The following is a 144,179-nucleotide window of genomic DNA, read 5'->3' as shown; positions in this document are numbered from 1 at the left end:
GCTTCACATTTAACCATGCTGTACTCCAAATTCCAGACCCTTGCTCACTCTCTCTTATTCTCTGTGTCCTCTATGCTATTAGCTTTTCTGCTCAATTTAGTGTCACCAGCAAACTTAGATGCCCTAACATAGAAACATAGAAACATAGAAACATAGAAGATAGGAGCAGGAGTAGGTCATTTGATCCTTCGAGCCTGCTCCGCCATTCAGCGAGATCATGGCTGATCTTAAAGTTCAGTACCCCGTCCCCGCCTTCTCTCCGTAACCTTTAATACCCTTATACTGAAGAAATATATCTAATTCCCTCTTAAATATATTTAATGAACCTGCCTCTACTGCCCTCTGTGGCAATGAATTCCACAGATTCACCACCCTCTGGGTATAGAAATTCCTCCTCATCTCGGTCCTAAATGGTTTGCCTATTATCCTTGAATCATGGCCCCGGGTTCTGGATTTTCCCATCATTGGAAACATCCCATCTGCATCCATTCTGTCCAGTCCTGCCAGAATTTTATATGTCTCTATGAGATCCCCTCTCAATCTTCTAAATTCCAGCGAGTACAATCCCAATTTGCGCAATCTTTCCTCATAAGTCATTCCTGCCATTCCAGGTATCAGCCTGGTGAATCGCCTCTGCGCTCCCTCCATTGCAAGACATCCTTCCTTAGATAAGGTGACCAAAACTGCACACAATACTCCAGGTGGGGTCTCACCAAGGCTCTGTACAGCTGCAGTAAGGTATCCTTGTTCCTATACTCAAACCCTCCTCCAAGTCAGAGTCTGCTTCGCGAATTGTGATAACTAAAGGGCATAGTTTTAATGTAAGGAGCAAAAGGCTCAGTTGAACTCTGTGAAAGAACCTTTTCAGCAGAGGGAGGTCGGAACCTAGAATACCCTGTCCTAATATCTGTAGAGACGAGTACTCTCCCGATATTGAACCATTCAGAAAGCCCTGCTTCAGTGCTATATGATTTTAAGATTGAGCCGATTTTCATTGAATTCATGTCAAAATGACATCAGGTTAACAAACAAGCAAGTTCGTTGTATTGAGGCTTCCCAATATTGGGGTCACCTGGATAACAAGGGGATGGAATTGCAGGATGTTATTAGCTTGAGAATTGCACCTTTATCTTTTGTGGGGCCTCGTTCGTTCCATTGTGGAATTATCCCACATCTGTATTCCACATATTCTGTTGGTTCTATTCTCAGTTAGACCATCAGTGTAAGAACCTTGAGTCCCTTTCATTATGTTAATTTGGCTCTTTAATTTGGGGAACTACAAATGCCTGAGTTAAGATAAGAATAGAAATTCATGGGTGCGTCATCTGAACTTCAATTTGGACAAGGTAGAAAAATTTCATTGTGACATAAAGGTTGGGATAAACGGCCTTCATAAATACGCTTCTTGCAAATCCAAATTGAACAGTTGAAATCTTAAAGATAAACCAAACTGAAATGACAGAGGGAGAGAGTAAATTCTGTTTAGAAAACTGTGTAATTGAAACTATATCTATTCATAATCAGGACTTTAAAATTCTGGACCTTTTTTCCAAAACCTTTAATATTTGTTTAATAAATTGACAGTCACTTTTTTTCAGCAAAAATAAATGAGTTGGTTCTTGGACTTTGAGGGATAATCCATTCAGTGACAAGATGGTTTTCTGTTCAGGAAAAACTTAATCCCATTTAGTTCAAAGAGTTTAATCATCGACATGGTTTGTCTCTGGAATTGGAAAGGCAGGTATGAGCAATGAGTGACTTCAACTTACGTTGCCTGGAGCTTGGGAAGATGGTATTCTCGATTCTCCGCTTTGTGTTCCCACTATAATGTTATTTTCATTGATTTAACCATGACCTATGAATCTACCATAGAGATCAGGAAACTCGACTCAGTTACCAATGTAATCATGTTTGTGCTCTGCAATAGTTTCTGAATGAGCCCCTCCCAATATTTAGAGCAGAACTTTCCATGGTCATCTAGAATTCACAACATGGTGCAGTGAACTTGGATTCACTAATAGTGTGTTGTGCTGATGGCTGGCTCCACCTCCCAGCTCTCCCCCCATATGCTCACATATAACCCTAGTTTCCCACTTAAATCCAAAACCCTTTTGAAGACTACTGTGAGACCTCATTTTCAAATATAAGCTAATAAATGCCGTCCATATATGGCATTTGAGGCTAACGGTCATCGCTATCAATTCCAGAGGGCCCCTTTCTAATGGGGTTTCTATCTTCCAGAGGCAGATAGACAGAATGGTGGATGAGTACAGGTTGAAGGCTACATTCCCCTACCTTGATAATGGCACCATCTGTGGCCATACCTTGGAAGACCATGATGATAACCTCCAGAGCTTTCTCCATGCAGCAAAACCTCCAAAACTTACTTATAACTCTAGCAAGTACATGTTCAAGACAAACATCTGGCTATCCTTGGGTATGTGGTGGAGAATGGTATAATTGGCCCCAACCCAAATAGGATGTTCCCCCTGTTAGAGATACCCATTGCCAGGACCACAAAAGCTTTGAGGAGATGCCTGGATGTTTTCCTCATATTAGGCCCAGTGGAATCCTCAATACGCTGATAAGGTTCACCCTCTCTTAAATGCCACAACTTTCCCCCTCTCAGCTGAAGCCCAAATGGCTTTTAACTACTTCTGAAATCACATTGCAAAAGCAGCCATGCACGTGGTGGATGAGAAGGTACCTTTCCAAGTGGAAATTGACACTTTGGACGTAGCCCTGGCTGCTACCCTCAACCAAGCGGGCAGTCCGGTTGCATTCTTTTCTCAGACATTTCAAGGCCACGAACTCCAAAACCACTCTGTGGAAAAGGAGGCTCAAGCCATTGTAGAAGCCGTGAGGCACTGGAGACACTACCTGGCTGATAGAAGATTTATGTTCCTCACTGACCAGCACTCTGTCACATTCCTGTTTAATAATGTCAAGACGGACAAAATCAAGAGTGACAGGTTTGCTAGGTGGAGGATCGAGCTCTCCATCTACAATTATGACATTCCCTATTGGCCAGAAGCCCTTAATGACCCTCCAGAAGCCTTATCCAGAGGAAGTTATGCCTCTGCACACACCGGCCAACTCTGGTCTCTGCATAATGAGCTCTTTCATCCAGGGGTTACCCGCATGGCTCATTTTGTCAAGGCGCGCAATCTGCCCTACTCCATGTCAGGGAAATGACCAGGTCTTGCTGCACTTCTACTGCCTCACAAAGGCTTACCTGATCAAGTCATCCAGGCCCTTCGAAAGGCTCAGTGTCGATTTTAAGGGACCTCTCTCCTCCATGAACAGGAACATTTTCTTCCTCCTATCATTGATGAGTACTCCCACTTCCTGTTCACCATTCCATGTCCAAACACGACCACTTCATCAGTCATAGAGGCCCTAGACTCCATTTTAGCCCTGTTCAGGTATCCCAGGCATATTCATAGTGACCAGTGCTCATCTTTCATGAGTGACGAGTTACGTCATTACCTGCTGGAAAGGGGCATTGCATCCAGCAGGACTACTAGCTACAATCCCCGGGGAATGGACAGGTTGAAAAGGAGAAGCCACGGTCTGGAAGGCTGTCAAACTGTCGCTGAAGTCAAGAGGCCTTCCAGACCCACGCTGGCAGGAAGTCCTTCCTATGGCGCTTCATTCCATCCGATCGATACCAACCCTATTCCTAACAAGCTCTATTCAATTTTGAAAGAAGGTCGCTATCGGGAACCACACTCCCAACCTGGCTTACATCTCCTGTTCCAGTCCTTCTCAGGAAGCACGTAAGGAGAAGCAAGGCCAATGCCCTGGTGGAAAAAGTGAAACTGCTCCACGCTAATCCCACGTACGCCTATATGAACACTGTTTCCATCAGGGACCTGGCACCCACCGGAACAAAGGGTCTGTTGCCTCAAATGCCCTATGAGCCATGGAGCTCATTCTCACCACTCTCAGTCAGGGCCTCAGGTGATCTGGTTCAGGAGGAAAATGCATCCACCATAGAGCCAGAGACCCAGCCCATCTCTTCTCCCTCCTAAGTGGACCAGGAGACCAAAGGAGTCCAAGGCCCCCTGGTGCTAAGGTGCTCCAACAGGATCTCAAGACCCCCCCCCACCCACCCACCTGACTGCTTAAATCTGTAAATTTGTAAATAACTGTGTACTTTTTGACTTTTTTTTCTAAACCCATTTTCTCTGTCTTCATTCACAGATCCTAAATTCTGCAGGAAGGGGTGAATGAAGTGAACTAAGATTCACTGGCAGTGTGTTGTGCTGATGGCTGGCCCCAACTCCTGGATCTGCCCCCATCTGCTCACATATAACCCTGGTTTCCCACCTAAACCCAGAACCCTTCCAAAGACTACTGTGAGACCCTACCCTTAGTTATAAGCTAATAAAACCATTTGTTTTTGCTCCAGTCATGAGAGCTTTTAATAACGCTACACATAATGCTACACATGGAGAGCTGCTGGGAACTGAATCAACTTGGGTTTTGGATAGTAAAATTATTGGGAAAATTGGGAAAAAAGGATTTCAACTGCTTTGAGCTTGCAGTGACTTCTTATGTTCCATTACAATTCTGTGACTTGGTGTGGGAATCTCTGGTGTGGAAAGTAACATTCCCAAAAGAACTGTGATATAGGAACTGGAGGAAGTGGGGCCTCAAGTTGCAAGAGTTTAGTGACAGAGGACATGGTAGAATGGGAGGTTGGAGCTGGTTAAGTAGAGGTCGTGAGGCCTGCTGGTCTGGTAGCTGGGAGACTTGGAATGTGTTATGAGAAGAGCTAAGAGACTTGGAGCCTGTGGAATAAAAGCTGGAAGACTTGGAATGCATCATTATGGAGCAAGATATCCTAGAGGCACGAGTAGGTAGACTCATGAATCAACCTTTACAGTCAGAAGTTATGGGATCAGAAAGGTATTAAATTAGTAGAAGATTGTAATGAAGCAGGATATTTTATTTAATTGCAAAGAATGAAAGAGAAATATGAAATATCCTCAAATACTCTTTTCTCTTATTATCAAAATAAAGCTCTATTTTTGGATAATTTTGGCATACGAATTTGAAATTTTACTTACAGATGGTGACAAGACAGGATTTATATCTGAGATGTATGCTTTATTGCAGACTAAAATGCTTAAGCCAGATGTTTAAAAATCTAAATTAAAATAGGAAAAAAGATTTGTCCATATTTATTTCTCAGGATGATTGGATGAACTTGTGTGAGGACAGTGTGACTAAAATTGTAAATGTATAGATTGGTTCATTATAATCAGTTATACTTAACTCTGTAGAAATTAAAGAAATATAAGTTTACTTCTTCTGATTTATGTTTCAGAAATCATAAGGAAGTTGGTTTGTTTTTACATTCTTCCTGGTTATGCGAGACGGTGAAACCCTTTTGGAATAGAATTAAGGAACTTTTAGAAGCTATTTTTAAATTTTAAATTTCACTTGATCCTTTGATATTTTTATTGGGTTATATTAAGAAAATAAGTTTGGAGTTAAAATTAAATAAATTTCTAATTGCTTTTTTGAGATTAGTTTTAGCTGTGGCTAGAAAATGTTTGGCAATTACTTGGAAGAATGAGACTGATTTGAGTATTTGAAGATGAGATCTTGTATTCCATTGGAAAAGATAACATATAATTTAACTAATAATTATTCTTTTTCTATTAAAACCTGGTGCCCACATGTGGTGTACATGCGGTTGAATCATTAATTTTTTTCCCCACACGTTGATGCTGGTGCCCCAAACCATGGCAGATAACTGAAGGATGTTATGTTATTTGATCTCTTTTTTCTTTCTTCCTTTTCTTTTTCTTTTGGGGTAGTTTGGTGGGGAGATGTAATGGGTAAAAATATTAAGTACTTGTATGTATCTTTATTGTATGATTTATTATGATTAATAAATAAAATTTTCAAAAAAAACCCTTGACAGTCAGTCAGCCAAAGGAACATAAATTCAAGTTTCAAGATTTCTTTATTGTCATGTAATAGTACAGAATGTGTAATATTACAGGAAATTGCATTCTGATTGCCGTAAAGCAGACAGAGTCCCTATTAATGTTGCCCAGTGCCCCTTACTATACGAGTGAAAGAAGCAGAAGAGAGTCCATTTAGAGTCACTATGTGGATTGGCCTCCAGCGTTCCCGTAGTCTCTGCAGTCGCACCATCGCAAACCCAAGCTGGAGATCCAACCCTCTGACACATTTAAGAAGCCTTCAGAGCCTGAAGCCCTTCCAAAACCCTTCTTGCTCTTGCAAATCCTGGCTCCAATACCTAGTTCTCAGGAGACAGTCACTGTCGTCCCCTCTGCTGCTCTTTCTCAAGGGAGTGTTCTCCCATTTCTGGTGCCAGTCTACTGCTCCACGGGCCCTGCAACCTCCCGTGGCCACTGCCAGTGCAGATGCCACCTTCTTGGGCATGGACCTCCGCAGTTACAGGATTTGATTTACAAATACTGTTGGCTCATTTAACCAGGCTATTTCACCCCTGTGTGGACCTGCCGGCATTAGAACCTCGCAGTTGAACCCTTCGGAGCAGCCCTGTATCTCCACTCTCCATTCTCCTGGGTCAACACCAGTGGCAACGCTTCCATCACATCAGCTCTGGCAGCGCCACCATTTTTATTTTGTGATACCGTAATAAGCCTGTCAAATGTGGTTAAATCAAGAAGTGCATTTGTCCAAACAGTGGAAAATCTTTATGTTTCTGAATTTAATCTGTTGCCTGTATATTATGATTTTAAATAAACACAGCTTCTTCCAGAATTGGTTCCTTAGTTACACAGATAATGATGGGATTCATTAATAGCTGTATTGTTTTGATGTAAGAGGTAAGATCATTGTCATGGAAACCAATTGATGTAAACATCAGATGATCTCATTGGTCTGAGTATTGACCATACAGTGAACGTGATTCAAATTGTATTACTATCAATGCTGAAATGCACGGAAGATTATTCAAACGCTCGGCCTGATGACTCAAACATGAAACCACCCCTTAACTTGTTGGGGAATTGTGTTAGTGATGCAACTAATCTCCTGTTGGACCTTACTAGGTTTACTCAGTGTAAACAGCAAGATAGCTTGGAAGAGATGAAAGTACCAACATCATTGTTTACCAGATTGGTCACTGACTGTGTTCCTTTAACAGATGACAAAGCTACTGGATAGAGTCCAACTAGGTAACTGAATGATAATTTACACTCCTGTCAAAATGCTGTACACCTGAGAAGTACTCAGGCAGGCAGCACTGGCAGTTGAAGCATTTGTAAACAGGAATCAAAGAATTTTTTGGTACTCTAAATACTGATTTTATGATTGACTTCATCCATATTATAACTGAGTCATGGATGACAAATAATAGCATTACAGAATGGAGACAGACCATTTGACTCACCTTGTCCATGAACACCAATGAAAATCCATCTGGATTTATCCCAACTTTCAACACTTGGCCCGATACCATTTATGCCCACACAATTTAAATGCTCATTTCTGCAATTTTGAAATGCCATCAGAGACTCTGCTTGCGTACAGTAAATTTCCATAGTGTCCGCTCTTGGAATCAACGAGATCCCTTCTAAATCCTAAATCTAGGCCATTCAGTTTAATTCACCATTGATAAGAGTAAGATTTTGTTGCAGACTTCTCTATCTATATCTCTCCCAGCTTTATATACCCCAGTCATATCACCCCTGAACCTTCTCCACCAGGGCAAATTGATCTGGTCCCTCCACTCTCTCCTCACAATTGACATGCTCCATCCCATCAGGGACACTATTATCGACTTTGAACATCAGCTCATTTTACTGGGATTTTATTCATTGGGGGTTGTTTCTCCGGAATATTGGAGCCTGACAGAAGTTTATAAAATTTTGAAAGGCATTGATAGGGTGGGCATTCAGGTTCTTTACCCCAGGGTAATTGTCACAGTCTAGAGGATTGAACAAATGAGGTGAAGAGGGGAAGGGATGCATGGAGGGAGTTTAAAGATGTGCAGGGAAAATATTGTTACACAGAGTGGAAGGTGATTGGAATGGGCTGCCAGACTTGCAGTGGAAGCAGTGCAATGGTAGCATTAAAAAGGGTTCCAGGTGGACGTGATTATGCAGGGATCGGAGGGACGTGTATCATCAACAAGCAACAGAGATTTGATTTAACTTGAGTAGAGTGTTCTACGAAGATACAAGCACTGAAGCCTGTCCCTGTGCTGCATTCTTCCATGTGTATCTGGGCGGGACAGTTGGCGTAGCAGTTAGCTCAATGTCATCAGTGCGCCAGCGATCGGGACAGGGGTTTGAATCCCACGCTGTCTGTAAGGAGTTTGTATGTTCTACCCATGTCTGCGTGGGTTTTTCCCAAGGGCTCCAGTTTCCTCCCACTGCTCAAAGCATACTGGGGGTGTTGGTTAATGGGGTGCAAACTGGGCAGCACGGGTTCATGGGTGAAATGGCCTGTTACTGTGCTGTATGTCTAAATTTAAAATTTAAATTTAAATTTAATTTAAAGTTTAAAAAATGAAAATATTTGGATAGTTTGGTATGATAGGGTTCAGCCAGCAAAGATTTGAACAAAACAGAGGACTAGGAAGACCAGCAGGTGGGGAAGAGGGGAGGGGGGTAACTAGCAGGTGGGGAAGGGGGAGGGTGAGGACCAGCAGATGGGAGAGAGAGGGCCAGCAGGTGGGGATGAGGGGGAGGGAGAGGACCAGCAGAATGGAGGAGGGAAGGACCAGCAGGTGGGGAAGAGGGGGGGGGGAGGACCAGCTGGTGGGGAGGGGTTGGAGGGGGAGTGTTATGCTTGCTCTTTGAAGAAGAACAATCTTGTGTGGTTTTAATGCTTAAGCAACTTTATTTCTGAGCTGCTTGAATGAACAATGCACATGATTTCTGTCATCATCTACTTTTTTCCCACCCAAACTGTGTGCATTAACTACTGGGAAATGTAGTTCGATATTATACATACATAATAACACATATTTCCTCTTTTTTTAAAAAAAAAGAAACACAAACACAATACTATGACTACATAACAAGGGTATCTACATTCTGTGGCTCTTCTCTTTCCACTCAACAGCTTTCAATCAGTCTCTGAGGTGGCTAAACAGTCCTTTTTCATCTGGTATGTGTTTTAACTGGAGTATTGCTTGCATTTGCTGTATTAGTATTTGTGTCTTTCTGTGGACTCTGAACAACATGTTCCTTTTCTACATGTGCTGGCCCCTTTTGTGTACTGATAGGTCACGACCATGGGTTGGAGTATGTGGTCGTAGATCCATGAAGTTCCTTCTCAGAAGTGTCCCTCCCTCTGTTCGGATCTGATAAGGATGTGGATCTCTTTCCTCCTGTACATATCCTGGCATGGACCATGTGCCAGATTGTGATTTCGGATTCGCACTTGAACTCCAGGCTTCAGGACTGATCAGCTTTTCTCAGTCTTGTCATGATACTGTTTCTGTTGTCCTTTCTCCTTCACTTTAGCCTGTTTGACCATGTGTTGCTCCTTTAGGTGTGAACAGATTTTTATGCATGGAAGATTGGTCCGTTTGCGTCAACCCATCAGCATTTGGGCAGGAGAAAGGCCATTCTGTAGTGGTGCACTTCTGTAAATCATTAGAACTCTGTGGAAATCATGCATTTTCTTCATGAGGCTCTTCACCACCTTGACAGAACTCTCTGCTAGCCCATTAGACTTTGGCTGATGTGATGTCAAAACTCACAAGTATTGGCAAAGGACTCAAATTCATTGCTCGAAAATTGTGGGCCATTACCTATACTACTTCACATTGGAACTCCATGCCTCACAAACTCATTTTTTTATTAAAATAACTGCTTTGCTGGATGTTGACTGTAGTTCTGCTACTTCTGAATAATTGGAAAAATAGTCTGACGAGCCTGCAGCTGACGTGGACATTACCCCTCCATTAATCTTCGTCCGCGAAGCCAAGCCAAAGAAAGAAGAAAAGATAGAGTGCTAGTGATCCTCCTGACCACTAGAGGGAGTCATAGATTAGTTTGTTGCAGATTCGGTTGGATTCAAGATGGATGCCTCCACACAGTCTTGAGGGAGTTCTTTAGCTAATAAAGTATAGTTGTTTTAAAAGAACTCAAGTTTATTTATTGTAAATAAACATCACATGGTACCAGGAGTGAAAAAAACACTAGAAGTATGTACAAGAGTGGAAGAAACACCAGAAGTGTGTAGAGTGCGGATCAGTGATTATCATGAGAGAAAACACGGAGTGTATAGAGATCCTGATGCTGTAAATTGGACTGGAAATGTCAAACGTGAGTGGAGGCTGTTTGAACAAAGGTTCATGCTGCACCTGCAGGTGATTGGACTCAGCAGCAAACCTGATGCACAGAAGATTGCACTTCTACTTACCAGGGTTGGACCTCAACCTCCAGAGATTTTCAATACACTTGTTCTTGCCTAGGCAGAAGACCAGCAGAAATTTGACAAGGTTATCAAGATGTTTGATGATAATTGTTCTCTACAGAAAAATGAAAGATTGAGAGGTACACATTTTGTTCAAGAACATAGCTTCAGGGAGAGAGCTTTGATACTTTTTTAATGGACTTGAAATTAAAAGCAAGAACATGGAATTTGGATAACTGCAGGATTCAATGATCCATGATCAAATTATGTTTGGGATTATTGACAAGAAAGTGAGAGAGAGGTTTCTGTGAGAGAGTGAGATTACCTTAGCTGGAGCTATGCCATGCCAGTGAATAGCTCTGGAGCACATGAAAAAGTTCAGTGAGAGTGCAAATGCCAGTTAAAATGAAGGCAGAGCCATAGCCACAGTGTGTGTCTACACACATTTAAAAAAAAGAGACATATGAAACAACAAAAAGGAGAAACATTCATTTGTAAACCATGTGGCACCCAACATGCCTTAAAAAGATGCCCAGTCTATGAAAAAGTCTGTAACAAGAATCACTATGTTTTTCCAAAGGGAAGCAAAACAGAAGTGAAAGCTTGGACTCTATATACATTATAGAAGAAATTGCTCTCTGTGCTACACTTTTTGTTGGCATGGAAGTACAGGAAGATTATAAGCCAATTGAATAGCCAAGCATGAACAGAGTTGAGCAGGATAAGTTGACTGTGTCATTGTGTACAAATGGAACAAATATTCCTTTAAAGTTGGACACAGGGGCAAAGGTCAATTTGATCTGTGAGTGTGACATCAGGTCAATAAAGATAAAGCTATACATCCATGCAAATCCTGTACAGCTCAAAGCCTACAAAAGACAGAGCAATGGCATGAAATTGGTCCAGGTAAACGCAAGATGAAAATTAAAGATAAAGAGCACGACTTCAAGTTCGCTGTTGTCCCAGATGGACATGAGTCACTGTTTGATGACAAACCATGTGAAAACTTAAGCCTAGTCAAGAGGATGTTCCATATTTACAGCATCAATGCATAGAACAGCATAGAGGAAATACTGGCTCAATTCCAAAAATCTTCAAGGGGTTTGGAGTTCTACCATTCACCTATAAGATACACTTAAAGGAGGATGCACAGCCAGTAGGTGCATGACTCATGTTTGAAACATCATGCAAAGCAGACAAAGGAACCCATGTTAATAACAAAGGTTTGAAACAGATGTTGAAGGCATTGTCACTTCTTGAATCAGGATCCCCTGACAACTGGCTTGTGGCTTCCACGGTGCTTGGTAGTTACTCTGCAGGTAGCAATCAAATGCAAATAAAAGCACATTGAAATGCTGGAAGAACTCAGCTGGTCTCACAGAGTCTATTGGAGGTAAAGATAGATTGACAACATTTTGGGCCTGAGCCTTTCTTCTAGGAATAAGCAAAAAAGGAGACGGGCATCTTAATTAAAGACTAGAGAATGGAGATAAAGGGCAGCACTGTTGACATAGCGGTTAGCGTAGAGCCAGAGATCGGGACTGGGATTCAAATCCCGTACTGTCTGTGTCTGTGTGGGTTTTCTCAGGGGGCTCCAGTTTACTCCCACCATTCCAAATGTACCGGGGGTGTAGGTTAATGTATATTGGATGGCACAGACCCTTGAGCTGAAATGGTCTGTTCTCGTGCTGAATGTATAATTTTTTTTAAATTAAAATTAAGGGGGAAGAATGGGAGGGGAGGAGACCAAGCCAACAGCCTTAATTGTATATGCAAGAGGAAAGGTGAGAATTGATTTTGATTCTATGAAAAGAAACAGAAGGAAAAAGGGAGCAGAAGGAGACAGAGCTGGGGGAAAGGCGACAGGAAGAAGAAGGTGGAGAGGGCTAGGGCTTTAACGGAAACCCCAGCTCTGTTTTTCTCTCTCTCTCTCTACCCGATGATGTTAATGCCACCCAGTTGGAGGTGCCCAGATGGAAGATACTTTATCTTAAGTATTTATTGTCTCAGTTCAATTCAATTAGTTTACTATTTGGGTTTTTTATTTACAAGTACTTGTTCAGCTGCAGCAAGTTAGAATTTTGTACAATATGTATGAAAATAAACTTTTATCATAATCTGGTGTTTCGGATCTTTGCTTTTGTCCTCTGACTCATAGAGAGATGCAGCACCAAACCAGCCCCTTTGGCTCACTGAGCCTACACTGAACCTCAATCACCTATTCTACAGCAATCCTGCACAAATCTCATTTCATTTTCCACCAATATGACTCCTCCCAGATTCTTCCGCATACCTACAACCTCCGGGCAATGTAGACCACTAATCTACTGGGATGTGAGAGAAATGGTTGAGGAGGAGTATGAGAGGTAATACTTCTGAATGCGAGAGGCAGCTTTAAGTACAAGAGGATGTAATGAAGTGGAAGGGATGAAAGTTTAGAGCAGTGGTTCTCAACTTTTCTTTCCACTCACATCCCACTTTAAGTAATCCCTGTGCCAGTACCATCGGTGCTCTGTGATTAGTAAGGGATTGCTTAAGGTGGGATGTGAGTGGGAAGGGAAGGTTGAGAATCACTGCTCTAGACCTCATTGTAATTGAAATATTTTGCTTGAGAAAAATTGTCATTGGCTCATTTCTTTTGGAGTTATGAATCCATGCACATAACGAGTCAAAGAGGGACGATTAAAAGAGTGGTTTTCAAACTTTTTCTTTCCACCCATACACCACCTTAAGCAATCCCTTACTAATCAAAGAGTACCTATGCATAGGGAATATTTAAAGTTGGATGTGAGTGGAAAGGAAAAAGTTGAGAACCACTGATTCAGAGGAAGGTAATGAAAGAGGTCATCTATTGGAATAGGATAGAGAAGACAGAACATGAGTGTGAAGGTGATATCCCACCAGAAATGTACGGGAATAGGCCATTTCTCTTGGAATGCTGTCAATCTTTGATGGAATGTTGGTCTGTGAAGAAGAACAAGAACAGAATAAATAGGAACAGGAATATGCTATCTGATCTACCCAGCCTGTTCCACCATTCAACAAGATCGGACCGTGGACTCCACTCCACTGACATGCCCGTTTCCATAATGCTTAATTCCCATATTGTTCAAAAGCTTATCCATGTGTCTTAAATGCATTCAGTGAGACAGCTTCTACTGCTTCCTTTGGCAGAGAATTCCACAGATTCACCACATCCAGGAGAAACAGTTCCTTTTTATCTCTTTTCCCCAGTCTTGAAGCAATGTTGCCTAATTCTCGCATCACCTGCCAATGGAAACAACCTTCATGCTTCTATCTTACTTATTTTTCTCTGAATTTTAGAGGATCACCGCACCCCCCCCCCCCCACTTCTGCCCCCTCAAGTCTCTAAACTCCAAGGAACACAGTCCCAGGCTACTCAACCTCGCCCCATAGACTAAACCCCACATTTCCAGATTCAACCTGGTAAACCTCCTCTGCAAAGCCCCAAAGCCAGTGTGTCCTCCCTCATGTATGGAGGCCAGAACTGCAGTCGTCTAGGTGTGGCCTCACCAGGACCTTGTACAGTTGCAGCAGAACCTTCCTGCTCTTAAATTCAATCCCTCAAGAAATTACCACCAACATGCCATTTGCCTTCTTGATTACTAACCTTTGGTGATTTACGCACATGCACTTCTATGTTCCATGCAACATGCTGCATTTTCTCACCATTTAAATAATAGTCTAAAGAACAGTTTGTTCACCAACATGATGTTCCCATACACATATTAAAACTTTTGTCTCTGAGATAATATGTCATAGAATGGTGCCCCCTATCTATGCTGGGAATTCACTGCAGCATTGTTTGATGAAAAGCAAGGGTATTCTTGTCCTGTCAGGTGGTGGGCGATAAGACACCCTGCTGCATTATTTTCCAGAAGAGGAGAAGAATTCTCTCTGCAGTCGTGGATAACTAAAATCACTCAGTAGTTTAGCACTCTGTGCTAGTTTGTGGGATTTTTTTTCCTACCTATAATTTGGCTCCAACATCATTATTTTGCAACAGTGACAAGACTTTAAGTAATATATTGACTAATGACATTCTCTGAGGCTGTGAAACTGTGGACTGTTGGTTTGTACTCCTCCCCGTCTTCCTTTTCACTAGCTTTTTAATTCAGACCCCTTACCTGATTTTTACCTTGAGGAAGAGATCCTGCCCAAAACATCAGTAACATATCTTTATGTCCTCTGGACACTGTGAGACCTGTTGAGATCTTCCAGCATTTCTGCGTGTTTACTACAATTACAGCATCTACAGACCTAGAGTCCAAGCACCAGGTGTACATGGAAGCCCTGCGTAAGCTGCAGAAGGAGCGCACCGCCCCATAAACTACCCTCCTGCCCTTCCAGTCCGCCACTACCCTGCATTAGGAGATCAACAGAATGTTATTGATTATTGCCCAGAAGTTGAATACAAAAGGATTATGCTTCGGTATCATGGGTTATTGACAACATCTAGAATGCTGTGTACAGTATAACTTTTTATTTGAGGGTAGATGTGAGTGGATTAGAAACAGTTCAGAGATTGATACATGGAACACTGGCACAGGTGGGTTTTCTTACAAGGTTGGACAGGCTAGACTTGTCTCTCTGGACTGAGAGGGACTTGATTTAAGTGTAAAATATCTTGTGGGATATTGACAAGATGTATGTGGAGAAGTCTTATGGGAGAATAAAGAATTAGGACTCCCTTCTTAAAAAGAGAGGTGCTAAGATAGACATAAGATTTTTATTTTCTATCGTCTTTCTTGAAGGGCAATGAAAGCAGAGTGAAACACGAAAGTCTACAGACGTGATTGTAGCAAAAACAGAGTCTTTAAGACACAGGTAGGTAGATTCTAGAGCAAAACAATGAGTCAGCAGATCAGGCTACATCCATGGAGAGAAATGAACAGTCAATGTTTCAGGACCGGACCTTTTTTCTGAGACTCAAAAACACTGCTGGAGCTGAAAAAGTGGCAATTCTACCTGCTGTGTCTCTGTCCTCGATCATCATTCACTGTTCTCTGAGAGAAGGGTGTCGATTATGAAAGGTTTGATTGAAGGGCCAGAAAAAGAGCATGGGGTTGACTCCTACACATGATAGCTTGAACATCAGGTTATATCCACTCAGTCCTGCTATCTGCAACTTGTTGGGCAAGCCAAAACAAAACACAGAGAATAACCCTGGATCAATAATGAAATAACATCTGGATTTTTGTTTATGTTTATACTCTCAATCATTTGAAATTGGAGGTCAAATGAATTCACCTTCAACAGGATGCAATCTCTGCCTCAGGTCTTCCCTCTCAAATGTATGCGCCCTCTGAGAACTTTGATACCATGCCCCCATCATTCTCTAGACTGGCAAGCCTCATTGCTTCACTCAGGAAGAATGTGGTGTAGGTGATGCAGAGGTTGAATCACCTTCAGGAGAACTCATCCTCGCCTTTATTAGAGTTTTGATATACACAGTGATATTTACTCTAATGTTCTCTTCCCTACAGACAACAGTAGTGGCTAAGAACATTCCAAAGAAGTTCAAACAGAACCTTCCATGGTCTACCTCCAGAAGAAGGGCTGGAAGAAACAAAGCATTCAGTTGCAGTCTGGAGGTGAGTGTTCAACACCAGGCTTTGTATTGATAGAGAATGAAATAGCCTTCAATTTCACCTTTTTCCTTTTGAAGGGGAATGATACATCATTTACAGAAGTAACAACTGGCCTTCTCAAAATTAGACATAGTCAGTCTTAGGCAACAGGCAGACTGAAACTGCTGTTCAGTGTATTTAGAGCACACCCACTCCAACAGAGCTGCATGACTCTTAGATTCAGTCAGTGTTCATCCAAGAGGATATTATTAATGGCAGAGTTACCCCCAATTCAATACAGCAAGCAGACATGAGGCTTGATAGATTGATGGTTAATGTGAAAAGGAGAGAGGGAGAAGAGGCATTTCTGAAAGGAAGCATTAGGGCTTTTTAGACTGCAGACATGTAATGGCACAATCAAGGAATTTTGTCGCTACACGGGCCATCTAAAAAGGGTATGTGCAAGAATTTTGAGTCAATCCTTGGACCACGATTTATCCTGCAGGACCCCTACAACTTTGTGTAAATTGTATTGGAAAAATTAGTTGTTGGTTATCCACTCTACTGCACGTCCAACCACTGGGACAGTTGCACTCAGGTACTTGCAGTCTTAAAAGGCGCCCAGTGTGAACAACCACATGGGCAGTAATTATATTAATTTTTTCAGCAATTTTCCCGACATCGCAGTCTAAAAGACATTAGCGTCCGGAAGTCAAAGACAGCTCCTGAACAGATGGGAAACAGCAGAGATTGATTGATAGATAAATAGGAAGGCAGAAAATTGTCAAATAAATTGTTGAACATTTAATTTGTTTAATGAAATAAGTTAACTCAATGTTGCCAGTATTCATGGTTTGATCATTGTTTTATGTTACTATGCTGTACAATCAAACAGAGAATCATGATTAATAGGCTTTAATCACCTTAAAATGTCAGCACAGCTTGCATGTTGCTGGCCCAGTTCCATGGCAGGTACTGAGAGAGGGGTTTGGGTGTAACAGCTTTTAGGGAATATCTGGGAGGGATGAGTCACAGGTTCAGGGGACGGGTCAGCTGATACAGGACATATATACATCTGTACACATAGTGGTAACACCACATATGCCAAAGCCATGACTGATCAAAGGAAGTGGATCTGAAAATGGACTATCAAAGACCACTAACAATGTTATCTTCTGCTTTGGAAGTTCACAAGGATATGTTCTTTACGGGTTTTATTTCCTTTCTTAATGTCGGGCTTTTTTCTCTGGTCTGTCCTTTTCTTGGTTCTTTAAGTGAGTGACTTAATTTTTGGCTGTGCATTTCAGGTGGACCCAATATTGTGGTCCAGATGACCCAAATATCGCAATCTAGGAAAATATCAGTATCACGATAAAAGGTGATCCAGATGTTATGGCTATGGGACAAACTTTGTATTTTGTCTTTGTATTTTAGTTCAAAAACTTGTTGTCTGGCAGCACAGTTATCCCAGCGCCAGTGACCCGGGTTCACATCTGGGTTGATCTGTATGGAGTTTCTACATTCTTCCCATGTTTGTGGGGTTCCCTCCTACTGATCCAGGTTTCTTTCACCCTTCAAAAACATATGGGGGTTGTAGGATAACAGGGACATTTGGGTGCCACAAACACAGGCATCCAGAAGAGCTTGTTACTGTCAGAATTTAATTTAATTTTAAGAACTGAAGAAACACAGTATGTTTCTCCATATCTGAAAAGCTTGGGGCCGGATATTTTTCACTTGATTGGATTTTTCGGATAACTGAATAATGGCTTTAAGCAGCTCAGTTGCATCAGCAGAATATTTGTATCAGCGGTTAAACAACAACAACAAAAAAATAACAAAAGGCTTTTCAAGCATGAAATAATGTTTAATTCTTACCTAAAAACAATGCTTACAAAATAAGATCGAGCTATCTGCAGACCTTTTTGCCATTGTACAATACACAAGAGCTCTGTTGGATTCAAAATAGTGGTAACAGTGCGTCAAACCCCCACATGAGCACATTCGATGAAAATTATTTTTCAACTTGTGATGTCATGTCGCCACAGAAAAAAAAAAGCTCAGATAATTGAGCTTTACGGTTAACCGAATTCTGGATATGGGGAAACATGCTGTACTGTATTTGCGAAGGAGATTGAGATCTGGTCTTTTTTATATGTGGATGTTGTTACCCCACTGGGGGTCCATATTAATATGGGCCAAACTGACACCATTGAACTCTTCAGTAATAGAGAATTTAATCCCAGTATTACATAATTGAAATTTGACTCTTGCATACAATGTAATGGCAGCCATTTTCAGTTGATGGTAAGAAACAGGGTTAACCATTTAATATTGTCATTAGTCTACAGAAAGAATCATAATGAACAATAAAACAACCTCTAAAGTGATAATGAGTTTTAGATGGTTAACCCCACCCCGCCCCCCCCCCCCCCCCCCCGCAGTTGTCTTCTGCATTAATGCTTGACCAAGCAGAAATTGGAATGAAGCTTACCATCAAGTTATTTGATAAGTGAAGTAATTTGGGTTAAACAACTGTATGGGATGTTTGAGGTCAACTTCATTGAATGATAACAGACTGTGATATTGTCAACATTTGCAGGATGTGACATTAGAGGTTGTAAACCACATTTGCATCATGTCCAAGCAATATTGCTAAACTACTTTTAATGGTATTGATTAGACCAGTGGTTCTTAAACATTTTTTTTTCACTCATGTACCATGTTAAGTAATACCTTACTAACCACAAAGCCAATATGGCATCCTATGCCATAGGTGCTCTTGGTTGGTAAGAGATTACTTAAAGTGGCATGTGAGCAGGGGGAAAAATGTTGAGAACCGCTGGATTAGACAAACCATGGCAGGGATTGTAGAAGATGTAAAGCCATTGTAAACTTAAATAAAGCATTACTTTCTTCATGATTCTTATGCTTTTTATTAATGTGAGAAAAAAAGCTGCTGGTGAATAAACTATCTATTTTGAATGTTTACTATGTTATGAACCGTGTGTAATGAGCAGCAATAGACAATGAACCAGACAGTGTTTAATTTTAACACTAATTTTATTTCTAACTCTGAAACTATAGACTTACTCTAATTCTAAAACTAAATCTATCCACAGCAATGCACAGTTGTACTAGTGTGTGTGTGTGTATGTGTGTATGTGTGCGTGTGTGTGTGTATGTGTGTGTGTATGTGTGTGTGTGTATGTGTGTGTGTGCGCACGCGTGTGTGTGTGTGTGTGTGCGCGCACACACGTGTGCGTGTGTGTGTGTGTGTGTGTGTGTGTGTGTGTGTGTGTGTGTGTGTGTGTGTGTGTGTGTGTGTGTGCGTGCGCGCGTGCACGATATACCCAAACCATTACAGTCCAGGCCAAAATCTAGAAAGTTACTTCAGAGTTCAAATTTTTAATTCAGTGTTGAAATGCAGGGCTTTGAAATGTGATCCCCAGGATTAATGTTGAACTGATGGGAAGACTGGAGCTGAGGCTGGTGCAGACTCATGAATTCTCCTTGTGCTGCCTTTGAAGAAATGTCCATCCGCATGAGCTGTGGTCATAACACTCCTGGTCCTTTTGTTTTTTTTTTATTTGAATTTATCACACTATGAACCATATTAACCAAAATACACACACGCATTTCCCTCTTGAATATACAGTGTCATTTTCTCCCCTTTCCCCCCCCTTCCCTCCCCACCCCACTCCCAACCCACTAAATGTTCAACATATACAATACAATAAACCCATTAAAAAATGTCATCACACAATGAAAATAAACAAGAAAATTGTGTCATCTACTTTTACACACTGGGTCAGTTCATTTCGTCTTCTTCTCACTCTGTCATTTTAGGGGGTGGAGGTCCGTGGTAGGCCCTCTCTGTTGTGTTCCATGTACGGTTCACAAATTTGTTCGAATACGGTGATGTTATTTCTTAAATTATATGTTATTTTTTCCAATGGAATACATTTATTCATTCCTATGTACCATTGCTGTACTCTCAGGCTCTCTTCTGATTTCCAAGTTGACATTATACATTTTTTTTGCTACAGCTAAGGCTATCATAATAAATCTTTTTTGTGCTTCATCCAGTTTGAGGCCTAATTCTTTACTTCTTAGATTACTTAGAAGAAAGATCTCTGGATTTTTTGGTATGTTGCTTGTTGAGATTTTATTTAATACCTGATTTAGATCTTCCCAAAATTTTCCACTTTCTCACATGCCCAAATTGCATGTACTGTTGTTCCCATCTCCATCTTACAGCAAAAACATCTATCTGATACTGTTGGGTCACATTTATGTAACTTTTGGGGTGTGGTATATAGCCTGTGTAACCAATTATATTGCATCATGCGTAACCTCGTGTTTATTGTATTTCTCATAGTTCCAGAGCATAGCTTTTCCCATTTATCATTTTTTTATCTTTATGTTTAGATCTTGTTCCCACTTTTGTTTGGGTTTCTGCTTATTTCATCGTTCTCTTTCTCTTGCAGCTTGATGTACATGTTTGTTATAAATCTTTTAATTATCATTGTGTCTGTAATCAAATATTCAAAATTGCTTCCTTCTGGTAACCTCAGCCTGCTTACCAATTTGTTCTTCAAGTCGGTTTTCAGTTGGTGGTATGCAAACATTGTACCGTTAGTTATTCCATATTTGTACTTCATTTGTTCAAATAATAATAAATTATTTTCCAAAAAACAATTTTCTATTCTTTTGATCCCTTTTCTCTCCCATTCTCTAAAGGAAAGGTTATCTATTGTGAAAGGGATTAGTTGATTTTGCGTCTGTAATAATTTTGGTAGTTGGTAATTTGTTTTTTTCCTTTCTCCGTGAATCTTCTTCCACATGTTGAGCAGATGGTGCAGTACTGGTGAACTTCTATGTTGCACCAGATTTTCATCGCACTTATAAAGTATATGCTCTGGTACCTTATCTGATAGGTATCTTAATTGTGCTGCTCTATAATAATTCTTAAAAGTTTGGTAGCTGTAAGCCCCCTTGTTTGTACCATTCTGTTAATTTATCTAGCGCTATCCTTGGATTCCCCCCTTTTCATAAGAATTTCCTTAATATTTTCTTTAGTTCATTGAAGAATTTCTCTGTTAATGGAATTGATAACGATTCAAATAGGTATTGTATCTTGGGAAGATATTCATTTTAATACAATTTACCCTTCCTATCAGTGTTAGTGGTAAATCTTTCCAATGTTCTCAGTCATCTTGTCATTTCTTATTTAATGGCTGATAATTTAATTTGTATAGATGGCCTAGATTATTATCTAGTCAAATGCCTAGGTATCGGATTGCTTGTGTTTGCCATTTAAATGGTGATTCTTTCTTAAACTTTGTGAAATCTGCATTATTCGTTGGCATCACTTCACTTTTATTTGCATTGATCTTCTCCATATTCCCCGATACTTCTCCATATTCCTTCAATTTCTTATGTAATTCTTTTATTGATAATTTTGGTTCTGTTAAGTATACTATGATGTCATCTGCAAATAGACTGATTTTTTTATTCCTTCTCTTTTATTTTTATCCCTCTTATTTTATTTTCTGTTCTTATCAATTCTGCCAAGGGTTCTATAGCTAATGGAACAGTGAGGAGGATAATGGACATCCCTGCCTAGTTGACCTGCTTAATTTAAATTGGTTCAATATATATCCATTTATTGTCACCTTCACCAATGGTCCCTTATATAATGCTTTAATCCAATTAATATATTTCTCTGGTAGGTTGAACCCCTGTAATACTTTGAATAAATTATTCCATTCTACCCTGTCAAAGGCTTTCTCTGTGTCTAAAGCAACTGCCACTGTTGGCGTCTTATTTCCTTGTAATACATGGATTAAATTAATGAACTTAAAGATATTGTCCGTTGTTGGTCTTTTCTTAATAAATCCAGTTTTATCTAGTTTTACTATTTTGGCACACATTTGGCCAATCTGTTTGCTAAAGTTTTGCTATTATCTTATAATCTGATTTAAGTAGAGATATTGGGCTATATGATGCTGGTTTTAGTGGATCTTTCCCCGTCTTTGGTATTACTGTATTTATTGCTGTTTTGCATGAATCTGGCATGTTTTGTGTTTCTTCAATCTGGTTCATTACTTCCAGGAGAGGAGGAATTAATAAGTCTTTAAATGTTTTATAGAATTCTACTGGGAGTCTGTCCTCTCCCGACGTTTTATTTTTTGGTAGCTTTTTAAATATATCCTATATTTCCTCTATTTCAAATGGTTTTATCAATTTGTTTTGCTCTGCTTCTTGCAATTTCGGTAGTTCAATTTTAGCTAGAAACTCATCTATTTTGTCTTCTTTCCCTTCGTTCTCAGTTCGATATAATTGCTCGTAGAATTCCTTGAAGTTTTCATTGATCTCTGATGGGTTATATGTTAATACTTCTGCTTTGTATTCATTATGTTCTTCTCCACCTTGTACGTTTGTAGTGTTTCGTATTTCTTTTTTGCCTGTCAATTCTCTTCTTTTTGTTGTATCTTCCCTTGTTGCAAGTTCTTTTTCTGTACTTATTATTTCCCTTTCCAGCTGTTGTATTTCCTGGTTGTAGTCCTTCTTCATCTTAGTTACATAACTTATTATCTGCCCCCTGATGAAGGGTTTCATTGCATCCCATAGTATAAATTTGTCTTTCACTGATTCTGTATTTATTTCAAAATACATTTTAATTTGGCCCATTTTAATGAATTCTCTAAAATCCTGTCTTTTAAGTAGCATGGAGTTTAATCTCCATCTATATGTTCTTGGTGGGATGTCCTCCAGCTCTATTGCTAATAACAGGGGTGAGTGATCCGATAACAATCTAGCTTTATATTCTGTTTTCCTAACTCTCCCTTGGATGTGGGCTGACAACAGGAACAGGTCAATCTTTAAGTATGTTTTATGTCTATTCGAATAATATGAGTGTTCCTTCCTCTTTGGATGTTGTCTCCACCATATAAGTTGCATTTCCTGCATTGATTTAGCCATAAATTTGGCTACTTTATTCTTTCTGCTAGTCTTTTGTCCAGTTTTATCCATCTCTGAGTCCAAATTAAGGTTAAAGTCCCCTCCTATCAGTATATTCCCCTGCGTATCTACAATTTTCAAAAAGATATCTTGCATAAACTTTTGATCCTCTTCATTAGCAAATTCCAAAATTCTGAATATATCTGACACTTTATCATTAAATACCTCCCTGCTGGATCTATTATTTCCTCCTCTATTTTGATTGGTACATTTTTATTGATTAATATAGCTACACCTCGGGCTTTTGAGTTATATGATGCTGCCATTGCGAGCCCTACCCAGTCTCTCCTTAATTTCTTGTGTTCCACTTCAGTTAAATGTGTTTCCTGCATGAATTCTATATAATTTTTTTTTTTTTCATTTTGATTTGGTTATATATTCCTTTAATATTTATAGTCATATAGTTCAACATGGCCATTTCATACTTTGTTTACATCTCATTTCTGCTTCCTCACCACCACCTTTCCCCTTTTCCCCATTTCCATTTCTCAGTTTTCTTTTTTTGAACACACTTCTAAAACATAAAATATTTCCACCATTCCCACATCTAAAATTCACTTAACCCCATATGTACACCCCTCTCTCTGAGTTTCCCCTTATCCCTTTTCAGGAAACCACATCTCCCCTCTCCGTTTGGATTGTGAACCCGCTCGCAAGCGTCAACTGATTTCGCAGTGACTGTTGTTCTCTCCCACACAGCCCCTCTAGAAAAGACTTTTATCTTCACATATAATAAAGCTCACTCTCTTAATTCCCCCCTTACTTCCTTTCTTCCCTTTGCTTTCCCTCCTTTAGTTCTTACTTATATATTATTTTTTCTTCTTTATATGTAGTTTGTCTTCATTCTTTGTTCTTGTTACATCTCTTCATCTCTCTTTCTGTCTTGCAGGCATTCTGCAAATTCTCATGCTTTCTCCGGATCTGAGAACAGTCTGTTTTGCTGCCCTGGGATAACTATTTTAAGCACCGCTGGATATCATAACATAAATTTATAGCCTTTCTTCCATAGGATCGATTTTGTTGCATTAAACTCCTTACTCTTCTTCAGGAGCTCAAAACTTATGTCTGGGTAGAAATTATTTTTTTTGACCTTTGTACTCCAGTGGTTTTTTGTCTTCTCTCATTTTATTCTTTGCCTTTTCCAATATATTTTCTCTTGTCATGTATCTCAGGAATTTTACTAAAACGGATCTTGGTTTTTGTTGTGACTGTGGTTTCAGGGCTAATGATCTGTGTGCCCTTTCTATTTCCATTCCTTCCTGCATTTCTGGCATTCCCAGGACCTTTGGGATCCATTCTTTTATAAATTCTTTTATATCTTTGCCTTCTTCATCTTCCTTAAGGCCCACTATCTTTATATTGTTTCTCCTACTATAGTTTTCCATTATATCCATCTTCTGCGCTAACTCCTGTGTTTCTTTAACTTTTTATCATTTTCTTCCAATTTTCTTTTTAAGTCGTTCACTTCCATATCTACCGTCATTACATGTTCTTCCACATTTTCTAATCTTTTCTCTATATCTGTTATGACCAGCTCTATTTTACTCACTTTTTCTTCTGTAATTTTCATTTTTCTTTTTATTTCACTAAATTCTAGTGTCAGCCATTCACTTAATGCTTTCATATATTCTTGAAATTTTTTTAAATCTATGTACTGTGCATTCATTTTACCTCCTATTCTCTTTGTAGAGCTTGGTATTTTCCTTCTTCTTCTTCTGTGTCTGCCCTTGGGTTTGTAATTTCTGTTTCTCTTCCTTGTATCTATGTCTCTTCTGACATTCCTGTTGAGCTGCTTGTTTCAGTTTGTTGGGTTTTTTTTTCCATAGTGTCTTGATGTTGGTCCTCTTCTTCTGTGTCTCTAGTTTCCTTTTTTCATTCTCACCCCTCCCTTTCCCGTTACTTACCTTTTCTTCCAGCTGGGAGCCCTGCTGTCGGGTCTCTCTCAGCTGTTTGTGCTGTGGAGTTTCACTCCACAGCTGGTCCCCCCTCCCGTTGGTGTTGTCTTTGTTGTGCACATCGCGCATCTCTGTTTGGCTCCGTGAGCCATCTTTGCAGTCCTGCCTTCGATGAGTCACGACCCAATGGGGTCTCCACTGACCTCAGGGAGTGGGCTTCTCTTTCCATGGCGGGTCCCTGCTTTTTCGTACAGGTAAGTCCTTCACTTTTCTCTTCCAGTGTCTTTCTTTCTCCTTTTCTTCCCGTTATTTTTGGCTTTTCTTTCTTAGGACCCATTTTCGCCACACCTTTATTTTTTATTTGTTGTGATTTGTCTGTCTGCGGCTTTGTTTTTTCTTCACTTTTTTGCTTCTTTTCTGGAGAGGGCTGATATTCTCCTATTGGCCACTACTCCATCATGTGACTCCCATCACTCCTGGTCCTTTTGTAGGCAAGATTCGAACTGGGTGGCCTCCATGAAGCTTCAAAGACCCTGGCACCGGTCTCTCCAAGTGACGTTCACTGTTAGTCACACTCAAAATGAAGCATTTTGCTTCCCTAAAGACCCTCCTGGCACAGGTCAATCCACTGAAAAGGCCCAGTCATTCACTGAGCATGCTTTGCTCTGAATTCCACAAAAATGGCTGACCAGAAGAGCTGCTTCGTAAAGCTGTTTTCTCCTCAGCATCAGAATGGTTCTCCCTTGTAAAATCACAATGTCTTTGCAAATGTATCAAAACTGGAACAGAGTGTGACAAACCTTCCCTCAATTCTTTTAATCTATCGAATTATTGCTGTGCTGTGACTTGTGTTGTGCTTTTGTGAAATGTTAAATATTAACTGACCATTGAGTTCCTCCTGACTATACTATCCCTAACAGTGATAATCCCATTTTACTAAAACAAGAGCTCGTAATAACTATCTTCACCAAACTTTTCCAGGCAAGGTACGGTTCAAAGTTATATACAAAGCAAAGCTTCTTTGGCAGTGTAATATCAAACACTTTTAGGTCAGAAGTACATCTTGGGATTTGATGACAGTAAGAATCTGACTGGATTGACCCACCAACCAGACTTGTACACTGTAGTTCCAACCTACCTAAACTTATGTGGGCCAGATGTGGAGAACTGAACCCTGGAATGCATTCACAATGCTTCGCCATTCCTGAAACACAAGGTTAGCCTGAGAGAGGAACCTTGGCCACTGTTAAAGTTGCTGAGGGTTTCTAACCATCTTTAAAGGTCCCTGAATATCAGGAAAAGTTAGGAACTATTCTAAATATAACTTAAAAAAATAAAATTACTGAAACACATTAAAACAAGAATTAAAATCTTTACAATAAAAAGAATGAAACATAACATCATTAAATTTATATTTTTCATCCAAGCTGGGTCTGGGTGATTTGGTAAAGCATCTTACTCATGTGTTGGGATTGCCAGCACATCTGGCTGAGTCACTAAACTGGCAGAGGGCCAGATGTGCCAGCAGGTGTCATTCTGCTTGTTCCTGGCTTTTGGTGGGTGTGCCAAGTGCAGGGTGTACTCACCTGGGAGTGGCTGAATGACAATTGCTCCCTCTGGAACACCGGTCCACATTCAAAACGATTTGGCCATTGAGTAGAATCTCACCATGTACCTAACTCTGTGGCCTAACCCATACTTTAACTCTGTCATCTCATTCTCTCTCGGGGCAGGGATACATCATGGGTTAAATTCAACTTAGTGCCTTCACAGAGTGACACCAAATGTTCACATATCACTCACATCATGAATTAGATACCAAATAAAAGTCCTACAGAAAACTTCCTGGGTGGTTTAAACTAGATTGGCAGGGGGATGGGAACCAGAGTTTTAGAGTAGATGGTGTGGTAGAGGAGGATACATGTTGTGCGAGGACTGCATGCATAGATAGAAATAAAAGCTTTGAACATGATAGAAATCTTCTCAGGTGCATTTATTTCAATGCAAGGAGTATTGTCGGAAAGAAGATGAGTTTAGGGGATGGATTGGCTCCTGGGATTATGACATTATTGCCATTATTGAAACTTGGCTGCAAGAGGGGCAGGACTGGCAGCTCAATATTCTGGGATTCCGTTGTTTCAGAAGAGAAAGAGGGGGAGGAGTGGCATTTCTCGACAGAAAATATCACAGCTCTATTTAGGCAGGACAGCCCAAAGAGGGATCATCTACAGAGGCCATATGGGTGGAGCTGAGGAATGGGAAAGGTGTGACCACACTGATAGGGTTATATTTATAGACTGCCCAATAGTCAGAGAGAATTGGAGGAACAAATATGCAAAGAGAGAGCAGACCAATGTAAGAAACAGAAAATGGTAATAGTAGGAGATTTTAATATATTGACTGGGACACACATAATGTAAAAGGGCTGGATGGCTTGGAGTTTGTTAAATGCATTCAGAATTTTTTTTTATCAATGTACCATTGAGAGAGAATGCAATATTTGATTGCCTATTAGGAAACCAGGCAGGTCAGGTGACAGAAGTATGTGTGGGCAAACATTAGTTAATTATGGAAAAGGATAGGCCTTGTCCTTGAGTCAAGATTTTAAATTGGAGAAAGGCTAATTTTGTGGAAATGTGAAAGGGTCTAGGAAGAGTGGATTGGGATAAATTGTTTTCTGGCAAGGATGTGTTCAGTAAGTGGAAGGCTGTCCAAGCCGAATATTTGAGAGTGCAGGGTTTGCATGTTCCTGTCAGGTTTAAAGGCAGAGTTACCAGGCATAAGGAACCTTGGTTTTCAAGGGATATTAGCAATCGGGTTAAGAGGAAGAGAGGGAGGTGTATAGCAGGTATAGGCAACAAGGAGAAAATAATAAGAGTAGAATAGATGTAAGAAAATACTTAAGAAGGAAATCAGGAAGGCAAAAAGAAGACATGAGGTTGCTTTGGCAGATAATGTGAAGGTAAATCTAATGGGTTTCTACAAATATGTTAAGAGCAAAAGGATAGTAAAGCACAAAATTGGTCCCCTAGTAGATCAGAGTGGTCGTCCATCAGTCTTTTTTTTTCTTTTGCAGCAACATTTTCTTAGGAAATTGGCATAGTGTATAAAGAAGGAAGGAAAACAAGCAATAGTGGCATTGAACATAGAGAGATTAAAGAGGTGGAGGTGCTTGCTGCTTTACAGTGAATAAAGGTAAAGAAATCACCTTGGCATGAAATTATATTCCCTTGGACCTTGAGGGAGACTAGTGTAGAAATTACAGGGGCCCTGGCAGAAATATTTAAAATGTCCTTAGCCAAGGGTGAGGTGCAGGAGGATTAGAGGGTAGCTCATGTTGTTCCATTGTTTAAAAAAAACCAAAAGTAAATCAGGAAATTATAGGCCGGTAAGCTTGACATCAGTAGTGGGTAAATTATTAGAGGGTGTTCTGAGAGATCGGTTATACGTATTTGGACAGCCAAAGGCTGATTAAGGATAGCCAGCATGGTTTTGAACGTGGTAGGTCATGTTTAACAAATCTTATATAGAGTTTACCAAGAATGTAAATGAGGGAAATGGTGTGGATGTTGTCTACATGGACTTTAGTAATGTCTTTGACAAGGTCCCACATAGGAGGTTAGTTTAAAAGGTCCAACCATGGAGAGGTTGTAAAATAGATTCAAAATTGGCTGAAAGGCAAAAGACAAGAGAGTGGTCGTGAATGATTGCTTCTCAGACTGAAAGCCTGATAAGTGATGTGCGTCAGGGATCAGTGTTGGGACCATTGTTGTTTGTTGTCTATATCAATGATCTTGATGAAATTAGATCACAAATTTTGCTGATGACATTAAGACTGGAGGCATTGTGGACAGTGAGGAAGGCTTTCAAAGCTTGCAGAGGGATCTTGACCAACTGGTAAAATAGGGCAGAAAATTGCAGATGGAACTTAATGTAGACAAGTGTGAGATGTTGCATTTTGGAAGGACTAACCAAGATAGGACATGAATAGTAAATGATAGGGCACTGAGAAGTCTGGAGGAACAAAGAGATTTAAGAATACAGATACTTAATTCCCTGAAAATTTCATCACATGTAGATAGTGTTGTAAATAGAACTTTTGGCATCTTGACCAAATCAATAAATCAAAGTATTGAGTACAGGAGATATTATAGTGAGCTTGTATAAGATATTGGTGAGGCAAAACTTGTGTCGAGTTTTTGTTGCTAAACTACAGGAAGGATCGAAAAAGTGCAGAGAAGATTTATCAGGATGTGGCTGGGTCTTCAGGAGTTGAGTTACAGATTGGGACTTTATTCCTTTGAGCATAGAAGAATGAGAGGAGATTTGATAGAGGTATACAAAATTATGAGGGAAATAGACAGAGTAATTATGAGAGGGGTTGTCTTTAGGGTGAAAGGTGAAAGGTTTAGGGGGAATGTTAGGAGGAACTCCTTCATTCAGAGTGTGGAATGAACTGCCATCTGGTAGTAAATGCAGGCTCACTCTTAAGTTTTAAGAATAAATTAAATAGATACATAATAGATGGGAGCGGTCTGGAAGGTTATAGAATGGGTGCAGGTCAGTGAGACTAGAGGAATGACATTTCGGCGCAGACTAGAAGGGCCAAATATCCTGTTTTGGTGCTGTAATTTTCTATGGTTCTCAATGCAGCACATTAAATGCAAAGTGGACTCTCCAGGCTAACAAAGATGAATCTGTTTGCCATAGCGGATGTGGGACATTGCAGCCCCCTATTTCAGGGACTGGTCTTCCAACTCTTCAGGCCTAGGCTACTCATTATTATTCTGTTTTTGTGGAGGGTGAGTTTGCCAGTCAAAGGATGCCCTCATCAGTTCTGGGTGTGGGTGGGTTTACTATCCACAGGACCAAGCAGAAAAATGTCAGAAGTGCTCCATCTATCCCAGCTGCCTGCTCCTCCTCTGTGTGTCCACAAACAGGAAGCATTGTATACTTGAGGCCTTCCATCACTGGTAGGCTCTCCAGTGATGAAGTGCAAACAGGACTCTCAGGAAAACAACTTAATTTTAGTATCAGTGGCGGCCTTGACAAAAGTTATTTCAACAACAAAGAAAAGATGACCTGCATTTAATGGTGAATAAGAATTTAAATAAACTTATCAGTGAAACAGCCTGACATCTTCTTAGGTGTCAAGCTGCAGATTCCCAATATGTTTAACCCTGCCTTAGAGAGATTGATATGATGGAGGTTCTGTATGGGTTAAGCATAGAATTAAACAATTTGACTAAGTTCTACTCATTTTCCAAAAGGTACTAGTTGTGGGCTATAATTGCAAATCAAAGGTGACTTGCTTCTACCAGTTCTGTTGGTTCTTAGATGACAACGTGGGAATGGTAAGCTCTGCCTCAGGCAAGACAGGAGTAATTTAATGTCAACCTCCTCTACACAGTCCTCTACACGGCAAATACAGTAGATCATGAGCTCCCTTCACACTGTCCCTTTGTTGCATATTCTACCTGCCGTTATGTGACTGTTGCCATTTTGACTCTTAATGGTCTCCAGTGCTAGATCGTTATGCTTTACCCAGATAGTGCCATGGTGTGCTCGGCTGACATGTTGACATAGATTATGTGCTCAACCTTTATAGTACAGTTTTCACTCACAACTAGGGTGAACACGTAGATTCAGCAAAGATGTGTTGATTGTTCGATTTCCTTAAAGTTACCAAAACGCAGATGTCCCTGCTAACCTCACTGTATTTCAACAAGGCAGGTGATGCAGATGCGAAGGTAAACAAACCTGCTGATGCTGGCATCTAGTGCAAGTGGCAAAAACACTGAAGTAAATCAGCAGGTCACACAGGATCCATGGAAAGCAAATGGCAGTCAATGTTTTGGGGCTGAATCCCCCAGAAGACAGCAGCTAGGATTGGAACAGGCAAGCTGGCAAGCTTTTGGAAATCCCCATTTTGGAATACAGCCTGATCAAAGCCCTTGTGGTTTATGTAAGAGGAGAGGACTGGCTGTCTAATGTTTCACCTGGAATAAGATAAACAAAAAGGAATTTTGTGGTGACCTTAAAGAAATAGGTTATCATCTGAAGAACCCTGACGGGGCAAGTTTCTTCGGGAAGACACTGAAGTGGCTGATGTAAGTAAATGTACAACAAATCTCGCTCTGAAAACTGACAAAAACCTTCCTAAGTGGTAACCATTTACCTTTCAAGCACCAAAACCTGATGAACTTTATAAATATTAAATTCTCTGCACAGTATAAGAATTGCCTGCAACCAGTGAACTTGGAGGAATGAGAAGTGAGATTGGACTGTGAACCAAAGAACTTTACTCACACACACACACACACACACACACACACACACACACACACACACACACACACACACACACACACACACACACACACACACACACACACACACACACACACACACACACACACACACACACACACACACACACACCTAGGATTAGAAGGGGGTTAAGTTAGGTTAAGTAAGTCAATAGTGATAAGTTAAAGTTTGATTCTATTTTCATGTTTAAAGCCAATTAAAAGCAATTTTTGTTTAAGTTACCATTTGTCTTGTTGAATATCTATTGCTGCTGGGTTTTGTGGGTCTCTGGGGTTATAACTCTTTTTTTTTTTTTTTTTTTTTAAATTTTTTATTTTTCACACCATAAATCACAATAGCCATGATATACACTTTTTCTTTTCCACACATTTACAGTGACTTTTTCTCCCTCCCCCCTCCCTCCTCCCAAGCCACCCCCCCCTCTCATCCATTTTAGGTATACAATCTAGGTTGCATTAATTCAGTTAGACAATGTTGTCATTCAACAAAAATACACCAGAAATTCTACTGAGTCCATTCTTTTCTTTTCTTCTCCTTCCATCAACTTAGGTAATGTTTGTTCCCGGTAGGTTTTCGCTATTGTATTTAATGTAAGGCTCCCATACTTGTTCGAATATTTCAATATTATTTCTTAAACTATATGTTATTTTTTCTAATGGAATACATTTATTCATTTCTATATACCATTGTTGTATTTTCAAATTATCTTCCAATTTCCAGGTTGACATAATACATTTTTTTGCTACGGCTAGGGCTATCTTGACAAATCTTTTTTGTGCATCTTCCAAGTCAATTCCAAATTCTTTATTTTTTATGTTACTTAGGAGAAAGATCTCTGGATTCTTTGGTATATTGTTTTCTGTTATTTTATTTAATATCTGATTGAGATCATCCCAAAATTTTTCTACTCTCTCACATGTCCAGATTGCATGAATTGTTGTTCCCCTTTCTTTTTTACATCGAAAACATCTATCAGATACTGTTGGGTCCCATTTATTTAACTTTTGCGGTGTAATGTATAGTCTGTGTAACCAATTATATTGTATCATACGTAGCCTCGTATTTATTGTATTTCTCATCGTTCCAGAGCATAACTTCTCCCATGTTTCCTTTTTTATCTTTATATTTAAATCTTGTTCCCATTTTTGTTTAGTTTTACCATTTGTTTCCTCATTTTCCTTTTCTTGCAGTTTAATATACATATTTTTTATAAATCTTTTGATTAACATTGTATCTGTAATCACATATTCAAGGTTACTTCCCTCTGGTAAACTCAAGTTGCTTCCTAATTTATCTTTCAAGTAGGATCTCAGTTGGTAATATGCCAGCGCTGTATCTCCAGTTATATTGTACTTATTTCTCATTTGTTCAAAGGATAAGAATCTACTTCCTGAAAAACAATTTTCTATTCTTTTAATCCCTTTTTTTTCCCATTTTCTAAAGGCAAGGTTGTCTATTGTAAAAGGGAGTAGCTTATTTTGCGTCAATATTAGTTTTGGTATTTGGTAATTTATTTTATTTCTTTCTACATGAATCTTCTTCCATATATTGAGGAGATGGTGTAATACTGGAGAAGTTCTATGTTGTACCAATTTTTCGTCCCATTTATATAATATGTGTTCAGGTATCTTTTCCCCTATTTTATCTAATTCTAGTCTCGTCCAGTCTGGTTTTTCCCTTGTTTGGTAAAAACCTGATAGGTACCTTAATTGTGCGGCTCTATAATAATTTTTGAAGTTTGGCAATTGTAAGCCTCCTTGTTTATACCATTCTGTTAATTTATCTAGTGCTATCCTCGGTTTCCCCCCTCTCCATAAAAATCTCCTTATTATTTTCTTTAACTCTTTGAAGAATTTTTCTGTCAGTTGTATTGGCAATGCCTGAAATAAGTATAGTATCCTTGGAAAAATGTTCATTTTAATACAGTTTATCCTTCCTATCAGTGTTAGTGGTAGCTCTTTCCAATGCTCTAAATCGTCCTGTAATTTTTTCATTAGTGGATTGTAATTGAGTTTATATAATTGGCCTAGATTTTTGTTTATTTGCACACCTAGGTATCTTATTGCCTGCGTTTGCCATCTGAATGGGGATTCCTCCTTAAATTTTGAGAAATCCGCGTTATTCATAGGCATTGCTTCACTTTTATTTACGTTTATCTTGTATCCCGACACTTCTCCATATTCCTTCAATTTCTTATATAGTTCTTTTATTGATAGTTCTGGTTCTGTTAAGTACACTATCACATCATCCGCAAACAGACTGATTTTATATTCCCTGTCTTTTATTTTTATTCCTTTTATATTATTATCTCTTCTTATCGATTCTGCTAGTGGTTCTATAGCTAGCGCAAACAATAATGGTGATAGTGGGCATCCCTGCCGCGTTGACCTGCTTAAGTTAAATTGCTTTGATACATGTCCATTTACTGTCACTTTCGCTAACGGTCCCTTATATAATGCTTTAATCCAATTAATATACTTCTCCGGTAAACTGAATTTTTGCAATACTTTGAACAAGTAATTCCATTCTACTCTGTCGAAGGCCTTCTCTGCGTCTAAAGCAACTGCTACTGCCGGTGCTTTATTTCCTTCTACTGCATGAATTAAGTTAATAAATTTACAAATATTGTCTGTTGTGCGTCTTTTTTTGATAAATCCAGTTTGGTCTAAATTTACCATTTTCGGTACCTGTTCTGCTAATCTGTTCGCTAATAGTTTAGCTATTATCTTATAATCTGTGTTTAGCAAAGATATTGGTCTATATGACGCTGGTGAGAGTGGATCTTTCCCTTGTTTTAGTATCACTGTAATTATTGCTGTTTTACATGAATCTGGTAAGTTTTGTGTCTCATCAATCTGGTTGATTACATCCAGGAGGGGCGGTATTATTAGGTCTTTAAATGTTTTGTAGAATTCTATTGGGAGTCCATCCTCTCCTGGTGTCTTATTATTTGGTAAATTTTTTATTATCTCTTGTATTTCTACTGTTCCAAATGGTTCTGTTAATTTATTTTGTTCCTCTATTTGTAGTTTTGGTAGTTCAATTTTAGTCAAAAATTCATCTATTTTCCCTTCTTTCCCTTCGTTTTCGGTTCGGTATAATTGTTCATAGAATTCTCTGAAGTTTTCCTTAATTTCTTTTGGATTATATGTAATTTGTTTGTCTTTTTTCCTTGTTGCCAATACCATTTTCTTAGTTTGCTCTGTCTTAAGCTGCCATGCTAGGATTTTGTGTGTTTTTTGGGTTATAACTCTCCCTACATTATAACCCTCTATTTGCTTCCATCCATGTATCTGCCTAAGAGTCTCTTAAATGTCCCCAATGTTTCAGCCTCCACCACCATTCCTGGCAAGGCATTCCAGGCACCTAAAAAAAAATCTTACCCTTGATGTCTCCCCTAAACCTTTCTCCATTAACTTTGTAGAGATATCCCCTGGTGTTTGCTATTCTTGTCCTGGGAAAAAAGTTCCAGGCTGTCCATCTTATCTATCCCTCTCAAAATGTTATAGACCTCTAGTAATTCTCTTTTCATTCTTCTTTGCTCCAAAGAAAAAAATCCCAGCGCTGCTAACCTTACCTCATAAAACTCATTTTCAAATCCAAGCATCATCCTGGTAAATCTCCTCTGTCCCCTCTTCATAGCCTCCACATCCTTCCTATAATGAAGTGACCAGAACTGAGCACAATGCTTCAAGTGTGGTCTCAAAACATGACCTCTTGACTCTTGAACTCAATCCCCCTATTCATGAAGCCCAACATCCCATAGGCCTTCTTAACTATCCCATCGACCTGCATGGCATCCTTGAGGCATTTGGATTCTAAAGTCCCTCTGTTTATCCACACTCCTAAGAAACCAATCATTGACCCTATACTTCCGGTTTGTTCTTCCAAAATGCATCACCTCACACTTAACTGGATTTAATTCCATCTGACACTTTTTCACCCAATTCTGCATCCTGTCTATATCCTTTTGTAACCCATGACCATCTTCAACACTATCCTCAACTCCTCAAACCTTTACATCATTTGCAAACTTACTGACCCATCCTTCCACCTCTTCATCCAGGTCATTTATAAAAATCACCAAGAGCAGGGGTAACAGAACAGATCCCTGCAGCCCCTCCACTAATCACTGACCACCAGACAGAATACTTTCCTTCCACTACTGCTCTCTCTTTCTACATGCAAGCCAATTTTGTTTTTATCCACACAGCCAAGTTTCCATGGATCCAGTCCCTCATGAGTTTCTGAACAAGTCTCTTATGGGAGACCTTGTCAAATGCCTTGCTAAAATCTATATAGACCACATCTACCCCCCTACCCTTTGTTACCTCCTCAAACAATTCAATTACGCTCGTGAGGCATGACCTTCCCATTACAAAGTCATGCTGACTATCCTTGAGTAGACTGTACTTCTCCAAATGCTCGTAGATCCTATCACTCATTTGCACACCATTGACGTGACTCGCCGGTCTATAATTCCCAGGATTCTCTCCATTACATTTTTTTAAACATGGGACTACCTTCACCATTCTCCAATCCTCTGGCATCTCCACTGTGACCAAAGAGGACTCAAAGATCAGAGCCACTGCCCCAGCTATCTCTTCCCTTCATTCCCACAGCAACTTTTGGAATATCACATCTGACCCCAGTGAGCTTTCAATCTTAATGTTTTTAGGAAGATACAACACTGGTTCCTAAATTTCAACATTGTCCAGAATGCAAGCCTGTTCTATTCTGACCTCACCCTGATCCAGGTCCTTTTCTCTTGTTAATAATGAAGCATTGAATTGATTTAGGACCTCCCCAGCCCCCTCCACCTCCAGGCACATACTTACTTCTTTATCCTTTAGCAGCCCTACCTTCATTCTTGCCATCCTTCCGTACGTTACATAAGCAGAGAATGCCTTGGGTTTCCCTTTAATCCAACTTGCCAAGCCCTTTTCATGCCCCCTTTGAGCTCTCCTAAGTCCTTTTTTAAGCTCCTTCTTGGCGGCCATATATGTCTCATGATCCCTTCCTCTGTTTTCTGCTTTTTATATCTTAATATATGCTTCCTTCTTCCTCTTGACAAGCTGCCTTGCCTGTGTGGTCAACCATAGTTCCCTTTTCCTTGTCTCAGTGGGACAAACCGATCCTGATCTCAACACAAGTGGTCCCTAAACTTTCTCCCCATTACTTCTGTACTTTCACCTTTGAATAACTGTTTCCACTTTACTCCCGCTAGCTCCTGCCTCACGCCATCATAATTAGCTCTTCCCCAATTAAGTACTTTTGCATTTTGTCTGCTTTTTCACCCTTATCCATAGCTTTGCTGAAGCTCAGGGAGTCCTGTTAATCAGGCTTTGGGCAAAGCTCTATCAACAGCTTGCCAGCAGATCAAACTTATTGAAGAACTGATTAGCCTCAGGGGAGGGCAGATTGTAGCCATGATGATGTTTATTTTCCACCTTCTCAGGGGCCAGAAGACCTTACAGCATCTTCCTATCTATCCTAACTTTGCCTTTGCGCTCTCCCTCAGTTTTAGAGCATTCCCAAACACACTGACCGGAGGCCTAATTATAAGTGTGGTCATCTCCTTGAGCAATCCTTCCACCCTACGAAAAGACTATGGAGTCGGTTGTCCTTAGGTTGTAGAATATTTAGAGAAATGACACCAGCAAAAAAGGCTTGACTGGATCCAGGGCTCATTTGTTTACATTACTTCCCCACCCCTCCCCAAATCATGACCTTAATCTCCATGCAACCGGCAAGGAGTTATTAGATATATCATTCTGGTTGTGTCGCAGAATAGGTCCAAGCACCAACCCTCCAGAGCAAAGTGAAGCAAATGTGACTCAGAAGAGTGAGATTTCGACTTCCTTCTGTGGTCTGTTGCTATGACAGTCTTTCCTGAGGAAGAGTGACTGCAGTACTCTAAGTGCTCGTTGGAGAACAATACAAGTTACAGCACTGCCTCCTTCTCTCCAGCAAGCCTCTGCAGAAAATATCCAATGTTCTAGGCAAAAGACATGGCAGGAAAAACAAAGCTTGCCATCAGTGGGAGGATGGTGAGTGCCTATAGACCCATGAATTGAAGTATTTGTTTTTAAAGTGTCAGTCCGATAAGCTGCAAGTTTCCTCGTGCCTATGTTTTTACAAAATGATTGTGCCTCCTGCTGACCTTTTATCTCTTAAGCTTGAACCTACTTAACTTTATCACCAGCTGCATCTTTATAAACAGTACACAGAAATTGATGGATGTAATAATCTATTCAATGAAATGCATTGTATTGATTGCAAAAATTATGAATTGTACAATTTTATTTCTGGAAGGGGTGTGTGGGTACAGATACCTTCACTGACACATTAACGTCGCAGTGTCATACCATATTATGTTTGAACACTCCTCCTCTTGATAACTTGAGGGGGAAAATTATTGCTGGAAATCAGTCTTTACAGAGTGATTTCATGTTAAGTGGGTGTAACGTGCATAGGATATCCCTGGTAAATTTGAACTTGCTGTTCAAAGCTGGGCAGGTGTTGGGTCCCACCCTCCTCAGGAATCTTCAGCTGGCTAGAAAGATCCAAGTATCATTTTAATCGCTGTATTACATTAACTGATGTTTGCCCACTGTGGATCGAATTTCCCAAGAGCAATCTGAAATGAGGCCAGCAGGGGCTGACCCTCGTATTGATCGTGTCCTTTGTAAGGATCACCTTTGAGTGATCTCTCCAAGGGAACTGAATGTCATAGGTCTCCTTTCCCCTGTTTGTGAAAATATCTGTCATTACCTTATTGCATCATAATATTAGCACAATATTGGACAATGTGGCATACATGCATAATAAGCACTTCTGCAATATCAGCTCACTGCTGCAGTGACAGTCCCAGCTATACTGGAGACCATGGAAACAGTTGACTTTAATGTAGGTGCAAAATCATACTTATCCCACGAGCTCCAGATTATTGCTCCTTGTGGCAAGTTATTTTGCAAGTTTTATGTTGTTCTTGGTCTTGTATTTTTAAGAGATTTCCTCCTATTTCTGCTGAGGTATGTGACAAGTGTAAACCCGTTCCTATCTGAAGGGTGGGGCACTGAGAGGGAGCACTGCATGAAGAGAAATATTGCTATATGGTTGTTTAATCCTTTAAACAGGATGTGGTGGAAGCTTCTGAATGAAACATCACAAAGTCTGCCTACTGTGATTGACCAGTTCATGCACACATATTCCCTGGCTGGAGAATGTACAACCTGGGTTCACAATATCAGCATTTTAGTTGATTTTGTGGCACTCTTACAACTGAATCAGAGGTTTCTTGTTTGAAGTCTTACCCTGGAGACTGAAGGGGAAGGGGGTGGGGGTGAGAAACACAAATTCTGCAAACACTCCAATCGTAGTAAAAGGAGGAATCCCAGCAGCTGAGCACAAAAAAGTTAACACACACTCTCAGGCAGAACTGGGAGGGTACCATGTTATTAGAAATGCCATCCATTAATACACTGAAACTCTGTCCTCTTTGGGTGGCATTTTTTTTATAGAAAGATAACGGGAAAAGATATCCTCAGCATTGTTGATTACATATATCTATCAACCTATCTCACCAAGAGCAGATTATCTGAACATTACCACATTACAGTTTGTGGGAACATGTGTGCAACTTGCTGCAATGCAATGTTTCCTTCACTGCACCTTTAAACTATTTCATTTCTTTCTTTCTTTTGCACAAAAATGATGGTGAAACTCATGCAAAGATAAAGACATATCGCCAACGTTTCAGGCCTGAGCCCTTCATCAAGGTATGAGCAAAATGCAGACAGGCACCTGAATAAAGTGGGGGGGGGGGGGAGAGCAAGTGGAGGAGCATAAACCCACAGGCAGGAGGTCATAGGTGGATATGGGTGGGAGGGCACAAGAGAACAAAGTAGAAAGGAGGTAGGGGGAGGGGATCCAGCCAGTCCCCCTTCACCGCCAACCTCCTCTGCCTGGCAGAACTTGTTCTCACCCATACCTCTTCCCTTATCACCATTCAGGGTCTCAGCACTTCAGTTGTGAATCTATGGTACTTATCTACTGCACTCGGTATCCTGTTGTTGCGTTCTTTCCACCACAAGACATAGACTGGGAGATTATTTCATTGAGTACCATTGTTCTGCCCATTGCAATAGATGGAATCTCTCAATGGCCAATCATTTCAATTCTGTGCACCAATGTTTATGGTCATGTCTGTCCATGGCCTCGTTAACTGCCAAGATGAGTCCACTCATAAACTGGGGAAATAACACTTATTATTCTGTCTGGACACCCTCCAACCAGCTGGCATTAACTGACTTCTCTGCTTTCCATTGGGTGACTCTCTTCCCCATTCCTCTGCCTCCTTTCCTCCAGCTCTCCACACGTCCTTCCCTCATCTATCTCCCTCCTCATCACCTCAGATTTTTTTCTCTTGTGCCCTCCCACACACATCCACCTCTGACCTTATGCCTGTGGGCCTGCCCCACTCCCCCTGCCCCCAGCATTTTATCCAGGTGCGTGCCTACTTTTTGCTCATACCTTGATGTAGTCCTTAGGTCCAAAATGTGGGTTATATATCTTTACTATGTAAAGAATGCTGTGTGACCTGCTGAGTTTCTCCAGCTTTTCCATGTAAACTAGTCACAGCGTCTGCAGATTTTCTGCTTTTCTTTCTTTTCTTCCTTCCTTTTTTTCCTTCTTTCCATCATTTTCTCTTCTTTCATCATAACTTTAGCATTATTTTGAACACTTTGATATTAGCAATGCTCACATCTAATCTCCAGAGAAAACAAAAACCTATTTACTAACTGCCCTTTGTGATTTAACTCTCAGATGACTTTCGAAGTTTAAGGGGAGATCTGACAGGTATTTAGGAGTCCAACCAGATTCAAAGAGCTAATAATGAAAATCTTTTTTATATAATCAAAAGAAAAAGATAATTTTATACAAATGGAATTTTCAGTTGTTAAAATATAAGGCATTTCTATGAAGTAAATCACAAAATTCTGTAGACACTGTGGTTGAAGTAAAAACACAAAATTCTGGAGAAGCCCAGCAGGTCAAACAATGTCCTTTATGTTTCTTTTTCTTTCTTTGGCTTGGCTTCGCGGACAAAGATTTATGGAGGGGGTAAATGTCCACGTCAGCTGCAGGCTCGTTTGTGGCTGACAAGTCCGATGCGGGACAGGCAGACACGGTTGCAGCGGTTGCAGGGGAAAATTGGTTGGTTGGGGTTGGGTGTTGGGTTTTTCCTCCTTTGCCTTTTGTCAGTGAGGTGGGCTCTACGGTCTTCTTCAAAGGAGGTTGCTGCCCGCCAAACTGTGAGGTGCCAAGATGCACGGTTTGAGGCGATATCAGCCCACTGGCGGTGGTCAATGTGGCAGAAACCAAGAGATTTCTTTAGGCAGTCCTTGTACCTTTTCTTTGGTGCACCTCTGTCACGGTGGCCAGTGGAGAGCTCGCCATATAACACGATCTTGGGAAGGCGATGGTCCTCCATTCTGGAGACGTGACCCACCCAGCGCAGCTGGATCTTCAGCAGCGTGGACTCGATGCTGTCGGCCTCTGCCATCTCGAGTACTTCGACATTAGGGATGAAAGCGCTCCAATGAATGTTGAGGATGGAGCGGAGACAACGCTGGTGGAAGCGTTCTAGGAGCCGTAGGTGATGCCGGTAGAGGACCCATGATTCGGAGCCGAACAGGAGTGTGGGTATCACAACGGCTCTGTATACGCTTATCTTTGTGAGGTTTTTCAGTTGGTTGTTTTTCCAGACTCTTTTGTGTAGTCTTCCAAAGGCGGTATTTGCCTTGGCGACTCTGTTGTCTATCTCGTTCTTGATCCTTGCATCTGATGAAATGGTGCAGCCGAGATAGGTAAACTGGTTGACCGTTTTGAGTTTTGTGTGCCCGATGGAGATGTGGGGGGGCTGGTAGTCATGGTGGGGAGCTGGCTGATGGAGGACCTCAGTTTTCTTCAGGCTGACTTCCAGGCCAAACATTTTGGCAGTTTCCGCAAAACAGGACGTCAAGCGCTGAAGAGCTGGCTCTGAATGGGCAACTAAAGCGGCATCGTCTGCAAAGAGTAGTTCATGGACAAGTTTCTCTTGTGTCTTGGTGTGAGCTTGCAGGCGCCTCAGATTGAAGAGACTGCCATCCGTGCAGTACTGGATGTAAACAGCGTCTTCATTGTTGAGGTCTTTCATGGCTTGGTTCAGCATCATGCTGAAGAAGATTGAAAAGAGGGTTGGTGCGAGAATGCAGCCTTGCTTCACGCCATTGTTAATGGAGAAGGGTTCAGAGAGCTCATTGCTGTATCTGACCTGACCTTGTTGGTTTTCGTGCAGTTGGATAACCATGTTGATGAACTTTGGGGGGCATCCGAGGCGCTTTCGTATTTGTCAAAGCCCTTTCCTGCTCACGGTGTCGAAGGCTTTGGTGAGGTCAACAAAGGTGATGTAGAGTCCTTTGTTTTGTTCTCTGCACTTTTCTTGGAGCTGTCTGAGGGCAAAGACCATGTCAGTAGTTCCTCTGTTTGCGCGAAAGCCACACTGTGATTCTGGGAGAATATTCTCGGCGACACTAGGTATTATTCTATTTAGGAGAATCCTAGCGAAGATTTATGTAGCAAAGGCAAAAATACATAACTGATGTTTCGGGCTTGAGTCCTTCATCAAAGACATTTCTGTGAGACATTGCTGATGTTGAATTGATCCATTCAAAGTATGACAGCATCAATACAAAAGCAAAAAAACTGTAAATGCTGAAAATCGGACACAAACCAAAAAAACGTTGAAAATATTTAGCAGATCAGGCAGCATCTGCAGAGGTGGTAAAGCTTCAGGCTGATGACTGTATTGTCACGATGAGCTTTCTCCTTCACATTCTCCATACAGCCAATTCATTGAGCAAGAGAATGCCATAGTGCACCTCTACATTTGTAACAGGTACAGGAGCATCAAAATTAGGGCAGTATGGTGAGCGCAATGCCTTTACAGTGCCATCGATTGGGACTGGTGCTGTCTGTTCTCCCTGTGTTTGCGTGGGTTTTCCCCGGGGACTACGGTTTCCTCCCAAAGTTCAAAATGTACTGGGGCTGTAGGTTAATGGGGTGTAAATTTGATGACATGGACTCGTGGGCTGAAATAGCCTGTTACTGTGCTGTATGTCAAAATTTTATTTTTATAAAAGGACGGCCAGGCTGGCGAAATAGCTTCTTCCAGTATGCTTTGAGATTGGTTAATAGTATCCTATAACCGAGTAAATCATCCCAAAAATATTTATATATTTATTTAAAACCAAATCTCTATGTATATACGCAATTATTATGTATTGTGTCTGCATGTGTGCACTGTGCACCTGAGGATCACTGTTTCACCGGGTTGGATATGCTACAGTCAAATGAAAAAGAACTTGAATTGGAAGCGGGTACATTTAAAGCACCAGCTCAGATGAACAAAATGGTCAGTGTGAATGTTGAGCCAAAGAGCCTGTCCCAATGTTGTACAGTTCGACAGCTCTATGACTAAGCCTTTTGCTTGGGGACCAATTTCCTCAGCATTACTCCTGCTTGGGTAGATGTGTTTGGTTGTGCATGCAGTAATATTGCATGACATCAGGTAGGCTCATCATGCTGTTGTTAGTGGCCTGTATCTCTGTGCAGTTGGCAGGGGTTCATATAGCTTGGGAGTGAGCCTTGACCAACAAAGAATACCTCTGTACATTAGAGGCTGTCAGACTTCTAATCCGGCAGATTTACAGCCATTCACCACTAGACTTGTCAATTACAAAGTCCAGTTGTAACATGTTTTTATCTATGAATTTCACGTTGCCCTTTTCCCTGAATCTGCTGGTATTTGACTGAGACTTCTAAAGCCTGTCTTTGTGAGATTCCTTTGATAATTCAATTAAGAACAAGAGTACAATTCCCCATAATGCTAAGACAACATCAGGTTAATGAGTTAAACACAAAAAATCTGCAAACGCTGATTGTAGTTTACACAAAAATGCTGGAGAAACTCAGCAAGTCACGTAGCTTTCTTTATGTAGCAAAGATGAAGATTCACAACTAATATTACAGGTCTGAGCCTTTCCTCAAGGCATGAGCTGAAAGGGGGAGGAGCACAGGGCCAAAGGTCATAGGTGGAGAGGTGTGGAAGGGCACAAGAGAAAAGAGCTGAGAAGTAATTGGGAGAGGCTGGCTCTGAATGGAGAGGGTGTGGGGGTGGGGTAGGAAATATGGAGGGTTGGGGAAGTCAAAGGTGGGGAGGTAGAGGGGGAGGTGGAAGTTATGAGGGGAGTTGAGGGTGAAGGGAGAGTCTCAGGGCTAGGGGAGTGGGGAGTTAGAGGGGAATGGGGGTCACATGAGGGCGTCAGAGGGCGGGGGTTTGAAAGAAAGGGGGAAGGTCGGAGGGGAGTTGTGGAGAATGGTCTAAGGGCTAGGAGATTCAGAAGAAAAGAAGTGCTTAAAGGAGTTAATGGGGTAGGGAGAGAAGTGAGGGGATAGAGAAGGGTAATGAGTGGGGGGGGGAAGAATGAGGCAGTCCGATCTAGCAATGGAGGAATCCAAGGTGTCAGCCTTGCAAGCCTGATGTTGGTCTGTAAACTGGTGATGGAGTCAATGTGGGCACCAGAGCATTGTTGGTTGGGACTGAGGTAAATACCTGCATCAACAAAATTGGTGGGGGCTATGGTATGTTGGCAGTCGGAATCACCAGTGGAGGTGATGACGGCTTCAGCACGAGTGGCGGGATTAATGGTGGAGGTGTCAGGAACTCCAGCCTGCGGGTGGCCAGGGCCAAGGTCGAAGGTTGCAGAGGCTACAGTCTCCAGGGAAACTGATCCTTGATGAATGCCAGGTGAGTGTAGATCTAACAGTTGAAGGAGTGGATCAGGGAGAGGACAGAGTTCCGGTCTGGTCCGCGGCAAGTTGTGGCAGTGAGGTCCGGAGGTGTGGTAGTGAGAGTGTGAGCGTCTGCTCTCTCAGATTAATGAAGTTCATCATCTATTGTGGGAACTGAATTAAAGAATGAAATTGCTCTTCAATAGGTAAGAAACCTAGTTAAAATATCTACTCTATTTTTCATGTTTTATTAATTTCTGATATTTTGGCACAGCTCAAAAGATTCTATTCATTTTCTGACATTAGTTCCTGTAGTCAACGAAAATCCAAAAAAATCTACAGATGCTGGAAATCAAAAATAAAATCAGAAAAGGTGGAAATATTCAGCAGATCAGGCAGCGTCAGTGAGAGATAATGTTTCGGGTCAAGACATTTCAGGTTAACTTTTCAGCTAGAAGATTATTGACGTTTGGATGAAGAGCCTTTGAATTGAAAGATCAACTCAGCATAGAACAGGCCCTTTGGCCTTCAATGTTTGTGCTAAAGATAGACACTGATTCGAAAGGGGGAACACATGAAAATGTATTTTTACAAGGTATTTCCTGCTCCAAAGCACAAGTCCAAAACCAGGCCTCCATAAATCGAGGCAAAGGTGGGAGTCGGATTTAGGAATAACAATTAATAAGCAATGCTGGTCAGACCTGTGTCGGATCAGCATTGCAGCAAGTATAAATGCAAGATGTAGGCTGGTATAGTACAATTTCCTTCCTCAGTTAGATTTGACCCCACAGAACATGAACAAGGCTAGGCCAGAAATTTCTGACTAATGCTTTAGATGCAGTATCATGAAAGGAACCTTTGTGCACGCAATCTGGACATGTACCAAGTTGAGGCCCTTTTGGGTAGATGTAGGCCAAAGCCTGGAAAGAGTTAAAGAGGTAAAGAGTTCCCACAGGATCTAGAATTATTCCTGTTGGGGAACATGCTGGACATCTGGACATGAAGCTCTCCCAATTTCAAATACAATTCATAATGATCGCATTGGCAGAGGTCAGGAAGTGCATAGCGGTTACCTGGAAATCTGACTGCCATGTAGACATTGTGATTTGGAACACAGAAAGGTGGAGGTGTGTTCCCCTGGGGAAAATTACCTATAATCTGAGGAAAAAAAGTACGTTCTTTAAAATTTGGTGACCATATTTAAATTATGTTGGGGCGCAGATATGGTCCTGCGTACCTTCATCCCCTACTCCATCAATCTACCCTTCCATTTGGGGGGACTAAGGAGGTGGTTCCATCATACCATAATCAAGAGCCCGGGCGCTCACTGCTGAAGTGTGGTGAATCCTCGAACCTTATTTATTGGTTAATTTCTTTTCATTTTCATTTTCTCCTTTGTTCCTATTAGTCTGGGTGTGGTGTGCGAACGTAGATGCGATCATTATGAATTGTATTTGAAATTGGGAGAGCTTCATGTCCAGATGTCCAGCATGTTCCCCAACAGGTGTGTCTGCCCCAAACAAATTTGTATATATTGAAAGAGCCTGGAACGAAGAAGCAACTTGAAAGGAATAAGGGGCTGAGATGATTTCTTTACCTATGTTGTAGATGTCCTGTATGCGGGGTATGAGTGTGAAGTGTGGAAGGGGTGGAGGGGGGGTGAGAAATGAACTTGGTGGTTGATTTTTGTACATAGCTATAATTATATTTGTAAATATTTGAATATGGAAACTTGTTTGAGATTTAAAAATTATAAATAAAATATTATAAAAGATAATACCAGATTAAACTTAGTCTCTCCTTCCTGCATGTTATCCATGTCCCTTGATTTCCTGCATGTTTATGAATCCATCTTGAAGCTTTCAGCACTACTATTTCTGTTTCCACCACTACCCCTGGCAGCCCATCCCTGGCCCAAAAAGGTTTTCCTGCATATCTCTTTTAAGTTTCCCCCTTCACCTGACATGTTTACCCTGAGGGGGGATAAAAGATTCTGTACCACCCTGTCTCTGATCCTCATTATAATATAAACTCTCGGCATCTGACGGTCAAAAGTAAACAACTTGAGTTGGTCCTTGTAGCTGATATCCTCTAATCCTGGCAGCATCCTGGTAAATCAATTCTCCATCCCATTCCCTTGCTGACATGTCTGCCCATGGTCTCATGCTCTGTCATGCTGAACCTGTAAACTGGAGGAACCTCACCTCATCTTCCAACTGGGCACCCTTCAACTGGATGGCATTACATAGAAACATAGAAACATAGAAGATAGGAGCGGGAGTAGGTCATTCGGCCCTTCAAGCCTGATCCCCCATTTAATGAGATCATGGCTGATCTTAAAGTTCAGTACCCTGTCCCCGCCTTCTCTCCGTAACCCCTAATTCCCTTATACTGAAGAAATATATCTAATTCCCTCTTAAATATATTCAATGAATCTGCCTCAACTTCTTGGATTTTTTAACCCCCCACCCTTCCTCATCGCTTTTCCCTATCTCTGTCTCTCCATTCCATCTCCTTTCCCGCAAACATGATAAATTATTACTTCATCCCTTATCATATCCAATTAACACATGTTGGTGGTCTGGATTCCTCCCTCATTGTTTTAGATCTGAGACTTTTCGAAACTTCCTGCTTCTGGGTTATTCTGCTTCTTGCTTGAAGAAGGGCTCAGGCCCGAAACGTCGGCAATATATCTTTGTCTTCTATAGACGTTGAAAAGATTGGCTGAGTTCCTCCAGCATTTCGGTGTGTTTTTACTCAAATATCTCTTCTGAACCCTTTTGAAAGACTCAACATCCTTCCTGTAATGGGGCGATCAGAGAGACCAAGATTCTCTCTCTGCAGAAGCCATGTGATCTACCAAGAATTTCCATCATATTCTGTTTTCATCACTGGTTCGTTCAGGAAGACCATGGACCCCTGGTGCATGATGACCAAGTGTGCTGCTTATCAATTTCAGATTACATTGTGGGGAAGGGTGGAACTCAGCCTGTGAAGGACAAGAATCAAATTGGATTGTTGCAATGTTATCAGAAGTATTTTTCTACATATTTACAAAAAAACATGAAATCTTTAATTGAAAGATTATTGTCAGAAATGTGTCTATAATAAAGTAAACTGCCCACACTTCCAAATGAGGTACAATTATAGTATTTAAGATAGAATGGTGGAGAGAGTGGCTAGTATAAAGTTCCTTCAAGTGCATATAAAGGATGATCTATTATGGACCCACAATTCCACCTCATTAATCAAGAAGGCACAGCAGTGCCCATACTTCCAAAGGAGTGTGAGGAGGGCAAGGCTGCTGGCCCCCATCCTGACAATATTTTAGAGGAGCACAATTGAAAGTGGCTGCATCAATGCATTGTATGGTAGCTTCAAAGGACTGAACTGGAAGTCTTGTGGCAGCAGCTCAGTCAGTGGATGTGACTGAGAGGATCAGTGAGCGAATTGAGCAGGTTCAGTTACGAGAGATACGTCCCGTTCTCCAGTCGGGATTTCTGAGCGGACGTACATGCGGTCAGATTTTCCCCAAAAGGACGCTGTGCGACATCTGGCTGTATATAGACACTGAGTGCAGCAAGAGGCAAGTCTATCCTTTGTGCTTTTTCAAAAAGCCACCAAGTTTCAGTCCCATCAAGAGGCTCTTCCTTTATATTGTTGGTATTTTTGTAGACACGAGAGACTGCAGAAGCTTGGATCTGGACCAAAGTACAACTGCTGAAGCAGGGCTTCAACCTGAAATGTGGATGTGGCCTGACAAGCTATCAATCAACACAGACGCATCTCAAGGATGCGTGCTTAGCCACTGCTCTATTCTCTTTTCACTCATGACAGTGTGGCCAGGCACAATTCACATGCCATCTACAAATTTGCCAATGACTCGATGGTTGTCAGCAGAATCACAGATTACAATGAGGAAGTGTACAGGACAGAGATAGATCAGCTAGTTGAGTGGTGTCACATCAACAATCTTGTTCTCAGCATTAGCAAAACCAAGGAACTGATGTGGACTTCAGGAAGGGGAAATCAGGCGAACACAAACTAGTTCTCATCGCAGGATCAGCAGTGAAGAGGGTAAGGAACTTTAAATTTCTGTGCGTCGACATCTCTGAAGATCTATCTTGCTGCATTCACGTCAATGCAATCACAAAGAAGCCACACCAGCGGCTATACTTCATGAAGAGTTTAAGAACATTTGGAATGCCATCAAAGATATTGCAGATTTTTACAGGAGTATCGTGGAGAGCATTCTGACTGGTTGCATCTCTATCTGGTATGGAGGTGACAATCCACATGACAGGAAAAGTCAACAGAGAATTGTGAACTCAGCTAGCGTCATCATGGGCATTAGTCTTCACTCCATTTCCAAACAGCGGTGTCTCAAGAAAGCAGCCTCTAACATCAAGGACCCTTTCCACCCAGGCCATATCCTCTTCCCACATCTACCATCAGGAAGGAGCTCCAGGAGCCTGAAGACAAACAACTAATGGTTCAAAAATAGCTTCTTCCCCTCTGCCATCAGATTTCTGAATGAACAATGAACCACAGGAACTACCTCACTTTCTCGTCTTTAGCACTATTTTTTTAAAATAAATGCAATAACAGCAGTTTTGCACCTGTAATGCTGCCCAAAACAATGAACTTCCTGACATGTGTTCATGGCAATAAATTCTAATTCTGATTCTGAGTTCCTTCAGCAGTTTGTTTTTTTTTGCTCCCTGATATTTTTTCAGATTTCCAAATCCAAGACTGCCCTTGATGGTCTGCCCTGTGAGAGGACAAAGCATTCTCAGTTGCTTTTGGCCTTTCTGCCAAAATGCATAAATCCGTGTCCTCTAGCAAATGCTCCCTTCAGCCACTCACTGTCCACTCTTTCTCTTTATTTAATATTTGATGATTGTATGCAGCTTTCTAAAATCTCTTCCCAGCCTTATAACAGGGGAAAAAAAAATTGGGAGGAGCGTGCCATTCAGCCGCTAACACCTGCTTCACCACTCATTATGATCAGGGCTGATGTTTCACCTTCTGAGACAAAGCTTTGTTTCCCTTCCCTCATACCTAGAGATAATCCCACCTTCTCCAACTGCAGAACTGTGCTCCTTTAACCTGGAACTATTTTCACTTCAATTTTCTGAGCTTCAACTTTAACCATGTATACTTTAGCAAATGTTTTGTCTGTACCAACGTATGACTGACATTTCCCTGTCTATTATTTTAATCACCTGATTGAAAAACATAGATTATTCCCTTTGCTTCCAGATTCTCCCACAAGTGTGAATATTGTCTCAACATTAGCTTTCCTAAATCTCCTCAGGATTTGATTCATGCTGTGTAATCTTTTTTCCCCCTTTGGACTGTATGTTAAAAGTGAATATTGCACTCCTTTCCATCACCCTTTCATGTTGTGTGTTCTGAGGCACAACTTGTCATTGTCATCAAAACATTTCTCAGATCTACACCAGTTTTTAGGGCTACATTACCTGGTGGTTAGTCCACCTGCCAATGGAAACGGGCTCTCCAATATTTACCCTACAAAAAAATCCCTCAAAATTTGGAATACTTCTGTTCAATCTACCTAGTATCTCAGCTTCCCTGGTAGCCAAGTGACAGTATTGGTGCCCCAGTGTGACAGGGCTGGTCATTCTGTGCTCAAAACCTTGACTGGCAATGCAAGTTCTTACTACACAAGGAGAATTAAAGTTAGTTAATTCAATGAATTTTCAGTAACCAATTATTATTATTAATTGGAACTGAAATGACTTATGAAGGGTTATTTTTGGGCTTTCTCTATTCCACTTTCTTGTGATTGTTGTGAACTAAAAATTGAAAGCCAATAAATTCAAAGATGACTAGGGTTACTGTGAGGGTTGTATTTATGAGTGATACCCATGCCCTGTTGAAGTGGAGCAACCTCCGAAAACATATTGGAAGTCCGTTAACCCTTCTGATACTTATTCAGTATGATAACAGCTCTGTATACGCTTATCTTTGTGAGGTTTTTCAGTTGGTTGTTTTTCCAGACTCTTTTGTGTAGTCTTCCAAAGGCGCTATTTGCCTTGGCGAGTCTGTTGTCTATCTCATTGTCGATCCTTGCATCTGATGAAATGGTGCAGCCGAGATAGGTAAACTGGTTGACCGTTTTGAGTTTTGTGTGCCCGATGGAGATGTGGGGGGGCTGGTAGTCATGGTGGGGAGCTGGCTGATGGAGGACCTCAGTTTTCTTCAGGCTGACTTCCAGGCCAAACATTTTGGCAGTTTCCGCAAAGCAGGACGTCAAGCACTGAAGAGCTGGCTCTGAATGGGCAACTAAAGCGGCATCGTCTGCAAAGAGTAGTTCACGGACACTCCTGTTCGGCTCCGAATCATGGGTCCTCTACCGGCATCACCTACGGCTCCTAGAACGCTTCCACCAGCGTTGTCTCCGCTCCATCCTCAACATCCATTGGAGCGCTTTCATCCCTAACGTCGAAGTACTCTAGATGGCAGAGGTCGACAGCATTGAGTCCACGCTGCTGAAGATCCAGCTGCGCTGGGTGGGTCACGTCTCCAGAATGGAGGACCATCGCCTTCCCAAGATCGTGTTATATGGCGAGCTCTCCACTGGCCACCGTGACAGAGGTGCACCAAATAAAAGGTACAAGGACTGCCTAAAGAAATCTCTTGGTGCCTGCAACATTGACCACCGCCAGTGGGCTGATATCGCCTCAAACCGTACATCTTGGCGCCTCACAGTTTGGCGGGCAGCAACCTCCTTTGAAGAAGACCGCAGAGCCCACCTCACTGACAAAAGGCAAAGGAGGAAAAACCCAACACCCAACCCCAACCAACCAATTTTCCCCTGCAGCCGCTGCAACCGTGTCTGCCTGTCCCGCATCGGACTTGTCAGCTACAAACGAGCCTGCAGCTGACGTGGACTTTTACCCCCTCCATAAATCTTTGTCCGCGAAGCCAAGCCAAAGAAGAAAGAAACTTATTCAGTGGTGTGAGCAGAGTTCATTAATTTTCTTCACCCTTGGAAGATTAATTAAATTTTGGGTTGACTCAATTGGTGAAAATTGACACAGTTGCTTTGGTAGGTGAGAGAAATGGAATTCAATTCCCAGCTCAATTATTTACTGTTGTAAATTCCTGAGTGATGTAATTATTTTCTGCTGAAGAACGTGTTACCTGAAACAAGAATTAATAAGCTCCAATGAAAACCCACGTAGGTTTCCTTTTCTGACCTGTGGTGAAAATGACCACGTATTTTCATCATACAGAGGGGAGTCCCAGATGCAAAAAAAAATTCTATCAGTATGTGTCATAAAAATCCATGTGGGTGAGTGGGAATTCATGACCTTCTCACACTGGCCTACACTTTGTCTGTTTTCTGCATTTTTAGAAACTCATTGAGTGTTTAATTTCTGAGAGTTGTCACTTCTCAAGGCTACATTTCTAACTTTATTTGTGTGTGTGTGTCTCATTGTGTACCTTGTGTTTTCATATATATGCGAATGCTTGTGCATATGTTTGTATGCGTCACTTAAAGATGTGCTTGTGTGTCTATATACATATTGTGTAGTATAAATGTGTTTATACAAATATGTATATGTGTTTGAATGTTTGCATGTAAGTAAGTGTTTACATGCTTGTGTATTTGGTGTGTGTTTGTGTGTGCTGTGGAGTTACATGCTTGCATATGGGTATATGTGTGACTGGGTGTGAGATGGAGACCAAACTACAATATTTTCTAAACATGTATTGAAAATGTTAACAAAATTTCTAACTGTAAGACTGAAAATTGAAGCTGATTGAAAAGCAGCAAGTGAAGGAGGAAGCACCTCCTGAATAACTTCATAACTGTAATGCTTAACTCTGACCAAATTGAACTGAGTGTAAATAATAGTAGAAAAATCTTGATGTACTTCCCAATCTATGTAGCTGTGTAATTAATAACCTTGTGATAAAGATGACTTTGGGGTAGAGGTATTGGTCAGATCTTGCTGGAAATTGGAAATTCCATTGCTTTCTCTGTGCACAAGTGTGTAAACACCAAAGCCAAATCAGATATCTCATAGTTAAATGTGTTTCATTGATGATGTTGTGGGTTGAATGTTGAACCTTGCTGCTTCCAGAAATAGTCTCAAGGATTTTTTTAAGTTCACTAATACTGGGCTTTGTTTTATATCTTCTTATAGTGGTAGTACAACACTCCTTCAATGCTGTACTGAGATTTTAATTTGTATTCAAGTCTCTATATACATAATATTTGGATGCAGCTATACCTCTTTTCTGATGGAAGCAGCAAGACAGAGCAATTGCCAGGTAATGTGGATCCTTGATGAACGCTGCTGCTCTCAGACGGCAGCCTTCCCTGCAGATGTTCTCAATGGAGGGGAAGGTTTTGCCAGTAATGTCCTGGGCCATGTCCACTACCTTTTGCAGAGCTTTGCGCTCAGGGTATTAGAGAAAAAAAATGGGAGAGCAATAGTTATAGGGGATTCTATAGTAGGGGGAACAGACAGGCGGTTCTGTGGCTGCAAACGGGACTCCCGGATGGTGTGTTACATCCTGGATGCAAGGGCCAGGGATGTCTCAGAACAGCTGTAGGACATTCTGAAAGGGGAGGGTGAACAGCCAGCTGTCATAGTCCATATTGGTACCAACAATATAGGAAGAAAGTGGGATGAGGTCATACAAGATGAATTTAGGGAGCTAGGAGATAAATTAAAGTGTAGATCCTCAAAAGTAATAATCTCAGGATTATTACCAGTGCCATGAGCTAGCCAGGGTAGAAAGAGCAGGAAAGTTAGAATGAATATATGGCTTGAACAGTGGTGCAGGAGGAAGGGCTTCAGTTTATGGGGCATTGGAACCGGTTCTGGGGCAGATGGGACCAGTACAAACCTGACGGTCTACATCTGGCAGGGTTGGGATCAATGTCCAAGGGAGATTGTTTGCCTGTGCTGTTGGGGAAGGTTTAAATTAATGGGGCAGGGGGATGGGAACCTACAAAGAAAGAATGAGGAAAGTGGTACAGAGGCAAAACCTAGAGTTAGGACTGAGGAAAAGAAAAATAGAGGGCAGAAAAGTCAAAAGCAAAGGATGCAGAGGCCACTAGATTCTAAAAGGACAATAAGCATAAGGGCACTTTATCTGATTGCCCATAGTAATAGAAATGAGGTTAGTGAACTTGAGGCACAAATCAGTCCCCAGGCATATGATTTAGTGGCCAACACAGAAACATGGTTGCAAGGTGGGTACAATTGGGAATTAAATATTCAAGGGTATCAGGTAATATGAAAAGATAGACAGGAGGGTAAAGGTGGTGGGGTGGGTGGCACTCTTGAAGGATGAGATCAGGGCAAAAGTGAGAGATGATAGAAGTTCTAAGGAGGAGAATGTTGAGTCCATCTGGGTAGGGATTAATGATAGTAAAGGGGAAAAAAAATCACTGGTGGGAGTTGCCTATTTCCCACCAAATAACAATAGCACAGTGGCTCAGGCCATTAACCAAAATGGAATGACATTTGTTGTGGGGGACTTTAACTTGCACATAGATTGGGAAAATCAAGTTAGTCGAGGGAGACTGGAGGATGACTTCATAGAATGCATCCGTGATAGCTTTCTTCAGCGATTAGGTTAAGGACCAACAAGGGAGAATGCTATTTTAGATCTAGCATTCTGCAATGAGATAGGTAAAATTAACGATCCAGTAGCTAGGATCCCTCTTGGAAAAAGCGATCACATTTTGATTGAATTTTTCATACAGATGGAGGGTGCAATAGTTAAATCTAAAACTCGAGTATTATGCTTGTTCAGGTGAGACTATAACAGGAAGAGGGAGGAATTGGTCAGCGTGGACTGGGAGCACAGTGGAACAGTGGAAGACTTTCAGAGATTTTTCACAGAGCTCAAAAAAATATATTCCTGTTTTAAAAATAAGGGCGGTAAGAGTCAAAATAAGAGTCAGCCTTGGTTAACTAAGGAAATAAAGGAAAGTGTAAAATTAAAAGATTGTATACAAAGTGGCCAAGAATAGTGGGAAATTGAAGGATTGGGAAAACTTTTAAAAGGTAACAAAGAAAATTAAATGAGAAATAAAGAAAAGGAAAAAGGACTCTGAAGGTAAATTAGCACAAAATATAAAACAAAAAAAATTATAAATATATAAAATAGAAGAGGATGACTAGAGTCAACATAGGACCCTTCGAAGATGAGAAAGGGAGATTGAGTTGAGTAATGAGGAAATGGGCGAGGAATTGAACAAATATTTTGTGTCAGTCTTCACGGTGGAAGAAATGTCCAGTATGCCAAAGAATGGTGATAGGGATGTGGTGAGGGCCTCGAAAAAGTAATAGTTATAAAAGAGATAGTGAAGAGCAAACTAATGGGATTGAAACTGGACAGATCCCCATGTCCTGATGGGATGCATCCCAGGGTACTGAAGGAAATGGTGGGAGTTATAATCAATGATTTGGTCGTCATTTACTGAAATTCTCTGGTCTCTGGGCAGGTCCTGGCAGATTAGAAGACAGCAAATGACACACCACTTTTTAAGAAGGGATGTAGGCCAGTTAGCTTAATGCCTGTAGTCGGGAAAATGCTTGAAGCTGTCATTGAGGTTGAAATAGCAAGACATTTAGAATGAAGGGGTTCCATCAGGCAGATGCAGCATGGATTCAGAAAGGGCAGGACTTGTTTGATAAATTTGCTGAAGTTCTTTGAGGATATAATGGGTGCAGTTGATAGAGGAGAAAAGGTTAATGTTGTATATTTGAATTTCCAGAAGGTGTTTCATAAGGTGCCACACAGGAGACTATCAATAAGATACAGATTAATGGCTTAGGAGAAGTATATTGGCATGGATTGAGGATTGGTTACTTGACAGCAGGCAGAGAGTCGGGAATAAATGGGTGTTTTTCTGATTGGCAGACAGTGGTAAGTGGGGGGCCGCAGGGGTCCGTGCTGGGCCCGCAGCTGTTCACCGTTTACATTGATGATATGGAAGAAGGGACAGAGTGCCGTGTAGCCAAATTTATGGATGATACTAAATTAAGTGGAAAAGCAAATTGTACAGAGGATGTGGAGAGGCTGCAGAAGGATAGAGTTAAGTTAGGTGAGTGGGCAAAGGTCTGGCAGATGGAGTACATTAGTAAATGTGAGGTCATCCACTTTGGTAGGAAAAATAGAAGAGCAGATTATTATTTAAATGGAGAAAGGCTGCAACATGCTTCTGTGCAGAAGGATTTGGGAGTGCTTGAGCGTGAATCACAAAAAGTTGGGTTGCAGTTACAAAAAGTTATTAAGAAGGTAAATGGAACGTTGGCCATCGCTAGAAGAATTGAATTCAAGAGCAGGGAGGTCATGCTGCAACTGTACAAGGTACTGGTGAGGCCGCACCTAGAGTACTGTGTGCAGTTCTGGTCTCCTTACTTGAGGAAGGATGTACTGGCCTCGGAGGCAGAGTAGAGGAGGTTCACCAGGTTGATCCCGGAGAAGAGGGGTTGACCTACGAGGAGAGACAAAATCACCTGGGATTAATCTCCCTTGAATTCAGAAGAATGAAAGGAAATCTTATAGAAACATATAAAATTATGAAAAGGATAAATAAGATAGTGGCAGGAAAATTTTTTTCACTGGTAGGTAGACCAGAACTAGGGGACACAGCCTCATGATTCAGGGGAGTAGATTTAAGATGGAGATGAGGAAAAAATGTTTTTTTCCAGAGAGTAGTGAATCTGGAATTCTCTGCCCAGGGAAACAGTTGAGGCTACTTCATTTAAACTTATTTAAGGTTCAGTTAGATTGATTTTTAATAAAAAAGGAATTAAGGGATATGGGGAAAAGGTAGGTAGGTGGAGTTGAGTCCAATGATCAGATCAGCCATGAGCATTGAATGGCGGAGCAGGTTCGATGGGCTGGATGGCCGATTCCTGCCCCTATTTCTTATGTTCTTATGTCTCTACCCTAGACCATGACACAGTCAAACAGCATAGTTTCCTCTGCACATCTGTAGAAATTTGCCAGGGTTTCTGATGTCATACCAAACCTCTGCAAACTCCTGAGGAAGTAGAGGCATTGATGTGCATTTTTTCATGATGCTTTTAGTGTATTGGGTCTGGGAAAGATCTTTGGAGCTAGTGACTCCCAAGAACTTAAATTTGCTCACCCTCTCTATCTCTGATTTTCCAATCCCCCCACCCCCCAACTTCCCCAAATGATCACTGGATCACAGTGGAGGCTGTCATTAAATGCATTTTAGATTTTTGAAGAAGAGGAGAATTGAGGATTATTGGAAACAGACAGATAAGTGGAGCTGAGTCCAAAGTCAGATCAGGCATGATCTTATTAAATGGCAGAGAAGACTCGATGGGCCAGATGGCCAACTCCTGCTCTTATTATGTTCTTATGTTATGATTTCTTACTTATGGACTAACCAAACCCGGGAGAGGTTTGCTGGTAATGTTAACTGTCAATTGGTTTACCAATTTGCATGACATTCTATTTGCCATTTTTGTTTTGTTAATTTGTATCAAAATGGAATTATCCAGATTTGGAGCTTTGTTCTGATCACTAAGATAGGTCAGTTTATCCTGGACCACAAGAGCTCTTCATGGTCTCTGCCCATCATATTCTAAGCAAGCTAAGCCTCCACGGTGACATCCCAAAAGGCAGGGTGAGCTCAAGTGACAAGTGGGCCTCATATGGTGTCTTTAACCTTGCTACTGTCAAAATCTTCTGAACAGATTAAGAATGACTTTTGACAATCAAAATACCTTTACAAAGCATGGATAAGCAAAAGCAACAAAAAAATTACTGAATGAAAGATATTGATTAGAAACACCTTAAAATGTCAATGAATCATTAAAAAAATAAAATAGAGTAGTATTCCTTGAGAAAATGTTTGTACTTACCAAGTTCGATAACACTCCCAAACTCAGTCAGGTGAATGGGTTTGCTGTTCATAGGTTAGCCTGTCCTGCAGGACCAGATGCACAATGTATCCAAGGCCCTCTTCAGCACAGTTCATGAGAGAGTCCAGCAGAGGGACAGAAGGATGGACAAGTTAGTACCTGATCTCTCCTTCACACCTCAGTCTCAAAAAAAAAAGGCCCTGACACAAAACATTGACTGACCATTTCTCTCCATGGATGCTACCTGACTTGTTAAGTCTTTCCAGGTTCTCTTTGTTCAACATTTCAACTTGTAGCTTAGAATCCAAAGACTATTCCATCTTTTTTTTTCAGTATACTCAGTAAACAACACCTCAAAGCTTTGTAGCCATTTGAGAGAAGAAATCTCTCCTCAATTCAGTTCAAACCAAATGAATTCAATTGTAACTCCAAGTTCTGGACTCCACAACCAGAAGAAGCATCATCTCAGTTCCAATCCTGCCACACTCCTTGAGAGTTTTATATGTTTCAATGAGATCAATTCTTTAACTCTTAAACTCAAAGGATTATTCCACTTTATTTTTCCAGCTTTCTTCATTGTAGGATTCAGACTTGAATGTACTGGTTGGTAGGATAATTGGCCCCTGTAAACTGACTCTTGTGTTATGTTTGTGTTGATTGCATGGGAGGTTGTTCGTGAAGATAGGAAGAACCAACCAGTGAGCTATAGAAGAAATGGTCCGTGAGGTGTGTCAAAAAGGGGGGGGGGGGGAAAGATACAGCTGGTGGAGCATCTTACTTAAGGTTATAGAGATTATGAAGGAAGATCCATTGAGTTTGGATGTTGCTGGGCTATGAGGAACCCTAACCTTGCTCAGGGTGGGAGGGAATGGATTGAAACCACATTTATGGTAACTGAAATATAAATGATTGACAGTCCTTGGATCTATGATAGAAGGAAGCAAAGCTGCTTTATCAGAGACAGGTGAGACAAATCTCAGTTATCTGCTGCACTGACACCTGGCTAACTGAGAACACACTAGATGCTGCAATCCACCCAGAAGGTTTCACAATTCATAAATTGGATCAGAACTCAGATTCTGGTAAAGAAAGAGGGAGCAGTGTATGCTTTTTAGTTAATACTGGCTGGTGTACGGACATTTGGGTCACGTCAAACTCCTGCTCCAATGCCTTAGAGCAAAGCTCGATTAAATGCAAGCCCTTCTATCTACCCTGAGAAATCTCATAAATTATTCTTCCTGGAATTTATATCTGTCTTGATGCCAATTACCAACAGGCACTTGCTGAGCTGCATAATGTGCTCAATAAACAAGAGACGTCCACCCCGACCCACTACAAATCACTGTCAGAGACTTTAACCAGGTCCGTCTCAAGAAAACCCTGCCCAATTTCCACCAGAACATAACCAGCACAGAGGAAAGCCCTGCAAAAGGTAATGGATACAGCCCAGTACATCACAGGCAAAATTTACTCCACCATCGAGAAAATCTACAGGGAATGCTGCCATCGGAGAGCAGCAGAAATTATCAAGGATCCACACCACCCAGGACATATGCTATTCTAGGTGCTGCCTTCGGGAAAGAGGTGTAGGTCCCACAGGACTCGTATCATCAGGTTCAGGAATGGTTGCTACCCTGCCACAATCAGACTCCTCAACAACAATCTCAAACAGAGACTGATGCACCGTCAATAATCACAAAGGACTGAACCTGTGAAACTGGTGAAAGGCTTTTATTAACTATAGACTGGAACAGCTAGCAACCTCATTGACTGATCAAGGCTGAGTGGAATGGGGAGCATGCAAAGGGCTATGGGTAGGATCAATTTGGGAGGCATGTCCAGCTGGCAGCTGCCAATCATAGCATGACAGTGGCTTACCACAGAGACTTACTTATCACATTATTTATTATTGAATATTTATTTTCTGTATTGCACAGTTTGTTAGCAATTCCTTCTTATTTACATTTCTCTTTTGTGCATGTATCTTTTCTTGAGAAGTTTTTTTTTGCACTACTGATAAGTAGAAATTCTACATGGGCTGCAAAAAAATCAATCTCAGGATTATATGTGATGTCATGTATGTACTCTGACAATATATCAGAACATTGAACTTTGAGTTAGCACTAAAGTAAGGCTTTCCCAATGCACTGGTGTGAAAAGTTTTATCGCCCAAATAGAGTCCTAAAAGAAGCAGGGTGAGGAGATGTAGTTGCGTGAATGGTAGGCTTCTACTAGGTATTGGTCTCTTTGAGATAGAGATAGGGAAATCAAGAAAGTGGAATGAAAAAGTCAGAGAATGTGATGTGACAGAGTATATAGAGGCACTTGGGAGATAAATTGGGAAAGGTTTGTTAGAAAAGGTCACACACAAACCCTTTCAAACAGAATTTTTGCAGGAGTTTTGCAGAGTGCTCACAGACTCATGATGGACTGTTATTTTGCAAAAGCCAATGAAGTAACAACATACAGTGGCAGTTTGTCTGGAAAACAGTTTGATGTCTGGAAGAGCATGTAATCTTTGCAGGTAGAAGCAGAACAGCTTTGCTCTCAGAGTGGGAGGGAGTGAGAGAGAGGAGAGACACAGATTTTGGTTCCAAAGGGACAAGCTGACAAGCTTTCGAAGACGGCCTGGTCAAAGGGGAGGACTGGATGTCCGGTGTTCCCCTTGGAATTGGAGAAACAGGAAGGAACTCTGTGGTGACCTGAAAGAAAGAAGTTATCTGGAGAAACCTGAAAGGGGGCAAGTTTCGTCAGCAAGACACTGGAGTGGCTGTCCTGGAATGAGAAAACTCTCTATCTGAAAACTAACAAGAACCTTCCTGAGTGGTAATCATTTACCTGTTAAGCACCAAAGCCTGGTGAACTTTATTAACGCTAACTTCTGTGCACAGTACAATAATTACCTGCAACCAGTGAGATTGGACTGTGAACCAAACAACTTTTCTAAACTTTACACACACCTGCACTTAAAATTAGGAGGGGGTTAAGTAGGTTAAGTAAGTTGATAGTTATAAGTTAAAGTGTGATTCTATTTTCATGTTCAAAGACAATTAAAAGCAACTTTTGTATAAGTAACCCTTTGTACTGGTGTATATCTATTGCTGTTGGGTTTGGGGACCTTTGGACTTGTAACAGTGAGAAAATGAGAATTGGATGGGTATTGATGTTCTGTGCAAGAACAAAAGGCAGCCACAACATTTAATGTTCTGGAAAAAAAGAGGTGAGGCAGATATTGTTCCATTTATTTCACATGGAGACAGGCATAGTTCCCATGTAAGCTCCAATAGTTGTCCTTTGACTTGGAGGAATTCAGTGAATTTTTGTTCAACCAAAGAACGAATTGAGCCAAGTGAATGAATGTAGTGGAGAGAAACTGGTTGGTCCTCTGTTCAGAGAAGAAGTGAAGGGAACATGGACCATTCTGATGTAGAGATGTAGGAGAAGATCAATGGTGAAATCAAGCCATCAAAATGGCAGGTGTTGTTAGAGATCTCATGGAAAGAGTCTGCATGAGGGATGAAAGGATAGTAGGTAGGAAGATTGAAGTTCATTTGGACATGAATGAGCTGAAGAAATGGGTCTTCCATCATTGTCCATTGATCTGGGGTGGAGCTAGAAGAAGTAAAGCTCTGGGATCATGAGGCTGGAGGCTGTGGAGGGAAGATCTCCTGAGGAGACCAGGCAAGTACAACAATGGTCTGATGTTCATGCTGCATTCGTGATCTATTCTGAAGTAAAAGGGGGATTCTGTGAACTGATGTTCAGCCTCTGAAGAGTTGAGATCAGCTTTCCAAACTACAATAATATTCCTTGTCAACAAATTTCACAGCCATATTGAGATTGATCCTCAGTGAGCAGAGTGTTACAAATTCAGCAGGGGGAAAGTCAAATTGAGTGCCTACTCAATTAAGTCAGTCAATGTCGTATTAGCAGTTAGAGAGGAATAGATCTGGAGAGTTCATAAGCCAGAGGGAGGGGTCCATGTGGATCAGAAGACATGAGAAAGATTCCACAGTCTGAGGTGAATATCTTCAGCCAGCGCATTGAGCAAGTAAGTGAAGGTAATGAAAGAAGAACTTAGTTTAATTTTGGATGCAGAATTCATTGAATTGGGATTTGGGAAAAAAAACCTGAGAAGTATGATGATCTGTTTGTGATAATTCCATGATGATCTGTTTGTGATAATTCCATCTCTGTTTCCTGCTAATTAACCACACTTCACTCCATGTGAATATGTATTACTATGAGCCATAACATCGTACAATAGCTTCTTATTTTTATGCCTTATCAAACCATGCCTCCTCTTTAATGACTAACTCACAATTCAATGGAGAAACAACCTTATTAGTTTACCCTCCTGAGCTTTCTGCCTCATGAATTTGTGTCACCTATCCTTACAAGTACCAAGGATATTTGTTTCAGCTGCTGATGCAGCTCTGCATTTTAATCTCTCTCTCTCTCTTTCTCTCTCTCTCTCTCTCTCTCTCTCTCTCTCTCATTATATTGGCGTAGCAGTTAGCTCAACGCCTTTACAGCACCAGTGTCTATGTGAGTTTTTCCCGGGGGCTCCAGTTTCATGCCACCATTCAATATACCAGGAGTGTAGGATAATTAGGTGTCATTTTGCCTGCATGGACTCGTGGAACGAAATGCCCTGTGCATGTCTAAATATTTTTTTACATTTAAAAAATTAATTTTCCTCAGCTCCCTGGGAAACAACTTTTCCATCCAAACAATGAGTTGCTGTAGGAGTTCTGGGTCAGTAAGCAAGTATTAGATAGAAATGGAAGTCAACCTATTGGGTCAGGATCCTAGATGGAGACTAATGTGGGAAGGGGAGATAGCAACAATATCCCTCCAACACATCATTGTTTGCTCAAGGGTCTGGCATCAACAATATTTGTCTTTCCTTTCTTCAACGTTTTCTCCATGTCTACTCTTTCCACACCCTCAGACTCTTTGCCTTTTTGGAGAAGGTACCTAAGCACTTTCTGAATAGATATGTCTGTGTATATCAAAGTCGAGTCTATTGATTTCTGTGTATGTATCTGTCTTTATTACCAGGCAAGGTACTGGCTTTAATGAACTGAGAACTTTTGACTTAATCAACCTTTACTTGGGCAATGCATCAACTATTTTTTTTTGAAAATTGATCTTTGCAATATTTTATTGTGTTCCACTTTGGAGTAACTTTTAATCTTTAAAACAATTGGTAATATTTCCTCTTCTGGTGTCATCATCTGATTGTGATACCACTTCCTCTATTCCTATGTCTAAACATGATAGAGGTCTCAATATGGTTTAGGTTTGTGATAATTATTCACTAACACCTTCCAATCACCCCTGAAAACTGCCCTTAGTTCTTCTTTTCAGTTTTCTCCAGTTTAACCATTTTTAACCCATTGTCTCCTTATTCTCCAGAGTGATGTCTTGTTTAACTGAAGATCTTACATTCTGTATTCCTTATTACTCCTAGAGGGACAATGTAAAGTTTAGCAAGCAGTATAACCTGATGTTTGATCCAATGACAATTGTCTTAAAGTCAGTGAAAATATTTCAATGGCTTGTCACAGAAACATTTAACATTTAAGGTATTGTTAGATATTTTATATGATGTCATCATACACGAAGAGGCCACTTGTCCCTTCAGACCGATGTTGATTCTCAGAGAACACTGAATAATTTCATTCCCCCATTTAACCTCCTCTAACATGATATTCTACATGCCTTCCCTCTGCCAAAACTCACCTAAGAGCAATTTAATAACCTACCAGCACTTTTTAGAGATATGGGAGGACATTGGAATGCCCAAGGAAATTTATGTAATCATGCAAACTCCATATAGTCAGCATTAGGATTAAACTTGGGTCATTGGAGCTCTGAGGAAATAGTGCTATGGAGTAAATATGCAGGTGCAGAAAGAAGCTAAATGGTGGTGTTGCCTTCCCCGTGGTGGAGCACAGTTGAATGGCCTACTCTAGCTCGTACATGAACCAGAGGCTGGGATCGAACCTAGATAGCTGGAACGATGAAGCAGTAGGACTAATCCAGTGGTTCTCAACCTTTTTATTTCCACTCACATCCCACTTTATGCCATCAGTGCTCTGTGATTAGTAAAGGAGGGATGTGAGTGGGAAGGGAAGGTTGAGAATCACTGCTCTAGACCCAATTGTTATTGAAATATTTTGCTTGAAAAAAATTGTCATTGGCCCATTTCCTTTGGAGTTATGAAACCGTGCACAAAACGAGTCAACTAGGTACAATTAAAACAGTAGTTTTCAAACTTTTTCTTTCAACTCACATACCACCTTAAGCAATCCCTTTGTAATCATAGGGCACTGATGGCATAGGGAATGCTTAAAGTGGGATGTGAGTGCCTCCCAAAGAATTGTAAGCATAGTTGACTTCTCATTTCTGGGTTCGATTAGTGAATTGTTTGTGAAAAGGAGCTTTTGAACCAAATTGTACTTCTGAGTTACAAGTGATATGACACGTGCAAGATCATTATTAGTATTTCTAATGGTTAGAAGAGGGAGTTAGATGTTGGTATTACCAAATGCTGGCACGTGCATGAATACTGTAAAACAAAATTGTGTGTTTAATCCTTTCCAGCAAAATCATTCATCGCTCTCTATGCTTTTTTTTTCTAGGCCATGGCCATTTCAGATGGAGGTTAGTATTCTGGTGTGGAGACCAGGAATGGACACCGTTTGTGGTAGGATTGAGAAACTTGAATGTCAGGGTATTTGGGGTTAAAGAATATTGTTGGCAACAGGTACAAATGCCCAGGCTTAGACAACACATAATGAAGTGAACAAACTTCTGAGGTACTACCACTGGGCTGGATCTGTCAGAAGGGTCACTACTCCCAGACTGGCCCCTGTCTCCTTCAGAGAGGAGAAGTTGTCAAAATGTATACTGAGAGAGGAGAACCTAGCTACTATTTTCCTTTTCCAAGCTTAGCCACTGAGCCAGAGCGTGACAGCCCTCTCACTCCTTCAGCTAGCTCCAGCTAATGTAGTAAAGTCAGTTCTCTGGCAGCAGGAGACCTTCTCTGCATTGCCAAATTAACTCTGCCATTCTGGATACACCCACCCATATGATCTGTTGCTTTCAGCCCTTAAAAAGCCATTTGGCCTAATCATGTATAACATTGTTTTGTGAATGACTTCTAGATTCCTTTGAACCTTTTTGATGAAATATACTGCCTAGCTTTGTTCACCTCACTTTTATTATTGTCTTGATCATCATTCCTATATCATAAAAGTCTGAAAGTAGAGATTAGGGTTTGAACTAAATCCATATTGCTTAGTTATACAGCTTTAACATGTTACCTTTTATGTGCTCTCTTTCTGTAATCAATTATCTGGATGCATTGGGATATCCCCTATACTGGGGATATTCCTATTGGGGATATTCCTTTGATCCTACCCATCCATGTCTTTCCAGTTTAACTTATTTTCCCCACTTCTCACTTCCAATGAGGAGTCTTCAACCTGAAAGTTTTGCTTTGTAACTTTCTGCACAGATGCTGCCCTAATTGGCTGAGTGTTTCCAGGATTCTTAGCTTCGTATTTCAGATTTAATGTCATCAGCAATTTGTTGATGCTCAATATTTCTTAGCACTGCACTAGCCCAGAGAGAGAAGCCAGCTTCCTCTTGAATGTCAGGTTAGGTGTTCTGATTTAAGGAAATCTAAGATGGATGCAGCTACGTATCTCTTTGTTCCACCTGTTGAGACCTGAGTAAATAATCTAGCCAGACATTACAGTGCATTCTCAGCAATAGTGATTGCTGTTGCAAAGTCTTTGGGCGCAGAGCAATAGTACTGCCCATTGCGCCCCAGCCAACATTTGGTGGCGGATTATTGTTCTTACGACCAGGGCCATTACTTATGGTTACCGCAAAACAATCTGAAAGGTCAGGCTTAAGAAAATAGGCAGACTGGTCCATCCTTAGCGAATGAGTGAATTGGAAAGTAAGGAAGAAAGAGCACAACAAGGAGAGAAATAACGTTCAAGGGAAGAAGAGGCTTGGTTAGAAAAATGAACAGGAATTATGGAGCTGAAGTGACGGGGCACTTCAGAATCATCACCTTGTCTTAAACAGAGAAGAGGAAAGAGGCCAGATGTTGATGATACAGAACATTAATTTCTGAGAGGAGCCAGTTCAGGAAGAAAAGATCTAAGCAGTAAGTAGTTTACAACCTTGAACATATCTCCAGAAGGACACTCCAGAAATCACCTGTTTGTTTATATGAAGGTTCAAAGGGTAATAATACATGAAAAATTTAATATACTGATATACTTTAACCTTTGTCTGCCATAAGGCAAAGTGTCACCATGAGCATTGTCCAGTGCCCCTAACAATAGGAGAAAGGGAAGCAAGAGAGAGTCCCTTCCGAGACACTGAGAGTACGTGGATTCGCCTCCAGTGCTCACCAGACTCTGCAGCTGCACAGAAATGACTGGAAACCCAAGCTCCAGGTTCAAACATCCATTACAACCAGGAAGCCTTCAGCACCCATGCCCTTCAGGGGCCCTTCTTTCCCTCACCACCCTCTTGAGTCCCGGTTCCAATACCTAGGTCCCATGAGCCAGTCTCCAACAGCCCACAGCCTGTGTGGGGCCTTTGACTACAAGTCGCCAAAAGCCTGCAGCCTCTATCGGTTGTTCAGCTGCTGAGCCCCTCGTCAGTCAGCTGCTGTAGTCGCCGTCCCACAGGGTCGTTTCCTCTGCCTTTCCTTCTTAATGGAGAGGGTGGGGGGAGGGGGTTCTCACTGTTTCTGGTGCCCTACCCTGCTACTCCACCAGTCTCCGACCACTCTTAGTATGCCGCCCAGCACTGGCAGCACCATTTTGGTCACAGACCCTTGGTTTTATGATATATTTTTTAAAATCACCATCGGCTCCTTTAACAGCCTGTGCAGAAATGTTGGCTTCGGGACTGGGCAATAGGATCCTGTGGAACAACATTGTGTGTCCATTCCCTACTCTCCCGGATGTACATCAGCAGCAGTGCTGCTGTCACAGTAGCTCTGGCAGCACCCCGAATGTTTTTTTAACATACAGGTTAGGAGTAGGCGTAAGGCCACCCTGCTTGATTAAACACCTTCTATCATTTAACATGAGCTGATTGTACCTCTGCTCTATGTTCTATTCAATACTGCTTGACTCACTGAGCTCCTTCAGCTGAATGTGCTTTGTTCCTGACTCAGGCATCTGTAGTCTCTCGTGTGTTTTTAACTTCTCCTCCTCCTTGATTATCAAGTGCCTCAAAAATATTCACTCTGCTTCTGCTGTGCTTTGAAGCAGACTGGTCTAAAGACTCACAAGTGTGAGTGAGAAGAAAAGATTTCAGATTTATTGTCAATGAACAGGCATGACATCAGATACAACCCTGAGATTCTTTTTTCAACACTTCTCTCTTAAGTGGTGATTGTAATTTTGAACAATGGCACTACCAGTAACCACAGAGACTGGGCTGAGGGAACGATAGGCTTTAATATACAGAAGAAACTTGCTGGCCCAGATCCAGGTATAGGAAGGGAGGGAAGGGAGAGGTGGCTCGACCTTTATAGCCCAGGTCCACGGGGGAGGAGTCATAGGGTATGAATCATCAGTGGGCGGGCCATCCCCATATATACAGTAGTCAACAATAACTATATACAATGGAGGAAACCTATCACCACTGGCCTCTTGTTCAGTTTCTCTCACAGGAGTGATATGCTTTATCAATGACTCCAAAGGCTGAGTGAGCAATGATAGGCTTTAATACACATTAGATTTCAGCTGGCCCGATTCCATGTGCTTGAATGAAAGGAAGGGGCAAGGGAGATTGACCTTTATGGCCAGGTCACAGGCGGAGGAGTTACAGGAGATCGAGCCCTCAGTTGACGAACCAGCCACTTATATACAGAACAGTATATACATACCACCACAAAGAGGAAACATCCCCTTTATGCAGCCTCACTTAGCAACCTTTAGAATATACTCCAATCAACTTTCATCTCTTTCTTCAGAACTCCAGTGCTCACAAGCTTAACCTGTTCAATCCGTCCTCATGTTTGAACCCATCTATTTCCAGAAGCCTATTCTTAGGCTTTCTGAACTGTCACCAAATCACTGACATCCTTCCTTAAATAAGGAGTCCACTGAGCAGGTGAGGTCTTTGTGGTGTGATCAATGACCACTCACAGACATGAAGCAAGAGTCAAAGGCTTTATTGATCAGAAGACCCGGACATGCTGCTGGCTCACGTCCAAGGCAGGTATGAGGGAGGAGATTAGGACTCTCGGCCTTTATCAGGGGGTCCCACGTGGAGGGGCTACAGGTACAAAAGGCGAGCCAGCCTGCCCAACCCAATGAGGAAATCCCTGGACATGCCCTGCAGTACCGTGTTCCATCACATTCTACCCAATGCCTTTGATATAGCTTGTTTGCAAAATCAACTAGATGTTCCTATGTGCACCAGGAGATGAGTGACACACAGGAAATGCAGACAAATGACCACCCTAGATATTTTACAAATCACATAGTGTTTAATGCAATTAAAAGATGAATACAGGAGTTTTGCCCACTGCCTCACCTCTGCCTTTGCTACAGATGTGCATTTAATTCAAACAATGTGCATCCATTGTTCTCACACTGTTATTAATGCCTTCCGCTTCTCTAGCCCTACAACTCGTTCAGACTTTAATAGCAGGTTTTGATTGTGATAGGCGAATAGTAATGAATGTTGATTTCACCTCATGGAAATTAATTGATTTTTTAAAAAATCCATTAATAGGAATGAAAATTAATCAATATGTGGACTCTAGTAAATGTGAGGAAGACTTGAGATTATATGAAATTGAAAATCCAAATGAATAAAAATCAAAATAAATAAATGTCTTAAATAATAGTTGTTTAGCTATAAATATATATGAAATTAAAAATTAAATTCTGCCAGGTCAACTCAGAGCTCATCACTTTCCTCAAATTGAGATGCTTTGTAAACCCTTTTCATTATCAGAATAATTTCTGCAGAAATTAACTTGGGAAATCCCTCCTCAATCTTGCTTTCATCTCAAATCTGCCCAAGCTGATGATCACCTGTCCAGATATCTTTTTATGTGGCTCGTATGCATAGTATAAGGCAGGGGTGGCCAAACCATGGCTCGCGAGCCACATGTGGCCCTTTGACATCTAATGTGCGGCTCGCGGGGAGGGTAGTTGTCACCAGCAGGGAGGGTGCCTGTCAGCGGGTCGCCAGTTGATTCCTAGGGGGATCGTTTGGTGTGTAGACTTGATTAGAAAAAAATTTTTTTGCAGAATTGTTCCCTTTGAAACAGGGCTTCTTCGCTATCTGCAGTGCATCAGCATTTTGCAAATGGATCATTTGGAAGACAAGGATTGGAAAATATTTTCCCAACAAAACTGTACCAGGGGTGGGCAACCTCCCACGTGACAGGGGGCTGTCAGGCAGCGGGGAGTTGGGTCGGCGGGCAGCAGGAAGGGGGGCTGTCAGGTGTAGGGAATTGGGTCGCCGGCTGATTGTCATCAGCCCGCCCCCTGCTAGGTACCTGAAAGCTGCTAGCCGGTTGCTGCTTTCAGGTTGCCTGGGGGGGGGGGGTGCTCGGAAGCAGAGAATATACCTCCCCGAAGTGGGTTGAGTAAGTACACCTCGGGGACGAGTTCTTCGCTTTCAGGTAGCCTCCCAACAGCTGCATTCAGGCATCTTAGGCGGCTTTACATTCGGGTATTATGGCCACCTGAAAGCGGTTAACGAAAGTGTTAGTGGGTGTGGCTTGCGATCGTGTGATTGCTACGGTTCTCAAACGTCTGAAGTTTATGTTAAGCAAGTTTGGCCACCCCTGGTATAAGGTATCTGTCCTTGAAATGCCAATTTAATGTCTGAAACTGAAGGGGGAGTGAGAAGGAGCCCAGAATGTTGGTTATGCATTGTTATTTTTGCTATATAAAGTATGCTGTTTGACCTGCCGAGTTTCTCCAGCTTTGTGTTTTATTTCAATCACTGCGTCTGCAGGCTTTTGTGTTTATCTACATTTGTTCTTTGAACCATTGGTTTCGAGATCTGCTGAGCATTTTCCAATTACCCTCCTAACAACAGATTTGCTCTCAGTCACAATCAGCCACGATGCCCAGCTGAGTCAAGTATATAATTGGCATTTGCAGCTGAGACTCGCACATGACGTGATCCCTGAGTTATTTAGTGGACAGAGAAGCATTACATGGATAATTAAAAGCAGAGTTCTTTCACTTAGAAATATAAAGTACAATAAAAACACCTTGGTATTGGCACCTAAGGGGATTGGTAGATGCCAAATAAGTGTATTTTCTGGTTGCTTGAGATCATGTTTTGTATGATTGGCGAACTAAGGGTGAGGCACGTCAATTTTAAACTTGCGGAATTTTTTTAACCTTGTTACGTACACAACAGCGATGATAAAAATGAGTCCAGATGGTGTTATATTGAATATAATATTTTTAATTATTAAACAAAATTGATATAACACCTAATCTAACTTATCTAAACTTAACTGAATTTTTATGCAATTATCTAAATTAAATTTTAACTGTGCACAAATATATTGGTGTATGTGGAACACCCCAAGCCACAACAGCTCAAGGGTCAATTCTCAGAAGACAGTTCAAAGTTCAGTTATAGAAATTCAGTGATGACTTGAAATTGATGCGACCCACAGGCTTTAAATGATTGAAACACACAGGCTTAGATGAAAGCGACATGCAGGCTTTAAGATAGGTGAGACACGTAGGCCTTAAGATGAAGTTAGCTGTTCCTAAACTGGGTGAAAGAGGATGGTGGGGTGATGGTGGTGGAGGGTGGGGGGGGTGGTGACAGTTTACTGATTATTCATGACACCCTTGTTGAGGTGCTTCAGAGAAACGTTATTTTAAGACAAGTGCCTTTTTCTGCAGTTAGAACCCTTTCCATGGGTAGAGTAGAGTAGAGTGCAGTATTTGTTCTTCAATTTTAAAACTTTTTCCGTAGGCCAATCGAAGTGGTCTCTCAATCCTCTATACTAACGGGAGGAATTCTGATAATTTGTTTAAAACCACACAATGAGGCCAAATGGGTTTCTCAATCCCACAATGGAGGTTGAAAAGCTTGTAACCTCTTCTGCTGCTTCCTTAAAATGGCCTCTTGAGAAGATGATGCAGTATCTTTTTAAGAAGATGGTCACATGGACTTTGCATCTGGATTCTGCCAGGCTTCTGAGTTGATTCTGCAAATGTATCCAGTAAAGGAACATGATGTTCAAGCTTGCTGCTAGTTTCACAGTCTCTTCAAATCTTGCAGACAGATTGTTAAATCTGTTCTCTTAAAGAGACAATCCCACTCAAATAATGGGAGAACGTCACAACCTACCAATATTTATTTTCTGCAGTTTTTTTTTTGCTGGTTGTTTGAGGCTCCCAGTTGCTTGCAGGGGTTTTATTTAACATTCTTGAAGCTAGGATAAAATACATTGTGGTGATAAGTGCATTGTAAGGTTCTATACTTGAGATTGTCTGGAACTTTGAGGTGCAGAGTATTATAGATAATGAGTCAGCTGGATCCCAGAAGGGGTGGAGGGATTACTCTTTAAAATCAGGGTATCTACATGTGCATTGGAGTTAGGATCCCATGGCTAAGTTGATTTTCAACCACAACACAGTATGAAAGCAAACGAATTAAATTAAATATTTGTTGTGCACAAAACAAATCTTGCAGATCTATGTTTGGAATGATAAACATACTTTCATTTCAAGTCAGAACCCAAAACATTTCCTTCCTTAACTAAAAATAATACGCAAAAGCCCATTTTATCCACTGATATAGTTTATTTTCAGTCCAAGCTAAATTCAAATTCTCAAGGCATTGGATTTAAGCTCAAATACTATCAAATTGCAAGCTTATTATCAGTCACACAGCAGCATCACAGTCGGACCTCATTGATGATGGTTTGATGAAATGGGGTCAGGAGATGGTATCTTTTTAAGGTGTGGTTTGAGTAAAGGTTTGAGAGGAAGTATGACAGTTTTGGTGGGTAGAAGATATTGGTGGGGCTACTTCTTAAATATAATCTCAAAAAATTGATTTGCATCTTGTGTCAAGGTCATTGGAATTAGCACCTAAATCAGGGTTTTCCAACACACGTTGTTGACTTGTAGCCGGTTTCCCTATAATGACAGCATATGAGTTACACGTACTAGTTCATTAGCAAATGCTTAATTAATCAATTCAATGCTTATAAATTATGTTTATATTTGCATATTTCATTCAGCATTCTAAAAATAATAAAGCACCCAGAACAAAGGAAAATGCACTTTTGCAAATATTCACATAATAGTCAATATTTAATATCCTGAGATGAAGGAAATCTTGATTTGTATATCAGAATCAAATTCTCATTCAGAAGAATGTGGTGGAACAGAGTACTGCAGGCATGACCCCATTGGACTGGGCAGGCTGCCTGCCCTCTGTACCTATTGTCCCTGTTGGGCACTACCAGTTGCCTCAATAATACAAAGACTGAGGGGAACGATAGGCTTTATTACACTAGAGATTGCTGGCCCAGTTTAAGGCTAGGAAAATGAGGAGAGGAAGAGGGGACTCGACCTTTATGGCCTGGGTCACATGGAGGAGTCTAGGAAAGGAAGTCATCAGTAGGGTGGGCCAGCTGGTACATACAACCAGATCGTTACATTCACCCCCTCTTTTAAAATATAAACCACAGATAACAAACATGAGAAAGGAAAAAAAACACAGTGGGGGTGGGGGGGGGGGAGAAGGCTCCTTCAGACTAGAGGTTTAGTTGCACAGACGACCTCCTCCTTCTACCAGACCACCAAGGGACCGTTGTGTCTGAATGCTGCTCCTCCAGAGGGGGGCTGCCCGGGAGAATCCAGGATGGGGGCCGCAGGGGACAGGATGATGGCGGGGGACTTCCGAGGGAGTGAGTGATGTTTCCACACTGGGGGGTAGGTTCCTGGAGGTCCGGCGGAGAGACAGGCGGCTCGGACTCTGGAAATGTGCTCCTGTGCAGTGCGATCAGGTCCACAGTCTGATCCGTGGCCCGCATGGCTGTTTCAAGGTCTCTGGCCCACGCCAGGTCTTGGATCGGTACAGTGTCCTCGTGGCCATCAAGGTACCTCACAAATGCGTATTGGGGTTTGCGTGAATGAGGTCCACTGCTTCCACCAGTGGGTCCATCTTATGGCCCCGACATGCTTCCGAAGCAGGATCGGCCCTAGGGTTGCCAATCATGGAGGGATGGATGAACTGTTCGACGATCTCCTACGGAAAGCGGGGTTGTGTTAGTGGCAGTGCATAACAACGACCAGATGGCGTGGAGAGCCTCGGGCAACACGTGCTGCCAGCAGAACACTGGCATGTTCTTTGACCTGAGGGCCAGGAGTACTGCTTCCATATGGTGGCATTCTCCCTTTCCACCGGCCATCACCCCAGGGGTTATAGCTGGTGGTCTAGCTGGTAGCTATACCTCTGGGTAGGAAGTATTGTCGCAGCTCCTCACTCATGAATGAGGACCCCCCAGTCGCTGTGAATATAGTCAGGGTACCCGAACAGGGTGAAGATGCTATGCAGTACCTTGATAACCGTCGACGAGATCATATCCAGGTAGGAAATAGCAAAGAGGAACCTGGAAAATTCGTCCACCACTATCAGGAAGTAGGCATTCCTATTGGAGGTTGGGAGGGAGCCCCTGAAATCAACACTGAGTCATTCGAAGGGGCATGTGGGCTTAATGAGGTGTGCCTTTTCTGGCTGGTCGAATTGGGGTGATAAACCCCAGTTGGACGTCCTCAACGGAGTACAGGAGGTTCTGAGTCTTAACAAAGTGGTACACTCTCATGCCTCCAGGATAGCAGAGATTATTATGTAGGGCCTGGAGACAGTCAAGATGCGCGCTGGCTCACGTCTCCCAGAATAAGACATCTGGGGGATCATTGAGTTTGTCCAGGTGGTACAAGATATCATAGTTATAGGTGGACAACTCGATCCTCCACCTAAGAATCTTGTCATTCTTGATTTTACCCCGCTGTTTTGTATTAAAGATGAAGGCCACTGCCCTCTGATCTGTCAGCAGGGTAAATCTTTTGCCGGCCAGGTAGTGTCGCCAATGGCGCACTGCCTCAATTATTGCCTGTGGCTCCTTCCCAACGGAGGAGTGCTGTATTTCAGGACCATGCAGGGTGCGGGAGAAAAACACTACCGACTTTCCTGCCTGGTTAAGTGTGGCGGCCAGTGTGAAGTCAGAGGCATCGCTCTCCATCTGGTAAGGCTGCAAGGGGATGGATTCATCCACTTATGCATCGTGGCCTTTGCGATGTCTCCTCAGATCTGGTGAAACGCAGCCTGGGCTTCTGCCGATAATGGGAAGGTTTTGGACTTAATCAGGGGGTGGGCTTTATTGGTATAATTGGGCACCCATTGGTGTGTAGTAGGAAAACAGCCCCAGGCACCTCTTCAGCACCTTTAGGGTGTTTGGAACAGGAAGCTCCATGAGTGGTCCGGGTCCAGGTCAATAACACTATGTGCCACGACGCATCCGAGAAGGGCCCGGCGATTTGTATTAAACACGTACTTGTCCTTGTGGTACGTCAAGTTGAGGGACTTAGCCATATGCAAGAACTTAATGACGTTAGCGTTGTGGTCCTGCAGGTCGTGGCCGCAGATGGTGACATTATCGAGATATGAGAATGTTGCCATCAGCTTGTGTTCATCCAATATCTGGTCCATAACCCTCTGAAAAGCAGAAACACCATTACTCAGACCAAAATGCCTCAAATCCCGTGTAGATTCAATCACTTGGACGGAGGGGGAATGATGGTAAGCTGACTTGAGGTCAATGGTCGAAAAATCTCTGTATTGCGCAACCTTATTGACCAAGTAGGCTATCTGGGGTAGTGGGTACGTGTCCAACTGGGTGAAGCGGTTGATGGTTTGACTATAGTCGATCACCATCTGGGTCTTGCCCGCCCCTCTGACCACAAGGACCTGTGCCTCCAGGGACTGGTGCTAGCGGCTATGATCCCCTCCGCCAGGAGTCACTGAACCTCATCCCGGATGTACTGCATATCCTCTGTGCTATAGCACCTACTCTTGGTGGCAATCAGTTTGCAGTCCAGGGTGAGGTTTGCAAAGAATGATGGAGGGACCACACACAGGGTGGTGAGACTGCAGGACGGTGCTAGAGACTGGTTGCCTGGTTGGGGAGTGGGGTCTGAGAGCTGGGGGTTGTGAACAGTAAGCGGCAGTTGGGGGCCCCCAAACACTATCGTCACACTCCTGAACTGACTCTGGAAGTCAAAGCCCAGGAGGATTGGCGCGTAGAGCTGGGGCATAATCAACAATACAAAGTCATTGTAACATCCCACCCCCCCCCCCCCCCACCCACTGTTAGAGACGCTACACAGTACCCCAGGATACAAGTTTGTTGGTCCTTTGCTACCATTGATACTGATCCAGTCATTAGCCTGATAGGAAGGGAGAGTCTACGGACTACGTCGAGATGGACAAAGCTTTCTGTACTGCCACTGTCAAAGAGGCAATTAGTCTTGCGCCCATTCACCTCGATCTGCATCATGGAGTTCGTGATCGGGTGGGGGCTGGCTTGATCCAGGGTGATTGATGTCAATACAGGCATCTCCTCATCGTTGTCGTCGGTGGGGAGGACTGCCCAAGTGGTAACCTCCATGATGCTGCCCCTGTCGGAGAAGAAGGAGGAAGTGGAGTCGTGGCGGGCAGAAATGATGTCATCGTAGGGGTAAGGTGTGACATAGAGGTTTGGAGTGGGTAAGATTGTGCCCCCCTTACCGCGCACACAGTCGGCACAGGAAGCTCCTCAGGCACACACACTGCACTGCTCCTGGACAGAATTCTGGACCTGCAGACTTTCTGGTAATGGCCCTTCTTCCTGCAGCCCGATCAGGTGGCTCCTTTCGCGGGACAGAGCCATCTCAAATGCTTAGCCTGCCCGCAGAAGTTGCAATGTGTTGATGCTGGTGTCACCGCAGCAGTGGTTGGGTCGGTAATCCCTGACGCTGAGTCCCAGGACGGCGGCCCCCGTGGCGGAACATACATTGTAGGCCTGCTTCTGCCCGCGATCGACACCACGTGTCGCTGGGTCGAGTCTAGAGTCCTGACCAGGCTGATGGCCCTTTTTAGCAGGAGTTGATCCTCGTTGAGGAGACGCTGTCGAATATAGCCCAACCTCAACTCCAACACATAGGCATCCTGGATCACATCTTCCATGCACTGGGTCAACAATATCGTGGTCATGGGGTTCCCCAGACATTGTTTTCCCAATGTGACCAAGGATCGGATGAACGCCTCAGCGGACTCACCAGGCTGTTGCTTTCTGGATGCCAGCAGGTATCGGGAGTAAACTTTGTTCACCTGTGGCTTGTACAGTGTCCGGAGCTCAGCCATGGCCTCGACGTAGGTCGTGCTGCTCTGGATGGCCTGGTAGGCCCTCTGGCCGACTCGTGCCTGTAGGATCTTCAACTTTTCATTGGAATCAACCACTTCAGCAGCGGCGTCGAGGAAATTATTAAAACAGTTCACCCACTGTTCGAAGAGTTCAGGTCCACCTGGGAATTGGGGGTCTACTTCCAGGCGTTCGGGGCGTAGCAATTTCTCCATTCCCAGAGACTTTCAAAAATCTAGTGTAATAAATTGTTGGGCGCTACCAGTTGCCCCAATAATGCAAAGACAAAGACTAAGGGGAATGTTAGGCTTTATTACACTAGAGATTGCTGGACTGAGTTAAGGCTAGGGAAATGAGGAGAGGAAGAAGGAACTCGACCTTTATGGCCTGGGTCATATGGGAATAATCCAGGGAGGAGTCTAGGAAAGGATGTCATCAGGAGGACGGGCCAGCTGGTACATACAACCATATAATTACAACCCCTCCCCATGAGATCCCCTAATAAAAGCCGAGACCCCTAGTCTCCTTCCTCATACATGCTGAGGCAGCAGCATGTAGAGGCATGTCTGGACCTTCTGATCAATAAAGCTTTTGAGTACCTGCTTCGTGTTTGCGAGTGGTCATTGATCACCCCACACGGAACATTATCTGGAAAGAATGTAGTGAATTCATGGAAGACTGGGTTTTTTTTGCAGATCAGCGGTCAATTCACTTACTTTTGTTTCACATTCGTTGAATTGGCCCGGCACTCTCCTCGAAAACCCGGTGCTTGTCACCCTGCTTACAAAATGCTGATTGTGAGTCCTCACCAGGGGATCCTTGCCTTAATTTGCCATGTGACTTCCCTGATGTCTATTACCCTGCCCCCTTCTGGTTGACAGCTGAATTTCAGGCACCCATTCTCCATTTTACTCCACAAAAGGTAGGGCAAGATGTTTGTCAAAGCAAGATGTTGAATGCGATGCTGTCACCTTTCATTATTATGGCCCCGCCCAAATGATCGTTTTGCTCTGTAGGGCAGAGGAGCAGGAGAAGGGACTGCCATAACATACTGGGTTTCTTTCAGGATATTTAAGCAGGCCTGGCACAACTAGATTAGATTCTAACTTGCACGTTATTACCAGAAAGAGGTGTGTGTGTGTGTGTGTTTTTTTTTTCCCAAAGCTCTGCAGTCAATGTTGCCTCAGGCTGGTGGTATGAGAGTAGTTCCTTGGTTTGGTGGAAATAATTTGCTGGGAAACAGGCCCTTTGGCCCAACTTTTGCATGCTGACTAAATTGCCCATCCAGCTAGTGGATCTGTGCAGGCTGCACTTCAGCCAGGATTTTTATTCTGGGTTGGGGGGCGGTGGGGGGGGGGGGGAATGGAACAAGAGAATGCTGAACAGTACACCACAGGATCGGACCTTTGGCTCACATCTGCACCGTGTAATGCCTGAATTAAACCAAATCTCTGCTGCTTCCAATTTGATACATTTCTCTCCATCCTACTTTTACACGAGTCACTCTCAAAGCCTCTTAAGCACTGCTATTGTATCTGCTTCCACCACTACCACTGGCAGCCTGTTCCAGACATTCTTAACTCTCCATGTAAAGAATGAACATCCTGCACATCTTCTTTAAACTCTTAGGTCTCTCCTCAGCCTTTGATGCTTTGCAGAAAAGCACCCAAGTTTATAGCCTCTCCTATTACAGCCATTCACTGATCTACGTCAAGTTCCCTTCTAACCGACTGGTCAGATTTCAAAATGGATGTAAGTCAGTCGTATGTTAGCACGGCATGTAGCTCCTACACTATCACTCCCCACACTGATCCCACTGCCCTGTGCACTCCCAACAGCCTGCTGTACCTGTACAGCATTCTTTTATCCTGAGAACTGAGAGAGACGCTGTGATGTACACGACGTCAGGATTTCGTCTGACGGTCTCTATCATACGCACACAGCCATTAGTACAGGTGGACGTACGACCGAGCGTAATTTTTATATTTACATATTTTTAAAAAAATTATAGTCTTTTTTTCAGTTATATGTACCGATGGTTGAAGTCACATAAGTCGTAAGTATGGGAAAGTTTGTAGTTTATACCCTGTAATCCAGGCATCATCCTAGTTCAGTATATCTCTCTTTTACCCTTCCCAAAGCTGTTCTATCCTTCCTGTAATGGAGGGGGGGAGAACCAGAAATGCATACAATATTCCAATTTTATACAATTGCAGCATTTCTTATTTCCTGTTATATTCAGTCCCATCCAACTAAGGCAATAAATCATTGTAAAACGGCCGAATTGGGAGAAAGACACTTGGCTGCTCATGCCTGCAGATAGACGATTTTTGGTTCAGCACCAACTTTCTGCCAACGTGCCATAACAATAGATTTCATTAATATCTAGAAATCCTTTGATATCTGAGTGATGGAATCTCCAAGGCATTCTCTGGTGGTAAAATCTAAAGACATGCCTTGCTCAGGGAGAGGGAATTGTTCTAATCTGAAAATCGGTAAACCACAGTAATGCTGTGATTGGCTACTGGCAGCTGGACACACCTCCTGAGATCGATCCTACCCGCAACCCCTTGCATGCTCCCCATTCATTTTGCCAGGATCAGTCCATGAGGCTGGCTACTGCTCCAGTCTATAGTCAATTAAAGCCTGGCGGTTTCACAACCTCAGTCTTTTGTGGTAAGTGATGGTGCATCGTGTCCTCTTATAGACTGTGACTCTATTTCAAGATGTGAGAATGATTGTATTAGCTTGTTCCTTGACTATCAAAACATTACAGCACAGTACAGGCCCTTCAGTCCATGATGTTGTGCTAGACTACTTAAACCTACTCCACAACAATCTAATTTTTCCCTTTCTTACACCCACAACCCTCTATTTTGCTTAGAGAAGTCTGTGGAACAACTTTCCCAATCTTGGGAGAAAACTCTGTGCATATCCAAAAATATTTTTAAATGTTGTCCCTTTTCTTTGATTCACTAGCAAGAGGTTTTCTCAAATAAGAGAGACACTGTGTGCGAAATCTGAGTTCAAGCAAAACTACTTAATTGTGATAATACACAGGCTGGAGAAAAACTTCTCAATGAAAACTACTCAGAGACCTGATAGAGGTGTGTAAGACAGGGGTGTCAAACTCAAATTCACGGAGGGCCAAAATTAAAAACTTGGACGAAGTCAAGGGCCGAACTTAATATTTATTGAAAATTTTCAACAACATCTGCATGTTTTCTCTTCTTTCAACATATCTAATGTTAAACTTTTTCTTATTAAAATAAATGTTTAATAATAGTTTTGGATAAACTCTTTCCAGAAATATTCAATAAATAATATTTCTCTATAGAGGATTTGTCAAATGTTGCTAGTGTGCTGTCGAATAGTAAAATCTGAGGTCTATTGAGAATGTGGGAGAATAACATGATTCCTGAAACAATCAAATGGGTGACTGATTGTGGGCATGAACTCTAGCAGGGTTATTTGCCATACCCTTTTTCCATTGGTACAGATATCCTTTGATTTACACACTTTTCAAGTTTTATGCCTAATGAGCTTGTATCCAGGTGCAGGACCATTTTTAACCAGGAATATATTTATCACTGTGACATGAAACTATTGGAAGATCGTTTTATCCTGAGATTAAAGTTCATAATACTTACTCAGGCCTGTGTGCGGGAGGGCGGGGTTTGCGGGCGATCGGGTTGGACAATGACAGTGCGGGGGGATCGGCTCTCGCTGCAGGGCGGCATCTCGGCGGATCAGCGGCCCTGTCACCGTGAGTCGTGGGTCGGCCTGCGGCAGGGAGGGGGAGTGGGCAACGGTCCTGGTGAGGTCAGGCCCCCCCTGAGTTTCTGCCGGAACCCCCTTGACCTGCTGAGTTTCTCCTGGACCCCCCTTGACCTGCTGAGTTTCTCCCGGACCTCCCTTGACCTGCTGAGTTTCTCCCGGATGCCCCTTTGATCTGCTGAGTTTCTCCCGGACTCCCCTTGACCTGCTGAGTTTCTCCCGGACCCCCTCCCCTTGACCTTCTAAGTTTCTCCCGGACCCCTCCCTCTTGACCTGCTGAGTTTCTCTCGGACCCCCCTTTGACCTGCTGAGTTTCTCCCGGATCCCCCTTTGACCTGCTGAGTTTCTCCCGGATCCCCCTTGACCTGCTGAGTTTCTCCCGGACCTCCCTTGACCTGCTGAGTTTCTCCCGGACCCCCTTTTCTTTCCGTGCCGGTGTCCCAGGACCTTTCCAGGGCAGTCTCCATGCTCAGGACCGCGCTGGGATCCTGGTCAGCGGTGGGGGAGCAGGTGAGCGCGGCTAATCCTGATCCAGCCCACACCACTCCCGAGATTGGCAGGGGGTTCCACCCTACCTGCCCGACCAGCCTCGCTCTCCACGTGTACTCCAGGCACCCGCCGCTGGTCCGGTGGGAAGGCGCAGAGCGGCCGGGGGCCAGCGCCCCCATCGCCTGGCGGGGAGCCCCAATCTTCCTTCTGGCGTCCCGACTCCATCTGCAGCTCCAAGAAACGCTGTGCCACTGGGGTTCCGGGCACTGGGAAGCGGCCTTGGCTTCCCCTGACACCGGCCAGGCCGCGCTGCGGTGGGGGGGTGGGCAGGGGGACACGACAGCGTGTTTATAAAACCACCCACCACTACTTTTCAAGGACCAGGATTTTTCTCTCTCTCTCTCTTACCCTGGGACACAGCAGTTACTGTGCATGCGCTATACTGGCGCAGCGGCCAGCGGGCCACCTCTAATACATTTTTGATATGATCTTGCGGGCCAAATACAATTATATCGCGGGCCAAGTTTGGCCCGCTGGCCAGAGTTTGACATGTGTGGTGTAAGATGATGAGAGGCATTGAACATGTGGATGGCTGGAGCCTTCTTCTCATGGCTGAAGTAGCTTATAGCAGATGGCATAGTTTTAAGGTGCTTGGGAGTAAGAGTTAAGTTTTTCCACACAGAAACAGGTGGGTGAAAGAATGTGCTGCCAGCAGTGGTGGTGGAGGCAGGTACCATAAGATCTTTCAAGACCCTATTAAACAAGTAGATGGAACAGAGAAAAATGGAGGATTACACAGTAGGGAAATTCGAGGCAGTTGTTAGATTAGGTGGGCACAATACTGTGGGGCCAAAGGGCCTGCACAGCTGTATTGGGAAGGGTCATGGCTGTTGCATGACAGCACTGCCCCCTACCTAGTCAGAAGACAACATCAGCTGCCAATCAAGATTTGGTTTCACCCCACCTGTTAGTGCACACCTTGCTGTTGGTGCCATTTAAAACACCTGGACTTGACTCTCCAGCCTGCCTGTACTTGGCATTGGGACTTTGGCTGTGGTAATTGGATTAACCCTCCTGGCACTGAGCTATTGGGACCTGCTAACAACCTGGGCTGGAATCTCCAGCACTTTAAAGGTGCCACAGTGTTCTTTGTTCTCCCTCTTTGCCACCTTAGGACCACCCTGCCTCACTCCAGGCCTAGAAATATGGAAGGGTGCTGGAGAATTTACTGGTAAAATGTGCACTGTTAAAAGGTTGGGAGTATTTAATTAGTGTTCCTTGTAGCATAGAGCTGTGTCTGCACTGAGTCAAGGGGTGGTGGGGCATCATAATATGGTGATACGACCATCAGCCTCCTGCAGGGGGCAATCTCTGTACCTTCAGGAATACCACCTAAGAACTGACACCACCTGGCCGTCTATCAATCATCCGACCTGAATATAAACCTGAGCTGGCCCCTTCTGAGCCAGTCACACAGGGAGCCACCAAAGCTTGATCTGGTGATCAGACTTTTACTGGAATAAATTGTGGTGCGGTGAGGTAGCAGCCAGCAGGCACAAAATCAGAAAAGACTGTACAACAGGCATTATTTCAGTAAACGTCTGAAGACCAGTTCAAGCCTTGGTGGCTCCCCTTGTGATTGGCTCAGGAGGGGTCAGCTCAGGTTTATATTTAGGTCAGCTGATTGACAGCCAGCCAGGTGGAGTCAGCCCCTTAAGTGGTCTTCCTGCAGGTACAGAGATTGCCCCCTGCTGTCGGCTGGTGGTTATATCACCCCACAAAATGAATTTTCCTTGATCACTGTATGTACCAGTTCATTGTATATGTGTGTGTGTGTGTGTGTGTGTGTGTGTGTGTGTGTGTGTGTATTTTGTTCCTATGCTATTTTCCCCACGTTTGTTATTAATTGTCCACTATTACTTTCCTATGGCTGATGTAAATGGTGTGTGTGTGTGTGTGTGTGTGTGTGTGTGTGTGTGTGTGTGTGTGTGTGTGTGTGTGTGTGTGTTGCATCTGTTACCATTTCCCACACTTGTCTTCGGAAATAAAATCCTTCTCCATCAAAACTGTGTTCAGAGTCCTCCCCTTTGAGACCTGCCAAACCAGTTTCCTCACTCACAGTTACAGTGCTGTAGACTTCTATGTTCTATGACATACAGAAAAATATATTTAATGAGCATTCTAGATCGATAATGGAAGCCCAAAGTGAGTGCTATCTCTTTGCCTTCACTCTCTCTCACTCTGTCTTCATCTGATAGTAGTGATTTTGATTCCTGGCATTAGCTCCTGATTCCAGCCAAGAACAAACTTCCAACGACACAGAAAAAAAACTTATTTTACACCTTTTTGCAACATTCCTTTCTAACTACAATAAAATCCCCGTTACTGGCAAAAAAATACAGAAGTTTAAAATTGGCCTCCCCCAGCAGTTAGTTTGTCAATCACACGACATGCAATCTCAAACAACCGGAAGATTCACTTATCCGGCATCTACCAATCCCCCATTGGTGCCATATACCTGTTGTTCTAATAATTATGGTTGCTCGGAGTGCTTCCTGATATCCTATTACTTTCAGCATGGAAATAAAAATGAAAGAGACTCAGCATCTGTGCAGAAAATAATTAGTTGAACCTTGAGTTCTTTCTATATATTCTCAAAGCATTACTACATCTTGAAGTGAACATTTTCTTGTTGTACAACCACTATTTTATGTCTCTCCTAACAGCACATTGGTGAGAACAAGTCTTATTTTGGCTGTTTGTCAGCTCTGTTGTGTTTATGGACAACACTTTCCTTATTCTGATATATCCTCGATGGAATCTAGTGCTTCTATCTCGTGCTGGCGGATATGGGCAGGCTCGTTCTTGCTATTTAATTCCTTGTTAGTTCAGTGCGACCCCATGCCTTCTGTCCTGTTGCAGTCTCAGACATGCAAATACATCACTGTTGCTGAGTCAAACTCCTGCTGCATCCTTTCCCATATCTCTGGAAGGTTCAAAGGGTAGCTACTCACAGATAATTAGGGAAGGACAATAAAGGCCAGCAATGCCAAAATCCTTCTATAAAACTTTCACCTTGCTGGAAGACTGGCGATAATTTTCCATCAGTGTTACTGAATCACATGGACGTTTACAGCCGTCCTGCAGCCTTTCATTTTCATGACTATTCTAAATACATCACAATTTTACCAAATGGAAAATAGTTTATCAAACTCATGCACTACCAGGCAAATATGTATATTGAGATCATAGGCTCAATGTTAACTCACTATTTTGGCATGGGTTGTCACGTATGACATACTGAACAAGATAATTCATGGGAAGAGCATTATGTTTTGTATATTTTATTTATTTCGACATATTGCATATGATAACAAGCCATTCTGGTGCACGAATCCATTCCCTCGGACCAGTGCAAGTACGCCAATTGACTTACAATCTCTTTATGTTTCTGATGGGTGGGAGGATACCCAGGCAGCCACACTCCTTGCAGAACACCACTGGATTCAAACCCGGGTCACTGGCGCTGTAATGGTGTGCCGCTAACCACTACGCTGGCTGTGCTGCCCAAAAGTAGATTAGTCAGGATCCCTGGCAACGGGAGGAAAAGCACGGATTTGTCGGCAGGATTTATCATGATTCTAGATGACTGATTATTAGTCATTTCACATGCATCATTCTGTAAAACTCCCTGGTGGTTGAGACTGCAAGTTAACATTGGTTGATGCAAAGAGGACGAGCAGCAGGGCCTTTTAACAAAGCAGAAAACCTTTCTCCTGTTCAAGTGGCGCTCTCATGTCTTAATTATTTACTAACCTGGTCATTTGTACTGCCTCACTGTAGGGCAATGACTGGGGCAAGTACTCCAGCCTTGGCTGCTTGCAAGCCAACCGACAGGCAAAATTTCAACCCATATAAACGGAGACCAGAACCAAGTAGTAAACTCCATCTCTTGTATTTGGTCGCCTTTAGTTGGGAAAGAACTGTAATGCTGAAACTAACCTCAGTATTGCAGTAATAAAACTTCTTCACAATCAGGAATGACTTTACTACCATCACATAACAAAAACAATTGTGAAACATCTAAAACAGGTTTTTGCACAGTCCTTTGCTGGATCTGGTTCCCCCCACCCCCTCCATGGGACTTGCATGGGGAAGGAGAAGAGTGGCTACAGAAATTGTTTAAATGAGATCCAATGCAAGCATTTCTTTCTCATTTCCACTGGCCAGTCAACGCGGAAGTGCTTCCGCAGACTGGGGCTTAACATTACTGCATTGCAAACTGGAGAGCTTTTGCCCTCTGGTATTGCAGTTATAAATACATTTTCAAAAAAAAATAGAAAAGATACACTTGGAAGTGAAAGGTTATTGAAGGCTTGGAGCATTTCAGGAATCCTAACAATTGTATTTCTCCTCGTGGCCAAGTGCCACTGGCATACTTCAGAATAGTCATCCCTATTGTAGATCAGGGAACTCGTTGATAAGTCTGCAAGAAGTAGGAACCTTCTAACCATTTTTGTGCTGTGGACTTGGATCTCGACGATAACTCTATGGACTTTTCAAAACCATAGCAGAGGGAAAAATGAACACAAACAAATAAAATGCTGGAGGAACTCTGCAGGTCAGGGAGAACCCAAGGAAAGTAATAGGTAGTCGACCTTTCAGGCCAAATACCCGTCATCTGGAATTCTGATGAGCTCCTCTGGGACTTCATAGTTTTCTGGCACCTCATATCTTGTTTACCTCCAAAAATGAGGAGGATTTTTTTTATATATGCGGAGAATAGTCATGAGAAGTGAGACTAACTGATCTTAACATGGTTGGGAACTAGAGTGTCACTTCCTGTCAATTGTGTGGGAGAAAGGAGGAAGGAATAGTTCAGGATTCTGAAGAGCCCTCAGTGATTATGTTGGCGTGTGGTGAGATTAACATGTTTAATTTGAGACGCTTTGTATTGTTTAAAGGGCGATACAGTTACAGAAAGTCAAGTGAGTACCTCTTTGGTTAATATGACTGCCGTGATACCAACTGGGTAGGGGGGAGGGTAATGGCGGGAAATGTTGAGATAGAGACTCACTTTGTGGCAATATTAATGATGGAATGTCAATGGGGGGTGGGGGGTGTGAGGTATTTAATGGGGGTGGTTTGGGCTGAGAATGCCAGATTGGTAGGTGGACTTGGTTACATCTCTTTGCTTCCAGAGCACTGCTTTTTAATTTGACTTCTATTTCAAAGACTGTGTCTCAGCAGCCTGTTTATTCTATGACCCCCATGCTGTCTGGCTGAGTAGTTCTCTTTATTCAGATTAGAATGCTCCTGTCAATTCAGCTATAATAGATTCATTACTCAATCTTACTCAATATTCATGCAACCTTTCTATTAATATAGAAATCACATTTTTTATTGCATTGTCTGTTTGGAACTTACCTTCAGTTCTAGTCTTTATGATAAAATGGAGGCAAATATTACTTCTTGACATGCTGTAATCATTGATTGCAGTGATGACTTGTTATGTTGTTGAGATGGTGTGTCTCTGTTGCAGTAGATGTTACATTGACCTGTGCAATGATCTTGGTGTTGCAACTGATGATAGTAATGTTGTTGATGATGTTTATGGTGTTGTTACTGATCACATTCAAGTTTATTAAAATCTAAATGTACATATACAAGCCGATGAAATAGCAATAATCTACTTTGTTCTCACCCACCTCCCCCCACCCCCCATTAACTCCACGGGTTTCAACCATTCACCTACACAATGGGGAAAATTTACAGTGACCACTTCAGCCACTAAACTGGATGTCTAGTGGGAGTTAACTGGAGGACCTGGGGTGGGGAAATCATATAGTCACAGGGAGAACATGCAAGCTCCTCACAGACAGCACCAGAGATATGGATGCAAATGTGCAAACGATCCATCACTGTTCTCTTCACTTCCTCAGATCCATACTTAATGCCAGATATTGGTGCAAGCATGCTCTTGACCCCCTCTCTGCAATAACACCAACTTAATCTATCTCAAAGCTGTAAGGGTCCTCAATTCATCTTTCTTTACTTTTTGCCACCATCAGTGCTGTCACAGGCACTTGTTGCCCTCCTTTCTGATATCAACAATTGTGAGCTCCAGCAGGTCACTTTCTTGGAAATCTATACTCCTATGCCTCGTGGTTCTACAGTACTCCCCAGGGCCTTTCCTTTCACCTTCGACGTTGTACCTGATTTAATGCACTCCTTTGCATTTGTCTGAGTTAAATTTCCCAATTCTGGGAGTCTTTGACCTGAAACATCAGCTGTGCATCTTCCCACAGGTGCAAGATGACCTTCTGACTATTTCCTGCAGTTTCAGTTTGTAGCTTAGATTACCAGCATTGGCAATTTTTTTCCATATATATATATGAATTCTTCCGAGGAAGTATCAGTGCAGGAGTGAGCTCTGATCGGAGGACTCGCACGTTATACATCAATCTGAATAATTTCATATCAAATTCTGATGACTTGGATCACTAAGTCAAATTTACATTCTGACTGGGTCTTGTGAATACTCTGTAACAGAAAAACCTGATCGTTCTTTCTCCCTTTTTTTAATTCCTTTAATTTTTATCAATTTTCTCGGTGTGTCGAGTATCATATGGTGCTGATGTAATGAATGGCTTGATTTTCTTTTCGCTGGGCCATGCTTTGGTATCCAAAGCGTTTCCTGTTCTGGCATACGCAGTACTTTCAAGAAGTGAAATATCAAAGTAGAAATTTCAGTAAATCTACTTAGTAGGGTGTATAATTCCATTGTGTATAACTCTGCATTGACTCCCTGGGAAGGAGGCAGAGAAGCTGATTAAGCTCAGAGAGGTTGGGGAGGGGGGGGGACATCTCTGATGAGGTAAACACTTTTAATCCTGTGCCCCCTTGTTGCAGCATCATGTATAAGATGTATGCATAAATAAATCAATTGAGGAGATAAGTTCGTGGAAGGTGCTGTGTGAGTTTTGGACACATACAGCTGTGAGAGATAGATTATGCGATATAAGACATTTCATTTTGGGTGTAGGGGAGTGTGTAATTATGAATATTAAACAATACAAATATTATAGAATGCCTTTTATGACTTTGAGGCATCCCAGAGTACTTCAAGGTATTTTTGAAGAGAAATGGCATCTCTAGTAATGCAAAGAGCAATTTCTACACAAGAAATTGTGACCATTCCAGTCACAAGAATGAGATAAATGACTGTTTATGGAATGGGGGTGTTGCTTGAAAGCTCCATCCCCTCAATGCCTCTGTCCTGCGTGGTTCAATAGTCATTTCAGAGACAGGAAGGTGTTACCACATGATAGTAGGTCTGGAATTACGGAGACCAAACTGGTTAATGACGATAGAAAGTGGGGCTTTTTATGACAATAGTTTCTTAGTTACCATTGATGATGATTGTTTTATTGGAGATGAAGTATAATTTTAAATCCCCAATTGTTGTGGTGGGATTTGACCTCTTGTATTTGAATTTCTGGATTATTAATGCAATAACTGAGCCTTACTGACCTAAATTAAGGACACGAGGGAGATTTCTCATTTTAGTTTTGAGAGGGAACACGGTAGGGGGAGGGGGAATGGGAGATTTGCTCAATGTCTTTTTCTGCCTGAGAGGTGGATCTTGATACACCTCCATCTCATGTCAGACACAACTCCTTCTGCAACACCTAACCCCTTTCACACCACCAACCCTCCTAGACATGGGGTAAACTTAATGGGCATGCAGTACCCTGTAAGCCATTTACACTGAACCATGATTTACCTAGTTCATCTGGATCTCTTGGATCTAAGGGATGGGGTGGGGGGGGGAAGTAAACCTCCAGGGGTGATGTCACGAGTGACGTATTACATACTCACAGGGCAGTGATATTATAGCAGGAATAAAGCACATACACGCTCAATGGATAAAAGACCGTGGGAAAATCTGCTGCAGTGGGCTTCAAACGTGGGACAAACCCACAGACCAGCTTGTCATTATTCCCTCAATAATAGAGTATAACAACTATTTACATAGCATTACATTGTATTTGGTATTTTAAGTAAACTTGAGATGTTTTAAAGCACAATTACGCGCTAACAGCCCCGCCAGCTGCCCTGTGACAGCTCCATTGGCTGTTCTGTGAATTATTACTGTGCAGTTATATTTCACAGGTGGCCAGTGGAGCTGTCAGTGTGTACCAGTGCTTTAAGTCATCTGAAGATTTCTTATTATACTATCAGACTGATGCACGCACAGAGGCACTTACGTCTCTAATGGTACATAGTAGAGCTGGTTGAGCATTCACACCACCTCAGAGTGATTAACGAATTAACTTGGCCGGGCTCTGAATCTACCCGCTTCCCCCACCAAGAATCAGAGCCCATTTACTTTTTACTCGCCCTGCCCAGTTGGGATCTTTCACACTGCTAGATTACCCGCTACGGACCCATTAAATTGGCCAGTTCAACCCCATGTATTTTGCGGTGTGAAAAACACAGCAGAGCACCATAACAATATGCGTGATGTTTTTGCCTTCTACACTGACCAACCTCATTGTTCTCGAAGTGAGATGCTCCTCTTTGTGAAGACCAGAATGACTCAAGATATTTTGATACCAATCACTGCCAATTTATAGTATCATTGTATCCTGAGCCTGAGTCTATTAGCCACTACTAATGTAATTAGAATAAAATTTAAGTGAGCTGCTGAATGAGTGTTGCTGGAAAGGCCTATCAAATAGTTTCTACGTGCTTGAAGTAAAGTCCTTATTGTGAATCCTCTTCACTACACCTCATCAGTACAGGAACCTGATCTTGGTTTAGGCTTACAAACACTCTTCTCTTTTCCTGTGTGGTCATTAACGAATAATATTCTATTGCACACAACTTCCCACTAAAACAGCTTATGCTTGATTTACCACAATCTCGATAAGTATGTGGTACTGCATTTTGGAAGGTCAAACCACAAGGCTGAGTACAGGGTTAATGGTCAAATATTTATCAGTGTGGAAGAACAGAAGGACCTTGGGGTCCAAATCCATACTCTTCTCAAGGTTGCCATGCAGGTTGATAGGATAAAGGGATTGAGATCAAGAGTCGCGAGGTCATGTGCAAATCTCCAATGAGATCATGCTTAGAGTATTGTGTTCGGTTCTGACCTCATTACAGGAAAGACGTGGAGGCTATGGAGAGGGTACAGAGTAAATTTACCAGGAGGTTGCCTGGATTGGAAAATATGTCTTATGAAGCAAGTTTAGCAGAGCTGGAACTTTTCTCTTTGGAGCAAAGAAGGATGAGGGGAGACTTAATAGAGATCTAAAAATTCTGAGAGCCATGGATAAGGTAGTCAGCCAACACCTTTTTCCCCAGGGCAGGAATAGCAAACAACAAAAGAACAGATGATATGAACAAAGTGAAGGGAAGAAGTTTTTGGGGTGACATCAGGGGTAAGTGTTTTTTTAAACATAGAAAGTTGTGGGTGCCTGGAATGCTTTACCAGGGATAGTGGTGGAGGTTGGAACAGTAGCAACATTAAAAGTGGCTTTCAGGTAGCCAGAATACCCAAATGTAAAGCCGTCTATTCTACCACAATGCGACTGTCAGGTGGCCACTTGAACGTGGAGAATCCAGCCAGAAGGAGCACTTACTTAACCCTCCTCCTGTAGGTATATTCTCTGATTCAGAGAATCCCCCGTTGCACCTAAAAGCAGCAGTGGGTCTACAGCCACAGTCCACAGGAGCCGGCGTTCGCTCAGATGCGGCTCTCCTTCAGCTGGCATATTCAGGTGACAGAAAGGTGTCTTCTTCGCGGCCACCTGAACGTCCCAGCTGCACTTCCCCCAGCCGCGTCTGCTGGCACATTATCTGCGTCCAAACACCTGAAAGTGGCTTAAGAGACTCTTAGAAAACAGAGGGTTACGAGGTAGAAAGGGTTTAATACATTTTTCTTTTTTTTAGTAGGAATATGAAGGTCAGCACAACGTTGATGGTCAAAGGGTCTGTACTGTGCTATAATGTTGTATATTCCATGTTCTACAATGCTGCAGTCTGCTCTAAAGACCCAACTTTTGATTACATTGGGTATCCTCCGCAGCACGATAACAGCCTCTTACAGCCCATCAAAGAACATTCTTCTTTCAACTACCCCAGACACTCCCTCTCAATTACACATGAGGGGCAACTTACATTACCAGTTAACCTCCCAACCCACACATTCTTGAGATGCAGGGAAAACCAGGCACCAGGAGGAATCTCACATGGTTACAGGAAGAGTGAGCCAAGTGGAGGTCAGGATTGAACCTGGATCTTCAGAGCTGTGAGGCAGGAAGTTTATGAGCTGCACCTCTCTGTGTCATTGACACTTTGGACAAATAGCCCCTTTATGTTGAGTGCCTTGAGGCTTGAAGTTTTTTGGTTGATCTTTAAAAAAAGGTATTACACCATGTGGGGGTGCTTATATTAATTAGGGTGACATCGGTCTCTTAGCTTGGAAAAAATGCAGATTTTAACCACTGATCTAATTTTAAAAATTGACATAAATATAATTCATATCATTGTGAACTAACTGTATCGTGGAACAGGTGATATTTCACTCTATGTTCCAGATTGTTAGATAGTTGTTCATTCAGTACATTATAATTCATGGCCATGGATGTTTCATTTAATTACTTGTTCAACTTCAAGATTATAAATTCACAGACAATAATCCCAGTTATTTTCCACAGAACTTAACGTCACTGAGGATGATGGGAAGGGGAGTGACACCAGTTTAAACAGCAATGTCAGTCTGCCCAACGTTCAAGGTAGCACATGCTACACAGAGACATCGGTGGCCAGTTGGGCAGTCTCTTTCGAACGGCTTCTGCAGGATCCGATTGGTGTGAAGTACTTCACGGTAAGTATTCACCAACCTTCGTGATCAACCACCAGTTGCTCTGAATGCATAGGTTACTCTCAGTTCATTGCTCCTCCAATTACCCCCTCAACGGCCTCTCTTTGTTTCCTCCATCCTTGTATCCAGTAGATGGGAGGAGCTCACAAAAGTTTTACACAAACATTAAGTACTCTTGTTCCTTCCCCAATAAATAATCTCTGCTAGTTCCTCCATTCCACTGAAAACAGCCCTTGTTTTGTCACTTTGCCAAGTTCCTCTTCCAACCCCCTCATGATATCAAGGAAGAGGTATAATCCTCTTTTAGTTTGAGCTTCTTAAATGCACTCTCCTATCTTTCTGAAACGATGATGTTCCTTTAGCCAATGGATCCTGGACCCTACTGTGTAAACTCAATTTTATTCCACTGTGTTACTCAATTTTGCGCCATGATTACAAACAAACCCCTAATAATTTTTTTCTTTTGCCTCATTACCTATTTTGTTTTATAGTTGTTTAAATTATTAATTACTTATTTTCTCTATGTCTGAGATACTCAATGCAGGCCAGTCTTGACGTGAGGGTGCTTGGAATTTTGTGACCTGATCCCAGTGAAATTTTAAGTCATTGAGGTCAGCCTTGCACTAGATGACTAGAGAAAATGTGTGGATTTGTATCTTCTTTTTGAGCCACAGGCATTGCTTTTGATCCAGAGATGGAGCTCGCTCATCCAATTTAAAGGACAGCTGAGCATTGTTAATTTGATAGGAGACTGGCCAGTTAATAAGTTAAACAGATTTCCTTCACCAAATAAGCAGTGCATCTCTTTAACTACTTCCAGTTACTCACCTCCAGGCACATTCATAAAAAATTGAATTCAAATTCTTAAATAACATGGATCGAGTTTGAACTCACTTTATCTCGATTATATATATATATATATATATATATATATATATATATATATCCATGGCTAACCATGGTTCAACCCACATGAGGTGTGTACTTGGCGCATAACAGTAAATTCTTAAAGGTGATGTCCTGACAAGAACATTAAGACAGTGACTGCTGCTGCACTGTTCAAATGAAATCAATTCATTTTGAGTTTCTCGAAAACTGTGCCAATAGTTAGAGGATTTAAATTGAAATTTAGACATACAGCACAGTAACAGGCCATTCTGTGCCACCCAATTTACACCCAATTAACCTACAGCCCCCTCTAGTACATTTTGAATTGAATCATTTACATATAAGAAAAGGCTAAACGGATTGGGCACTTTATAAAAAGAAAAGTGTTGGTCTCTCAAAGGCTGAGATCAGTTGTTAGGAAAGGTTAAACAATTATTTTGCATTTGACTTCATAGCAGAGACAGAACAAAATTATCAGGGAAAATCTGGGAGTAAAAACCAAGAGAGGAATTTAAAATAATCTCAGTCACTGAAGAATATGAAATAGACAAAGGAGAAAGCCAGTTGGCTCTTCACATTTACAACTCCATTCAATCATGTTTCACGCCACTTTATTGATTTCCGCTAGGTCTTTTGTTTTCCTCCCACATTCTATAAGATGTGCAGGTTGGCAAGTTAATCATCCCTAGTGTGTAGGTGTGTGACAGAATTGGGAGGAGTTGATGAGAATGGCAGAGGTCATAAAGTCACAGAGTTTTACAGTAGAGAAACAACTTGTCAATGTTGACCGTTAGTTACTGAAACTAGACCCATTTACCTGCATTTGGCCCATTTCTCTCTAAACCTATATTCATGTGCCTGTATAAATGTTGTTCAAACGTTACTGATGTACCTACCTCTACTACTTCCTCTATAAAATTCTCTCAGGTTCCCCTCACTCCAATGTGCTTCAAGGAGAAAAGTTCCAGTCTATCCGGCCTCTACTTAAAACTCAAGCTCACAAGTTCAGGGAAACATTCTCCTGAACCTTTCCTGCACCCTATCTAGCAATATGACCTGGGTGATCTGAACTCAGCACGATACCCCATGTGTGGTCTCACCAACATCTTGTGCAGTTACAGCATGATGTTTCTACTCCTGTCCTCAATGCCATGAATGATGGCGACATGCATGCCAAACACTTTCTTTCTCCCATTTCACCACTTTCATTGAACTGTGTATTTTGACCCCTTAAATCTCTCTATTCTACAACACTCTCCACTGCATTACCATTCAACATTCACCAGTTTAAACTAGCAAAATACAACACCCTTGCAGTTATTGGAGTTAATTCCATCTATCATTCCTTGGCCCATGTTCCTAGTTCATTCAGATCTTGTTGTAATCTCAGATAACCTCCTTCACTGTCCACCATCTCACTATAGTGGGATCATCCACAATATTATGAAGGTGAGGGAGAATTAAAGACATGAGATTAAAGTAGGATCGGTGAAAGATGAGTGATAAGTGGTCAGTGACAACTCGATAGGTCTAAGAGCCTGTTTCCATGTTGTATACTGCAATGACTACAGAAAGAAGTGAAAGGAGAAGTCTGTTCTGTAACTGGAGAAGTGCTAAAATCCATTATGAATGAAGTGCTCTCAGGGCACAGAGACTGACAAGTTTAGTAGCATTCTCTGAGGTGGGTGGACCTTGAGGAACATCAGTGCCGGAGCATATTGGGGCTTTCAGAAGGCATTTAATAGGTGTCCCAGAGAAGGTTGTGATGCAAAGTGAGGGTCATATATCACGGAGGACTAGTAAACTGACAACAAACAGAGAATCAGGGGAAGTGGATGTTTTGCATATTGACAAATTTATGCTGGACTGTGCCTATGAACAATGACTTGGGTAACTAAGAAGGGAGTATTTCATCAAAGTTTGCTGATGGTAAGTGGCAAAAGTAAATTATGAGGAGTGTACAGAGCCCATGCAAGGAAAGGTCATCAGGCTTAGTACATATGATGGCAGAATATGATGGCAGAAGGGGTGTAAAGTCGGGGCTTCTCACTTCTGTAGCAAGAAGAGGAAAGGTAGTGCAGATAGCACTTGGATGGCACAGTTAGTGTTATTGACTGGAATTTGAATCTGCTGATCCTTGTAAGGAATTTTCACCATGACTATGTGGGTTTCCCCCCAATTTTCTTCCTCATTCCAAAGAGATATAGAGTTAGTCAGTTAATTTGTCTTGTGACAGAATATTTAGAGGTGGCTTTGGAGGAATTGCTAGAGCAGGTTGCACACAAACATTTTAAAACACAGAATTTTTGCCAGACTTTTGCAGAGTGCTTTTTGCAGAACGAGCAATGAAGTTGCAGAATATGGCTGGCCTGGGAGAGCATGTGATATTTGCAGGAAGAGTCAGAACAGCTTTGCTCTCAGAGAGGGAGGGAGTGAAACAGAGAGAGAAGGAGTCACAGAAATCAGGTCCAGAGGGACAAGCTGGCAAACTTTGGAAGGCTGTCCGGTCAAAGGAGAAGACTGGTGGTCTGAAAGGTGACCTGAAAGAAAGAGGATCATCTGGAGGACCCAGAAGGGAGCAAGTTTCGTCAGCAAGACTGATTGAGAAGGAACCAGTGGCGATGTCCTGGAAAAGGAATCTCTCTCTAAAAACCAGCAAGAACCCTCCTGAGTGGTAACCATTTGCCTGTTAAGCACCAAAGACTGATGAACTTTGTTAATGCTAACTTCTGGGCAACAGAACAAGAATTGCTTACAATCAGTGAGATTGTACTGTGAACAAAAGATCTTTTCTAATCTTAAATAGACATTACACACACCTGCGCTTAGTATTAGAGGGGGGATTAAGTAGGTTAGGTAGGTTAAGTATTAAGTTAAAATTTAATTCTCTTTTCTTGTTCAAATATAATTAAAATCTACTTTTGTTTAAGTAACCCTGTGTTGTGGTGCGTATCTATTGCTGCTGGTTAATGGGGTCCTCTCGACTCCGTAACAGTCTTATGAGTGGATTTGCAGTTCCTGGGCAAAAAGGGCCTATTACTATGCAAATTAAATGTAAAAATAAATGAATTAAGTGGTGTGAGACAATGGGATATTGTGATGCAGAGGGATCTGTGTGCCCTCATGCGTGAAGCAGAAAGTTAATAAGCAAATGGGATCTTGAAGACTCAAGAGACTGCGGATGCTGGACTGAAACAAAAGCTAAAGGAATTCAGAAGGTTGAGCAGTATCTGCAAGGAAAAGGGATGGTCAGTATGTCTCAGGATGAGGCTCTACATCAGGAATGAGACGGGATCTTTGTCCTTCATTGCAAGAGGAACAAATGTAAAGATATAAGAGTTTTGTATGGGAAATTGGTGAGAGCACAGCTGGTGAAATGTGTGTGATCATGATCTTATTACTTAGGGTTAGGGTAAGGATACACTATCCTCAGTAGGAATGCTGCAATGATTCATTAAATTGGCTCCAGATATGAAGGGCTTATCTAATGCTTAACACAACGCCCATATAGTCTCTGGAGTTTACTGGAATGAATGGTGATCTCCAAGTAATATGTAGAATTTGAAGGGAGAATCACAGGGTGGATACAAGGAGGATGTTTGCCAAGATGAGACATTTCTTTTCTCTATTTCTTCTTTGGAATTCTTTGGATTGGAAAAGTCTGTCCACTTAATCAGTATATGTATTGAAGAACAACCTTACTGAAGTCATTAGCTAGCTGGGCACGCTTGTTGTAGAGATCAGGCAGGAAAGTGGAGTTAAAGCCAAGATTAGATGAGTTCCATAAATGTTCATCAAGCTTCTGTGCTTAAGTCTCTGGAGTGGGGTTTGGATGAGTTTGATGCACAGGCAAGTAGGCAAATATTTCTGCCACTACCAGGCCCCTGTAGAAAAGGGGAGGCAGAAGGTTGATGTTTTAAACTGATGTTTTAAAAGGGGTTTACTATGGTAAACACAGACAGATGCTCACACTTATGGGTGACCAATCAGGGATCAGAATTTTAAGATATATCCATTGAGAAGATATAGGAAACTGGAAGAATAAATGCTGGGCAGATTGGACAAGGGGTGCCGAAGGAACCTCACATGGAACAGACATAATTCAATGAACAGGCTTTTTAAAATAAATTCAGGGGGAGCTATTACCAATAACTCAGCATGTGAACAAAATTCATTGTCTAAAATCCTTACAGTACATGCTGGAAGTTGGTTGCAAGACGAGCATCTATCATCCATTCCTAATTGTTTCCTGGGCATCGTGGCTTGAAGGTCACCTCAGAGGGCACTTGCGGGTCATCTTTATTGTTGTCGGTAGAAATTGAAATATAGGCTCGGGCAGACGAAAATGGTGGCTATCCTTCATTAATGGTGTTACTGAGTACAAGGGTTGTTGCGACAATTTGTAGAATCGTGGTGGCTAATATTTTATCCCAGATTTATTTACTTACCTAAATTTAAGTTCTGCAGTCGATTATTCAGAGTAGTTTCCTTGTAAATTCATTGAGACATTCTGATGATTTTATATCTATGATTCTGGATCCCATCTAGAGATACATCATAGAGCCCTAGGTATGAAGTGCACAACAGATATTTGTGTTGCCTTATCCAATATGAAGTTGGCTGCACAAAGGATTTTGGCCATGGAATTGGCGTGGAATTGGATTGGTATAGAAAATGTGACATTTGCACGAGAGTCTGGGTCAATCCAAAAATATAAAACACTACTAAAAATGTAACTTTTGGATCAGCGTTTGGGCCTATTCATTTATGATTATACTGCCTCTGTGAAGCATCTTAGGATGTTTAGAGAGTAGAAATACAAGTTATGTCTCCAGTAATTGTGATTTGGAAGGGGGAAATATCAAAGAGATTAATATTTAAGTTAGGTGGATCTTCAAACTGGAATGGAGTTGTTCAGCACTAGGAATAATTTTTTTTTTCATAATGACTGATACACTCCCTCTTCCCTCAGGAGTTTTTAAAGAAAGAATACAGTGCAGAAAACATCCTGTTTTGGCAAGCCTGTGAACGCTTCCAGCAGATTCCAGCAGATGACTTAGAAAAGGTAAGCACATGCAGACTATATTTGCTGCCTTCTCTAGAGACTTGAGCTTGAGGTCGAGATAAAGGCTCCATGGATGCTGGATGTGCCCAAATATGCTCCAGGACTGAATAATGAGGACCCCAAATCCTCATCCTCTGCCACATGGGGCTTCCATCTGTTTTTGCTTGCCACCCATCTGCATAAATACTTTGTGGAGATAAGGAGTCTACTTTACAGCAGTGCTTAACACCAGAAATAGGGAGAATACCCCCACTGAGAAGGAGAAGCATGGAAGATAACCCTATAGGGAAGGGCCAGTGTATTAGCAAAGGGCTCATCAACTGAGAGGCCTGCACAGGTCGTGGGCTATTGGTGACTTAGGGTCGAAGGACTCACACGGGCTGCGGGGCTGCTAGAGACTGGCTCATGTGAACTAGGATTTGAGAGGATGCTGAGGGCAGGAAAGGCAGCTGAAGGGCGTCGGGCTCTGAAGCCTCTGACTGTACTGGAGGTTTGGACCTGGAGTTCAGGTTGCCAGTGACTTGAATGGGAGTCTGTGCCAGCTGCAGAGGCTGCAGGAGCCATGGAGGTGAATCCAGGGACATTTGGTGTCCCTGAAGGGATCTCTCTTTTGCTTCTTTCTCTTATTGTTTGGGGCATTGGGTAATGCTCATGGCATCTTTTTGTTTGCCTTATGGCAGTCAAAACTTCTAGGATATCATGTATATTACATTTTTAAAGACAATAACAGAACCTTGACCTTGAATGGTGTGGCTGGGTAATTTCTCATGCAATTTGACATTTCCTAAATCTGTGGAATTTTTGAAAACAGTTTGTACACCCAGATTTAAAGCCATCAGACCTGATTCCTTTCATCGATTTGTTTTATTTTCTGAGAATCTCAATTAATTTACCAATTGTGAAGATTGATAATTCAAGCACTTTACTACTGCATTAACTAACTAAAGCAAATGGCCTTGATGCACTCAGGAAAAACAATGCCAATCAAACAAATGTCTTTGATTCATAATATTTTCTAATAGATGCTCCCTTGCTACTTGTGCAGTTCCCACAGAACAGTACTCCTGTGATCTATCTCTCTTTGCCCTGTGTTCAGCTCTCACAGATTGCTGCAGAGATCTACAGCACATACTTGTCCAGCAGCTCTCTCAGTCCTATCAACATTGACGGACAGGCACAGCTGGAGGAAGATGTCCTTAATGATCCCCGGTCGGACATGTTCAAAGCACAACAGCTTCAGGTACCATTTGCCAGTTGTTATCTCACTCTGCTCCATGATCACATGTCAAACTATTTATAGATGAACCTATCTCTCATGTCTGCAGTCTAAGAGTCTTTACCTTCAGGAGATGTTTGTATGGAAACCTCTGCTGGTTGCGTACATATCTTGACTGGTAGTTGGAAATATTTTGAATACTTTGAATTTATGTTGCTTTGTTTTCATGAGGCAGTACTGGAATGTAACCAGTCACAAATTCAGGCACCTATTGGCATAATGAGGAGCATGTATGAGATGAATTTCCTGCACTAATGTTGGTTAGGCAATAAACAATGACAAGGGCAGTAAGAAGGGACTAGATTACTTCAAAGTAATGGCATGGGATTGATTTAGTGTCTCACCCACAAGTGCAATATCACTGCCAGTGTGGCACTTTCTTCGATCTAACTGGTGAGGTCAGGTCTTATGAACATCACAATTCAAGGTGTAAATGGTATGTCAGACCCAACACTGAATTCCGATTAAATCATGTCAGTTCCTCACTTGAGAGCAGAGGAGAGCAACACTGATTCACAAAAGGAAAACAGGAAATGGCCCTTACATTTAGCAGTAAAGGGAAATAAGTATAATTGTTATTGTTCGGAGTTCAATTACACCTGAGTTTATCGGGAATTTAAAATTTTCAGTAAACATATTTCTTAGCCTGAAATGGGGTCAACACATACTGAATATTAGGCTTTGGGGTTATCAATGATGACCTGTTTCCAATGGGAAGTTTGTACATTTTGGAATGCTTTCTCCAGTGTCACCTTCCAAAAGGTAAGCCCTGCCTCTGGTCTAATCATAGGAAAAGTTCTCACTGTAGTGATTACTACCCACTCCTCAATCGCTCCTGACGTGATTGAGTTGGCCATTTGGATGCCTTCTTGAGGCAGTGTTTAACACAAAAGTCTTCAATGGAAGGAAGTTGGTTCCCTTGATGGACTTTCTACAGCCTTCTGCCCTTCTGGGCACTTGAGTTTTCAAACCTGGTAATGATGCAACAACTCCTTGCTCTGATATTCTATTATGAATGATAGTAAGCCAATGTAGAATATCTCCATGATTGTTCACTGAATTACTTAATCAAAGAGCTGTCCTTCTTAGCCCTCTGCCCGCTCCTCCCCCCTCATCACTTCTCAGCTTTTTTCTCTTCTACCCTCCTACCTGTGTCCACCTATTACCCTCACCCATTAGGCTGTGCTCTTCTCCCTTTGCTATATAAAGTAGGCTCTTTCACCTGCTGAGTTTCTCAAGCATTGAGCTTTTGCCTTTTGCTTCCTAAAATGCTACGGGAATTGTTGAGTGTCTCCAGCACTTTTTTGAACTGTCACTGATAACAATCTAAGGCAGTGGTTCTCAACCTTTTTCTTTCCACTCACATACCGCTTTAAATATTCCCTAAGCCATTGGTGCTGTGATTAGTAAGGGATGGCTTAAGGTAGTATGTGGGTGGGAAGAAAAAGTTTGAAAACCACACTTTTAATCGTCCCTCGTTGACTCATTATGTGCACGGTTTCATCACTCCAAAGGAAATGGGCCAATGACCATTTTTCTCAAGCCAAATATTTCAGTAACAATTGCGTCTAGAGCAGTGATTCTCAACCTTTTCTTCCCATTCACATCCCACCTTAAGCAATCCCTTACTAATCACAGAGCACCGAAGGCAGAGGGATTACTTAAAGTGGGATGTGAGTGGAAAGAAAAAGGTTGAGAACCACTGGTCTAAGCATTATAGATTTTTGACAGTTAAAATGCATGCGATTTGACATCTTGCATGAGACAGACATTGAATTGTTCCTGATCCCTGTTATATTTACCATGCATATGATATTTTTTCCCCCAAAATCTTATTCCACTTTGAAAGCTGCAACTGAATTTTCTCCAACTTTTTAGTCCATTTCAGATCACAACTCACTATATTTAAAAAAAATAATAATTTTCCTTCTGGTTCCTTTAAAATCCCTTTAAATCTGTGTCCTTGAGAGTGTAACCCTTATTCCATTGCTAACTGTATTTGTGTATGAATTGAATTGAATAATTCTATCATATCTGCTGTTATTCTTCCCAAATATTGGTAGTGAAGTACCAGTACCTAATCACTAGTAACACGAAAATAAAAATGAGACGAGACCAATTTGGTCCTGAAGCCTGTTTCACATTTTTAATGAAACAATGCCTAATCTGTTAATCATCTCCATCTATTGCCTTTGTATTGCCAATATATTCCTTGGTTAACTTTTTATGGCTTCACTGTATTATCCCTTGTCTGCTTACATTTGTTTGGGTTTTTCCATGATTTTAAATTCTAAGCATCATTTTATAATTTAATGCTTCCATCTATACCGTTGCCCCTACTAATTGCTCGGTTAATATGTTGTTTTATATTCTAAGATTCAAGGTTCCTTTATTGTCATATACACTCAATGCACAAAATTTGTTTTCCTCTGTTCCCCCTTGAAGGTCCACGAGTCCCCACCTGTTCAGCTTCCCTATCAATTCAAGAAAGAGAAACATTGAGTGTCCACGCATCCAGCCAGTGCCTCATGCACATGTCTTCCTGTCCATTTCAGCCATGAAACCAATCTCCTGACACCCATTACCCTTCTCAGCCCCTGGGTACAGAGTCATAGAGTTGCTTAGGATGAAAACAGCCCTTTGCCCAACGCCTACACTGAACATTGTTGGGGTCTTTCCATGAAAGACCCCAACAATGAAGACGCTGTTTACATCCGGTACCGCACGGATGGCAGTCTCTTCAATCTGAGGCACCTGCAAGCTCACACCAAGACACAAGAGAAACTTGTCTGTGAACTACTCTTTGCAGATGATGCCGCTTTAGTTGCCCATTCAGAGCCAGCTCTTCAGCGCTTGACGTCCTGCTTTGCGGAAACTGCCAAAATGTTTGGCCTGGAAGTCAGCCTGAAGAAAACTGAGGTCCTCCATCAGCCAGCTCCCCACCATGACTACCAGCCCCCCCACATCTCCATCGGGCACACAAAACTCAAAACGGTCAACCAGTTTACCTATCTCGGCTGCACCATTTCATCAGATACAAGGATCGACAATGAGATAGACAACAGACTCGCCAAGGCAAATAGCGCCTTTGGAAGACTACACAAAAGAGTCTGGAAAAACAACCAACTGAAAAACCTCACAAAGATAAGCGTATACAGAGCCGTTGTCATACCCACACTCCTGTTCGGCTCCGAATCATGGGTCCTCTACCGGCACCACCTACGGCTCCTAGAACGCTTCCACCAGCGTTGTCTCCGCTCCATCCTCAACATCCATTGGAGCGCTTACACCCCTAACGTCGAAGTACTCGAGATGGCAGAGGTCGACAGCATCGAGTCCACGCTGCTGAAGATCCAGCTGCGCTGGATGGGTCACATCTCCAGAATGGAGGACCATCGCCTTCCCAAGATCGTATTATATGGCGAGCTCTCCACTGGCCACCGTGACAGAGGTGCACCAAAGAAAAGGTACAAGGACTGCCTAAAGAAATCTCTTGGTGCCTGCCACATTGACCACCGCCAGTGGGCTGATAACGCCTCAAACCGTGCATCTTGGCGCCTCACAGTTTGGCGGGCTGCAACCTCCTTTGAAGAAGACCGCAGAGCCCACCTCACTGACAAAAGGCAAAGGAGGAAAAACCCAACACCCAACCCCAACCAACCAATTTTCCCTTGCAACCGCTGCAATCGTGTCTGCCTGTCCCGCATCGGACTTGTCAGCCACAAACGAGCCTGCAGCTGACGTGGACTTTTTACCCCCTCCATAAATCTTCGTCCGCGAAGCCAAGCCAAAGAAAAGACACTGAACAACACCCTTTCTGAGCTCGTCAACATCATTCACTTCACTGCCAACGTCCACCTCAATCTCAAATTCACCAGAAACATTCTCTCCTTTCTTGCTTTCTCTGACTCCATCTCGGGAGACAAGCATTCCACAAACAAGGCCACTAACTCCCACAACTACCTTGACCACACTTCCTCACACCCAGTCCCCTGCAAGGATTCTATTCCCTTCTCGCAATTTCTCCATTTCCACTGCATCTGTTTACAAGATGAGGCCTTCCAGTCCAGATCTTCTGAAATATCCACCTTCTTCCACAAACTTAGCTTCCCCTCCACCAACATCAACTCAGCCCTTACTCACATCTCTTCGCTCATCTTCTCTGGCCTCCTCTGTTCTCAGACGTAACAAACACAGGAATCTCTTTGTCTTTACCTACCACCCCACCAGGCTCCACATCCAACAGATTATTTCCAGACACATCTTACCCCTCCGCCCCTCCCTGCTTTCCATAGCGACTGTTCCCTCCATGACTCCCTCATCCACTCGTCCCTCCCCACAAATCGCGCACCCTCCCCTGTGGCTGTAGGAAGTGTCACTCTTGCGCCAACATCTCATCACTCACCACAGTTCAGGGCCCCAAACAGGCCTTTCAAGTGAAGCAACATTTCACTTGTGTATCCGCAGGAGTCCTCGACTGCATCCACTGATCACGGTGCGTAGACTGGGAGATCGCTTTGTTGAGCACCTTCACTCTGTCCACATCAGTGAAAGGGATCTTCCAGTGGCCAATCATTTCAATTCTGTGCCCCACCCCCATGCTCACATGTCGATCCATGCACTACCCATAAATGGGAGGAACAATACTTGATCTTTAACATTGACCTCTCCAGTTTCTGCTAACCCACTCTCCTTCCCTTCCTCCTGTCTTCTTTCCCTCAGCTCTCCACCTCTTTTCCTCTCCATTCACAGAACCATCCCTCCCCCCCTGCTTGCTGCGGTGGTCTCTCTCCCTTATCCACCTACTACCTTTGGAACCATGCCTCTACAGCTCCCCCACCACCCACCATTTTATTCAGGTGCCTGCTGACATTTTTCTATACCTTGATGAAGGGCTCAAGCCTGAAACATTGGTTATGTATCTTTATTGTTACTATATAAGGGGCAATGTTTGACTTGCTGAGTTTCTCCAGAATTGTGTTTTTACTTTAACAATGGTATCTACAGACTTACGTATTTCAAATCCAAAACAGGTCCATTATCTTATTTCAATTAAATATGTGCTTTACCTTTGCTTTGATGATGGAACAAATCAAAGCACACCTCCCAGGGATGCTAGCTTCATTTCAATTTGCCTATAGATAGAAACTGTTCCATAGACGATGCTACAGCCTTGTTACTTTACTCCATCCTGGCCCACCTGGAGAACGATGCCTCATTCGTTGAGTTCAGGTTGGCGTTTAATATGATCATTCCCCAGAGGCTGTGGATTTGCTGTCCTCACTGAGACTCAACACCCTGCTCTGTAACTGGATCCTGGACTTTCCAACGGAAAGACCACAGTCTGTCTGGATCAGTAGCAGAATGTTGAGCATTGTCACGTTGAGCACAGGCACACCTCAGGGCTGTGTGCTCAGCTGACTTCTGTTCATGCTACTAACCCATGACTGCATTGCCAGATTCAACTCCACCAGTGTCATCAAGTTTGCAGTTGACACAACAGAAGTTGGCCTCATCAGCTACAAGGTAGATCACACTTCATGATATGGTGTAAGAGTAACAACCTGAGTCTCAACATGGACAAGATGAAGGAGATGATCACGGACTTCAGAAGGACCAAGAACAACCACCCTCCACCACACCAACAACTCTGTAGTAGAGAGTGTGGAGAGCACCAAGTTCCTTGGAGTTCACTTAACTAGTGACCTATCGTGGACACACAACATCTCCTCTCTTGTCACAAAAGTATAACAGTGACTGCACTTCCTGAGAAGACTGAAGCGGACAGGGTTACTGGCCACCATCGTGTCAACCTTCTAGAGGAGCTTGATCAAAACCGTCCTGGCCAGATGCATCACAGTGTGGTATGGTTTCTGCAGATGGATCAGAAGTCAATCCACAGGACAATCAAAGTGGTTGAGAGGATCTTTGGTGTCTCCCTTCTCCCATCGATGTGATCTACTGGGATCATTGTTTGAAGAGGGCATGCAAAATCATTAAAAGTCCCCTTCACACAGCATCTTTCAGCTACTCCCATCAGGGAAGAGATACAGGAGTATAAGAGCCAGCACCACCAGGCTGAGGAACAGCTTCTTCCCATGGGCAGTGCTGAATAATCAAAGGAACTGCTCACACTAAACATCCGAGATCCTCATTCATACAAAACAATGTTGTTTTTTTAAAAAAATTAGATATAATACTTGTCTGCAATATGTATTATTTGACTGTATGTGTGTTATGTCCGGTTGTGTGTCTGCATGTTTTGCACCGAGTACCAGAGAACAATAAACTTGACCTGGCCTGACTGTGGCTAACTATCTTGAGGGACTTTTTCCAAATGCATCAAATGTATTCTGATGGTAACTTTACTAATAGCCACAGAGTGAGCCATGTCTGTTAAAAGGCATTCCGTATCATGCATCCTTACAAAGTAGAATTAGGCCATTCAATTTATCACATCTATGCTTGCTCAAAGTGCAATCCTATTTCCCCCCACAGATGTTCCCTGCAACCTATGCTCTCCATGTTCCTATCAACTCACCAACGCTTACCAAAAAATGTAGTACGAATTTTTTAGTGACCCATTAATCCACCAAACTGTACACCTTTGGACCTTCAGAAATCTTGAATAGTCGCAGAGAAAATGTTCAGACTGCACACAGGCTGCCCCAAGGGCAGGAAGGAGCCTGAATCAGTAAGGCAGCAGAAATACTTATTGTGTCAAAATGGTGCCCCTTTAGTATATCTATAATAGGAAAACCTCATTCTTGTTTAATTCCTGTTCCCAAAGACAAATGACCATCTTTCTGTCTTTGAACCTTACACTACATTATTCTATACTACCATCAATAGTTCTTCATTACGTTATCTTTATGATGCTGGATTTTGGGTGTGCTTCATCAATCTATGTCATCTTCCCACAGATCTTCAACTTGATGAAGTTTGACAGCTACACCCGCTTTGTGAGGTCTCCACTTTACCAGCAGTGTGTGTTGGCAGAAGTAGAGGGGCGGCCTCTCCCCGGTGAAAACTCACTGCGAGCAAGTCAATCCTTTGATTCCAAACATTATCAGGACAGCTCCAAAAAGGTAAGGTTGTGCCCAGTGAAGGGATAAAGCACGGGAGGACTGACTGCAGGGAGCCATTGTTTGTGCTGGATTCCTGCCTCCTGGACTGGCAGGAAGCAAAGGGAAATGAATCTGATTTGCCTGCTATGTTAAAATGCTAGAAACCTAGTTTGACCATTATCATACTAATCCTGTAATTTTGCTTTTACCACCTTTTCTATTAATCTTTAAATCTAATATGGCAACTTTTTTTTAACGATGCCTCGATAGCAGGTAAAACTAAGATTGTCACTGTACCCCTCTACATGTGACAATAAATAAACCCTAAATGTGTCATGATTCCTGATGTACAATCTCTTTGATTGCCTAAATACCTCACCAAAAGAAAGTCTCTGCAGTTATTCAATCTGTTGGCTCCCAGTTTGCGTATTCTTCTACCTGATGGGTGAGATTTGGGACAGATGACTTCAATTTGTCCTGCGGCCAGCCTGTGTCCAACGCAAGGACAGCAGCAGTAATTATGGGGTTTGACATGGTCTAGGTTGACTTGCCTGGAGCTGTCTCCCCTCATATCCTGCACGGTGAGATCTGAACCAGCCCAGAATGGTGACTACCTCCTATCATTCTCTATTTCCACGAGTGGCAGAGTCGTGGACCATGGAACAGCTACAAAGTAAGGAGATGGCCATTTAACACTGAGGTCTGTAGAAAGTCTTCTCTTGGAGGGTAGTGTATCTCTGAAATTCTCTACCCCTGAGGATGGTAGAAATCAGATCATTAGATATAGTTAAGTGGAGATGGATAAATAATTGAAAGAGGAATTGAAGGCAATGGAGAACTGACAAATAAAGAGATGAAACCAGCATAGATCAGCCATTATCATATTGATCAGCAAAAGCTTCAAACATTCAATATTTCCACAGTCAATCAAGTGACTGGGTCCTTCAGGTGAAAACCATAGGGCTCTTAATCTAGCCCTTGCCCTTACAGATAATTACCATTCACCACATCTCTGTGACATTCTAATCCTGCTCCAGGCTGCCTCTATATTGTTGAATGACCAGCCGGCCTAGCCCACCGACGAGGCAGCCATAATATTCTGCTCACATTGCAGCAGGTAACCCTGTCACTCAATGTCTTTATGAGTAGGGTAGTCTGAGCTGAACAAACAATGTAAAAGATATAAGAAGAAAGGCAATGGAATGTTGAATGGGGAAGGTTCTACTCTTTGCCCAATCCCCATTCAAATGCACACTGATCTTTTCATGTGCCTTGGGTTCACCCTTTGATAACTCGTACTAATTGTTGTATATTCAAGAGACCCATGACTATATTGTTGCTTGGACCATAAATACTGTAATGGCCATATCACACTCATGAGTGGTGCATGTGCACAGACGCATTAATGTATTGTTGTGCATGGCAGTAAAAATGGTGTAATTACAACTAGAAAGTTAGTTATAAATCGTATCACCCCAGTGCATTATTTTGTCCTCCCACTTACAAAAAGGACATGACACCAATGATGACATTTTATCAGTCACACTCTAACTAACTCCATTTACCTTTATTAGATATACAGCATGGTAACAGGCCCTTCCAGCCCACGAGTCCATGCCACCCAATTTACATCTGATTGACCTCCAATCCCCAGTACGTTTTGAATGGCGGGAGGAAACCAAAATCCCCGGGGAAACCCCATGCAGACACAGAGAGAAAATACAAACTCCTTATAGACAGCGTGGGATTCAAACCCCCTACCCCCCACATCCCATTCACTGGCACTGTAACAATGTGGCCCTAATCGTGCTGCCCCATTGTTGGAGAGGCCTCTAGATTTCTCCTAAACTTCTTGGTAAACCTAGCCCTCACCCTAAACTTGTCTTGCCTTATTCTTGACTGTCCATAAAGAGGAAATGAATGTTATACTCCTACTGAAACATATTGAACACTTTGACTCAAAGGCCCCCTTTTTAATATAAATGATAAACATCTCAATGACAGGTATTCCTTTGGTGTGATGAATTCCACCGAACCCATTTGCACTTCTCTAGGTCTCAGCACTTGTCAATGTAAAGCCATAAGATTTGGACTTGGAGCTGGGTTGAGGCTTCTCAAGACAACCCAGACTAGTTGGTGTCCTATAACCTGACACTGAAATGTTCTGAATATGGTTTGCAATGAGTGATACCAGATAAGGACAATAAGGGACCAGTGACATGATAATCTCTCTCTTTAAACAATGTGGGACAAGAAATCAGAAATAAATAAGGGATCGGATGAGAAATGCAAGTGAGTGAATTATTATACAGTAAATCAGGTATAGAAAGAGCATTGGAGAGGGAGGGAAAACAGGACAAGGATATGAGAAAGGACAAAAAAAATTAAATATAAAACATTAAAACTTTTGAAATTCTTAAATTGAAGGGATGTGAATACTTGGTCAAAAAGTTGAAGCAATTGGCTATTAAATTGGTATTGATTTCTAGACCAAAATTCCACTGGTGCGTGAAGTGCTGCAATACTTAATGTAAATTCATGCAGGGTGACACAGTTAGTGTAGAGGTTCACGGGAGCCTATAACAGCAACAGTGATTTGGGTTCAAAGCCAGCGCTGTCTGTAAGATGTTTGTACATTCTTGACGTGACCTGTGTGTGTTTCATCTGGGTGCTCCAGTTTCATCCCATGTTACAAAGTCATATGCGGCTATTTGGGCAGTGTGGGCTTGTGGGCCAGAAGGGCCTGTTACGGGGCTATGTCTCTAAATTAAATTAAAATATACGTGAAAGATAAGAGTGCATTACTCTTCGTGATGTTCATGATAGGGCAATGCAAATTGTCTACCACCTAGAATAATTCCTTGATCACATTTTTGGCACAATGTGCACCACCTACAAGCTCGTATTTAGCAACTTCTGGTCCATTTAGCCTAATACATGTGGTGGACAGTTCAACTGACTACAGGATGGCACAGTTAAGATTGCAGTTAGTTCAACTCTGTTCTAGAGCCAGCAATTGGGACCAGGGTTCAAATCCCACACTGTCTGTAAGGGCAACCCCCTGGTTTCCCCAGGGGCTTCGGTTTCCTCCCACCATTCAAAACGTACCAGTTGTAGGTTATTTGGGTGTAATTGTGCGCCATGGCCTTGTGGGCTGAAATGGCATGTTATTGTGTTGTATAAAGTTTAAATAAGACAGGTGACAGGTATTTGATGTCTTCCACTTCCACGTGCATGAGTTAATGATATCTACATGGATGTGTCTCTTGCTGTCCTAAAGCAGAAGCAGAAACTGAAGCCCGGGAAGTCTTTCAACAGTGTTCGACAGGAGAACTACGATAAAAAAGGGGGAAACCTGGACAATAAGTTGTGGAGGAGTGCAAGCAAGTTAAACCGGAGAAAAGAGAAAGGAGACTCCTTGGGAGGTTAGCCACAAGCTGCAAATGTGAAAACCAATGAAAATCTGAATGTAATAGTGCAATGGAGTCAGTAGAATGGTTTGTGATGCAAGTTAACAGGATGCAACCTATCTTAATAGCATGTCTTAGAATGTATGAAGATCCTGTGAGGGACATTAGAATATTCCCATTTTTTTTAACAGGCATCTTCAAGTAAAATAAAAACAGGAGAAATTTCTCCATGAATTGTCATTCATACAAAATAGCAACTGCTACCCATTGCATTCTGCATCAAAGAATTAGTCCCATTGAGGCCAGACTGTATAGAAACATAGAAACATAGAAGATAGGAGCAGGAGTAGGTCATTCGACCCTTCGAGCCTGCTCCGCCATTCAACGAGATCATGGCTGATCTTAAAATTCAGTACCCCGTCCCTGCCTTCTCTCCGTAACCTTTAATACCCTTATACTGAAGAAATATATCTAATTCCCTCTTAAATATATTTAATGAACCTGCCTCTACTGCCCTCTGTGGCAATGAATTCCACAGATTCACCACCCTCTGGGTGAAGAAATTCCTCCTCATCTCGGTCCTAAATGGTTTGCCTATTATCCTCAAACCATGGCCCCGGGTTCTGGATTTTCCCATCATTAGAAACATCCCATCTGCATCCATTCTGTCCAGTCCTGCCAGAATTTTATATGTCTCTATGAGATCCCCTCTCAATCTTCTAAACTCCAGCGAGTACAATCCCAATTTGCGCAATCTTTCCTCATAAGTCATTCCTGCCATTCCAGGTATCAGCCTGGTGAATCGCCTCTGCACTCCCTCCATTGCAAGAACATCCTTCCTTAGATAAGGTGACCAAAACTGCATACAATACTCCAGGTGTGGTCTCACCAAGGCCATATACAGCTGCAGTAAGGTATCCTTGTCCCTATACTCAAACCCTCTTGATATGAAGGCCAACATACCATTTGACTTTTTAACCGCCTGCTGTACCTGCATACTCGCCTTCAGAGACTAATGTACAAGAACCCCTAGGTCTCTCTGCACTTTCCCATCTCTTAATCTATTGCCATTCAAATAGTAATCTGTCCTCCGGTTTGTATTACCAAAGTGGATAACCTCACATTTATCCACATTGTAGTGCATTTGCCATGTATCTGCCCAGTCCCTCAATTTATCCAAATCACACTGGAGCTTCCTGACCCCCTCTTCCATGCACACAACCCCTCCTAGCTTAGTGTCATCTGCAAATTTGGAGATATTACATCCAATCCCCTCATCCAGATCATTAATGTAAATTGTGAACAGCTGGGGTCCCAGTACAGATCCCTATGGCACCCCACTGGTCACCACCTGCCACTCAGAAAACGAGCCATTTATCCCAACTCTCTGACTTCTACCTGCCAGCTAGTTCTCAATCCACATCAATACTTTTCCCCCAATCCCATGAGCCTTGATTTTGGAAGCCAGTCATTTATGCAGGACCTTATCAAAGGCCTTTTGGAAGTCCAGGTACACCACATCCACTGGCTCTCCCCCATCTATTTTACCTGTCACCATCTCAAAGAATTCCAATAGATTTGTCAAGCATGATTTACCTTTTGTAAATCCATGTTGACTCCTTCCGATCCCTTCTCCGCTAGTCATATGCTCCGCTATTACATCCTTACTAATGGATTCTATCATTTTGCCCACTACTGATGTAAGGCTCACCGGCCTATAATTCCCCGCTTTTTCTCTACCCCCCCTTTTTAAATAGTGGGGTAACATTAGCCACCCTTCAATCCATGGGTACTGATCCTGAGTCTATCGAGTTCTGGAATCCACTTCTTTAAGTACCCTAGGATGTAGATTATCAGGCCCTTGGGATTTATCGGCCTTCAATCCCTTCAATTTCCACAAGACCATGTCCTTAGAGATACTGATTTCTTTCAGTTCCTCCCTTGCATTAGTCTCTATGTTTCCCAACATCCTTGGGAGGTTATTTGTATCCTCTCTTGTGAAAACAGAACTAAAGTAAGAATCTAATTGGTCTGCCATTTCCTTATTCCCCATTATATATTCCCCTGATTCTGACTGCAAGGGACCTACCCTGGATTTCACCAATCTTTTCCTCTTGACATATCTATAAAAGCTTTTGCAGTCGGTTTTTATATTTGCCGCAAGCTTACTTTCGTAATTTATTTTTGCTCTCTTGATTAATCCCTTTGTCCTCTTTTGCTGCATCTTGAACTGCTCTTGAACTATATGTTGCTGTTGAGAGTTTAGTCCAATAATTTCAGACTGCTGGCAAATTCACATAATAATTACCTTTATCTTCTCAGTGTGGGCTTCTCTCAAATTTCTAATAACCTCATCCCTTCCTAAAAATGAGAGCTCAAACCTAGACCACTCTTTGAAAATGATTGTTGTCATTAGTACTGATCAAAAAATGCCTGACAGTGAACATTGGCACATGATGGCATTGCCTCATATCCTGACACTAAAAATGAAGCTGATTCCTTTCAGTCATACCAATTAAGCATCACAGCAGGTTGTGTGGGTCCTTTTTTTAAATCATCATCTCTGTGGTTTCAGCCCACTCCGACAATGAGAAATCTTCCTACCATGGGAACAATCTCACTGTGACATATTTGTAGCACCTTCCAAACCATAACATTTGCCATGAAAGGTTCATTCCAACTCCGACGACTATTGCAGCTCTCTAATTATTACTGGAGCACAAACTCCCTATCTATAAACATCATGGGATCACCTTCATAACACAGACTACATTAATTCACGGTTTAACAGGGTCATTACCCCATTTGGAGTCTCTCTTCCAATCTTTAAACAGAATTATACATTGTTTCCATTTCGAGTATCAATCTTTTTTTTGCTTATGGTTACTGCATTGTTGAATCTGCCTCCACCATGTTTTCAACCAGATCATAACAACTTGTTGTCATCATAAGTCACAAACAATTCTACTTTTGCCTTTAACAACTTTCACATTGACATCAATTTTATCATATTTACTATTTGAGTCCCTGCTTTCTGGAACAGTGAGGCAACATCTGTGCCAGCTGTACCACTATGCGAGGCAACATTTCTACCAGCTTTATCACCATGTGAGATAACATCTGTGCCAGCTGTGTCACTCTCCTACCCATACTTGGCTACAGAGTAAGACATGGTTGAGAATGATCTTCTCCCCTCCCTGCCTGACTACACATACCGACTTGGATGTCTTCTCGTCGATTCATTTGGAAGAGTTACTTAATTTGAAGATTGAGGATTGATTCTGTGACCCAACCTTGTGGATCAGGAACCTAGATGATCGCTGCATCCAATGAATCCCTCCAAGTACTAATTCAATAACTTTATCACCTCGAATCATTTAGTAAAGTGATTGACAATTATTTTTACTTCTGTCTTTTTTTTAGTGGATTTTGCTGACAGTAATGGTCTCTCCCTGTCTCGCCGTGAATCTCAAGGATCCACATACTCCACGGCCAGCATGGAATTAGGCTCCCTCAACTTGACTAATTCCAGAACCGAGGTATGACAGAAGGCAATGCAGTGAATGAGATTAACTGAACGGTCTGCACAGATTTACAGTTGAAGATGAGAGTAATTGTGGAGTGGTATTTCTGCCTTCGATAACATCAACAATCCATAAACAAATCTCATGCCTGGTTAAGATTTTCATTCTAATTCATATGAGCTCATGAAACAGTCCAATCAAATTCAATAGATCAAATTTATTCATGTCTTTCAATACATTATAAAGTACTCATTGAGGTCTTTAAGGTGAGTTGGTGATTTATTGTGATATACCTAAAAATGGGAGAGATGGGTTTTCACTTTTCAGTTCACATATTCAAAATAAGATGATTTTAACAAAATGAAAATAATTTTGAACAATTTACTCAGAGCAGCTTACTGGTTCTATTTCCACAGTGCACAATTTTCACATCAGAGCATTTTAAGTCACTCTAATCCTTCACACATAAAAACAATTAATTTTGAGGTGCTTTCTTTTATTTAATATTTTATTTTTTTTTATCCACAACCGTAAATATATTTCTTTCAATAATGTATTTTCAAGAGTTATACATGTGGTATAAAAAAATCCCCCCCACATCCCTCCCTCCCTCCCGACCCCCAACCCAAAAAGAAACAAAAAGGACTGGAGAATTGTATAACATAAAGATTTTAATAATATAGTGATGCCAGGGATTACCAAGAGAGGGAGTCTACAGAGATCGTATGAAACATACATACCTACATCATATAAATATGGGTGCCAAATCTTCAAAAATACCTGATATCTATTTTGTAAATTATAACTAATCTTCTCAAGTGGAATGCAGCTGTATAGCTCTGCAAGCAACCCCTCCATTCCAAAATCTATATCTGATTTTCAAGTAATAGCTATGCACTTCCTAGAAACTGCTAAAGCAATTTGCACAAATTCAATTTGCTACATAGTTAATTTCAATTTAGGTCTCATAGCCATAATATTACCCAACAAAAACAGCAACAGGTCCTGTGGGAACTTAATTCCCATCAGTCGTTCCAAAAAATTCCCAACTTCCAACCAAAATATTTTTAACTTTAGAACATTCCCACGTAGAATGCAAAAAAAGATCCAACTTCTTGACCACATCAAAAACATAAATCTGATAATATAGGGTTCAATTTCTTTAATTTTTGAGGAGTTAAGTATAACACATGCAAAAAAATATATTGAACTAACTTATACCTAACATTAATGATTTTTGTCATATTATCCCTACCTAATTGCATCCAATCTTTCTCATTTATTTGTCTATTTAAATCTCTTTCCCAGCTTAATCTTGACTTATGTTCTCCTATTTTAGGAGCTTTTTTTAAGTAAACTATACATTAGAGATAAATTTACTTACATTAGTATTGCTAATCAGTCATTCCAATTCACTCTGAGTAGATAAATCAAAGTAAGAACCATCTTATCATTCAAAAAAGCCTCGACTTGATAGTAACAAGATAAAGTATTATTTGGCACATAAAATTCATTCTTCATTCAAAAGTGATGAATCTTCCATCTTCAAAACAATCTTCTTTCTTAACAGCTCAAAAATATATGGTGCCAACTCACCATCCTCACACTGCCTTCTTGATGGTTTCCAAATTGTTTCTTAACAAGAGAAAAATATTAAAAACATGATCCCATCACTAGACACATTTTCACCTCTGCTCCCCTCTCTGCCTTCCACAGAGACTGCTCCCTCCGTGACTCACTCATCCATTCCCGCCAATCACCCCCTCAGTACCTACCCTTGTGACCACAGGAAATTATACCCTTGTGTCAACACCTCCTTTCTCACCCCTATTCAAGACCCCAAACAACTCTTCCAAGTGAAGTAACACTTCACTTATGAATCTGCAGGAGTAATCTGCTGCATCCAAATTGGGAGAGACTGATCGCAGACTGGGAGAGACTGGGCGTAGACTGGGGGATAGCCTCATTGAGAACCTTTCACTCTGTGTGCTGTGATAGCAGGGATCTCCTAGTGGCAACCCAATGAAATTTCCCACCCTATTCCCATATCTATCCATGGTCTCATAAACTGCCCAACTGAGATCACCCATCAATTGGAGGGACAACATGTTATATCACATATGGGCACCATCCAACCAGATGGCATTAACATTGTCTTCTCCAGTTTCTGTTAAGCCCTTTGTTTCTTTCTTGACAATAGACCCGACTAGTACCCCTGCAGCACTCCCTACCTATGGCTGGCAGAACTTGCCCTCACCCTCAATAGTTTCTCCTTTGACTCACCCCAGTTTATCCAGGTTAAAGGATAGCCATAGGTACCTGCATAGGCCCCAACTAGGCCTGCCTTTTTGTTGGCTATGTGTGGTAATCCATGCTACAAGCCTACACAGGCAAGGGCCCCCAACACTTCCACTGCTACATTAATGACTACATTGGTGCTGCCTCATGCATCCATAATGAGCTCATTAACTTTACCCACTTTGCTGCCAACTTCCACCCATCCTCAAATTCACTTGTTCCAATCTCAAAACTGTCTCCTTGATTGATCTCTGCCTCCCTCGAGACAAACTCACGACAGACAACTTCTACAAACCCATCAACTCCCTCAGCAACATTGATTGCACCTCTTCACATCCTGTCCCCTATAAGGATTCCATTCCTTTCTCTCAATTCGTCCATCTCCATTGCATCTACTCCTACGAAGAGGTCTTCCATGCCAGATCATCCAAGATGTCCTCCTTCTTCAAACAATGTGGCTTCCCCTCTACCACCATCAACTCAGCCCTCACCCACATATCCTCCATTACCTGCACATCTGCCCTGATCCCCTCTGCCTCCATGCACAGCAAGGATAGTATTCCCCTTGTCATCACTACTTCTCTCATCCAACATATCATCCTCTACCATTTCTGCCATGTACTATGTGATCTCAGCACCAGACACATCTTCCCTGCTCCTTCCCTCCCTGCCGTTCCCTCCATGATTCCCTCATCCAATTCTCCCTCCCCACCAATTGCCCCCTTGGCGCCTACCTCTGCAACCACAGGAGGTGATCCATATTTGGGGCCCAAACAGTCCTTCCAAGTGAAGCAACAGTTCACTTGTGAATCTGCAGGGGTCATCTACTGTATCCAATGTAACTAACTGTGTAACGTTCTATTTCCACTGTGCAGAACTGAACCTGTCACACATTATTCAGCCCCATCCTCCAGTATTAGTTCACAGCATCACATCAGGTATAAAGATAGTTAGGAAAATAAGGGTTAAAGGAACTCAGAAGTCTAAGAGGGGATACAAGTAGGGTGAAGATCTGCAAAGTGGGAGTAGAAAGAGGGAAAATGTGAAACATTCTCTGTTAGCATGAAAGGTGAAGAAATAAATGTCATCCAAATAGTGAGAGATTGCAGGGAGGTGGTCATTCAGGAGTGGGCTTGGTCATTCAGGAGTGGGCTTGGTCATTCAGTCCCTTGAGTGTGGTCTGCCATTCAACACTATCATGACCAATCTTCTATCTTCATTCCATTTCACAGCCTTATATGCTTGGTACATCCAAAAGTCCACTGCACTCAGAGAAAGGATAAGTTATTTCTCTGAGAGTTTGAGTGTCCCAAGGCGTGGTCCACAGTGGCTGGGGAAACAATGAAAAGGTTGGGAGGCATTGGTTACATTGGACATTGCTGTGATCGTGGAGATGAACAAGACTGCAGATGCTCGAATTTGAGCAAAATTGAGTTGCTGGAGGATCTTGATGGGTCAGGCAGCATCTGTGGAGGAAGTGGAAGTTGAGTTTTGGTTCAAATCACTTCACAAGGACTGAATAAGTAGGGGCTTGGGGGAGATAGTCAATACAAAGAGCCAATATATTAGGATAAATTCGATGAGGAACTTCTTCTATCCAGTAAATCCGTGAAATTCTCTGACTGATGAAGCAATAAACACTGCCTCATTAAATGTAGTTAAGACATGGATAGATTTTTGCATTGGTAGAAGAATTAAGGGTTAGGGGAACATGTAGGTAGATGGAGTTGAGTCCATGGCCAGATCAGCCATAATCTTTTTGAAGGACAGATCAAGCTCGATGGGCCAAATAGCCAAGTCCTGTTTCTTCTTATGTTATTTTCATTGGAGGAAGGGTGAGACATGAGCTGGCAAGCAATAGGTGGATCCAATTGAGATGAGGTTGATGGGCAGATATGTCAGGTGTGGGAGGGAAGGATGGAGATAACAACAGAAGCTGGGAGATGATGAGTGAAGTGGAGTGAAAGGTAGAAACGAGACTGCAACTCACATGGTAATTGACAATTTTGGAGCAGGCAATTGGACTAAGCCCAGAGATTGAGAGGAGTTGTTGGATTTCAGCCTGAAGACAGCGAGGTTTGATGGTGGAAATGGTCATCAGAACCTGGAGGTTAAGAAGAGACATTGGATTGGGTCCTGGGGAGGCAGGGTCTTAGGGGTCATGAATATGAGGGAAGTGAGAGTCTTCAGAATCTCGAGCTCCAAGGAGATTGTTAGATCAAGGTGTGGAGATTAGAGTGCCCCAACAACTAATAGGCATATACAGATAGTAGGTCTGTGGATGCTTTGTTCTGAGAATGCTCTCACACAAGTATAACTCACATCTAACTCTCCCAACAGAGAAGCATCAGTGTGTGTACATTTGTATATGTGCAAGTCGCACCTGGAAATGTGCAGTCAAATGTCCAGTCTAGGTTCAGCAATTTGAGATCCACTTCAGGAAAAAAAAAATCTGATCTTCATGCAAATTCTGGAGGAATTAGCTGTGAGCTTGAAGTTTTACTGTATAAAATTGGCACAAAATTTTGGAGCACAGTAGACTTCATGTTCAATGTTATGCAGATGAATTGCAACTCCAGTGAACAAACTGGAGCCAAGTCTGTCATAATTTGGGCTGAGATTGCTACTTGGATCCAAATGGAAAGCCCACTCCATGGATATTAAGGAATGTCTTGGAGTTGGAATTTTGGAGAGATTTAGGGTCAAGTTGGATGAAGGAACATGTGAGAGTGACAAAATTGGAAGGCAGCTATGCAAGAATCCAAAGCTGGAGGCGTGTCAGGCTTGGGAGAAGCCTGCTGCAGAAAGACATGAGTATCTTTAGTCCTGTGATGTTCTGTCAAGGATCATTGAATGGAGATGTAGGGATAACACAATCCATCCTCTTGCTTACAGAGTGAGAAGGTGAGCTGGGAGTTGGAACCAGAGCAGAAGGTGAAGTACTGTTGTATCTATCTCCCCGACAAAACTGCCTCCTTAGCGATGGTCCAGACTGGGTTGACCATTCGAGACTTACTCTCTGGGGTATGTGAAAGGCATGGGATACCTTTGGCTGCCACACATGTGTATCTGGCTGGAAATGAGAAGGTAAGGTGGAGCATGTTGATATACTTTACAGGCCACATAAGATCTAGAGCAGTGATTCTCAACCTTTTTCCACTCACATACCACTTTAAGTAACCCCTATGCCATCAGTGCTCTGTGATTAGTAAGGGATTGCTTAAGGTGGTATGTGGGTGGGGAGGGAAGGTTGAGAATCAACTGCTCTGGATCCAATTGTTACTGAAATGTTTTGCTTGAGAAAAATTGTCATTGGCCCATTTCCTTTGGAGTTATGAAATTGTGCACATAACGAGTCAATTAGGGATGATTACAACAGTGGGTTTCAAACTTTTTTTTTCACCCACATACCACCTTAAGCAAACCCTTACTAATCCCAGAGCATAGGGATTACTTAAAGTGGTATGCAAGTGGAAATAAAAAGGTTGAGAACCGTGCTCTAGAGGGCTTGCCTGAGTGACTTTGGACAAGGTGACTGCCCTATGTATGTTTAATGGAGGCAATGGGCCATTGACTCATGAGAGCAGAAATACCTACGTCTTACAACTATCTGAGCCATTCTAGAAGATTTATAATTAACCTAGCTCCCTTTACCATCGTTTTGTCTGTGATCTGTGTTCATTGACATTGTCCTGTTAAGATGGACAAGGAGGTCAGAGGTTTGGATATTCCACCACTTGCAGGTTCCCCTTCAAGGCGCACTTCACTCAGCAGTATGTCGGCTCTCCTTAATCATCACCGGAGTCCTGGTGCTTCCTTCTCAGCATCTACCTGGGAGCATCTTCAACAGGAGAACTGCTGCAAGTCATTTCGATAGATGGCGACGTTAACTATAGTGTTGAGGCCATTACAGGAGACGACTTTACCTGCTCTTCTGCCAGTGAACCTACGATGCATATTTACATCCTTCCTGCCTCCAACTGTCTGTAAGGAGCTATAGGCACAGTCCACAGCAGTTTTGTTTCATCTCTTGGTGCACTTATTAAGCATATGATTCTAAGCCTCTTAAATGTTCCGTTGAAAACAAAGTCTCTTTCTCTGCATGCTGCAATGTTTAATTTTGTGCGTGTGTAACAGCAATTGTATAACTGACACAAGACAATTATAGGGAATTATCCTTGTCAATGCACTGTTCCAAACAATAACAAACCCACCTACATTTCTAACCTTTGTCCTTGCTGTAAATAGGCTTATCCTGGACTGTGAGAAAATGATTCAGCAGGCCAGCTGATATGTAATATAAATTCTGATTTTTCTCATGAATGTTTCCTGTCCCCATTCCTTCTTCAAATAATGTAAAAGATACCCAGATCTTCCAGTAATGCTACAGTCTCAGCAGATCATTGCAGAGCCCAAACTATTCTGGTCTGCAAGAGTAGCATTTCCTGTGGTCACGGGGGTAGGTACCAAGGGGACAATCGGTGGGCAGAAATGAGTGGCCAAGAGAGTCCCTGCAGAAGACGGGGAGGAGAGGCCTCTGGGGTTAGGATTATGTAGTAGTAGGCAGAAATTACAGAGCATGAATGCAGAAGATGATGGGGTGGTAGATAAGGACATAGGGAATCCTGGACAGGACAGATGTGTGTGAAATGGAGCATATACGGATAAGGGCCGAGTTGATGATAGTAGAGTGGAAGCCATGTTTTTTAAAAGGAGGTCATCTTGGATGTAATAGTGGGGAGATCACCCAGCGGCAACCCATTTCAATTTACCACCCCATCCCATGCCAACATGTTCCCCCCCCATGGTTTCATGCTCTACCCAACTGAGACCACCTGCAAATTGGAGGTACAACATCTGGGCATCCTCCAAGCAGATGGCATTAATGTTGACTTCCCCTCACTCTCCTTCCTTCCCCTATCCCTAGGTCCCCCTTCAACCACCACTGCCTCCACAGAGCTATCCCCTCCCCCCTGATCAATTCTCAGCTTTTCTCCATATTCAGCTATGGCTTCACTCACCTGGTTCCCGATGTCCTTCAATCTTCAGTCCTGGACCCTATCCCACTCCTCCCCTTCTCGTCTTTGGATTGGCTTTCTTCCCTCTTGACATCCGGTCTTGATTGAAAGTTTTTAACCTAAAATATCAATTTTCAATTTTTCTTCATGGCTGCTGCCACTGAGTTCCACCAAATTTGATGTTGGAGAGCAGAAGATTGACACAGAGGTTGGATCAATTAGTGTGTATTTAAAAAAATTTAGACATACAGGCCATTTTGGCCCATGAGACCATGCTGCCCAATTAACCTACATCCCCTCATCTCAAACGTTGTATAAATTCTATTCATTTCTACACAATATTTAGTTTGATTGAGGTCATCACTCACTAGCATTATCAGTTGTATTCTATACCATACTTTCATATTAGGCTGATGTTTGCATTTGTGTCTAAGGTAAAGTTACAATCTCAAATGGAAAGTAAAAGCAATGTCGAAATAAATAGATGAGTTTAGCAGGATCAGGAGTGTTTTAATATTATATAATAACTGATGGCATATTTTCATTTTGCTGAGTTTTATATTTTTACAATATAATAAATCAGGTTATACAATGAAAATCCATAAATGTGGCAGAAGCATGCTGTAAATAAAATTATCAATGAGATGGAAAGCTGAGTCATGAGGAAACTGTCATTTATCCTACAGGTGGAAAACATATAGGGTCTAATATTAATGGACCAGTATTACTACGGTTGTTGAAGTCCATCTTATCAAAATGTCTTCATAATGAAGAGGAAAATAGAGGAGGGTTGTAGTGGAACTGGAAAAATAAGCAGATCCATTAGATTGCATTTATCAAAGAGAATTGGAAAGTGAATCCTTTGGTCAATAGAGGCATACTGTGCAATTTTAGGGAGTGTGGAATATATAACACAAGCTTTTGGCATCAGAACATGGTGTGGTAAAAAGCAACATGGGATTCTTGGTTTCATTGCACAAAGGAATTTTGCACAAGTAGTGCGAGCAATTTGAACGTGAATAAGTGCAATTCATTGGGGTTACTTTCCATCTGCCTACATCTATATTTATGTCGAGGAAATTCACAAACCACTTTTGAGGTTTCCATTCCCGGGTATGAGGGTCTTTTCTATTGAATTGGCCAAGACATTCTATGTCGGCAAACCATTTTATCGTGCAAACTAGAGAAGACAAAAGATGACCACAACACTTCCCTCACCTGAAGCCTGTGTGCTTTCCCCCTAATTAATAGCAAATAGAGTGAAAACCCTACCTGACGTGCCCTCTGTTAACTTTCCTTGCCCAAGATTATCCAAGCCAATTAATGTCGGCGCACATACAAAATGCTGGGGGAGTTCCTGGACAGCATCCATGGAAGGCAACAGGTTCTGCCTCACCCAGTGTATTTCTCCAGCCTTTTGTCTATTGCTCAAGTTTTCCAGCATTTGCAGTCTTTTCTGTTTTCCTCATTTCAGAGCAGGGTTTAACCAAATATCTCTTGATTTGAGGACTTCATCTACTCCTCACTGGACAAATCAACTATTACTGTGCCAATAGTTCCAAATATCATTATTTTTGACTTTAGAAATACATTGGTTAAAGCCGGTTTTTACTTTAAATTTCAGAAACCCCTTGTTCTGGATCAAGATAGCATGATCTTGTGTGACCAGGAAATTCGTGTTGAGAGGAAAATACTCTTTGAGTAAGTTATATTTTAGCATGCTTTCTACAGAGTAACGCAGCAGATTGTTCGTAATCAGACCATCCCGATATCCTGATGGTCAGGAACTGGAGAGAAATATGGTCAGAAATTTTAGATGTGGAAATTTCAAATAATAGGATAATCATTAATAAAACATTGAATTAAGATGGAGCTGTTATGTTTACAGTATTCTCTAGCCAATGGGAAGTTTGGAAATCTATTCTCCATTTTGTCCATGATGATGAAACTTTAAACTTAAGCCTGGGGAGATTTGTTTGGTGATTACTTGAATTCATTCCTTTTTTTTTTCCTTTCATTTCCTTTCAGATTGGAGCTTGTTCCAGCAAATCGAAAACTTTGGGTAACAGCTAAACCTACCAAAACAGTGTCTGAGGCTTTGCAACCATTTCTGATTAAATATAACTTAAATGCCAAGGAGCTGGAGGCCAAAATTGTATGTATTAACAAAAGTATAAAACATTACCTGCAAACGGACATGCAAAAAAATGCTTCAGATCTAATAAATAACTTTTGATCCAAGTCAATGTTATTATATGAAAATACAACAGCGTTATTCCATTGTCCAAACTTGCACAAACATTTATAAGCTAAATGAACGACTATAGCAGCTGTTTAAGAGATATGAAATGATCAGAGGGAGAACTCCCCTTCATCTTGCTCATTTGGAAATAGTTTTAAACTACATTGATGCTGCCTCCTGCATCCACGATGAGCTTGTCAACTTTATTCACTTTTCTGCTAAATTTCACTTCGACCTCAGATTCACTTGGTTCATTCTGTCCAGATTCTGTCCACACTATCCCATGTCTCAATCTCTCTTTCTCTATCTCGGTAGACAAACGTTTGACAGATATTTTCTACAAACCTTGACCACACTTCTTCACAGCCTGTAATGATTTTATTCCTTTCTCTCAATTCCTATGGCTTTGTGGCAATTGTTCCAAGGATGAAGGCTTCCACTCCAGAACATCCAAGATGTCCTCTTTCTTCAAAAATATTTCTTCCCCTCAACCACCATCAACTCAGCCCTTACTCACATCTCCACTATTTTCTGTCCATCTGCCCTAGTCCCCTCCATCCTAAGACACAAGGACGCGATTCTCTTTGTCCTCACCTACCACCCCATTGACCTCCGCATCCAACATATTATCCTCCAGAATTTATGCCACCTAAAATGTGATCCCACTACCAGACACATCTTCCCCTCTCCTCCCTTGCCACCTTCAGTAGGAGTGACTTCCTCCGTAACTCTCTCATCCACTTATACCTTACCCATCAATCGTTCCTTTGGTATCTTCCACTGTGACCACAGGAGATGCTCCACTTGCACTCACACCTCTTCCCTCACCACCATTCATGATCCCAAACAGTCCTTCCAAGTGAAGCAATATTTCACTTGTGAATCTGCAGGGTTATCCACTGAATCTGGTTCTTCTGTTCTGGTCTCCTCTACATCGGAGAGTCCGGACGCAGACTGAGAGATTATTTTTGTTGAGCACCTTTGTTATGTTCACGGCAATAATAGGGACCTCTAAATGGCCAACTATTTCAATTCCACCCATCATTAACACCGACTTATCTATCCATAGCCTCAAACACTACCAAAATGAGTCTACCTGCAAATATGAGGAACAACTCCTAATATTCTGACTGGGGACTTTTCGACCAGATGGCATTAACTTTGACTTCTCCAGTCTCCATTAAACTTTTCCAAATCTCTCTCTTTCCCAATTCCTTTGTCCCTTTCCACCCACTTCCCTCTCCTTTCTGAGAGGTACACCCAGATATCACTTTCCAGCTTTTTTTTTTGCCCCCCACCTATATCCACCAATGACCTCTTACCTATTAGCCTGTACTCCTCCCCATGCCCTCTCCTTCCCCCAACTTTTCATTCAGACGCCTGACTGCTCCCCCCCCCATACCTTGACGAAGGGCTCAGGCCCAAAATGTTGGTGTCCCTTTCTTTCCTATCAATGCTGCGTGACCTGCTGAGTTTCTCCAACAATTTTGTGTTTTGCACTGCAATCACAGTGTCTCCCCATAGTTTTAACGTGACTCATTCACTACTCCGTCGTAGATTTGGCACACCCTTCACCTTGCAGAGTGGGTCTGACAGGTTTCTTATTTGAAAACATGATTATTGACGACAGGGAAAAAAAACACTGACATTAATTCAATCTGGTCTTGTGCATCACCATATATTCACTCCTCATCCAAGCTGAGGCCAAGCGGTTCCCAGTAAGAAGTTCAACTATCATCTGAAATTCAGCTCAGTATGGTGCAAATAAAACGCAATGAATTTCCCTTGTAACACACCCCATAACTTTGGATCTGAAGCTATGATATAGGGAACAAGTTCAATGATGACCATTATCCTATGTCATGGAAACAGGCCCTTCAGCCCATCTTGCCCATGCCAACTAAAGCTAGTCCCATTTATCAGTGAGTTTAGCCCATATCTCTCTAGATCTTTCCAATTAGTGCACCTACCTAAATATCTCTTGAAAATTATAATTCTCCGCGCATCTTCCACCTTCCCTCGTAGCCCACCACCCTCTGTGTGAAGAAGGTTCCCCTTGGGTTATTTCTGTGACCTCTTTGTCGTGTTTTTTTTTGTAATTCGCTTGTGTTTGTTGATGTATTGTTTTGGGGTGGGAGGGGGAGGGGGGAAAGAATTAAAAAGACTCAGTATATTCTGTAAAAAGGGATGTGTGTTCTCCTGTGATGTTTGAAATGCATGTCTCTGTAAAATCAAAATTAAAATATTCAAAAAAGGTACCCCACTCACCTTAAATCAATGTCCTCTAGATTTAGATTGCCCTTTCTTGCTAAGACGTGATCTCCAAGTTAGAAACAGGTTCAATCTCCATATATTATTTTGTTATTAAATTATTGGGTGTGAAATGCCTTTGGTATGGTATCTGTTAAAGCAGATTTAACAGGTTACAATTAAATATCATTTTTTTAAATATATGTAAAACAGAGTGGTGAGTCCCAGCCTTTGAAACTGAACAACACTGTGTCCTGTCTGGATAATCAGCGAGTGATCCTTGACAAGGTTAAGGGTATGTATCATGTGGACATCTTTCTCTTTGTTTAATACATTCTTTTTCTGCTGGACATCTCCAAGCAGCATCTCAAAGATTGGTTTAATTGCTCAAGGATTCCTGACCAATCTGTAAAGACAGCAATCCTGAGAGAGAGAGAGAGAGAGAGAGAGAGAGAAAGAGAGAGAGAATGCATTGATATAGAGTGGGAATCAGTAAGAAGTTACTAACCTTGCCTTAAGTATACTGTAAGAAGGCTGTTTGCTGCCTATCCAATGTTTACACTGCCAAATAACACATTTAAAGATTAATCAGTGCTATCAAGTGACTCACTGCTAATGGACAAGGATTTAAATTTAGTCAAACAGCACAGTTACAGGCCAGTTTGGCTCACGAGTTTGTGCTGCCCAATTTGCACCCCATTAACCTACAGCCCAGGTACGTTTTGAATGGTGGGAGGAAACTGGAGCCCCCAGGGAAAACCCACACAGACATGGGGAGAACGTACAAACTCCTCACAATCAGGGTGGGAATTGAACCCTGGTCCTGTCCCGATCGCTGGTGCAGTAAAGGCGTTGCGCTAACCACACCATCAACTGTGCCACCCAAATTATGTTGAATGCATACATCAATGAGAAAATAGTTTTCAAAGAAAATAAATCAGAGTAGAACCAAAGTGAAAAATTCCGGACCCCTCCCTTACACTCCTGTTAGAGCTGGAGGAGCTCAGCAGGTGGAGTATCGTCAGTGAGAGAAAGGGAATGTGTCCATGTTGAGGGCGAGCCTACTTCCTCAGGACAAAGAGTGCAGAGGAGAGAGAGCTGGTTTAATAAGGACAGGGCCGGAGTCAGTAGAGAGTTGGTGAACCAGAGAGAGGAGAATGACGATGGAGAGCAGCAGTTGATTGGCAGGTACCAGATAAAGGGAGAGAAGGGCAAGAGAAACAAGAGGATCAGGTGAAGGAAGATGAGTTATAGAGAATGGAATGGGCACTAGATAAAGATTAAAGCCGCCAGTGATGAGAAAGCTCCAGTCTCAAAGCAACAGTAAGAGATTTTGCTTTGAAGGATACAATGGCATTGTTATAATGAGAACTGTGTGTATTACTCACAACTCTGACAGCATATCCTCTCTGCTTTTATAAACATAAAGACCAGCAAGGCTCAGTACTACCTTTCCAAACTTGGATAACAATATATCAAACTGTGTATATTCTGAACAATGGTGGATAGTTGCATTGCGCATTGTAAGAAACAAACCATCTCTCTCTGTGAACTTACTCAAATAGCAGGCAATAATTGGATGGTGAGATGAGCTGTCTGCTTTTCTTGTATGTGCGAACCACAAGATTTCAGTTCTAAATGTTAAACAAGCAACTTTAAGTGAGCTCCCACAGTGCTGACCTTTCATTGGCCAATTGCATAGAAACGCTCACGACAGGTTTCGGTTGCCACATCTTGGCCAACAGCTGCTGAAATATTTGTTTTTTTCAGCCTAATGCTTCCCACAGCCTTCATTCATTTTAGACTATTGATTTTAACTCTAATTATCTGTAGCGTGAATAAAAGCTCTCATGACTGGATCGAGAACATAAGCTTTTATTAGTTTATCACTGAGAGTAGGGTCTTACATTTGTCTTCAGAAGGGTTCTGGGTTTAGGTAGGAAACCAGGATTATATATGGGCAGATGGGGGCGGAGCCAGCCATCAACACAACACACTACCAGTGAATCCAATTTCACTGCATTCACCCCTTCTTGCAGGATTTAGGGTCTGTGGATGAAGACAGAGAACATAGATTCAGAAAAAAAAAATCAAAAAATATACAGTTATTTACAAATTTACAGATTTAAGCGGACTGTGGGGCCTTCAGTCTCCTGGTCTCCTTGAGCGGGAAGAGAGGCAGGCTGGGTCTCCGACTCCATGGTGGAGGGGGATACACTTTCCTCCTGAATCAGATTTCCTGAGGCCCTGACAGGGGGTGGCAAGTATGAGCTCTGTGGCTCGTAGGGCATTTGAGGCAATGGACGCTCTGTACCGGTGGGTGCCAGGTCCCTGATGGAGACGGTGTCCCCCCATGCCATCTGGGTATGTGGGATTGGCGAGGAGCAATTTCACTCTTTCCACCAGGGGGGTCGGTCTTGCTTCTCCTCATGTGATTCCTGAGAAGCACTGCATCAGGAATGGTGAGCCAGGTTTGGAGTGCAGTTCCCGATGCCGATCTTCTCTCAAAAGTGAATAGCAGCTCATGAGGAGTAGTGTTGGTCATGGTACATAGTAGCGACCAGATAGAACAGAATGCCATAGGGAGGATTTCCTGCCAGCGTGAGTCTGGAAGGCCTCTTGTCTTCAGGGCCAATTGACAGCCTTCCAGACCACGGTGTTCTCCTTTTCAACCTGTCCAGTCCCCCTGGGGTTGTAGCTAGTAGTCCTGCTGGACGTGATGCCACTCACAGGCAGGTACTGACATAGTTCGTCACTTATAAACGATGAGCTCCGGTCACTGTGAGTATAGCCGAGATATCCGACCAGGGCAAAAATGGAATCTAGGGCTTTTATGACTGATGAAGTGGTCGTGTTTGGTCATGGAATGGTGAACAGGAAGTGGGAGTACTTATCAATGATAGGAGGAAGAAAGTGTTCCCGTTCTTGGAGGGGAGAGGTCCCTTAAAATCAACACTGAGCAATTCGAAGGGCCTGGATGACCTGATTAGGTGTGCCTTGCACTCCATGCAGACCTGGCAAGACCTGATAATTTCCCTGACATCTTCCACGGAGTAGGGCAGATTGCGCTTGACAAAATGCAGGTAATCCCTGGATGGCAGATTTCATTATACAAGAGACTGCAGTTGGCTGGTGTGTGCAGAGGCACAGCTTCCTCTGGATAAGGCATCTGGAGGCTCATTAAAGGCTCCTGGCCAATAGGTAATGTCATAATTGTAGGTGGAGAGCTCGATGCTCCACCTAGCAATCTTGTCATTTTTGATTTTCCCCCACTTGAAATTATTGAACATGAATGAGACTGAGCGCTGGTCAGTGAGGAGCATAAATTTCCTACCAACCAGGTAGTGCCTCCAGTACCTCACGACTTCTACAATGGCTTGAGGCTCATTTTCCACAGAGGGTTTCTGGAGCTCGTGGCCTTGAAATGTCTGAGAAAAGAATAAAACTAGCCTGCCCGCCTGGTTGAGGGTAGCGGCCAGGGCTACATCCAAAGAATTGCTTTCCACTGGAAAGGTACATTCTCGTCCACCACGTGGATGGCAGCTTTCGCAATGTGATTTCTGAGGTAGTTAAAAGCCGTTGGGCTTCAGTCAAGAAGGAGAAAGTAGTGGCTTTTAAGAGAGGGTGAATCTTAACATATTGAGGGAGTCACTGGGTGTATATGAGAAAAACCCAGGCTTCTCCTCAAAGCCTTTGTGGTCCTGGGAATGGGGAGCTCTAACAGGGGACGCATCCTATTGGGATCAGGGCCAATTATGCCATTCTCCACCACATAGCCAAGGATAGCCAGACGTTTAGTCCTGAACATGCACTTGCTAGAGTTATAAGAGGTTCAGGGCTTTCGCCATGTGGAGAAAACTCTGGAGATTGGTGTCATGGTCTTCCAAGGTGTGGCCACAGATGGTGACATCATTAAGGTAGCGGAAGGTAGCCTTCAACCCATACTCATCCACCATTCTGTCTATCACCCTCTGGAAGATAGAAACCCCATTAGTAATACTGATATGAACCCTCCAGAATTGATAGAGATGACCGTTAGCCTCAAATGCCATATATGGACAGTCTTTGGAAGGGATTGGCAGCTGGTCATAAGCACCTTTTGGGTCAATGGTCGAACAGATCTGATACTGCGCAATATCATTCACCGTGTCCAAAATTCGAGGTGTGGGGTGGTATGCATCCTGGATTGTGTACCGATTAATAGTTTGGCTATAGTCAATTACTAGCCTGGACTTGTTTTCCCCTTTTACCACTACCACTTGTGGTCTCCACCGGTTGGTACTAGGTTCAATGATTCCTTCATTGAACATATGTTGTGTCTCAGACTTCATGAAATCTCAGCCTGCTGTGCATTCGGGAAGAGAGGTAGGGGTGCCGATATTCAGTGTGGAGAGGCTGCATGCAGATTCTGATTTTAGAGCCCCTCTGTTCTGAACTGTTACGGGAGAGAGGGGATCAGAATACTCCAAGGTCACACTCTTAAGGTGACACAGGAATCCAGACCAAACAATACCGGAGCACAGAGTTCATCAAGTACATACAAGCATATCTTGCAAAATACCCCCCACCCCACCAACAACAAATGTACTTCACAATGTTGTTGAACACGCGTAGAGTGCAACTGAGATGCAAGGAATATGCGATAATTGGTCATCATTCTTTAGGCTGTGCTCTTGCGCAGTCCATGAATCTATAAAATTTTCAGGGGAGCCTGTGTCAATTAGGCATTTAGTGGAATGTCCGTTTACCTTCACATTCACCATGGAGTTGCTGAGCTGGTGAGGTCAGTCCTGATCTAGAACCATTGAGGCTAGGACCCCGGAGACTCCATACTCCTCACTCGAGTGGCTGCCACTGCCTTGGGTTGCCCTGCGTGGGTAAGATGGCATCAATCACATGGTGTGGCAAGATGGCCGCCCTCCTTCCTCCTCTGACGATGATGGTGCTGAGTTTGAATTTAAGTTGTGGCAAGATGGCCGCCAAGCCATTTCATGCTGTTTTCTCACAGCCATCCTCCGTTGGTGTGTAGCGCAGCAAGTGGTGAATTTGGGGCAGATGGCTTGGGGCTGAAATCTGATCTGGGAGCACTGCAGGTTGCAGACTTTCCTGGGCTTCCCCTTGCACAGCAAACCCTTCCCCAATGTCCTTTTTTGCCACAGTTAGAACACACTTTAGCTGGGCAACAAAATCAGGGATGCTCTTGCCACAGCAAAAGCACTCCATAGCGTGGGACCGTTCCCCAGAATGGGAAGCGCCAGCTGTTAGAGCTGGGGTAGCGGGAGCAGCTGGTCCTTGGAAGAGGTCATCTGGGTGAGCGAGCTCACTGGCTTTGAGGTCATCATTCTCTAGCTTGGCCTGTTCCAGCGATTTAGCTAGTTCAACGTGGCTAGCCAGGTCCTTTTTTTTAACATTATTTAGTATTTTATCAATAAAAATAAACAGAGTTTTACAGAATAAGTAGTCTAATAATAAAACAGTAAAACAAAACAAATGCATCCCCTTCCCCCTCCCACAACAGATCCCTAAAGGGAAGCATTAAAAATAAACAAAAACATTCAGTAATTTACAATATTACTAAATTCATATTCTTCATATATGGTGTCCACATCTTAACAAAAAAAATCATAATTATTATGTTAATTATATGTTATTTTCTCCATATAGATACACGACTTCAACTCATTATGCATTGAGCTACATTTAACTCCGCTTCATCTTTCCAAGTCATTTACGAGCAACCGTCAATGTTAGACGAATAAACGCTGTTTGAAACTTATCCAACCCCAAGTCCACTAACGGAGTAAAATAACCTCACAAAAATTTTTTTGGATCTGATGGAAATTTAATTTTAAACAAATTTTGATGAAAATTCCTAATTTTAAGCCCAAAAGGATGAACTTTATCACAAAACCAAACAGAAGGTAGAAATGTTCCAACACATAATCCACACCTAAAACACAGATCTGAATGACTAAATCCATATTTTTAAAAAATTTTCAGGGGTTAAATATAACTGATGCAAAAAAATGTAATTAACCAAACTATATCTTACATTGGTTAATTTAGTCAACCCAACACAACACATATTTTCCCAATCCACCTGACTAATCTCACAACTTAAATCATGCTCCCATTTAATCCTAGATTTATCTAACTTTTTTTAACCATTGTATCTTGTAATAATGCATACATTTCTGATATAAAGCCTTTATCTGAAAAATATGAAACCATAAATTCAAATTTAGTTAACTTAGAAATTTTAATTTCTCTTCCAAAATTATCTTTCACTAATGCCCTAATTTGATAATAAATAAACAGAGAATTCTCTAAAATCCCAAGTTTCTCTTTAAGCTGATTAATTAATAAAAAATTACCTTCAAAACAATCCTGCAATCTTTTTATTCCTTTAATCTACCTATCTTCTAAAATTATTATTCAATGAAAAAGGAATCAATTTATTTCGATATATTGAGGTTTGAACTGATAAACTACCTTTTGATCCTATTAATAAATTCCTTTTAGTCCAAATTTCTAATAAATGTTTCAAAATTGGTACATTATATTTCTGTAGCAAGACAATATTCCATTTAAATACAAACTGATGGGGACAAGATTCCAATATCGCAGCCTTGACCAACTAGGAGGGTTCGAAATATCTAACGTACGATTAATAAATCTTAATTGAGCTGCTTCATAATAATTTTTAAAATTAGGTAATTGTAAACCTCCCAAAGCATCTGCCAGGTCAATTTATGCATTGCTACTCTTGCTAATTTTCCTTTCCATAAAAATTCTCGAATTACTTTATTTAAATCTTGAAAAAAGGATTTCAGAAGAGAACAAAGAATTGATTGAAACAAATATTGAATTTGCGAAAAAGTATTCATCTTTATACAATTTACTCGACCTATTAAAGTTAAAGGTAAATCTTTCCATTTAATCAAATCTAGTTTAATCTTTCTCATTAATTTAAATTACACATGATTGAAACTTTTCATCAATCATTATCCCTAAGTACTTAATTTTATCAGTCCAAAAATTTACTAATTTGTCTAGATTGGTCATAATTTCCTTCAGAACTTTTATCCCAATTTACTTTATATACAGATAATTTACCATATAATTCTAAACAATTTTGCAAATAAATTAAAGATTGATCCAGATTAGTTAAATATTTCAAAACATCATCAGTAAATAAATTAATCTTGTATTCATCCTGTCCAATCCTTATACCTGTAATATTCTCATTCTGCCTGATAGCCTGAGCTATTGGTTCAATTACCAATGCAAATAGGGCTGGTGACAAAGGACAACCTTGATGAGTTTAACACGTTAATTTAAAAAAGGAAGAACTTTGACCATTTGTCACCACCATTGCTACATTAATGGGTATCTGTCAAAGAGCTTGATTGAAATTAATGATCCGGAGCAAGTTTTGGGATTAAAATCAATGGGGCTGTGAGCTGATTTAGTCATCATTTTACAAGAATAATTGGGGGAAGAGAGGTCACTGAAGCTTTCTGAAGTCGTCTGTCACCTGTGGGCTGGGGTGTGGATTTATTTCTGTCCACACTCAGCTAAGAGGAGAGTTACTACTTTGTAGTGCTGTTTTGTTTAGTGATCATTTAAGAAGCTTTAAGATTAAATTTTTTTTGAATTATTAGAAGAGATAGAAAGAAAGCGGGGCTTTCAGGGGAGTTTTAAGGTTTTTTTTAGTTAGTAGAAGGGATAGAAAGTTAAGGGTTTTTTTGTATTTGTTGTTTGAGTTTTACTTTGATCATAATGTCTACTATAAACTTTGCAATGTTTAATGTTCAGGATTTAAATAGTCCCCCGATTAAGAGAAAACATGTTTTAGCTTATATAAAAAAGATGAAAGTTGACATTGCTTTTTTGCAGGAGACTCATTGAAACCAAAACAGAATATTTGAAATTGAAGAGGGACTGGGTTGGACATGGATTTTCAACTTCCTTTAATTCAAAAGCAAAAGGAGTGGCAATTTTGATTCATAAGAAAATACCATTTGAGCTTTCTTTGTCAGAATCAGTTGGTCATATTTTAATGATTAATTGTAAATTGTTTGCTGAGCCATGGTCTTTATTGAATGTGTATGCACCTAATATTGATGATGAACAGTTTGTGCCCGAAGCTTTCTTAACTTTAGGTCAAGCTAAGGAGAATATTTTAATTGGGGGAAACTTCAGTTGTGTGTTAGACCCATTATTGGATAAATTTCCAAAAGTTGTGAAAAAAATCAAAAGCAACAGTTCAATTGGTTTCCTTGATGAAAGATCTGAATTTGATAGAGGGTCTGGAGAAGATTAAATCCTACTGAGAAAGATTTTTCATTTTATTCTTCACATCATGATTCATTTTCTAGGATTTTTTTTAGCATCAGCACATTTGCAAGCACGTTTCATTCAAGCTGAATATAAGTGTAGGATCATTTCTGGCCATTCTTTGCTGTTTATTTCTTGTGTGGGGCTGGAAGTTAATCAATCATTTTTTCGCTGGAGGTTTAATATAATGTTATTGAAAAAAGTGGAATTTGTAAAATTTATTAAAGATCAAATTGCTATTTATTTAGATTTGAACAAGAATACAGTCAGGAGTAATTTTATTGTATGGGATGCTTTAAAGGCATTTCTACGTGGTCATATCATTAGTTATGCATCAAAGGAAAAGAAGAAATTTCTGGTAGAGACTCAATTATTGGAAAAACAAATAGCAGAGTTGGAAAAGGAATTTCAGAGGAATTCTACAGAAGATTATAAGGCTTTTTTGACATAATTGAAGCTAAAATATAAAATATTTCAAACTGACCAATTTGAACGTTTGATTCAAAGATCTAAGTAACGTTATTACGAGTTCGGGGACAGAGCACATAAAGTCTTGGCATGGCAATTGAAAACTGAACAAGCTTCAAGGACTATTAATGGTGTGAAGAAGGACAAATCAGTTACTTTTAAACCTCAGAAAATTAATGACCAATTTTTGTCCCTATTATATGATTCTGAGGGAGTGCGAGCTGATGGTTCTATTGAAGCATTTTTGTCAGAGTTAAATTTACCAATATTGAAGGAGGACGATCTGAGAAAGTTGGATTCTCCTTTCACGGATTTAGAAACAAAGGATGTTTCCTTTGCCTAATGGGAAGTCACCAGGAGATGATGGGTTAATTGCTGAATTTTATAAAGTTTTTTTATGATAATCTGTCCTCTGTATTCATGGATGTTCTTAATTAGGTAACTCAGGAACAAGCTTTATCAGACTCGTGTTTGAGTTCAATAGCAACAGTTATACCAAAAAAAGACAGAGACCCTTTGAAGGTTTCTTCTTATCGACCAATTTCTTTATTAAATGTGGATTATAAAATAATAGCAAAATTATTAGTAAATAGATTAGCAAAGTATTTACCTCAATTAGTACATTCTGACCAGGCTTGTTTTATTAAAATAGGTATGCTTCAGATAATATTCTTAGAGTTGTTTCATTGATCAATGCTTCACGTCAGCAGCGTCAGTATCATTAGATGCTGAAAAAGCTTTTGATAGGGTCGAATGGAATTTTTCATTTAAAGTTTTGGAGAAATATAAATTTGGACCCTTATTTATTGGTTGGGTGAAGGCATTATATAATAATCCACTAGCCAGGTCCTTTTTACCCATCTTGAGCAGTTGCTGCCTCATGTACCTCGAGCAGATCCCCATAACGAAAGTGTCCCACAGCCACTTCATACCTGCATTTCTTGGAAAGTATCCGCAGATCCAGCAGGTAATCATGGATGGCCACTACCAAATCTTCTCACTACCATCTTCAGGCAGGAACAGAAGCCTGAAAACCAGCACCACTGGGTTCAAGAATAGTTTCTTTCCAACAACTATCAGACTCTTGAACTAACTTTTGGTACATTAATCATGGAATATTGCAAGTCAGGGTTACTGTGAATATTTATTCCCTAGGTTATGTTCAGAATTTGAGTTTATTTGTCATCCTGTTGAACCAGTACAACCTGACAAAAAGGCATTTTCCAGCCAATGGTGTAGAACAATGCAAACACACATACAGACATAACCTATGTTCAGAGAAACAATACATATGCTCAGCACTTATGTACATATATTAAAATAAATATTATTAATATATAGTAGAGTCATGGAGAGTTGTTTTAACAGTTCAACAGTTGTTCAGTAATTTCACTTCCCATGGGAAGAAGCTGTTTCTCAGTCGAAGGTTGTGGCTCTAATATTTTTGTATCTTTGTTCCGATGTGAGTAGCTGGAAGATGTTGTGTGCCATGTGGCAAAGTCCTCCATGATTTTGTGAGCCCAGTAAATCACATCAACAGTGGGGTGGGGTGGGGTGATGAAGGCTATCCCAATGATCCTCCCTGCTGCTTTTATAGTCCTGTGGATTGACTTCCGATCCAATGCTCTACAGCAACTGTTTCACAATGTGATGCAGCTGGCCAATAGAGCTCCTGTATGAAGATGGCTAATGGACTTGCCTGCATCAGCCTTATAAAGGAAGTGCACTTGCTGTTGCACCTTCCTTACAAGTGAGGAGAAGTTGTGCCAGGATAGGTCAATTGTCTCTTTCAATGCAATCAGTTTACTATTATAATTTTTCTTTACAAATAGCTGATTGGCTGCAGCAAGTATAAATTTCAGAGCACATGTATATTGTACAATGTGTATGACAACAAAACTTATTTTCATAAGGCAAATCTGTAGTGGCAGGAATTTAAGAAACCTTTAAACCCCACTGGACCTATGGGGTGAAATAAAATGTGTTCACCTCCTCCAAAATAGTCCAGCATTCTTCAAAGAGGAGTGGTTTTGGCACAATCCTGCTAAGTGTTTCTGACAATCAATCATGTTTTTTTAAAATTGTTCACAGATACAGCAGAACACCGAACGAATTCCAAACAATCATCACCAAACATTGTAAGTGCAATACTTTTAACATCAAGCATGCTTAAAGGGGTTGAGTGCCATGCAAAAGCACATCAGAGAAAGTCAGCAGTGTTGGTGTTGCATGACCTGCTGAGTTGCTCCAACATGTTTGTGCATTGCATTTTACTCCAGCACTTGTTCAACTCCATTTTTAAGGGAATTGAGCCCAGCATCCAACGCACTTCTGGCAGTTATAAACAACACTGTGCATTTCTCAAACATTTAGGGTCCTGAAATATCCTTTACCCAAAGGATAATGGATGACATTTTACACAGGAACATGGAAATGTATAAAAGTGCCTTAATAAAGGAAATCTAAGAAGGTGGGACATTTTGGAAGGGAATTGCAGCCTTAAAAGTTAAACCCCCAGCTGCCAACTTTGGAGTGAACAAGATTGGGAGGGGGGGGGGTGGAAATATTTGACTGTTGATTGTTGTAGGATAAAGAATGTTCATGACTTAACATGTAAACCATTTGCTAAAACGGTCTGTGTCTATGAGGTAGTGGGTTGAGTGGGACCTCTTTTGAGGCAGCTTGCCGATGAGCAGCATTGCTACTTCCTCAAAAGCCAAAGAGCCAATACTCCAACTGGAATAAAGAAATGCTGAATTGGCTTTGTTGGGGGTGGGGGGGGATGTTCACATGAGGTAGTATTTCACTGCCAGGGAGGGGTAAGGGCACATAGAAACAAAGAAGTGCTATGATTTCTCCAATTATCCCATTGACATAAGCAGGAAGAGTCTCCCATAAATGCAAGCAAAGCCCAGAAAAGAATCCCCATGAACACACAACCCACTAGAAGAAGCAGAGACCAGCAAACTTGTGAAGAACGAAAGGAAATATTCCGTAAGACTTACGATGTTGAAGGTAAATCAAAGCAAGAACAAATTTTCTGTACGACTGCATGAAAAATAGTCAAATGACCATAATTTAAAGAATACAAATGGAAATGAGAAAAATCACTTGCATACATTTGAAATATGTAAATGCCATGTGACCTAAAATTGAGGTTAGAGATGGTGAGATTAATGATTAAAGGTTAATATGTTTATTGCAGAGGTTGTTTCCACACAGTGTAGATTATATCCATGAACAGGAGAGATGTAATGAACCTGGGGATTTATTCAGCAGGAGCAGGGATATTAAAAATGAGTAATGTAAGTGTAATAATTATTTAACCATTAACTTTAGACTATTGTTTAAACTTGAAACAAAGCTTACACAAATGAAGCATTTCAGCCAGAGAAACAAGTTAACAAGAAATGAATATAGGCAAAAAACAAAGAAGAAATACAAGGATTCTTACACGTTAGACGTGCAACAAAAGATTCTTGCTTGCAATCTTTTTGTGCCACGTGAAACGTTCCAGATTTGTTACAGATCCGGAGGAAACACTGAAGTGTCTCTATCCTGACACCGCTAGAGCTCATGTTCCAGACCTCAGAAGTGTGTAGCTGGAGCCACTGCAGAGCATTAGGAAGGATGTGAATTTCCTGGACTAGACTTCCAGGAGATGGGCAACAGCATTTGGCATAGCATTTGAATGGCCATCCAAAAGAGCAGGTAAGGGTGAAATCTTCAGGACTTGAGTTACTCTCTAATTTTATGGCAGCGAGAGATGGATGAAGATGGTGAGAGTGTAGGATAGGAGCACATGTCAAATGGCATAACTTTAAACTTATGGATGGAAGATACAAGCGGACAAGTGGAGGAAGGGGGGCTGAGTCATAATTGGAGACATCAGAGGAGACGAGGGTAGGCATCTTCAAGTTCTTGGGATTCACTATGTTTGAGGATCTTTCCTGACCCAACCTACTAATGGCATCGCGAAGAAAACACATCAGCATTTCTACTTCCTCAGGAGTTTGCAGAAGTTTGGAATCACATTGGAAACCCTGGCAAATTTCTACAGATCTGTGATGGTAAGTTGTGCTTACAGTCTGGTATGGGGACACTAATACCCTCGAGCGTAAAGCCCTGTGAAAGGTAGGACACCAGAGGCAAAACCACTATTGAGAACACCCACAGAGAACGCTGGGATCGAAGAGCATCCACACCATTCAGCATGCCCTCTCTTCTCACTGCTGCCATCAGGAAAGAGGTGTAGGTGCCACAAGACTCGTATCACGAGGTTTCAGGAACAGCTGCTACCCTCCACCGTCAGACTCCTCAATGACAAACTCAATCAGGGACTCATTTGCAGATTCTTATTTTTCCACTTTATTATTTGTTATTTTCCTCTCTGTATTACAAGCCATGAAAGACCTCAACAATGAAGACGCTGTTTACATCTGGTACCGCACGGATGGCAGTCTCTTCAATCTGAGGCGCCTGCAAGCTCACACCAAGACACAAGAGAAACTTGTCCATGAACTACTCTTTGCAGACGATGCCGCTTTAGTTGCCCATTCAGAGCCAGCTCTTCAGTGCTTGACGTCCTGTTTTGCGGAAACTGCCAAAATGTTTGGCCTGGAAGTCAGCCTAAAGAAAACTGAGGTCCTCCATCAGCCAGCTCCCCACCATGACTACCAGCCCCCCCACATCTCCATCGGGCACACAAAATTCAAAATGGTCAACCAGTTTACCTATCTCGGCTGCACCATTTCATCAGATGCAAGGATCGACAATGAGATAGACAACAGACTCGCCAAGGCAAATAGCGCCTTTGGAAGACTACACAAAAGAGTCTGGAAAAACAACCAACTGAAAAACCTCACAAAGATAAGCGTATTCAGAGCCGTTGTCATACCCACACTCCTGTTCGGCTCCGAATCATGGGTCCTCTACCGGCATCACCTACGGCTCCTAGAACACTTCCACCAGCGTTGTCTCCGCTCCATCCTCAACATTCATTGGAGCGCTTTCATCCCTAACGTCGAAGTACTCGAGATGGCAGAGGTCGACAGCATCGAGTCCACGCTACTGAAGATCCAGCTGCGCTGGGTGGGTCACGTCTCCAGAATGGAGGACCATCGCCTTCCCAAGATCGTGTTATATGGCGAGCTCTCCACTGGCCACTGTGACAGAGGTGCACCAAAGAAGAGGTACAAGGACTGCCTAAAGAAATCTCTTGGTGCCTGCCACATTGACCACCACCAGTGGGCTGATATCGCCTCAAACCGTGCATCTTGGCGCCTCACAGTTTGGCGGGCAGCAACCTCCTTTGAAGAAGACTGCAGAGCCCACCTCACTGACAAAAGGCAAAGGAGGAAAAACCCAACACCCAACCCCAACCAACCAATTTTCCCCTGCAGCCGCTGCAACCGTGTCTGCCTGTCCCGCATCGGACTTGTCAGCCACAAACGAGCCTGCAGCTGACGTGGACTTTTACCCCCTCCATAAATCTTCGTCCGCGAACCCAAGCCAAAGAAAGATTACACAGTTGTTTACATTTTAAAAATTTGCTTACATGTGCACATTGTGTCCATTTTTTTTTTGCACCAGTAAGTGGTAATTCTCCCTCGCCCACAAAAAAAAAGTCTCAGGGTTGTGTGTGATGTCATGTATGTACTCTGACAAGAAATCTGAAATTCATAGAATAAGTAAGATCTGTCAGTCACGGCCTGTAAGAGTGGTGGAAATAGACTGGAATCAATACATTCATAAAGGAATTATTTGGGTATCTAGGAGAGAATAAATTGCAGGGCTATGTAGACAAGTAAGGATATGGATTTGATGGGTTTGGTATATTAAGAGTCAACATGGATTTAATGGCCCCTTCTGTGTTATGAACTCATACAGCTTAACTCGTCCAGACTGACTAATTTGGCATTCTTGCCTTGCCCCATTTGCCAAAATCCTACTAAGCCTTTCCTATCCATGTATCTGTCCAAAAGACGATGTTGAAATCTTACGCACTCCTATAGTTACCTCTGGCAATAACAATTTATGATCCTATGTTTTTTGTTAGGATTTTGGCATAGGGGATCTGCAGGAATTATATCACTTTGACTGGAAGTACAAGAAGTCTGTAGAATGAACAGAGTACACAGCAATCCTGCTCTGTGCCCATTCATTAACCAGTAAAAGCATCTGATGGGTAGGCCTGTTTCTGGAGTGTGAAGAGTTATGGTGATGTCAGCTAGTTGAATTAACATGCCAGGTGATCAGTTAGAGCAGTGGCAGAAAAGCATGTCCTGCAGTCTCACAGAGTGTGGTCCAAAAACCCTGAAATACCCCTTGCAAATAATAGCAGAGCTCCAGAAATAAAGGAGAAAGGATAGAATGCCTTGCATATTTTTGTTTGATCAATTAATACAAAATCTGTTCCACCATAGATAGGCAACTCAGGTGGACAGAGTGGTGAACACAAATCTGGCACACTTGCTTTCATTGGGGGGGTCGTGTCGTATTAAGTGCGAAAGTTGGAACATCATGATACAGTGGAACGAGACATTGATAAAACCACACTTGGAGCACTGTGTGCAGCTCTGGTTGTCCAGTTACAGGAAGATATCAATAAATTGGAAGGAGCGTCAGGGAGATTCACTAGGATGCTGCCAGGACTGGAGAACTTGAGATATCGGGAGAGATTTGATAGGCTGGGCCTTTATATCCAAGAGTATAGGAGAATAAATGGTTTACAACATTATGAGGAGCATGATAAAATGAACCCTCACCCCCTTTTTATCCAGCACAGAGAATTCTAAGACAAGAGGACAGAGGTTTCATGTGAGTGGGGAAAGATTTAAGAAGGACCTGAGGGACAACCTTTTCACTCAGAGGGTATTCCTTTGGTGGAACAAGGTACAGAGAAAGCTATAGCAGTAGGTACAATTACAATGTTCCAAAGACATTTGGACAGACATATGAATAAGAAGGCATTTATAGAATATGGGCCAAATGCAGACAAGTAGGACCAGTCCTGAATGCTTGGTTGATGGCATGGGTGAGTTGCGCCGAAGGGCCTGTTCCATACTGGATGACTGCATAAGTAGGACAGAACAGGAAAGTTGTGTAGATGTACTGCAGATCTCATTTATCGAATTAGTGATGTATGATTGAACAACATCCCAAACATAAATTCATTGTGGGGATTGATTTCTAATCACTATTCATTGCCCCTCACCTTCAGTAAGTGAGAGAAGAGATGCAGAGAGTGACTTGCATTGTAGAGATACGATGTAATGGGACTTTTGCTTTTCTCCTTGCAGCATTATTTGAGATGTTATCCAGAGCACAGAGCAGCCGTGTCAATGATCAGCGTGGCCTTCTGAAGAAAGAAGATTTGGTGCTTCCAGACTTTCTGCAGCTTCCTGAAAAGCTGGCTGGAATTTGCCTTCACCCCCCTGGATTGGAAGCAGGGGGAGAGAAAGGCGCTGGAGATCTAACCCATCCCAAGCAAGGTGCATCCGAGGGTGACCAGATCCATGGTGTTCCTGGTGAGAGCCCAACCCCGAAGACATCCACTTCACAGGACACACAACTTGGAGGCTCGATGGGCACCAGAACAGACTTTCAATGAAAGAAGCTTCTCATCCGTGGCTGGCAAAACACAGTACTGAGCAGGATCCTGCACCTCAAGTTCTGCCCCTTTTCTCTGTTGGTAGTGAAGACAATGGCCCCTCGACTAATTACCCCAATGTGGCAAGGGGCCAATACTGCTGAAGCCTTCTGCACCTTGCCATTCAGGTTGTGAACTTTCTCTTGCTTTCTGGTTCTATGGTTCCATGAACTCTATGCTCAAGGCACTTTACCTCACTCAAGCTGTGAAAGATTAATGGGGGATAGTGAATCACATCAGCCCTCTCAAATGATAGACCAGACTAATGAAGGGTGTTTTGTTTCACAATTAACTCAGCTTAAATATTCAGCCAGTTTGAATGAGACCCTGAGCCTGAATGAGACGAACTCAGAGGACCAGCTGGAATGCACACTTGATGGGGAGGAGTAGCTTGTATGACTGGGTACTTGGATTAAAAGCACAGGGACAGAAATGATTCTATTTCATGGATCATTTGAAAGTGATTTCAGTTAATGCAAAATATGTGCATTGAATCCCCAACATGTTTACATGCATTGTTTGTCATTGTTGTATATTTCACAAACTGGTTAAAGAAAGTGTATCTTGCGGTACTGGACTTCCTCTGCACTTCCACAACACTGTTTGTGTGGGCCATGATGAATCATGGTGTGTTGTTACTGTGCGACACGCTGCAGTTTCTGACTTGGTTCGATGAAAAAGGCACACGAAACCCTGATAGCAATGAAAACAGTTACTTGCATGTGTAATGCAAAGAATGGCCTATTACTCAGAGGGACACGAGCCTCTTCTTCAATGGGGCTATTCCAGATGGTTTATTTTGAGTAATAAGGCGGCATAGTTTACTGATCTGAAAGGACTGTTTTTACACTTTTGACCAAGACTTGCTTCACTCTTAAATCAAAGCCAGATAACACCTTTTCAAAGTTTTCCAGTTCACTGGTTCATTTATCAATTTTTTTTTTAAGTAGTGGTTGTAAAACAGAAAATAACCTGCCTATGTTCCCAAGCAAAGTCAGTCGGTTGAAGGAACTCGACGGGTCCAGCAGCATCAGCGGGAGAAAATGAATGGTCGACATTTGAGGTTGGAACTCTCCCTCAAGGCGGAAGTTGTGGCTTTTGCTTATGTCCCGAGTCTTGGCATAAATATGAAATTGTATGACCATTTTTAAGAGGAATATGCATCAATCATGTGTGGCCAGGTTGAAGAAGGGTTGCATACGCTTTGTTTTGCACAGATTTTTGCAGGGTTGGCCCAGTGGCTAGTGTTCCTGCCAGCACCTCCAGCAACCCAAATTTGATCCTGACCTTAGATTCTTGCTATGTGGATTTGTGCATTTTCATTCTGACCCTATGGGTTTCCTCCCACATCCCAAATATGTTTTGCAGGCCGATTGGCCAATATATGTTACCACTCAGAGGTGTTAAAGTGGGTAAAGTATGAAAGGGGAGTTGAGGAGGAAGTGAGAAGAAAACAAGTTGCAGGGGTATAGACAGTAAGAGAAGAAATAGAGTTGATGGGATTGCTCTGCTGAAGGAAACAGGTAGAGATCTGATGGGCTGAATAGCCTCTTATTTATACCATAATTATTAAAATATTGAGATTGCCAATATTCAAGAGAATTTTTAATGATGTTTTTGTATGCAAAGATATCTAAGTAATATGGATTAGTGCAGGAAAGTAGAAGATGAAAAATATTAATGAAGCTGTTACTGATTGGCAGAGTTGGCCTAAAGGGGTTGAATGCCTGATATCCAGTTCTTTTTGAGTTGCAGTACAGAAATGCTGGAGAAGCACGGCGAGTTGCTCAGTGTCCATAAGGAATTACTCTTACCTATTAGCTGTGTTGCTCCCCCTTCTCTTCCACTCCCTCCCTTTTTCCTTCCCATCCTCCTTCCGCCCCCTTTCCCCTCCTCCCGTTCTCCACTCCCTTCATCTCCCCCCTCCCCAATCCCCACTCCTTCCACCCCCTTTATTCAGTCGCCTGCCTGATTTTTGGCTCTCCTGACGAAGGACTTCGCTCCTGAAATGTTAACTGCCTTTTAATTTTTATGGATGCTGTGGCCCCACTGGGTTTCTCCAGCACATTGCTTCCTGTACGAGACCCCAGAATCTGTAGATTCTCTTGTTAATATTCTTCTTGTGTTGTTTTGATCTTCATGGCAGACTGTGAGATGAGTTGACTAAATTCAGCTCATTTCAATTAGTTCCCGATCCAAGTAATCAAGTGCATTGACGGAAAGAGAGAACAAGTAAACATTGAAAAGTCAGAATTATTCACCATACAGTAAGTCTGTTGGTGGGTTTTGCATGTGTGGACGTGTGCAAGTGTGGGCGTGTGTGTGTGGGCAAGTGTGCGCCCAAGTGTGCATGCAGGTCTGCATGAGTGTGTGCTTGTGCTTGCATGCATGTTGTTTTCGGCAAACATTTGTATTTTCAAAGTCTTTGAATTTAATTTTATTCTTTCTCAAGATTCAGGCATGACTCACAGGTCTAGCAATCTGTCACTGTCACTAATATTCACTCAAATAATGTTGCTAGTACATTTTCAGATATTTATAAGAACAAGGTGACCAACTAGGCCTCAATTCAGACAAACTATTGTTGAGCTGGAATCACAGAGCAGCTAATGACAGCTTTTTATTTAAGAAAAGACTGTCCAATTGTGCAGCTTTTCTTCCCGTTTTATTCAGTGGCTCTGTCAGAAGCACATTCCAAGGATAAATTTTGTGACCAAATTATACCAGAACAACTGATGGTAATGGTAGAGTCACAACAGACAAGCCCAAGTAAAGCAGTTTAACCCTAATGATGTGATGTGGTTTGTCTATCCTCAAAAACTACCATTGTCACAGACTGCAAAATATTTATTACTTTGGTCATGAACAGATTTATTTTAATATATGAGAAAAGGCTGCTTAAATAATGATACACGCAATGTAAACACTCTTTCAGATGGGAATTTTAAATGTTATGAACCATGTGAATGCTGTAAAATATAACTAAAAGCTGAATATAAATTAATGTGACTGGCTGTTCAGAAATTCTTCCACTACAATGTCATAGTTGACTTCAACATCCCTAATATTGATTGGCACCGACTTGTTGCAAAAGGGTTAGATGGGGCAGAATTTGTTAGATGTGTCCAAGAAGGATTCCTGACATGATATGTCAGACAAGTGAGAGGGGAGGCCATATTGGATCTTGTACTGGGCAACAAGCGTGATCAGTGATAGACCTTTCAGTGGCCACAGCTATGGGAAAAGAAAGGAGTAGATTTTAAATTTAAATTTCAATTTAAAATTTAAATTTAGGCACACAGTGCTGTAACAGGAAAACCCATGCAAATATAGGGAAGAACGTACAAACGCCTTACCGAGAGAGCAGGATCCGAGCCCTGGTCCCGATCACTGGCACTGAAGAGGCGCCACACCATCTGTACCAGAAATGGGGAAGAAGGCAGGTAGGTGGAGTTAGGTCATAAATTAGATCAGCCATGATCATATTGAATGGCGGAGCAGGCTCGATGGGCCATTTTTGGCCTACTCCTGTTCCTACTTCCTATGTTCCTATGAAGTGTTTAAAGGGGAAAGTTTTAATTAGAATGGCATTAGCCAGAAATTTGGGAGGGTAAATTGGGAACAGATGTGCAGCAGAAATGTGGAGGAAGTTTAGGGACCACTTGTGCAGGTTTCTAGATAGGTTTACAGGACGGAGCTCCTGTTACGGGAGTCCACCTTGATCCCAGTGACCTACGAGATCAAGTTTCCAACATGAACTTTCACCCTGAACCTACCAACACACAAGACTGGGCTTCACACACGGATCTCTGTTTCAACCCCGGCAACCTACAGAACCAAGCTTCAGATGAGGGTTTCCACCTTGGCCCGTCCGACCTACAGGACCAAGACTCCATCACAAACTCCCACCCAAGCTATGAGAGCACACAGGTTTCTCTCTCTTCACCCACCGATTTGCCCAAACCTTCTCATCCTCTCCTGGGCCCTTCCTATCCTCAACCTCCTGATCCACCCCATCATCCTCCCTTCCCTGACACCCTCCACCCCATTAAACTTCCCCCTAACCCCAGCCTGGTCTTCAACATCTCCTCCAACCATCCCCTC

At 42.0% G+C, this 144,179-nt stretch overlaps 1 protein-coding gene across 8 annotated transcripts; it reads left to right on the top strand.

Annotated features, from left to right (window-relative positions):
• The first annotated feature begins 37,126 nt into the window (after positions 1-37,126).
• Positions 37,127-143,075, top strand: LOC138743612 (regulator of G-protein signaling 14-like). Of its 8 annotated transcripts, none has more exons than XM_069899129.1 (15): positions 37,127-37,275; positions 63,612-63,676; positions 90,412-90,581; positions 96,439-96,531; positions 97,628-97,771; positions 104,731-104,895; positions 108,155-108,299; positions 111,708-111,823; positions 117,002-117,193; positions 120,749-120,825; positions 121,153-121,279; positions 123,830-123,911; positions 134,516-134,562; positions 135,304-135,439; positions 139,726-143,075. In XM_069899129.1, exons 2-15 carry the CDS (start codon positions 63,628-63,630, stop codon positions 140,034-140,036), a joined length of 1,854 nt encoding a protein of 617 aa, XP_069755230.1. In that variant the 5' UTR covers positions 37,127-37,275; positions 63,612-63,627; the 3' UTR covers positions 140,037-143,075. The 8 variants fall into 8 exon arrangements, with proteins under 8 accessions (XP_069755230.1, XP_069755234.1, XP_069755227.1 ...); XM_069899126.1 differs by having other exon boundaries at positions 37,133-37,275; positions 63,612-63,633; XM_069899128.1 differs by having other exon boundaries at positions 37,134-37,275; positions 63,612-63,633; positions 108,158-108,299.
• The last annotated feature ends 1,104 nt before the right edge of the window (positions 143,076-144,179 follow it).

The sequence above is a fragment of the Narcine bancroftii genome, chromosome 9 (assembly GCF_036971445.1).
Source record: "Narcine bancroftii isolate sNarBan1 chromosome 9, sNarBan1.hap1, whole genome shotgun sequence".
Taxonomy (NCBI): Eukaryota; Metazoa; Chordata; class Chondrichthyes; order Torpediniformes; family Narcinidae; genus Narcine; species Narcine bancroftii.
The sequence above is the reverse complement of the archived record's forward strand: the minus strand, read 5'-3'. Positions and strand labels throughout refer to the sequence as shown.

Excerpts from the sequence above, each read along its gene's own strand:
- LOC138743612 (XM_069899126.1), top strand. The coding sequence starts at position 37,237 with ATGGCAGGAAAAACAAAGCTTGCCATCAGTGGGAGGATG. Across the intron at positions 111,824-117,001 it reads TGACTAATTCCAGAACCGAG|AGTGAGAAGGTGAGCTGGGA; the intron begins GTATGACAGAAG and ends TCTTGCTTACAG. Across the intron at positions 134,563-135,303 it reads AACAATCATCACCAAACATT|CAGGAAGAGTCTCCCATAAA; the intron begins GTAAGTGCAATA and ends CATTGACATAAG.